General features: G+C 37.7%; 1 protein-coding gene across 3 annotated transcripts; it reads right to left on the minus strand.

The window, feature by feature from the left end:
- Positions 1–3,984: 3,984 nt before the first annotated feature.
- CHL1 (cell adhesion molecule L1 like) lies at positions 3,985–85,386 on the minus strand (the record flags this gene model as incomplete). Of its 3 annotated transcripts, XM_082847478.1 has the most annotated exons (26): positions 3,985–4,201; positions 6,778–6,850; positions 8,229–8,360; positions 9,001–9,162; positions 12,493–12,672; positions 15,538–15,660; positions 15,900–16,104; positions 16,240–16,355; positions 17,600–17,822; positions 22,581–22,651; positions 24,189–24,386; positions 24,572–24,673; positions 28,328–28,452; positions 34,561–34,726; positions 39,114–39,280; positions 40,666–40,777; positions 41,081–41,221; positions 48,901–49,032; positions 55,899–56,083; positions 60,613–60,733; positions 62,531–62,578; positions 63,532–63,702; positions 64,764–64,886; positions 76,055–76,242; positions 79,145–79,250; positions 85,296–85,386. In XM_082847478.1, 26 exons carry the CDS (start codon positions 85,384–85,386, stop codon positions 3,985–3,987), a joined length of 3,678 nt encoding a protein of 1,225 aa, XP_082703604.1. The 3 variants fall into 3 exon arrangements, with proteins under 3 accessions (XP_082703604.1, XP_082703605.1, XP_082703606.1); XM_082847479.1 differs by lacking the exon at positions 62,531–62,578; XM_082847480.1 differs by lacking the exon at positions 9,001–9,162.
- Between the last annotated feature and the right edge of the window lie 58,793 nt (positions 85,387–144,179).

The following is a 144,179-nucleotide window of genomic DNA, read 5'->3' on the forward strand; positions in this document are numbered from 1 at the left end:
CTAAACATGATCAATAAGTCAGCTTTGAACTCAACCTCACCTTTCTAAAGCATTCCTAAGAGGAGTGAGGGAATAAAAAATATATAGTGTATGTAAACTGCTTAGTACAATTAAAACACTTTTAAAACTCACAGTTGTCCACAGATTGTCTGCTGAGCCACAGGCAGTGCCCCAATTACCCACTAGCCTTATTTGAAAGTATAGCATATTGGATGTTTTCTTGCAAAGCAAAACTTCTACAGTGTTCTAAAAGCAATCAGATGAATATACATTCATCTTAATTTTACATTATCATAAACAGAGGGTTTATTGGCATATTTGTTTGTAGATGTGCATGATGTTAGATGGTCTATTTGTAAATATAGTCATTCAGATCAAAATCCTTTATTCATTCCTCATTTACGCTCTACTAATTTATACTTCATTTCTAGATATCCCAGGATCAGAGGCAACTGAAGTTAAGGTTGATATGTAAATTCTGATTGTTCGTATCTGGGTAGAAAAGCATACAAACGTTTTTAGAGTACATGAAGGCGAATGTTTATTTGGAAAGTTGAATTTCTTGTATACTGAAAATATTTTTTTAAACCAAACATATTCATAAGTGTAATACAGACACCACCTACAATACAAACACATTTTAAGCAAGTTCTACTATGAATATTAACCTCAGCCAACAGAAAATCAGGGAAACCAGTTTCTACATACCTTTTACCTGTTTGGGGTTGTAATCAAACAATTTAAGATACAAAGAAAGCTTTGGCTCAACCCTACTTATTTCACTATGGGCACACGGGGATAGATACGACCACAGATTACAAACCCAATCCCTTTATAATCAATGTAAAATTGTTACAAGAATCATATCTTAATGACATGTAAACATTTTTAGGGTTTCAATTGGCAATTATGCTTTAAACGCTTAGAAAATCACACCAACAGTTTTCATTTTTGTTCTCTCTTGAGCTCATCTCTTCCATGAATATAAAGTAGGAAAAATATTATTTGAGAATTCCAGCATAATTTCATTGTGCTTTACACTTTTATAAACATGGATACATCTAAAATATCAGATGCCTTTACACCAACAGAACAAATCCCCCAAATTCACATTTTCTTATAAATACACCTGCAAAATTCGTGAAAAACCCTTTTGTATAGCAAAGACCCTGCTTAATTATCTTCGGATTAATAATTTTTGATGGCATGTGCAAATCATACTGCTCATGGAACAGAGTGCGTTCCTGCAGATTTGGTTTTCTATAAAAATATATTTATGTGTTCACAGGAAAAAAGTTGAGTTGGTATGTGGGGGGTGATTTTCGACATATCATTAGATTATAGGTTTATGAAGTTAGAAGGCATCTTAGCTTTTATCATGTTCACATTTTTCTTCATAAAAAAGAACACCCTGTGATGGAGAGAAGGTAACTGAGAGAATCATTAGCACTTTAGAGAGACAGTTTGAAGCCAACGGGTCAAGCAACTTGCCTACGGTTTATGTACAAAATCAGTGCTGGAACCAGGAAGAGAACTTGGATTTTCCCAGCCCTTGGACAGCTGTCTAGGAACTGATCCCCACCAACAGGCCTTGAGATTATATACAACCTATTACATTGAAATCCTATTGCCAGGAGACTAGAGAAAGTTAGTCATGGACCTATTCCTTCTGTGAAGCTTCCCGGTAGAAACCACATGCTATTGAGAAAAGGTAATAGAGAGTGATAGCAAAAGGCAGTGTGAAAGCAATCTCATTTTTCAAGTCCCTAAGTTTTGGCCGTTCAGAAAATATGAGCAGGAACATCCTTCTTACTCACGGAGTTAACGGAGAACTCTACGATCTAGCAAAAGCAAACATTTCATGATTTGTGTTTCCTTCTAACTTAAAGGTAATTAAATTGATAATAAATCTAATCCTAATGCACTTCTGAGATTATGTCCATCCTGCAGGATTCCGTTAAAACCTTGATGACAAAGAAGAGCAAGTGGAATACTAGTGGGACTAAACTCAGAAGTCCTAACCTTGGCCTCATCGATAGCTGAGTACCCGAAATTCCTCCCAGCTAAGTCAAAACATGATGATTCTTCCTTGAGAAAAGTTGTGCCTTAAAATTAGATGGGGATGAAGCTCAAGGGGCTGGATGGGTGGGTGCGTGCACCCTCAGAGTGAGGGTGAGGCCCCACAGTAGTGCCTTCCCCCTTTGGGAATTCTTACTTCAGGGGTGTGGTCAAGTCCTGAGCCCACAAAGAATTGTTTTAAATAAGACCTTCTTTTGCCGCCTATCCCTTTTGGAGGACAGACAAGGTTTAAAACGATCATTAGATATTCCACGTGGATTATTGCGTTGACCATTATACACAGTCCCTCATTTTAGTGCACAAGAAAGAGCGGGCTACATACATCAAAGTCAAGGGTTTAACAATATACACCGATGGGTACAGTTCAAAAAATAAAATCTGTGAGTCCATTTCACTTAAACATAATTAAGAAATACACTTAAGAATGTTGAGGTAAGGTTAAAAATGTTTTCCATAAAATGAGAAGCTCCACACTGAATTTTACTGACAGACATGCATGCACCGTCCTTCATAGTATTTCTAAACCGTTTCCATGTATAATTTTAGAAGGACTAGTAGCTCACGTGCCAGGAAATAAATTCCCTGACTTTGTACTGGCTTGGACAGAAGGCGAACATAGAAAACTATCCCCGCCCCCCCAAAGATGTTTAAAGTGTGATACAGGCAAAACCTATGTATAGGAAGTTCTACTGTAAACAGTTTTCCTTTTGGGGGGCTGGGGTAGGAGCACACTCAACAACAAAAATTTACTTTGAAAAATATGGAGTCATTCCCCTCAATATTTATATGATGATATTTTATTTTGAGACGGTGGGAAAAAGCACATAAGAACAAAATCCAAATGCTTTGTACAAAGTCTCCAGTTTGGGAACCTCATGTGATTGGTTGGAGCTTTGGAATGATGAAACATGGTGCATTACTATATCCTCCAGCTGCACAGACATGCCTGTTAATGTTCTTTTTCTCACTCCAAAATAAAACAATCTCTATTTTAAATTGTGTAAATATTAACATCATATTTACAATGCATTCATGAAATATATGGAACATAACATTATACAAACATAGAGAAAAGGTACAGGCAGTCAGTTTAGAGATGGAGCTATTAAATAGATACCAATTATTAGACCACAGCATCACGGACACCTCCTGCCTGTTCTTTCATAAGATAACCTGACCACTGCTTCTTTTGCAGCTGAATTGAGTCCAAAACAAAAACACAAAAAACAAAGATGTTTTTTGTAGATGTGATGAGTGACAGAAATTACAAATTCACGTTGAAACTGAAAAAGGTAGAATTCTGTTTAAGCATGACCGTCTCTGGGCAAAGAGTTAGGCGCTCAATAAATACTAGTTGATCGTTCACCTAAGACTTCTACTACTCAAATTTTAAATAATAAATTTAGACTGTATATATTCCACGAACTGTTTAAGTAAGACATTCATTCTCTTTACATTTTAAATAACCAGTTTGCTTACCATCTTTTAACCTGTCAGGAAGCGAAGTCACTAAGACAGTTCTCCGAGACGGAATACACATGTGCGTACACAGAAAACCCACAAGGTAGCAACATCTCTGCAAACACAGTGAAGAGTAAAACCAGGCAAATATGGAGTTCACTGGATGGATACTTTGGATTCAGGTGAGGTGAATCTAAATACAGGATTTGTTTTGTGTTCTACATTCTGAGCACCTGAAAAAAAAAAAACACAGGCGTGTAGTGCTAGGTATTTTACTTTTTCAAGGCAGTGCTATTGTTCTCAACACAACTGCAGGAAGTTCGAATTCGGGATAAAGTCTTTTGCCACAATGTTTCTCTTCCTAGAGGAAAAGTTCTTGCTCCCTTGAAGCAGATACATACGGAATGTTGGTGTGCACCGCTGATGGGTTTCTATGCTCTGCGTTTACGCTCGGAGTGGAAATGGTGCTGTAGAACTTCCATTGCTTTCCACCGATCCTTTCTCCTTAGATCCAGCATAGGCGCCAATAAATGACCCATCCTCACTGAATAGACCGTGGTCACCTTCTCCATAATCGACTAAGCTGTCGGCACTTTCTGTGGCCTGCATATCCCTGTTAAGGGAGCGAAGGCTTCCTTTGAGAGGTTTTTCATCGCTGTCACTAGAAAATAAAAAAGAAGAATTCGACAAAATCTAATGTGAGGTATTCACGTAAAGCAAGACTCATGCACAAGTGCTAAGAGGTTTTTAACTTTTCTGGATATTCATATTAGCACTGAAGACGAGACAGGTAAATCCTGAATGACCCCTTTCACAAAGAAATGTTTAAATCGTCATTACCAAATTTGTGTCGTTCTGAGTAACTGAGAAACTCACGACCCTCCTGCTTCCCTTTAAAACTGAGACATGCAGATATCCAATCTGTTGATTACATAGAGAACAAATGTTATTTCCTTCCCTTTCATGAACTTCTGGAACCCTAGTCTCGAACTCAAGTCTCGGTCTTCTTTCTTTACCTTTGATCCTGCATGTTCCTCCAAATCCCTCCAGAAATGTCTCTCTTGTTTAGGTTAATCAATCAAATTCTGTTTCTTGTAACCAAAGAACTTTCTTTAGTTTCTAAACTCAGGTTTGTTAAATGAGAAAAAAAAAAAAACAAAAAAACTGGCATTTTTAGAACAGAAATACTACAAGTATCCTACATTCATTTATGCTTTGCATTCTATTCAACAAAAGCAAGTCTGAGTTAGTACAAGGTCTATAAAATGATATAGTTTTCTTAATTTCTAGATGATGGGTTTTTTTTTCATATCAACTTCCATCACACTAGAAAGCTGTACACCAAACTAGAAGATTTTATAAAATTCTAAAAAAGGAAAATTTGGGAGAAAAATATAATTGCTGTGCTATTAGCACTTGAATGTGGTAGTCCCTGGTGCTGGTCATCCAATAGGTGCATATCTCAGCCTGCTGGAAGCGTGGCAGGATGATACTTCACTGCCCTCTGAGTTAGGCATTGCCATGGCACTTGCTTTGGCCAAAGTGAGCAGAGGTGCCATATGTCACTTTCCAGCCAGTACTCCGTTTGCCATGTTCCATTTCCTCTGCTGTGCTGACCCCTCGGTGCTCGCTCACCAGCCGGTGCTCCCAAGTGACCAAGACGGCTCGAGCCATCTGTGTTGCACACGCAACTTGAGAAAGAAAAATATATGGGCGTTGTTTTCAACAGCAGCGTGACCCAGACTGTCCTGACTCATATAGTAATTGGCTCCCGAACTGGGCTGCTACAGTTATAAAAGCAAATACGAAGAAAACAAAAAGACAAAATGTGGCATTACCTTAAGGACCAGGCCACAAATAGCGAAGCAACTCTTACCAGAAGCTGGAAAGACGAGAATTCACGTTATGTAACTGTCTCCTTGCATAATTTTCCAGGTAAACATGTAGTTTTGGGGAAAGATGATGGAAACTGTATTAACTAACAGGATGCCAGGTGAAAGCTTGCAGGGGATGACTGTACCCGTCTTTTTACGGCAGCAGCAAAATATGAGGGAATGGGTTTTAAATAAGGCATGCCTTCGTTTTTTCCTCATAAAATCGAACCAGTAATATCTATCTTTCAAAAGTATTTTCAACAGTTGCCATAGGCTCTCAGTGATCCCTGCCTTGTGGGATTTGAGTCACAATTTCCTAAATTTGTATAATTCCAAGTTTTCTTTTTCTCTCTCTCCTTTCAGCCTTTAATGCTCCTTCTCTGTGGAAACTACCTCAGATGGAAGGAAGAAGAAGAAGTATAGTGCAAAGTAGAGCCTAGAATGAGGCTCAGATGTACATCAGTTAATGCAGGATTGCTAATCAGAATACTGCACATCCCTGATTCTAGTAATGATCCAGGGTGAGGCCACGCAGAGCCAAGCAAGTCCATTATTTGATATGGATGCTGGTCTTGTGTGCCAAACGGCCATATACGCCTGGAGCCTGTTACAGCTCCTTTGGCTGCAGTATACAGAGGACCTGACTGAAAACAGTGGCATCCTAGAAAAGAACAGGTAAGCAAAGAAGAGGTACCTACCTCATTTCAGATTTCTTGCAATTTCTCCTACGTGTGACACACTTTTATACCTTCATAAGTTTGCTCTGGTAGTTAAGAGTAACGCAGTCCTTTACATCCTTTCCTCCTTTGGAATGGACCCTTCCCACAACTTCCCTTAGGCAGAAATGGTTGCTCCCTTTTCCGCTCTTATTCTCTTTCATTAATTACAGTTATTTATTTGCATTGATACTTTTTTCCTCTGAAGACTAGGTTCATCTTGAGGACATGCTCTGTGACTCAATCACCTTTTAGGTACACACCGTAGGTGCACAGGATACATGTTTATGGGTGTAAACTCCATACAACCTGGGTTCACAATGGCCACGGTGAGGAGAGACTACAAGCTGTTTTGGCTACTCCATCTATAGCTACTCAATCTAAATAACAGTAGTGTCCTCTGCAGAACACCTTTCAAGAAAAGTGTCCTAGCACACACGCTACCTAGATAGCGGTTACATCCCCACCTCAGCACAGAGAAATTTGATTGGGCCACTTAAGGCCCTTTGTTTTCTTTTTAAACTATTCTTTATAGGAGTATTAAAATATAGTCCTGTAATCGTTAAGAACAAACACTTTTTTCTATTTGTGTAAGCTGATGATGAATATGTGCTCTGCTACATTTTTCAATGGAACGTAATGTTTACCTGTATTCACCAAAGGTTTCGTCTTTCACTGACTGAACTTCTGGGTCTGGATGCAGATCTTCCTTTTCTTTTACTGAAAAAAAGGGGGAGGGGAGTAATACAGGTAATTTTTAAAGACATATTGAACAGTGCTGTTGACAGTGAAAGTCAGGTTTGTTGTGGTGTACAAACTAAGGGGAATTAAGAAAAAGTCAATCATTTGGTGGTTCTCTCTCTCTTACTCCAAACTGCCTCAGTAAGCAGAATATTCAAGTCTATAATGACACAGAATAAATTAGATTTATTCTGCATCGTGGGAGACAGGCCCAGGAGGCTCTTGCTTCACTTTACCAGGAAAACTCAAACTAAAACCCTTCTTCGTGGCACCTTTTACTACTACTTGCCGAGACCTGAGAGTTTCTCTTAGTTGTCCTGAAAATGAAATGCTGACTTGTTTTTCTTTTCTGGGCACGATTTGAAGAAGCTTCTTCAGAATTGGGATAGGGCAACATTTCACACATGACAATTCGTTGGGACACTCAAAAGGAAATGCTCTCTCTCTTTAAAGTTTCCAGTTAATTACCTAGAGCGTTCATGACTCATTAAAAATCTAATTCCTAACAAATTCAGTCTAAACAAGAAAAAACAGGTATAGTGGCATAAATTCTGTGTAACTTGACAATTTAGAAATTATTCTCTTGTTTGATTGTGCAGTATACATCATGGGCTCCCCAAAATATTTTGCTGGATGAATCGTAAGCCAGTAAAAAATTTCACACTGATCAACAAACGAATAGCACTGGGATCTAAATCTTTCCCCTATGTAAAAGCATCATGAATGCTAAGCAAAAATAATAATAGTAACAACAGAACATGTATATCTGAAAAAGACAAACGAAATTTGGAAATTGAATGAAATTAAAGCCAAGCCAGATATTAATAATTAATTAATTCAAGAGGCAGTGTATCCGATATATGTCATGGTAATAAGAAGTGCGTTCCCAGCACTGGTTAAGTTTAACACAGTTGACTAGCAGAGCCAGTACTATTAGAATGGACTAATGCAAAACATCTCTGGGTCATGAATGTGTAGAGAGGCGTACTATAAATGGGTCCTTCTTTAGACATTAAAATATATGTGTGTGACTTAGTAACAGGTCTTACCAACATCTGTGATACTTTACAGATAGAAAATAGAAGCTTGGAAGTATTATACGTCTCCCTAGAGCCTATTTTATATACTAGAAACAAGAAAGCAACCAACCAGAGAGAATATTCTAGACCCCACGTATTCCCTTCGGTTAGTTAATATAGGAATTTTTCCCCCTCTCAGTATACTGTACACCTAATGTTCTAATATCAATTTGACTTAAATGTGTAATTAAAAAAATTAAAGATGTCTCTGAAGACAGCCCCCGAGAAATTAAAGACAATTTAATAAAATTCAAAGTCATATTAAGAAACAACTTTACCTGAGTACTTTCCACCTTTGTTCCTCTTCACAAAGCAAACAGTCAACAACATTAGGGTGAGAAGAGCAATCGCACACATCAATCCAATAAACCAGCCTTGCGTGGAGATGTCATCATATAAACCAGCATATTCTGTTGTACAAAGAGAAGTCACACGTTGAGCGCTAGAAACGGTCTTTGGAATTATGTCCTTCTGGGGAAAATTAAACACCATTTTTAAACGTACAAAATAGCATCAATTTTATTTTTTCCTTGGAACGACCCTAGAGGGAATGTGATTCGAAGGACATTTCATTGGGAGAATACTGATAAATCATTTAATCATTTTTTAGAAAGGGCCCTGTCAAATTGCGTTTGATTCTGTGGATGAAAACCAAAGAAAGACAGTAGGGACAGATGCAGTTAAATACAGCAGCAACAGCAAGCAAGCAAAAGCACAAGCTGCCTCGGTTACATGCAGGTTGCTATGGAGACGCTGGGGTTTTGGTTGTGGTTTACTTTTGGGTTTCTGTTATTAACACACGTTAATTAGCAGCAGACATTTTTAGGCAACTACTCTGGTAAAAACAATAAGGGATAACTCGGACCTTGATGAAACATTTTTTGTTTTGACAATTTTAAAATGCTATGCCAAAACAAATGGAAACTACTGTTGTTATAGCTAACATACTTCGTATTTTTATCTTTAATATAGGAAGTATGTAACATTAAATAATCTACAGAACACAGATGTATTGTCTAAGATGGCTCCAAACAGAGTCTCATTTCTCACCTCTCCCTCTTGTCTCAATTACATCTTCAAAAATGCTATTGTTATCAACCCAATTCTTAGTCAATAGGCGAACTATATGTTCAGCTCCCGGCTCAAATGTCTCTACTGGGTGAATCTTTTGAGTAAGATTTACTCCTTCTGATATCTTCCCGACACGTTTACCTAAGAAACGTACACAGTTAAATCATACGAATTGTCATCACTGAAAAGTAGGACATGAAAAGTAAAAAAGTATTGTTATTTGAGATGAATAAGAGAGCCCTTTGTAGCATTTTCTTCCTCAGTTTCTGAATTATCAGAAGATCAAGAAAAGCAACGTTTCAAGATTTTCTTTTTTAATATGCTGATATGGAGTAAATGAAATGAACTGAATTCATGTCCTTTTAAGACGATGCACTTACTTATTAATGAAGTGATACTATAAATCCGCCTGGTCATATGAATGGTTTAAAACCAAACACGGACTTCAAAAAACTATACAATGTCATCCGTTGCAATTTGGACTTTCACAAACCTAGCAGGGACGGAATATGGCAATTTTGGCTTATAAGTGAAAGCATATGGCATTAAAGTCTTAACTCTGTATTATTACTTCTTTTTGCTTTGGTTGTCTTCATAAATATTGGTGGAATAGCATCACAGTATGCTCATATATTAAATATTTGAAAATTGTAGGAACTTAAGCTACATAAAAGTGCAGGTTTACAGGTACATTTAAATGAAATGCATTGAGATTTTCAAAGTGAGAAATGTACACGTTTCAAGAGAAACGTGAATATGTCAATATATTAATTGTAGAATATCAGTAGCAGATAAAAATATGACTCAAGTGTCATTAAAATATACATTTAATGTCTAATACTATAACAAAATACCTAAGATATTTTTCCTTTTGATCCATACTTTTGCTAAGAATTAACTCAATTAAATAAATGTAAACCAAGAAATGTTAACAAGTTATTTGAAAATGAAATATATTCCATGTTGAGAATATTAGGAGTCATTACACTGTTTTAAGTAAGAATGTGTCACACGTTAAAATTTAGTTACAGCTTTTCACCACAGAGTAAAAATTGATTAAATAGTTACTGATAACACAAGGAGCGTTAAAAAATGGCACCATGGGAAAAACAGGACCAGTTATATTAGCTGAAGAAAGCCTTCAAGATTGAGCATCATAGAAACGAAACACAATTAATTTTGCCCTTGAAAAACAGAAATTTAGTGTTATATTAAGTAGCGCAAGCTTTTGAAAAATAGAGCAAAGCAAGGGTTTTATTCAAACCAGTAATGACACAAAAAAGAATATTTCTGATTAACTCCATTTTTCCCCCAGTTAGATTATGGAATGTGAGCCACCTGAAACTCAGAGTGACAACCAGAAAATGATGGGGGGAAAAAATGCTTGTGTATCAAATCCCATTCTCTGATTTAATGCCAGATGACCTTAAAATGTGCCATCTATGCAAAGAGAACAAAGATACACAGAAATAATTCCAGTTTGCACAGAAGTTATCACTTTTAGAGAATTTAGTGATAGCAAGATGGATTTCCTCAATAGAAGTATATATATATGTATATTATTTCTTCTCTCTTTTTCTCAAAGATCATGCTGAAATTGAGTGGCAGAAGGAGATTACAGTTTCTTTCCTGTAAATATGGCAAGATAGGCCTATAGAAGAAAAATCAGTGTCAACTAGGGAAGGGGACAGTAGCTGAAAATGCAGGATCCTGAAAAAGAGCACAAACGTACTAGTAAGAAACATTTTCAAATTACAATACATGAGTGAAGAAATCTGCTGTAAAACACTCAAGCACATTAATTATATCTTTAATTTGCAGAAAAGATGTAGCGTCATTTATAAACAGCATTTATAAACATAAACAGCATTTTCTACCCTCTGAAAAGAGTTTGTCAGACATAAACACAACCAAGCCCAAATTCTCCAAATATTTCCATAGATACTAGAATGCCTAGCTATTGTACGGCAATTTTGTGAATTTCTTTTCTTACATGCTTCAAATTGGCAGGAATGGGATTAGCATTTCTGACACATACTACGGTCTTGGTCCTAAAAAACAACCACCCTCTCCATGCCCTAAATTCTGACTTAGAAAATACAAAAGTTGCATGTTTACATTACCACTATTCTGACTTACTTTCTTTGTGTTGAACACTTGATATCCGTTTGAACTCTTGAGAAAGAAGAACCTTTTAGTTACTAGAAAGTTTTCAATCACCATCTTTAAATCTACCTCTTAGGAGTAAGTAAATGAGTTCTTCATTTCACGTGGTGTCTAATCCATCCTTGGGAATAACTTGTGGGTTTTGGGGGAGAAACCATTTTGAATATATACATATATTTTTTTTCCCCATAAAAGGGAGTTTGGAGTATTTAGGGAGTCTGAGGAAAACATAAGCTCTTCATTATTTAGCTACAGTAGGAACAAAATGAGAGGAAGAAACAAACTGACTATAAAGGTCACAGCATAACCATTCACACAAACCCATTGATTTTACACTGATTCACAAACTTCAATACATTTCCATATGTATCTTTTATAAATGATAGACAATTCAATTTTCTTCATTATTTTCTTTTTCCATAGTCTAAAAATTGGGAAAGCATCCAGAACACATAAATGACACATAAATGACTTATCTGTATTTCCCTTCCTACCATTTCCCTTCCTACCATCTCCCATTTCCTTTTGCCTGCCTCAGATATCCCTCTAAATCTGATGGACTTGAACTCTACACAAGGCCCTCTTTTTAAACTTATTAGTGTGTATATCCATTCCTCCAATCCATTTCCCTTTCTTGGTCTACCTTCTTATTTTCTCTCCTGATGCCCTGTTGATAACATAGAAAGCTTAGTAAAAATACCGCTAAAATCATAATTGGAGAAATAATTTGGGAAGGGAAATGGCCTGAGTTGGGGGGAAAAAATAAAGTGCAATTGCATTAGGAGAATTGTACAAGTGAAACCAGAGATTTATGAGCCATTTTCAAGCTAGTTACTTGGCATCAACTAGTAGAGAGTAAACTAAAATTGATAAATGAATCAATGTCTATATGAGTCATGACATGGAGGTGAAATGTCTTAGATCAGCGTTGCTGATCAGCGTTGCAAAATGTCTACCAGTGCAAGAGGCAAATATTTTCCCGTGTGGAAACATTTCCACAAGAAAAAATATCCCTCTACTAATCTTACGAGTAACTTTTTGACCTTATATCCCCCTATTTTAATTAAGCAAAATTATAGTTCCTGACCTTCTATACACTAAGGCTATAGTTTGATTACTGATGTGTAGAAGTTCATACATTGAGGCAATGTGAACTTTAGAAACAAGATAAATTCTCTACGTCAGTGGAAAACAGAAGGTCAGACAGACTGAGATCACAATCATTTCTAATTTACAGTGACAGAGCATGATGCAGCCCTTTCAGAGCAGTTTAAAACATAGCACGCATAAACCTCCTGTACTTACTCCCTTCTCCTAACGTGGAGCTTTCCTCAGTGATGGGTTTTCCACAGCCCTTTGAAGTGCAAGCCCTCAAGTAGAATTTGTACTTGGTAGTTGCATTGAGGTTTGAGAGACGCCAGCTGGGCTTTGATGGAGTTGTAATGTTGATATCATTTATTTCTCCAATCTCATAGGTGTCATTTACTAAAGAAATAAACAGGCATATCAACGACTCAAATTTCACAGCCTTAACCATTCAAGTTATGTTGTCTCTTATTTTTGCTTCTATGTATGCTTGTGGTCTGCAAGATATTATCTTAATTATTCAGAGCTATCAACTTACTTAATTCTCTGAGGTAGGTGTAATTATTATGATGTATTATACATGAGAAAATTAAGGTCTAGCAACAATAAACACCTTGCCTAGACCTAGAGCCACTAACTGGCAAACTGGGATTTGAATCCAAACTACAGCCTTTTAACTCCAGAGCCCATGTTCTTTTTTTTTTTTTTTTTTTTTTTTTTTTTGCGGTACGCAGGCCTCTCACTGTTGTGGCCTCTCCCGTTGCGGAGCACAGGCTCCGGACACGCAGGCTCAGCGGCCATGGCTCACAGGCCCAGCCGCTCCGCGGCATGTGGGATCTTCCCGGACCGGGGTACGAACCCGTGTCCCCTGCATCGGCAGGCAGACTCTCAACCACTGCGCCACCAGGGAAGCCCCAGAGCCCATGTTCTTAATCACTATGCCATACTGGAAAATCACTCCAGCTTTACCACATCTATTTAAAATGATGAACTTTCCCCCATTATTATATTTTCATTGAACCCTTAAGTATTTTTTAATCTCCCTCTGGTGTGATAATTTGAACAATAATCTACATGAGTCTTCTATAGTTTCTGGTTTAATACGTGGCACCAAATAAGTATCCACATGTGTAGACTCAAGAAACTGATAAATTACATATTTTTAAATATCTACTGTATACTAAGCACTATGTAAAGTGATATATGGAAAGAGATGATTTAGATAGTGCCTTTCAAAGAATCTGCCACATAGCAAGATCATGATAGTTGTGCAAGGGCACAAAGTACTTGTAAGATTGCCGGAAGAATAATACAAGAGATGAAATGGTATTTCCAAAACTGTGCAGCCATTAGTGGTAAGAAAACAACTAGAATAAACACTCTTGACTCTCAGTCCAAGAGACCATAAAAAAATACATTTACTCTTTAACATAAAAATGCCTCCATTGGTCTATATAATGCAACGATATGAATGGAAATGAAAAAGAAACTAATAACCCAAACACAGGAAAGAAGAAAGTAAAATAATCACCATTTGTAGATTACTGGAGAGCATTCCTGTAAAATACCACCAATCAATTGAAAAACTACCACAGTCAACGTAAGAATTCAGGAAAGTACAGAGAGCGCTCTCATATACACACTCGACAACTATTTAGAACATATAAGAGCCACAAAAATATATAAGCCACCTAAAAATATTTCAATCACTTAATATTAATAGAGAGCAGAATAAGTATATAATTATATCATTTTATTAAAAAATCCACATATCAAGTAGTACAGTAACCACTGCAATTGTTACTATTTCAGCCTTTTCTCTATATATACTAAGAACTTGTTTTAAAAATAAATTTATATATTATATACAGATCAGCATGAAGGTTAGAATTTAATGTTGAGTTTCTTCATTATGAGGATAAAGATAAGGCATATCTTTATCATGCAAAGTGACATTTGGAAAGTCTTCAAATATTTCTTCAGTGCTTTCTACATGTTTGAAATCCAGTTCATGGAATAGTGTAGGCTTTACAGTTCAGCATCTAGAATGACTGAGCTGGGTCTGAATCCTTGTGTAACACTTATTTTACTGCACAGCTCTCTGTAAGTGAGCTCTATATGCTTCTTGTCCATAAAGTAGTGATGGTACATACCTCATAGATTTCCTCTTTTAATGAAAAAAAAATGCAGGGAGAATTCTTAGTACTTACTGATCCTGCTATATACCAAACACTCAAAGACACTAAAATGCTGCCTCTATTAGGGTTATGGCTGTATCCATTTAATCATAGGTACCTAAAACAGAATAGGCCATCAGAAGCTAAAGCTGGTACCTGACCTGAATTGCTGCAAGCCTTGAACTGACTGATGGCAGTTCAGGGCTATGATCAAGTTGACTTTTGCAAGCAGTGTAGACTGGGTTTCTATAGTCCTGGTGTTTTTGTTGTTTAGGAATTCATGTCTTCAAAGTTTAATTTTTTTCCATGAGCTCAGTCCCCTAATTTCCATTTTGCGATGATGCCTAGATTTGAAAACTATTGAAGATGGGAGGCGTTATGATTAAAATGAGCTGATTTCATCTAAACATGTTTGTTTGATTTTTTTTTTAACCTAACGGCACAGCAGCATAGGGGGAGAGCCTAGGGTAATGGTCCAAAGACAGCTTCTTGTTTCTCTCAATATTACATGACTGTACCACTGGGCTACCAATAGAGGATTCTCAAATACAAATAGATGCAGGGTTGAGATTGGAAACATGCACCAGAGACAGAACAGGCAGTGTAGTGTGGAAGTTAGTGCACTTTGAATCTCCACTACATCATTAAGTTTTTCTTTGCGTATTTCCTAATGCTCAAAGCCTCTTATATATACGTATTAAATGCATGTTTTCTGTACCTATTAACATACTGCTTTTCTTCTAAAACAGGAATTGGCAAACCTTTCCGAAAAGGACTAGATTGTAAATATTTTAGCCTCTGTGGGCTATGCAATCTTTGTGGCAACTACTCAGCTTTGCCACTTTAGTGAGAAAGCAGCTATAGACAAATTTAAGTGAGTGGACATGGCCGTGTTGCAATAAAGCGTTCTTTATACAAACAGGCAGCAGGCTGGATTTGGTCTGCCAGCCGGTTTACAAACCCCTGTGCTGTAAAGGAAGTATGCCAGCTTACAAACCATGAATTGGATTCTCAGCATGGTAAACCAAGTACGCAACCAGGAAAAATGAAACATTACCAGGCAAATCCAGTTCAAATATGTACTTACTTATCTGGTACTGTAATAGATAGCCAGTTAAGTTTCCATTTAATTTCTTAGGTAGTCCCCAGGATAAAGTGGCAGTGTCTTTATCAACTTTGATGACCTTGAGAAAAGTTGGCTTTTCAGGTACTGGAAAACACAAGGTCAACAACAGACACTCATACATTGGTAAATTTCTTTTAAAAAATTACAGTTTATTAAATTGAGAAGCTAACTCATATGACGTAAGTACAGATTAACTAATAAGGGAGGAAATGTCTTGGCCATTGGGATATTTACTTGGTTATTTATTTTAAATTGTTATGTATTTAAAAATTGGATATTAAATTTATTAAATACATCGTTATTCTACATCGTTATTCTCTCACCTCCTTCTGGTGTTTGAAATATATAAGGCTCACTCTCTGGACCAGCTCCTTTGGAATTATAGGCTAAGACTGTTAAGTGAAATTCACTAAAGGCATCTAGGGAAGGAACCATTCCATAGTTTCTTTGTCCTGAAAATCTCAGAATGTTTACTTCTTTAGGATATGTTCTTCCATCCAACAGACTTTTTGTTTTCCACCAATTTACCTGCAATGAAAATAGGAACGCTTTAACACATCAGCCGTGGTGACACATTCTCTTTTGGCTTCTTCTGGAATCAGTTCTTATTTACAGGAAATCTATTAATTCCACAGTGAGAAGAAGAAAATCTATGATAAAAACCTGATATCCTTTCAGATGTCCATGTACTCTTTCCTTTGGAATTGTTGACCAAGTAACTTTAACTAGTGTGCTGTTTATCACATCCACCCCATGGATCACTGGAGCTGTATCAGGATCTGTTAAGCACATAAGAAGGATTAGCTTTCAGTAATCTCCAAGCACGATCATTAAGATCATTTCCAAAAGGTGATCTTTCATGTTTTCTAATCTGAGGAAAACACTTGTCTCAAGTCAATTGCAAATGGAACCAAGAGTTTCTCATTACAGAAGAGTTTCAGGGTCCAAATAGGTTTCTAGAGAAGAGGAGAGCCTGGACCACACTGAGAAAAGCCCCCTCCAGATGGATACAGTGTGGGCAATGTAACTGGAAACACTGGCCAGTAAAATTTTCTGTGGGCATCTGCCTCTGGAAACATGTGAGCTAAACTAATAATATAACTAAAATTACTTGGGAGTTCGATGAATCTAATATTCATAAGAAGAGCTGACATTAATTGAGCATATTCTGTGTGTCAGACACTGTGCCGAGGGCCTATACTGGATTGGCTCACATCATTGTTAGAACCACCCTATAAAGTGGTATTATTATCCCCATTCTACGGGGGAGCTAACTACACGCGAATAAACCAAACCCACCGCAGCCAAGACTAATATATTAGTTCACAGTGAGAAGTCCTGTGTAGTGAGAATTTAGGTAGCAGGTGAACTAGACCTTCTTCTATTCTTGGATCGAAATATTACTTTGGATACTTCAAGAACAATGAGAATAACTCCTACCGTGTACAGATTTGGAATGCAGTCTTCCCTTTTTCCAATAATTTATTTGCAGCTGTTATTATGGTATAAATATTTAATAAGATCATATCACCAGTACCTCAAAACTCTGTGTGTGTGTGTGTGTGCACGTGAGATTCCATATGCAAATCTGGGTGTGCACCTCATCTTCGTTAGGAAGGCTCCAGCTCTGAGGCCAGGGGGCGACAGCAGACAGCAGACAGCTCTTAGGAAGTCCTTGACAAGTAAGGGTAGATGTGATTGGAAACCTTATGACAGTTATGCTGCTTAACTGTGGGCACTGCTGATTCCAAGTCTTTGATTTTCATGATAGAAATAGCTTTTTTGGGAAACTGAATAAAATTAAACCTTTCAACATTCTTCCTTACCACCCTATACTACTGACTGATCAGCTCTCCTGCGGTCAACGCTGGAGTAGAAACCGTGTGTTATATGTCTTTTTATCTCCTACAGCTAGTACATCCACTTTGCATGCAGTAGTCGCTCAAAAATATTCATCGACAGAGTGTAATATACTTGAGAGAAACTATTATTAAGTACTTGGGGTTTCAGGTGCACCACTTACAGTCTTCTCCAGAATACAGAATCACTGACTGAGGCTCAGGGCCAGAGCCCAGGTGATTGATGGCTTGGACCTGGACATCATATGGAGCATAGACAGCAGACGTCATCACCCGCAGGGTGTGGTTTGTGACTGTTTCTTCCTCCCATTCCACCGGGGCTCCCTGTGGTTTCCAGGTCACTCTGTACTCCAGTCCAGGTCCATTCTGCTCCGTGGGTTTCAGAGGCTAAAACAGAAGGCCACACTCATCCCGTGTGATCACAGATATGCTGAGTCAGAGACAGAGAAGCCACCCTAAGTGGCCCAAGAATCGCTGCAATAAAGGTATCATTTCTTGGGAGATCTTCAGTCCCCCTCTTTGGTTTGGAAATACTTGTGAAAAATGTTGTCATTCTGTAAATTTAACCTTGAAAGTTACTCCCTTACCTCCCCAAGTAGAGACTCTCACAATTTAGATGCCTGGATTATGCCTAACAGTTCACATATGAAAGAATTTACTAAGAGATTCCACAGAGGGTTTTAGCTTTTGTTTACACTTGGTTCTATATTCTGTTTTGGTGTTTTTTTCACTCGCAGAGAAGTTGCAGAAATAAAAAGGACATGGCCATGAATTCCAGGGATGTAAATGGGATTTTTTCCATGGCTTTTCAGTCAGAACTCTTTCTACCTGACTCCCTCCATCCTCCTCCATCTTCCTTCCAAGAGAAGAGAGACAGCAAGTAAATATTTTTGGATAATATGCATTTTTATACATTAGTATCCAGAAGATGTACTCCTCTCTACAATAAAATATTTCCCCAGCTCCTTGCCCATTCTCTTTCTATTTCTTTTACGAGAAAGCGCTTCCCAGCCTCCACTTCATTTTGCTGTATAGAAATATGTAATGGAGGAATTTCTCATATAGGAATTGGTTATTTCCACTCCAGTTTTTAATCGAACAGTACTTTAATTCAAAAAACATCAATGTGATTTAAACCATCTGTTTAATATCATAAAAATGGGAATGTTCATTTAAGTGAATCAGTTACACAGAATACATTAAAAATGTGATTTTAGTCATAGATTTATAAGGGTCACTTATATAAATAGTAGTTTTGTCTGTATATGCAAGTGATTCAATAATATCATATATAGTGTTCTTACAGAATTTACAATGCTTCTGGACTCAGTCTACTTTACTAAAATACTTGTTAGACGGATTGGATGGAATTAAGTTGAAAGTATACACTAAATCAGCAAAATAATTTCAAGTCTATGCTTATTCCAGGGCGAATACTTAAATTAGCTAGGAGGAAAAAATATCAAAACAAAAACTTTCTGAGATTTTCATAGTCATTGTTTATGTTTTGCTTTCCAAGTTTTGCCCCAAGATATTTTCTACTCTCATATAGATATAAATTCACTGGAGGCTTTAGCATTGCCCGGATAAATCAGGCCACAAGCTTTTAGTTCCATACTACAATCTGCAATTACAATTTCCTTCAGTGCCAACTGACAATAAATGTGTACAAATACTATGATTCAATTTACACATGTTTTGCTTCAAGAAAGATAATTACATTTGATAAAGCTCTCTGGAAAAACTTAAAACTAACTGTGCCACCAGAGGCAACACTTTTAAGAAAAATCTTACCTAAATCGCCAGCCTCCTTGGTGCCTAGGCACCAAAGAAACTGCAGGAATACTTTGTATTTGGCTTTCAGACAGTGGACAACAAAACCTCAGCAAATTCTCAGATAGGCCCCCACTAAAGATAACAGACCAGAGGAGCAATACAGAGCCAGGGAGGTGAGTGGTGGGGAAAGACCACCAGCCTCCCCTCTGCTCATGAAGCTGCTGGGAAGGAAGGAATCTCTATAAAAGAGGTTCTTAACTTGATGGCTAGGCATCTCTAGATGGGGTCCATGAGTGCCCTTCAAAGGATCTGAAAAGCCGTGAAACTGTTAGGAAAACTTTCTATGTATAACTTTCTAGAGCAAAACTATACTTCTATCGTATTTTCAAAGAGATCTATGAACAAAGCAAAGGTTATAATGACTCATCTAGAAACTGGACGGATTTTCTGTACTGCCTAAATTCATTTTAAAGGTGGTGGACTTTCTTATTATACTTGCAGTAGAAATAATAAATCCTAGGTCCTTTAGGAGTGAAACAACTTGGCCTTGATCATATAATCAGGTAACTGAAGCAGTTCCTATTTCCTGAACATTAGTGAATTGGGTTTTTGTTTGTTTGTTTTGTTTTTGTTCATCTGTTTTCTGGAGTCCTTGAGATTAGAAATTTGCTCTTTTATGGAAGTTCAAATTTAACATCAATAAATTTACATCTAAGAACAAAGGGAAAAGTCAAGCAAAACTCATCATGGTATAATTATTTAACCAATCAGGGTGCAGTGGGCTTTTTCTGTTTTGAGGGATAGGATATTATCATTTTTTAACACTTAAAACATGTGAGTGAGTCATGACCTACCTAATATAAGAGAAGTGAATCTTAGAAGATAATGCTAACTAAAAAGACTAGTTCTATCCGTAAGTTCAAATTTAATACATTAAAAAAAATTTTGTATCCTTAATATTTAATGTGACACATTTATAAAGATAATTCATATGTAATAGAACATGAGCTAAATAAAATAAACTGAAATTCATTTTTGACTGTAATATAAGGTTCACCCATTCAATGAGTAAATGCATATTCATTAACAAGCTACATACAAAAGTCTATATATTATTTTCCTCCACTGAATTTTTCAAAATGGTATTGTTTTATTTCTCATGTATTTGCTTATCGTCTGTCTCTCCAACTAGATTATACATTCCAGGAGAACAAAGACTTTTTTTAATTGCCATAAATAAACCAAGGACCTCATAATACATTACTTTTATTCATATTTAATGCTAAAAAGAAAACATAAAACAAACAAAAATTAGGGACAACTAGTGTGTTCCTATTTAACCCTTTTGTGAAAGTTTTTTTTTTTTTTTTTTTTAAACAAATTGCTTCTCTCTGGTCATTATCTTGTAGACAGGAATTATTTTGTGAGTCAGTCTTTGCATGGGATCTGGTAATATGTGCACAGTGTGCGCTTGTCAACTTGGGGAATTATCTGGCATTTAACTCCTTTTTACACGATAATCGATGCAGAACAGTAACTGATGAGTAAATGTACTTAAACTTCACTGGTTGTGCTTATAGTTGTTAGATCTCTGACATTTCAAAATGATATGAAACACAATGGAATATATTATGAATATAATTGTCAACATAGTTCCAAATCTGAGTACTTTCTTCCTCTGGTCAATTAATTACTAAATTACATGTCATTTACTCTTCAAAGACAAATTGTAAACACTTTCATGGTATAATCCCATTCTTCCAAGAAGAGAGCATTAGTAATCAGTCTTATATATCTTTGGGGCAGGGGAGAAGAGTGATTTATGAATAAGATCATCAGTAAGAAGGACTGCAGATTCCTGCCCCCTTTTCATTACTGACTCAGGGCATGGCATCTGTATAAGGTCACTAAACTGACAGTCCCAGCTTCTCTGGACAGAATGTAATGCTGATACCATGGAGCTACTGTAGCCCTCCCAGAGGAGTGGTGAGGATTAAGGAGCTAATGTTAGTGGAAAATGGTATACTTCTTTAAGGATCTGACCTGGTAATGATACACTATTACTGTCATCTAATCAATCAGTTATATCATCTCTCTTACAGAAATTTCCATGGAATTTAAACGAAGAAGTGATACTCTAAAAGAATAAGATACTAACATAATTTCAAATTCTAAATTAAATAATCATCAGGACAATGTGGTAGCAGCTATTTATGGCCACATATTCAAGAAAATAATAATATTCTTGAATATATTTAGTTTCTGTATATTACCAATTTTTGTTTCAAATGTGTAAAACTTAATTTCACTGAAATGGGAATAAAGGGTTAGTTTTGACATAAAATTACTGACTACATATTTTGCAGGTATGGGCAATGTTGTCATAAGACCAATATATGATGAAGAAAAAAGGAAATCAAACTTTGTGCATTCTAAAATTATTCAGAAAATCACATCTGAAATGAGGTGTGGAAATAAATTAATATATCCCAGCGTACGTTCAAAAATGTTTGTAAAATTCAATGAATTCAATGTCGGAAAACTGTTATTAATCAGAATCTTTGGATGGGAATCTACTTTCAAGTAAGTTAAAATACTTGTTCATCAAACATGTCAAATAGAAGGGGAAAACAGCTTTCCACTGTTACAGAAGAAATTTAGAAATGACATTCAAAAACCTTAAAGTCATCTGAGCAGATACAAGATTTTATGCCAAATTCAAGGAGGAAAGTCTATTTTAATAACTTTTAACAGAGATGTATATAAAGAGAAAACGAGTAGGGTTTGAAATCTGAAGATATTCATGTTGAAATCCTAGCTCTGTTGATTTCTAGTTGTGTGGTGATGGGCCAGTCTATCTATCAGCCTGGACCTCAGTTTCTGTATCTAGAACAGAGTATTAATGATGCTCTCTTGACAACACTGTTCTCAGAATTTGAAATGAGTATGCAAAATGCCTAATAGTGCTGAGTAAGTGGTGACTATTCCTTGCGAGTCATCCTTTTGATATGAATAATCTTTATTAGCCTATGTACCAAAATTTACCGAAAGACTTTCAGTATTTCTTTGAATGGGAGACGATTTAGAATGTTGGTAATAAAAATATTAGGAATTGTAAACTTTGGGGGATGGATTATAACGAAATCAACCTGTGTAACCTTTCTTAACTTATCTACCACTGTTAAACTCTATTTCACAACATTCTAATCATGATGATCTTTAAAATATACAAATAAAATATTTTTATAAAATATACAAATCTTAGCCCTTTGTTCTTAAAAGATATTATTCTATCATCATACTTAGCATGCGGACCTAAAAAAAGGAAAAACACACAAAGGTAATAAATAACACAGAAAGAATTCTCACCTCCCATTTGATAATCATTTCCTTGGGTTGAGAAGCTTGAACCCTTATGTTTTGTGGATTCTTGTCTGGAGCTGGAAAATTACAAGTATTAAAATTACTTTTTCCCACTGTATGGTCCATAGATAAATCATCATATCATCCCTCCTCCCACAAAAAACAGATTTTTAAAAACTTTGATTATATTTGTTTATTTCTATCTGGCCCAGTTTGAAAAAAGACTTACGGCAGTTTTCTTTTTTTCCCCAGCTGTACTGAGATATAATTGGCACATAACATTGTGTAAGTTAACACTATGTTAAGGTGTACAACATAATGATTTTAGAATGTATATATATCACATATATATAATATTTATATCTGTATATTGTGAAATGATCACCACAATAATGTTAGTTAACACATCTGTCACCTCACATAAGGCAGCTTTGAAATATATGTTTTGCTTCAGGGAGTAAAACCGTGTTCATGGAGTGATATAGTTATTATTCAATGGAGAGTGGAAGGTTTTCTTTACCTGTCTTCATTTTAACCCTGCTCTTTAAATTTTAAACCTGCTTTTAAAAATCTAAACCCACTATTTAAATATACATTTTTAGTTTTAAATCTGCTTTACTTTTTCTATTAGAATTATTGTTAGAAATTTTGCTGTGAATATTTGCCTCTAAGTGAATAAAATTAAAGATCATGTATTAATATCAACAGCCAAGTTTTAGGGGCATCAAATAGGAAACAGCAGTTAACGTGCCCATGAAATATATTCAGATGGATCCATTTTATAAAAAAGGGCTCACTATGGAGTTTAGTGCCAAGATGAATTTATACTAAAATCATACAAGTACCTGATTCAGTTATTATCTCCCCTTGATTGTTCTCAATCCTAAAAGGGAATTCTATCCTAGCATATTTATTTCAGCCAGAGGAAAAAAAAACAGGCTATGACCACATTGATAACCAATCCCAATTCAGTAATACAAATGTCAGCGCTGTCATTATTTTTTTGGTTTATAACATTATGTAAGTCTCATTCTTACAATATTATAGTTTGAATTCTGTATACACTACTACAGCATGCTCATTCTTGAGAATTTTTTTAAAAAGCATCTTGGGAATTTAGATAGGTATTAGATATTCGTTTAGCTATTGAGATACAAAAATACACTAAATGGATAAAATTAATGACACTAGATGCAATGAAAATTTAACAAGCTGCCTATAACATGTCAAATGTTTTATTTCAGGAAGTTGAAATGAGGAGAAAAATAAAGAGAGAAAGTTGACTTTCTCCCTATATACTGAACTTCAATTTAGAACTTACTTTATGGTACCTGATTTTAACACAATACTTAGCTATCAGAAATTACTCAGAGTAATGCTTGTTCATGTACCTCCTTGTAATATCCTGCTATCTATCAAACATTTACATATGACTTTTGAGACTGATGTACTTTAAATTGTGTGCTGTTAAGTTTACAGAACTACTCAAGCTCTCTACTGGGAGAAATCTAAAATCCTACACCAGGTTATCAATCCTTTTCCTCCCCCACCACATTTGTTCAAAGATGCGACAGACTAAAACTCGTTAGGAAGTTGAGGTGTGAACTTACATACCTGCTGGGGGTGTTTCATGATGGTCTGATGGCTGGCTAGGCTGGCTTCTCCCTACTTCATTCACGGCTATGACCCTGAACTGGTATCTCACATACGGAGCCAAAGATAACATGACTGTTGTTTCCTCTCCTTGGACTCTAGTCAATTCTTCCCACCTTCCAGGTTCCTCTCTGTTTCCTTCAAATTCTATAATATACTCTGACAGTAGGAACATAGAAAAACACATTGAGAATGTGTTTGAGAATGTTTAAGTTATACTAAGATTTATATACAATATTAAACGTTTTAAAGGATGTTCTAAGGATAATCCACCCTTGGTGGTATTAATGGCTTTAATATTAATTTTAACTCTGGAAACTACAGTTATCCCAAGTCTTCCCTACCGCTAATATTGCTGTTGTGATCATCTCCAGCCTCCCATGTCAGCCGAACACTTCTGTTCTGTCTTTCAGACAAGTGAAGGTTTTCTGGCGGATCCGGAACATCTGATTAATAATGAAAAATGACAGTGAGGAGAAGGCAGATTATTGCCTTTGTCGATCCCACTTCCTCACTCAGGCACATTGCAAGCCCCCTTCCCCTCGGGGCCCGTGTCCACTCTGAACTGCCAAATCTCACCAATCCTTCTGGTTCTATTTCAAATGGAAGGAAGGGTGGGAGGGAGATGCAAGAGAGAGGAGATATGGGGATATATGTATATGTATAGCTGACTTGCTTTGTTATAAAGCAGAAACTAACACACCATTGTAAAGCAATTATACTCCAATAAAGATGTTAAAAAAAAAAAACCCAAAAAACAAATGCAGCTTCCTTCACATCTGTACATTCCTGCCCTACTGTATTTACCTCACTCTATGGTGATTCCCAGTTCTCAAGGGGCCATCTTTGACCATCGGCATCAGAATTTTTTTTTTAGGAGTAGTTATTAATGATGAAGATTTCTGGGCCCTATTTCTCTGGCTTACTGAAAGAGCTGGGCCCAGGAGTCTGCATTTCTAAACAAATGTCCTGGTAGATATCATGAACAATGAATTTTGAGAAACATGAACTTGATCAAGGAGACCAGTATCTTCCAGCTCATATGCTTCTTTATATGCCTGGTTCATCTCCTGTATGCGACTAAACGGATCTTCCAGAGTAGGAACCATATTTTATTAATTTTTGCACCACCCACAATGCCTTGCACATAAATGTTTTGTGACTAAATAATTAAGTGAAAAATATATTATCACTTCAACCATGCATCTAATTATCATATTAGAGCAATAAATTTAGGCCCTATGACTACAGGAAAATAAGAGAACATGAATTCAGGCTTTCTTTTCTACATGGTTTGGATTTTTATTTTAATTTGTAACAGTGAGTTATCAGTATCTTATAGCAACTTTTATACTCTGTTGGCCTGGAGTTCTGAAGAATAGGAAGGACGTTTATACTGGAAGAGGAAGATATGGCACTGAATGTTGTGACAGAGACTAGAAAATTGAGTAGGCGACGACAAATTTTAAGTGTTAAAGTACTTGGAAATTTCTGGTACTTTAAAAATAAAAGGAACAGTAAAAAAAAAAATGTGATCCCTAATGACCCTAACTTCCAAACTTTGGTTTCAATTCTCCCATGTATTCAAGGACATTCATCTTTTCTCAGAGGAGACAATGAAAGTAGCATCTAATGGGGCCTTCTTATGGGCTCTTCTTTCTCCAAGTGGGAAGCAACATCCATTGCTCCTGCTGAGTATTTGACAATTGCTGGAAATTTATACTGACAAAAAAATTGTTTTCAATTCAGAGGAGAATGTGTTTATTTTAAAAATGTGGTCAGTGACTGCGTCCACACTGCAGAGCCTTAAATAAGAATTTATTTCCTCAACAGGCTTGAGGATCTCTGAGCTCGGAGAACTTAGGCTCCTCTTCAGCACTTACTAAGGCCACTCATTTCTGACATTTTCTGAACCAACCAGTGCAGCCTGTTGTGTCTGACATTAAAATCTGCTCTTTCCGAGAATCACATGGAGTTACGATTGATGGACCGCAATTGAGACCTAAATGAATGATGCTCTTAAAGGATGTTTCTGGCAAGGCTTCTGAAAGTAACTTCTGTTTAAAATGGGTCAAGCATATACTTTAAAACACTATTTTCCAGGAAAAAGAGTCTTTGAGAAATTATATGTGGATTTGTCATTTGTTACTGTCAGTTATGGGGCTATGCTTCTTAAAATCAGAGGCTGGCCTGAAAATTAGAATGTAAATGCCAAGAAGTGGTTAAGAAAATGCAGCCTATCTCATAGATTATTTTTTATTATTTTCTTTTCATTCTGAAAACATTTGGTAATTACCTCATAAGTAAATAGTACATGTAATCCTAGCCACACTTTATTTAAAATGATCAAAATTGAACAGTTCTAGAAGATGGCAGCCTCATTACAAGACACATGTATTAAATTTCACAAGAAAATTTAGATGGCATGTACCAAGTGGTAGGGACCCCAGTCTCCTTGCCATTGCTCAAGATACTTGGGGGCAAAGGCCATGGATCCTGACATTTACACTTAAAACTGTCATGCCTGGGATAGACTCCAGTTTACCTTAGGTTCAACTATTTTGTCTGGAGAATTACTACTGGAATGATTACTAAGGATTGAACCTTTCTGCCCCTGAGGTAGCTGAAACGTATCACCTAAAGGTTTCATTCTTTTGAACCAAGTCCCTACCACCTACCACCTGGGAACTACATTTTTTTTTTTTTTTTTTTTAAAACCCAACATGGTGGCCATTTGCTTCGCTTGAAAGATGGTGGTCATTTATCTCACTTAAAATATAGTGGCCATTTGCTTCACTAGGAGAGAACCTGCCTATTTACTCATTTTTCACCAGCCTACCTCAAAAGAGACTGAATTCTTTCCTCTCAGTCTGTACCCATGGTAGGCAACCTACCTGTGAATCCCAGCAACCAAAGCGCTAAAGATACAAACACCTGTTAATAATCAGGATTAATCTAGACATATGGTAAAGGTGTTTAGACCAAATCAAACCTCTTCTAAGAACTATCAGCAAACTCAAGGAAAACTAAATGGTGCCCACTGAAACAGAACTATGAGAGAAAACTGTAAAAATGTCTTTATCAGTCAGGGTCCCAGCACAGCAGAGAGTAAACAGTTCACACAATTAGGGTACTTCAAAGAGATTCTAATCAAGACTCTTTCAAAAGATGTGAGCGGGATATCCAGGGTGGGGGGTGAGGGGTGGGCAGGGCAGTTACTGGAATCCCATCAGAGAGAGCTGTGTGGACAAAGCCTCTGAGAGAATCAGTGACTTTGGCAGAGGGACACACACAGCCAGCCTGCAGGGAGGGATTATCCGGAAAAAACACACTCTCCCCCAACCGCCTCTGCTGCCAGGGCTCCCCGGTGGCTGAACCGAATGAAAGCTTGAGGGTAGGTGGTTGGTTGGTGTCCACACAGGTCAGGTTTCCAGATTCAGAGAGCTGGTGGACGGTGAAATCTGGAAGGGAAACTAGGAGAGCTATCCAACAGACGGTCTAAGAGCTATCAACATGGGTAACTGCAGGGGTAATTGCATTGATTACACCAGTGAGGTGTGCACATTGTTTTCTAATTAGCATTATTATTTTAAAAAATCAGAGGCCTTTCTTTGCAGAAGAACCCTTGAAGTCCCACCCTCCCCCCGTTCCTGGGACCCTGGGAGCTGAGCTCGGTCTAGGCCACTGGTTTAGGGCAGGGCCAGTGTTTAATCACCACTGGGCCCCTACCCTGACCCCTCCATGCTAGCCCGTCTCCATTCCTTAGCCACATTTCTCTGTGCACTAGGAAAGTGTAGCTCAAGGGTCCTGGGAACTCAAGCATGCTTCAGTTTTCTTTCTGCTGATAGCATCACCTACCTCCCACCGCTTCTGGCAACATTACCCAAGTAGAAAAAAAGTTAAGCGTCAATTAACTTCTTTAGAACCAGAAGAGGCGAAAGCATTCGAAAGTAGGGTCACTCTTTAATTGAAAATTTCAAACTAACAATAAATGTGTACGGGCTTAAATAATCATTGGTTTAATTGCCTAAGAACAGTGGAATTTAATCGGTAATGGAAAAGAACTGAACAAAGATTTCTTTATTCGTTAGTGCACTTACCAAGGACAGTTACTTGAGTCATAGCAGCAGTGCTATCTAGAGCAGTGTGAGCTGAACACGAGTATACACCTTGGTCTTCTATGGTGACATTAGATATAGTCAAATTAGCTCCATCAATAATTATCCTACCAGGAAAAAAGTGAGTCTATGATGAGGATGAAACAAACAGAAACAATAGAAAAGTAATCCTTTCAAAACTAAATATTCCCCATAGAAAGCCATTTAAGGAAGAATTAAAAAAAAAAACTTGTCCCATAATGTAAATTTTATTAGAGAATGCCATACTTGAAAACTGGAAAGTATTATTCAAGCACACACAAATGTCTACAAGCCATGAAAGGGATCAGGTTGGTTGGTTGGTTGGTTTTTAAATTACCAAATCCAACCATCTGTGATTCATGGGTCAGTGATGGAACCATCTTGCCTGGTGTGTCTGAAGAGTGTACCATACCTCACAATAGCTAAGATAAATATGAGTCATTCTTAAGGTATGTTTAGGGAACCACCTACATAGGATCAACTTGGGTGCTTCTTACAAAGGCAGATTCCTGAATCACACCCCAGTTCTGCAGAACCACAATATCTGAGATGAAGTCTGGCAATCTCTATTTTTGACAACTTTCTCTTTTCTCCATCCTTCCACCTCCCACACTCAATGCACTTTAAGATGGGATAAAAAGTGAACTCTGTGACTTATCTGAACAGTAGATGGCAGACTAGTGCTTCTTTTTGCAAATCATTTGGCTCTTTATTATTTGTTCTCTTTTTGCCAATTTGTAATTGAGTTTACTATATGAATTTTTAAAAAATGAATTACACCTTTACCCTATGTATTGTTAGCATAACTATTCAAGGATTTTTTAAAAAAATAAAGTTCCATTAAATCTGAGATATATTCACAGCAGTGTGCTATTTAATTGAAATAAACAATGTCTTCCTTGTGGGGAGGGAGGGAAAATCTTAAGTAATTTGGTTTCTTAACATAAAACTCATATAGGCTGCTGAAAAGTTCGAGTTATAGAAAACCAATTAAAACTGTAGTAAAGTCAAACATGGTTCTGCCCTTTGATTACAGACAAAGTCGGCCCCTTACCCCTCCACCAATCACTGAATGATTTGCTAATCAATACTACTTGGTATTGCTAGGCAAGAATCTCACTATAATTCTAATGATAAAGCTTTGACATAGTTTCTCAGTTCATGTTAGTTATGTGTCCATTTGGTACAAATATCAGAATATTACATACACTGACAATTTTGCAAAGTTTACCTTCTTAGATGAAGAAATACAATTTAATAACCTCTTCAAGAGGGCTGTTTGTGCCCTGCACATCCACGAGGGCCCAGGGGAGCTGAAATCTAGCCTACAATCTTCTTGCCAAGATTTGTACCCCGGTGTGGGACTGCTTCACGCCAGAAAGAAAGGGCAACTTAAGGGCAACTTTTCTGTAATGCACTGTCTTTTAAAACTCACAAATGTACCTCATTTTAATCAAGGTAGAATGACCCCCTGGTCCTTGAAATCTGGGAGGTATGATGTACCCAGGGAGGTTATTAAAAATTTCCTTTGTTGGGCTCAGTCCAGTTTCCAAATCAGAACTTTTGGGAATAGGACAAGGGCCACTGCATTTGAACATGATACCTAGGTAATTCTGGCTCACATCAAAATCTGACAACTATTTGTGTTAGCAAGGATACACTCTGCTGTGCTGAAGTAACAAACAGCTCCAAATTCTCAGTGCCTAAGACCACACTCTTTATTTCTGTCTTACACTATGTTTCCATCATAGGTCAACTGTATTCTGCTTGAAGAAATCCTTGTTAAGCACATTATACATTTTAAAAATGGTTTCTACTCTGCATACAACCTGTTCTCTGGCTTCTTCTTCATCTCTGTTCCTCTCAGTCTTTCCCCCTGTTTTTACCTGCTTAACTACCTCCCTTTGCCATCATTCTACAACCTCTCACCCCCTTCATCTGAAATATCCAGATCGCTAGTCCCCAAACCATGTTAACCTCCAGTGTTTTCTTGCTCCATTCCATCTTGTAACAAATTTCGCTCCAGGCAATATTAAAAATGTTGCTTTCTTTGGAGACCTGTGTTTGAGGCTCGGTTTCACCAACTATGACTTGTATAATCTTGCACAAAACTTGGAGCCTAATTCACCTTATTTAAGAAATGGGGATAACAATATTTTCTTTCTTTTCAGGAGAAGTAAATGAGGGAAAACACATAAAGTGATTTGTGTATACAGCCTGGCTTACTATGTGCTCAAAGAGTGTTACTAATAATATTAATCAAATTGATTTAATTCATTGTTGGCTTGTAACTAATCACATTTCTTAATGCCCCCAACTCCCATTCCTCCTGCCTTTCTGCTTGAACAAATTACCTTAGTTCCTCTTTTCTTAGGAAGAGACCCTTTTCTATCCTTATAATCTCTGCCTAATCTAATGCCTTATAACCTCTGCATCCTTATCCCCCACCCTGAGTCCTACCCCATTCATCTGCTGCCATTTCTGAGGGGAAAAAGAAGCCCTTCCTTGATGCCAAGATAAAGCCCTCGCACTTGTGCTTTTGACACCTTTTCCCTCTCACCTCCTATTCATGGACATGTGGACACATCCCATATCCCTCTGCCATCCCTCCTCCTTCAGGACTGGGTCGTTCACTCTGTCTATGGTCATGAACAGTCCCCATTACATTTGTTGAGGACAGTCTAAATTTTAAAAGTGGTTTGATAGCATATCCACACTCCATTTCATTTTTCATAACAATATTGTACTGTCTAGAGCCACCTGCAGGTTAGAAATCCACAGAAAATTCCTTGAGGTCATTTCAGCCTTCCTAATAGGTTTACTGTGAGCACAATAGAGGGAAAGCATGTATGGGAGGCACTAACATAACATGAGGCACCCAGCAGGTATAATGGTCCAGGGTAGCAGTTTCCAATACTTATCATACCCCTGTACATAACAGGGGACAAAAGGGGAGAGAAGAAGGTATTTTACTTCTCATTTTCCTCTATGTGCCTTTGGGTCAGAAATCTAAGCACTTTCTAGGTAAAAGCTTCTGGTTCCCAGCCTAGTGATAAGGAGAAGGTGTCCCGGCAGAAGGTGAGAAATGGGCGCTTACTAATGGTTCTACAGAAGTTTAGCAGATACCTGTGATCTCGACTCCCTGCTACAATTCCATGTCTGCTCCTGGCTCTAGTCAAGACCAGCCTGCAACAGTCCTTCCCAGCCCAGCCCACCCCAAATATCACTTCTGTCTTAAGGAAAAGTAGAAGAATGTCTGCATTACTTAGGTGACTCAGAGAGCCAGAGGCTCAATTGGGTTCAGCTCCAGCATCCTGCAGAAGCTATAAAACTGAGTCACACAAAGAGGCTGGTTGGAGAGTCTGGATTCAGGGCCTAAATATGCACGTCACATTACCAACCAGGCGTGAGTCTGATTCCCTTCTTGGCTGTAACCCAGAGGTTATACGGAAGACCCCAAATAACTACACGGTTGACAAAACAGGGAGAATTTGGGGGGGATCTGAGCAGTTGACAAATCAACTCACACCTAACCAAAGGCTGAAGATCTCTGTTGCAACGTGTAGCCTGTTAGGTAGCAACAATTAGTCTCCTTTTGTGTCACTGACAACTGGTTGCAGTACATATGCTGCCTTTCCACACACATAAAATACAGAGGAGGGATGAGATGGAATAAATTAAGTACCCAGGGTGAAACCAATCAATGCCTTTATATAGAAGCGGCACACACACCCACAAATACCAAAAAAGACCAAGCAGGTAACAGAAATGAGACAAGGCTACCAGAGAAATGAGGAGAATGAATCATCACAGCTAAACTGGACTGAGTACTGAGTATATTCTAAGTGCTTGGTGTTCACTCCTAATAACCCTATGATGAAGTGACCTTAAACCATTTTTTTGAACTAAACTATGTTATAGAATATAAAACTAAGGCACAGAAAAGTTAGGCAGCTGGTCTAAGGTCACAGACCCAATAAGTGACGAAGTTGGGATTCAATCCCAAGCCCCTGGGTTCCAGTGGCCATGCTCTTAATGATGACACTGCCACCATCTCGCCTAAGGAATGCAAGTCCTGTCTAAAGATCTTCAGATTTAGTTTTTCAGAATGATGAATAACAAGACGGCGGGTGAGATTTGGAACAAGGATGGTCAAGTTTTAACCCCTAACTCAGCAACAATGCAAAAGGAAGGGGAATGTCCTCTGCTTCCAAAAGACAGCACACGCATTCATTAAATATTGACTGTTTTCTCTTCCTTTGATACACTTAACAGTGTTTAAATATAGAGCTAGTCAGCGTCTAGTCACACTTACTCTACATTCTCTCTTCTACACTTTTACATATTCTTTACAAAGAAGCTGGAAGGCTCAAAAATATACTTGTCAATAATTACCAATGGGAAGGATCTGAGATATGATTTAGCTTCTACCCATGAGATAAATTCCTATGAGATTGGGAGGTAGAAGAGAAATGGGCACCAGCTCCTCTGGGGCCTTGTGAGCTGACAGTGACTCTGGCAGATATAAGAGCTGGCAGTGCTGGACTCACCAGGAGAACCAGTGGGGTGAGGGGGGGCAGTGAAGACAGCAGCAATTTCCAGATATGTGAATTGCAGCTGCAATGCCACATCACCGAGAACCCAAAAGCTTAGTAAGCGGCACCCACAGACCTATCTCCTCCACTCTTTCCAACGGTTTTGTGAGCACCCAAGCCCATGCAATAAATATTCCTCAAATAACAGGAGCCGTTTCTGTTGCCTGCACTCACAGGATGGTACACGTTACATGAAAAATCGGTAGCAAAAATGAGGAGAGAAACGTGTGGAAGTGAAACAAGTACGCTGTTTGACCTTTTAAATACTGCCTTAAAGACTGAAATGTCATAAGCAGTTTTATATTTTAATTCAGTGTGTATACTTTTACAACTATTTTTCTTTCAAATGCAAGGTTCAATCCCAAGCAAATATTATGAGATACTATAATAGTTTACCATAAATAGGTGTTGTGTTTTGTTAAATTCTTTTTCTGCATCTATTGAGATTATCATATGGTATTTATCCTTCAATTTGTTAATATGGTGTATCACATTGATTGCTTTGTGTATATTGAAGAATCCTTGCATTCCTGGGATAAACCCCACCTGATCATGGTGTATGATCCTTTTAATGTGTTGTTGGATTCTGTTTGCTAGTATTTTGTTGAGGAGTTTTGCATCTATGTTCATCAGTGATACTGGCCTGTAATTTTCTTTAAAGACATACCAATTTCCAACAAACACATGAAAGGATGCTCAACATCACTAATCATTAGAGAAATGCAAATCAAAAACACAATGAGGTATCACCTCACATTGGTCAGAATGGCCATCATCAAAGAATCTACAAACAATAAATGCTGGAGAGGGTGTGGAGAAAAGGGAACCCTCTTGCACTGTTGGTGGGAATGTAAATGGATACAGCCACTATGGAGAACAGTATGGAGGTTCCTCAAAAAACTAAAAGTAGAACTACCATATGACCCAGCAATCCCACTACTGGGCATATACCCTGAGAAAACCATAATTTCAAAAAGAGACATGTACCACAATGTTCACTGTGGCACTATATACAATAGCCAGGACATGGAAGCAACCTATGTGTCCATGGACAGATGAATGGATAAAGAAGATGTGGCACATATATACAATGGAATATTACTCAGCCATAAAAAGCAACGAAATTGAGTTATTTGAAGTGAGGTGGATGGACCTGGAGTCTGTCACACAGAGTGAAGTAAGTCAGAAAAAGAAAAACAAATACCGTATGCTAAGGCATATATGTGGAGTCTAAAAAAATGGTACTGATGAACTTAGTGGTAGGGCAGGAGTAAAGATGAAGTCATAAAGAACGGACTTGAGGACACAGGGGGAGAAGAGGAAGCTGGGATGAAGTGAGAGAGTAGCAATGACATATATATAGTACCAAATGTAAAATAGATATCTAGTGGGAAGCTGCTGCATAGCACAGGGAGATCAACTCAAGGTTTTGTAGTGACCTGGGGGGGGGATTGGGGGGTGGGAGGTAGGCTCAAGAGGGAGGGGATATGGGGATGAATGTATACATTTAGCTGATTCACTTTGTTGTACAGCAGAAACTAACACAACACTGTAAAGGAATTATACTCTAATAAAGATTAAAAAAAAAAGTTTACATACCTGCCATCCTCTGTGCCATTAATTTCAAAGGCTTCTCCATCTTTACTCCAGGATAATTTTAAACTGTATTTCAAATGTGAGTCACATTTGCTCTCACAATGTAATTCAAGTGTGTGTGATCTGGGGACACGAGGATTCTTAGGAGAAACTCTAAGTTTTGTAGCATCTGTTTTTACAAAATAAAGATACTAGTTAGAGCTATAGAACACAGCTTACTTTGCTCTCAAGTGCCTGCAATTTAATCAACCAAATTGGTCAACACTGATAGTCAAATCCTCATGCAATGTTTGTCACACTGTTATTTCCTAACATCATATGTCATTACTATTTTCATTCCTTCCAAGCCAGGGCACCTGGGTAGAAGTATTATATTAATAGCAATTTCCCAAGAGTGTAAGCAAGCAAATGCCTCGGGATATTGAAAATAATATAAATTGTCTGGTGCTTCTGGACATATGATCAAAATACCATAAAGAGGAAATCAATTAATTTTCTATTACCTTGTTTATTATTAACTCAAATCTGAGGTTAAATGGTGAAGCCCATGCATAGATGAACTAACAACATGAAGGTGTGGAACGCAAACATAAGCACCATGAACGTGGAGGCTTTGCTTTGTTTTGTTTCATTCAAGTAACTCCAGAGCCCAGAAGGGAGCCTGCGTACAGTAGGTACTCAATACGTATTTGTTGAATGAGTTACAGTGAGTCATATTTGGAAAGTAAATTAGTAATATCAATAATATGAATAAAATACCTAGGAATAAAAATAAAATACCTAGGAATAAACATACCTAAGGAGACAAAAGACTTGTATGCAGAAAACTATAAGACACTGATGAAAGAAATTAAAGACGATACAAACAGATGGAGAGATATACCACGTTCTTGGATTGGAAGAATCAACATTGTAAAAATGACTCTACTACCCAAAGCAATCTACAGATTCAATGCAATCCCTATCAAACTACCAATGGCATTTTTCACAGAACTAGAACAAAAAATTTTACAATTTGTATGGAAACACAAAAGACCCCGAATAGCCAAAGCAGTCTTGAGAAAGAAAAATGGAGCTGGAGGAATCAAGCTCTCCAACTTCAAACTATACTACAAAGCTACAGTAATCAACACCATATGGTACTGGCACAAAAACAGAAATATAGATCAATGGAACAGGATAGAAAGCCCAGAGATAAACCTACGCACACACGGTCACCTTATCTTTGACAAAGGAGGCAAGAATATACAATGGAGAAAAGACAGCTTCTTCAATAAGTGGTGCTGGGAAAACTGGACAGCTATATGTAAAAGAACGAAACTAGAACACTTCCCAACACCGAACACAAAATAAACTCAAAATGTATTAAAGACCTAAATGTAAGGCCAGACACTATGAAACTCTTAGAGGAAAACAAAGGCAGAACACTCCATGACATAAGTCACAGCAAAATCCGTTATGACCCACCTCTGAGAGAAATGGAAATAAAAACAAAAATAAACAAATGGGACCTAGTGAAATTTAAAAGCTTTTGCACAGCAAAGAAAACCATAAACAAGACGAAAAGAGAACCCTCAGAATGGGAGAAAATATTTGCCAATGAAGCAACACACAAAGGTTTAATCTCTAAAATATACAAGCAGCTCATGCAGCTCAATATCAAAAAAACAAACAACCCAATCCAAAAATGGGCAGAAGACCTAAATAGACAATTCTCCAAAGAAGATATACAGATTGTCAACAAACACATGAAAGGATGCTCAACATCACTAATCATTAGGGAAATGCAAATCAAAACTACAATGAGGTATCACCTCACACCACTCAGAATGGCCATCATCAAAATATCTACAAACAATAAATGCTGGAGAGGGTGTGGAGAAAAGGGAACCCTCTTGCACTGTCGGTGGGAATCTAAATTGATACAGCCACTATGTAGGACAGTATGGAGGTTACTCAAAAAGCTAAAAATAGCACTACCATACGACCCAGCAATCTCACTACTAGGCATATACACCGCAGAAACCATAATTCAATAAGATTCATGTACCACAATCTTCATTGCAGCTCTATTTACAATAGTCAAGACATGGAAGCAACCTATGTGTCCATCTACAGATGAATGGATAAAGAAGATGTAGCACATATATACAATGGAATATTACTCAGCCATAAAAAGAAACGAAATTGAGTTATTTGTAGTGGGGGGGACGGACCTAGGGATGGTCATACAGAGTGAAGTAAGTCAGAAAGAGAAAGACAAATACTGTATGCTAACACATATATACAGAATTGAAAGGAAAAAAATGGATCTCATGAACGTAGGGGCAGGACAGGAATAAAGATGCAGACGTAGAGAATGGACTTGAGGACACGGGGAGGGGGAAGGGTAATCTGGGACAAAGTGAGAGAGTAGCATTGCCATATATACACTACCAAATGTAAAATAGATAGCTAGTGGGAAGCAGGTGCAAAGCACAGGGAGATCAGCTTGGTGCTTTGTGACCACCTAGAGGGATGGGAGGGAGATGCAAGAGGGAAGGGATATGGGGATATATGTATACATGTAGCTGATTCACTTTGTTATACAGCAGAAACTAACACAACATTGTAAAGCAATTATACTCCAATAAAGATGTTAGAAAACAAAACAAAACAATATAAAGCTCAAACATTGGTACCGTGGCTGTCTTGGAAAATGTCTGTTTCTTTATAATTGTTTCAAAACATATAATCCTTACTCTTAAGGACCATATTAAAGGCAGATATACTTTACCCCAATGTGGCACTTGGTAATCCTCTCAGAAGCTAAATCTCATGAGCTGACCTCCAACTCCACAATCATGTTCTAATATTTGCTATCTATATGTTAGTCAAGAAACTGATTAAAAATTGAGGTGTTAGTAAAATTGAGTTTTTGATATTCCAAGCATGAAATCTGAAGAGGTTATCAAATTGAATAAATTTCAAGTGAATTACTAAACATCCTAATTCTAAATTTAAAGGAATCCATTGAATACTAATTGATACCATTTAATAAGCACTTATTTCATTTAACTAGACTCTGTGAAGAAGTTTACATTCATTGTGACATTTTACAACAATTTTATGAATATTAATATCTCTACCTTACCGAGAAGATAACTTAAGGCTAAAATGAAATTAAGTAAGGATACTAATATTTTCTGACTAGTAAGGGACTGAGCTGTGATTTGAACTCAAGGCTGGAAGACACCAAAGCTCATGCTGCATAGCCTCTTATTCAATTCCATTCCTGACATTCCTTTTTCATATGTGAAAAGTATGCCCTTAATTCTCATGGATACGATTCCTATATAACCCTTACATATACAATGGACATGAGAACAGACCAAAAGTTTATGAACGTGGCCTTCTCTCTGGCCACTAGCAGTTTTGAGGTCCACTTTGGGCCAAGCACTGTGTTGGGCAATAGGAATGTGAAGGTTCATTTGGATTCCAGACTTCAGTCTCATTATCTTTCACCTGGCGGAGTTGCTTATCTTTGATCTAGGTTGGTTTTACAAAGTATAAAAAGAATCATCTTCATTGATGTTATAAGAGCATTTTAAAAATTGCACATACCACTTGAAAATGCAGAGAGACATCCACTATAAGTAAGCATCAATGAATATTAGTGTGCCTTAAAAATATAGTCCATGGGGCTGGCATGTTGGGTAACTTAGGGTATAGAAAAAAATACAATGGAAGAATAAAAGAAGGAAAGAAGGGTGTGCGTGTGTGTGCAGAGAGAGAGACAAATGTTAAGGTAGCAGTGAAAACAGATGATTAAACAAATATGTACCTGTTATCTAAGCAGAGGTAATAGCAGGCCATGACAGTGACCTGTCACAGGAAATACAAACCCTCCCTCCATTTACTATAGAATCTTTCTATTCTTTGTGTTTCCCTGAAAAGGGTTCTCTGAGCAATTTTAAAATCAAAATACTGCTGATGCCTGTGGATCTGGGTTCCAGTAAGCCTGAATCTAGGTGCTGAGATGCCCCTCTTTTGGACACTGACATATCTTGGCACATACTTAACTGTGGGGAGCAATTACAAATGAAACAGGCTGCTTGAACAAGAGAAAAAATACAGAGCTGTTTCTGACTCAGAAAGAGGACAAAACTCTGCTCACTTTGTCATGCCGGAGTCTTTACGAAACTGATCCTTTATGAGTTTATTTGTGAAAGTTTTAGTTCAAAGAGTTGAATACTGGTGACACTACATTGAGCTGGTTACTGAAATAAAATAGAGTTACAGGAACACACCAAAATAGAGGAGTTTTAAATATTGCCGGTCATCCCTCACCAAGAACACCTAGTTCCCTCTTACAATTGTATAAAGCCATGGACACGTCACCGACATATCCCATAATTCTTGTGAGGGTCGTTTAGATGAAACCCAATCTAGGAGTTTTGAAACAGTCTAAAGAAATTTAACAGATGCCCGAACTTAAATCATATTGTTTCACTTGGGAAAATGAAAAACTGAAGCCATGTGACAATTCATGCAAAGTAAAAACAAAATAAAATTACTTCTAATATCCAAATTGGCTGTGACTGCTGTTTTTCCTTTAGCGTTTTCCACCCAGCAAGAGTAGGAGCCAGCATCCTCTTCCGTGGTCTCGCTGATCTGTAACGTGCCATTCTCATGGAAATGATACCGTCCGCCTTCAAGGGGTTTTGCTTCTTCCACCTTCTGCCTACAGAAAGTATAAATCAATGTGGGTTTGATAGAATCCTATACTCTTTGGCAAACTGGCGGCTGATGTCATTCAGTCTTATCCCTTCTTCAGGAGCTTAGCAGACCTTATGAAATGTTCCATTAGAGTTCACAATTTTTCCACAATAGGCGATAGGTATACATCTTACCTGCCCAAATAGACTGTGACTGGAGGAAATCTGTGTCTGAGCTCTATGCTTCTGCTGTATTTATAACAGCGCTCAGTACCACTTTACATCTGTCCTCAGAGTTTAATAAATACTTTCTGCCTTATTGATGGTGAACCCTCTAGTTAGTCATTGCTTCAGGGTACTAAATGGGAAAGCTGGTCATTGAACGAGATAATGAACATTCTGAACCTCCTGCTGTCCTAGAGGAACGTTGGTCACTCAGAAATACTATAGGCCAGGAAGTCTTTCCTGTCCTGTGGACATGGATAACATTGACCCTCATCACCCAGAGTCATTTTCTCCTACATTCATCCATTTTCCAAGCATTTGCTGCCCAGCTTGATTCTCCCTATGCGTTTCACAGTAAGAGGCTCCCGGAGAGAAAAGATGCAAAGGACAAAGTCTCGCTGCTGTTCACACGAGATTCTCCAGGGCGGGCACTAGGGTAAGGCAAGTGAGGCGCTTGCTTCAGAGACAAAATTTAAGGGTTGCCAAAACAAAAATCTCAGTATGATCAAGATAAATATTTTAATGAGGTATTTCTAAAAATCAAAAATAATACAAAAGAATCCACAATGAACAAAATATCCAAATTTTAAATAAAGATGGAATCTGACCCTATACTTGGATGACCTTGCCTTGCTCTCCTCATTCTAATCTCAGCCCTGCAGAGCCCTGGGGAAAATTATGTAAGACTAGTTTAACCAAGTTTTTCTAGTGAAGGAACAAATATGGTAGATTCATACAATGGTGTTTTTGAAGTTACTATACCAACTAATATATCGAAATTAAATTCAAAACACATGTTGACAAAGTTTTAAACACAGGCACTTGGAATGAAATGCAGACTTAACAATTATTTAGATAACACCCAAAACGACAACAGTAATGTATGACCTTAGATATATCCGTAATGGAGACCTGAACTACCTATAAAATTGTCTTAGCAATCACTTCAATTTTTTGCTTTCCTTTGTGAGCAAAAATGGCTCTCCATATTTCCCCATGTGAGAGAATACTACAAAACTAGTCAACAGTGCCAGGAAAGGTAGGTAAGTAAGTTTGCTACCTTAGTTCTCAGAGGCGCTCGCTACATGTAATAACTTGACACAGTGCAGCCTGTCAAGTGATGGATGAAGAAACAAGGCACAATCTACAACTCACATTCTCTTAAGAAAACCGTGTAACAGCTTACCAGGACACAATTGCCTCGGGCGAAGCAAAGAACTCACAGTGTAAGAAAGCACTGTACCCCACCACCGTGGCATAATTTTCTTCATCTGCAGTTTGTATCAGTGGACGGACATCTATTGGAAAACAATATAAATGCAGTTTTAAATGTTCATATAATACAAGCAAATGTTTTTCTATACCCCAGCCATATTAATAAGGGAAAATAGTTGAATATCACAGCTCGTATTCTTGAATTGGAAAGTCTCCCAATGCAATACATTTTTGGAAGTATAACTTTCAGTACGAGGTCTCATGCTCAAATGTCAGGTGAAAGGTACTTTGATTTTTCCCAACGTTTTATGTGCCAAGAATTCAATCTACTTGTGAGTACGACCGTGAACATTTTCCTGTAGAAAAGCAAACCCAAGTATGCTTACCTACAACATCGATGTTGGCATTGGCAAGGATAGTGCCATGGACGTTCGAGGCTTCACACTGGTACACAGCAGTGTGATTCGGTTGCACATTGGTAAAACTGATTTCCCTGGGGGAGATGACATCACCAGAAAATGGATTTCCTACAAGAGATTAAAGACTGTCAGTGTGATAAAAAATAGAACCTAAAATATTTATACACTATTCATTAAACGTGTCACACAGTATTTATATTTTAAGACCAGTTTAGGGTGAATAAGAGTTCATTGAAGCCAATTCTTTAGAATTTCTTAACATCAACCATGATCTTTTCTTTCCAGACCCTTCTGCAATTTCAATCGTCCTTCAAATAAGTATTTTTTGCCAAAGTATGTGTTGATCTCTAGCTGTCTGCCTCTCCATACCCACATCCACAACAAAGATTCCACATTTCCTGTTTAGCACTCAAGTCCCACTATGAACTGAATCTCATTTACTCTTGTCATTGAAGTCCTGATACTGCCCAGTGTAAACCACATGATCAACACAGCTGGATCCCCCCAGTCCACCAATATTGACTGCTATCTTCCCCCTTGACATGTTTTTCCTGTTTCATTTCTCTGCCCTTCTGCAATTTTCCCATCTACACCATTCATTTCAATTGCCCTGCTTTGCTATTTAACCACTTCAGATAAATAGCTCATATATTTCATTCTTCCAGGAGGACTAAACTCTTCTTGAGAGCACAGACCAGGTTTTCTACCTTTTCGGCAATAAATCTTACCCCACTGCTTATCCATGTGTAATTCTGGAAATATCTTTTGCAAGTGAGAAAATCTAATGTTTATGGTACTTTATATATATTTTTAATTTATTTATTCATTTATTTATCTTGGCTGAGTTGGGTCGTCGTTGCTGCACTCAGGCTTTCTCTAGTTGCGGCATGCAGGAGCTACTCTTTGTTGCGCTGCACAGGCTTCTAATTGCGGTGGTTTCTCCTGTTGCAGAGCAAGGGCTCTAGGCGCACGGGGTTCAGTATTTGTGGCACAAGGGCTCAGTAGTTGTGGTTCGCAGGCTCTAGAGCACAGGCTCAGTAGTTGTGGCGCACAGGCTTAGTTGCTTCATTGCCTGTGGGATCTTTCTGGACCAGGGCTCGAACCCCTGTTCCCTGAATTGGCAAGCGGGTTCTTAACCACTGCACCACTAGGGAAGTCCCTATAGTGCTTTAATTAAGGGCCAGTGAACTCTGTTGGATACAGCACATGTGTTATCTCATTAACTCTGCTCAGAACCTGCAAGATCAGCGCCAGTATGGCCAGTGAGCAGGTCGGGGGGGACTGTATTTCAGTCAATACCACATCCCACAGCATTTAAAAAAAAATTTGTATTTATTTATTTATTTGTTGTGCTGTGAGGGCTTCTCAGTGTGGTGGCTTCTCTTTGTTGTGGAGCATGGGCTCTAGGTGCACGGGTTTCAGTAGTTGTGGCACACGTGCTCAGTAGTTGTGGCGCATGGGCTTAGTTGCCCCGCAGCATGTGCAGATCTTCCCAGACCAGGGCTCGAACCCATGTCCCCTGCATTGGCAGGCGGATTCTTATCCACTGCGCCACCAGGGAAGCCCCATTCCCACAGCATTTGGCCATGTGTCAAAGCACATGCCCTGCTCTGAAACTACAAACAAGAAGTGGGAAGAGAAACATATTAGCTAGAAATGTTGAACAAGGGGCACAAATGTTAAGATTTTTCATTTATGGGCTTCCCTGGTGGTGCAGTCGTTAAGAATCCACCTGACAATGCAGGGGACAGGAGTTTGATCCCTGGCCCAGGAAGATCCCACATGCCACAGACCAACTAAGCCCGTGCGCCACAACTACTGAAGCCCACGCGCCTAGAGCCCATACTATGCAACAAGAGAAGCCACCGCAATGAGAAGCCCACGCACCGCAATGAAGAGTAGCCCCTGCGTGCTGCAACTAGAGAAAGCCTGCGGGCAACAATGAAGACCCAATGCAACCAAAAAAAAAAAAGAAAGAAAAAGTGACGATGCTAAGTTTTAGGTCATAGAAAACATTGAATATTACATAATAAAATAGAAGATTTTTTTAAACATCTTTATTGGAGTATAATTGCTTTACGATGGTGTGTTAGCTGCTGCTGTATAACAAAGTGAATCAGCTATATGTATACAGATATCACCATATCCCCTCCCCTCTTGCATCTCCCTCCCTCCCACCTTCCCTATCCCACCCCTCTAGGTGGTCACAAAGCACCGAGCTGATCTCCCTGTGCTATGCAGCTGCTTCCCACTAGCTAGCTGTTTTACATTAGGTAGTGTATATATGTCCATGCCACTTTCTCACTTCGTCCCAGCTTACCCTACCCCCTCACCGTGTCCTCAAGTCTGTTCTCTATTTTATTCACGTCCTGCCCCTAGGTTCTTCAGAACCTTTTTTTTTTTTTTTAAATTCTTATACATCATTTTTCCCTCTGGGAGTGAGAAATAAATACATCTTTACACTTAACTGTGAGCTCCATGGGGGCAAGACCTTGTCTATGTGTTGTGCACTATGTTCCTAGTGCCTAAAGAGCAGCTATCACAGAGGAGGCAGTCAGTAAATATCTCTTGGAATGACTGAAATATTTTTGTTGGGTGGCATTTTACCCATGGCCGAAAAACAGCCCCTGAAAGATGGCCACAGTCTAATCTCTACAACGTGTGAACATTTTACCTTATGGGGCAGAAGGGACTTTGCAGATGTGATTAAGGTCAAGGACCTTGAGACTGGATGATTATCCTGGATTATCCAAGGGGGCCCAAAGGAATTATAAGGCTCCTTATAACCAGAGAACGTTTCCTGGCTATGGCCAGCCAAAGAGAGATGTGACTACGCAAGGATGGTCGGAGAAACGCAACGTTGCTGTTTTGAAGTTGGAGGAAGGGAGCCGTGAACCAAGGAATGTGGGCAGCCTCTAGGAGCTGGAGAAAACAAGGCACGGGTTTCTCTCCTAGAGCCTCCAGAAAGAAGCACAGCACCGCTGACACCTTGATCTGAGCCCAGGGAGACTTGCGTTGGCCTTCCAACCTACAGAACTGTGAAATAATAAATGTGCACTGTCTTAAGCCACTGAATTTGTGGTAACTTGTTATGGCAACAATAGAAATTTGATACAACACCGCAGGACAATGTATCTCTTAAGAAGCATCAAGATGAGTAGCTCTTACAAGTTTTTTAACGTTAAAAAGAATTGTGTCTTTGCTCTCATCCTGTACTCTCACACCCTACTTCGAACTTAACAAATTTCAGAGTAAACCCCATCATGCTGTTCAGTTCTTATACCATTTGCCCCATGGTAAACTGAGTCTGCATAGCATTACAAAAAGAAGAAATGAGACTATGGCCTCCTGTTTGGGTGACAAGTAATTAAACATTGCTCCAGGATGCCTTCTGGGATAGGTATGGAAACTGCAGAGTATTGTGGCATACAGACTTCCAGGAGCTTCCAGAATTCTAGAAAAATTCTAAAATTCTTTATCAAACAAAAACCACTAGTCCTGACATAAGTTGTCTTTGGTCAGCTCAAAGGGCAAACATGCAATATAGGGAGAGAAGCTTCAGCTCCGGAATTAATCATTTCAGTTCCATTTATGGCTCTAAATTCACTTGGGTTGTGTCCTCAATCAAGTAAGTAATGTCATCTCTGAGCCTCATTTGCCACATCTACAACCTGAAGAATCAAAGTATCTCCTTTGCAGGGCCCACTAGGAGGCTCAGAAATATTGGATGCAAAGTACTTGAAAAAGGTTAGGCTTGTAATCAATAATAGTAATCATTTTGATTTAATTTTCAAATATTCTATATAAAGGATATGTAATTGCTAAAAATATAAGCTTAAAGAGATTTCAAACCTTTTAGTGATCCACTGTCATCAAACACCCCAATTATAAATGGTTATGACCTGTTGGCAGGGAAGCAAGGGGAGCTGTGGAAAGAACACAGAACATGGGTTCCAGCAATGTGGCTTTGGTTCTAGGTGTGCCATTACTCAGCTGTGCCATCTTGCATTAGTTTGTCCTCAGCCTTGATGTGCTCACCCATCAACAAACGTGTTGGCTCTATTTTGTGTATAAATCCATAACCTACCTGTTACTACTACCAATCTAGCCCAAGGGCCCAGTATCTTTTAGGCAGCTCCTAATTGGAGTCATACAATTGCTTCTCCATTCAGAGGCCAGAAAAATTCTTTGTTAATAAATTAGATCCTGTCACTCTTCTGCTCTGAATCGTCCAAGAGCTGCCCACCTTACTCACAATAATATCCCAGGCGCCCTTTTGGACCTCTCCCTTTACATATGATGTGGTCCCTGCACCTCCGGACTAATCTCTCCCAGCACTGCCCCCTCCTCACTCACTCGGCTTCAGCCATACTGCAGTCCCTGCTTTTCCTCAGCACTCCAAACACACCTCAGGTCTTTACACTCACTGACCTCTCCACCCTGAAAGCTCTTTCATAGGTAGTCGCATAGCTGCATCACTCTCCTCTTTCAGATCTCTACTCAAAGGTATAACCACGAGGATCTTACTAGTATTATCCTAAAATCGGAGAGCAGGTCTAGGTCCTGGACCTCTCTTACACCCACCCCTTCCCCAGCTAGTTTTCACTTTACCACATTGATGTGTTTATTCTTCTGTTGCTTATCTCTCCCTACTAGAATGTCCGACTCATGAGAGCTGGGACTGTCCGTTTTATTCACTGCTATCTCCCAAGCAACAAGGTCAGTGCCTGGCACAAAGAAGGCATTCAATAAATGTTACTGAATGAAATAATCAATCTGTTAAATATGAATAATCGTACTCCCTTTAAAAGGCTCATGTGGGGACAAAGCAGTACGTGAAAGTTCTTCGTAAACAGCCAAGTGCTATTCGAATATAAAATTTTATGATTCTATGTTCCAGAAAATCTGCATTTTTTGTTTTAGCACCCTTAACATTCTTTATAAACAAAAGTTGTTTTCATTTCTGATTTACCTGAAGTCTTATTTTTCATTTCTTATTCTGTTCTCTAAAGAGATGAGGAAAAATGTCTCAAATTGAGGAAACTAATAATGAGGGCTGAAGTGTCATCAACAGATGAATGAATAAAGAAAATGTGAGATAACTGCTGTATTTAAAATGGACAACCAAAAAGGACCCACTGTAGAGCACAGGGAACTCTGCTCAACGTTATGCAGCAGCCTGGATGGGAGGGGAGTCTGGGGGAGAATGGATACCTGTATATGTATGGCTGAGGCCCTTTGCTGTGCACTTGAAACTGTCACAACATTGTTCATCGGTTATACTCCAATATACAATGAAAAGTTAAAAAATAAATAAATAAAAACAAGACAGATTCACAAAAGCAAAAAAAAAGTAGAAAATGTGAGATACATATCTATCTATCTATATATATATATCACACACATATGCACACAATGGAGTATTATTCAGCCATAAAAATGAAAAAATCCTGTCATTTGTAACAGCCTGGATCAACCTTGAGAGCATTATTGTAAGTGACATAAGTCAGACAGAAAAAGACAAATACTGTATGATCTCACTTATATGTGAACTATAGAAAACAAAACAAAACAAGCTCATAGATACGGAGAACAGTTAGTGGTTGCCAGAGGATGGGCCAAATGGATGAAGCGGGTAAAAAGGTATAAACTTCCAGTTATAAAACGAATGTCATGGAGATGTAATGTACAGCCTGGCAGTAATAGTTATTAAGACTGTATTGCATATTTGAAAGTTGCTAAGACAGTAGATCTTAAAAGTTCTCATCACAAGCAGAAAAATTCAGTAACTCTGTAAGGTGACAGACATTAACTAGACTTACCGAGGTGATCATTTTTGCAATATACACAAATGACAAACAATTATGTTGTACACCTGAATCTAATATAATGCATGTTCGTTATGTATCAATCAAAAAAAGGAAAGAAAAAAATTTTCAGAACTGTTCATTGTTTTGCCAAAGTATTTGTATTTTAAATAAGTAGGCACATTCTTTCTTCTGAAAGCTATAACAAGACAGAATTGAAAGTGATTTTGTGTTGTTATCTGCTGAGAAAGTAGATATGGTCATACTGTTATTTGACAATTTCTAGATTAATAGTCATAAGCTTGTGTGAGTAATAGATATTTTAAAATAACTCATTTTAATTTTCAATCTCATCATCGAATATGTTCAGTTAGTATTTGCTTATCATTGACACTGTACCTATTGTCATACGAAGAAAAATGAAACAGATGCGTTTCTCAAAAATAACAATGAGCACTAAGGCTTCCTGAGTATTTGCTACGTGAAAACAATAGTAAACAATACTTTGGAAGTGCTTTTTGCATGGCAGTCACTGTGCTAAACATTCTCTGTGTGTGTCATTTAATCTACATAAAAATCCCCAATGGTTGGTGCTATTTTCATCCCCATTTTACTGATGAGGAAACAGGTTTTAAGAGGGTCAGTAATACACCAAATCACACAGCTAGTAAATGGTACAGCCTGAATGCAAACAAAGACCCTCTGGATCCAGAGTTTATAAACTTTCACAATGTTCTACAGATAAGTAGTATCCTACTTGGTAGACTCCATCGGTCTCTTTCAATTACAACCAACTACCATTAGTTCCATTCTGCAGTTGAAAACCTAAGCTTCAGGAGATTCCCAGCTGTATGATCTTGAGCTGTTTAGTGAATCTCCGCAAGCTTAGGTGCACAGCCTAGTTGGGACTCCAGGTCTATATGTCACCAGGATGCCTGCCCTGATACGAGTGGGTCTAGGGCAAAGGAACTAATAGAATCAACACACATATGTCTCCATATTATAAATGCTCTAAATCAAGCTGATCAATTAACCAATAAGATCTGTTCTATTATCCTACTTTAACAAAGACATTCAAAATGACCAGGGACGGGACTTCCCTGGAGGTCAAGTGGTTAAGACTTGGCCCTCCAGTTCAGGGGATGCAGGTACATCCCTGGTCAGGAAGCTAAGATCCCACATGCCTTGCGGCCAAAAAACCAAAACAGAAAACAGAAGCAATACTGGAACAAATTCAATAAAGACTGTAAAAATGGTCCACATCAAAAAAATCTTAAAAAAAAAAAAAAAAGACCAGGGCTCTAGGTTCAAATTGAGGATTTGGGACTTCTTGGAGCTCTGTGCTGCAACACAGTGGAGTAGGGAGATTAGGCATTCAGCCCTGGTCCATCCCTTCTTTTCCACGCCCAGCCCATGTGGGAAGGGCTCAGAGCTGACTGCGCAGGGGATTTTTCTGGTCTTGGGTTACTGAAGCTTTGTCGAGAACCTGCAGTGAGCCAGGTTCAGGCTTTGCATGTCACTTTGGCCCTGCGGACTTCTCAGATCACGGAGACAGGCATGCCATAGCAGGTCCTTGTAACGAGCAGAACCCAGTGAGGAGTCCCTGTTGCCTGGATCCAAGGGAAGTCCTAAATTCCAGCCTGTGCTCTCAACCACTAGGTCCCTGTAGCTGTTTCTTCTCAGGGAGAGGAACCTTCCTCCTTGGATGCATCCTCTGTATCACTCAGTTGTCTTATTTTTTAAACCTTATTTTTATATAATTAACGTAATAGCCCCCAAAATATTATTTATGGCTTTTCCATAAATCTCAGCATAAATCAAATTGCTTTGAAAGATGCAATTTTGGATTTCCTGGTTAGACCTGTCTTGTCAGTCCAGCCACTTACCAACTCCACTTTAGCCATAACGAGGGTGTCTAAACACTGTGTCCCAGCAAACCACTGCCTTCAGCAGTGCCTCACAGTTGGTGTTTTCACTTACTCTCAATTGGGAAACCATTGACTCTCCACTTGATTGTAGGCTCAGGTTCTCCTTCAGACTCACACAACAGGATACCACTGCTCCCAGTGCTGTACACGCCACTCTGAGGTTTCTTTGTCCAACGAGGGGGCTCTGGAGATAAACTGAAGAGCTCATCAACATTTTCTATATCACAGAAGGTCCAAAAATGTTAAGGGCTGTATTTCTAGTATGCACCAGCAGATGGCAGACACAACAAAGTGTTTCACACTAGCTGTTTTTCATAAATGTTCTCTAAGGCAAGATGGGCATTGTTTTTGCCTGGAATAAGGTTTGTGTGTGGTTATGTGCTTTTATGCGTGTGTGTGTTGCAATCTGGAATCTTAGCATGTGTAATACAATCAACACACTAAAAGTAGTTACCTACAGTCACTGTATTTAGCTACACGAGTATCTATCTCATTACAGAAAATGAAGGAGGGGTAAACATGTGAAGTTTATTGAGTGCAAGGCATCTAAAATGGCTGATATTCAAGAAATATATTTTGAAAATTTTTTAATGAAATTAAAATGTTCAGCCGTTATTTAAAATATTTCGTAATTAATGACTCTATAGCATTTATCTGTCCATATGTAATTATCTATCTTAAGAATTTGGGAGACATTACTTCCTAGAATTTTTTTTTTTTTTTTGCAAGGGGGTGGGAGAAGGAATCCTAAAACCAATATTTACCTTTTTGCCTTCAAAACAATGGAGGAAAAGATAGATTTAAATCATACACTTGTATCTTTCTATGCCCTAACGCTCCAATCTTATAATTCTAACTGGTGTGTTTCAGTATAGAAGGAGACATTCTTTAGTGCAAACATTACTGTCATGTTTTGTCACCTTAAGTATATTACTATGTCAGGAGTGAAGAAAAGATTCATATTAGAGCATGGATGGTTTGGATAATTTGATTTCAGAGAAAAATACCGGTAGGTAGTAATTCCCATCAAGTGTTGCTTATTTTCCCCCAAGACATTTCTGGATTTCCATTTTTAGTCAAAAAGGAAAGTCTTTAAAATACATATATGTATAAAATGAAAAATGTCATTCAAACAATTTTTTAAGGAAAAGAGGGATTATGTGGGGAAAAAAAGTCTATAAATTCACCAGGGAAAACAAAAATATACAAATATCCTAGCAAGTTTAAGTCCGAACAAGAGACATGGCTTTGTAATTATTCAACAGGGTGTGGACTTGTTAAATTCCAAGTTATATATGTGTCTTCATAATCTACAATTTGTAAATATTTAGTCATTAAGTTTAAAATGCAGTAGTCCAAATTATAAACTGCACATGACCTCCGAGGTGAAGGGTTTTAGCTTTTGTGTGTTTGTCTCCATTTTTTATGTGAGTGTTACTTTCTTTTGGTCTTTTCATATAACCACAGTGAAATTAAACATTTGAGTTAGAGAAAAAACATGAAATTTTTCCTATTCACAGTAGAAAACTAAGACTATTGCTTTCAGAACATGTAAAAATACAGGAGATCATGGGGATATAATATATAGCATGGTGACTATAACGGATAAATAATACTGTACTGTTTATGTGAAAGTTGCTAAGAGATTAGATCTTAAAAGTTCTCATCACAAGAAAAAAATTGTAACTATGTGGTAATGGATGAAAATGACACTTATTGTGCTGATCATTTTGCAATACATACAAATATCAAATCATTATGTTGTATACCTGAAACAAATGATGTACTATGTCAATTATATTTCAATAAAAATATTTCAATAAAAATAATAAAGGATACCATGTAATTATGACCTTTCCCTAAATCTTTATGAATAATAAAATCAAGATTTCCATTTCTATTCTCATCCTACAAATTTCATTAATCCTTCGGTACGCGGGCCTCTCACTGTTGTGGCCTCTCCCATTGTGGAGCACAGGCTCCGGACGCGCAGGCTCAGCGGCCATGGCTCACGGGCCCAGCCGCTCCGCGGCATGTGAGATCTTCCCGGACCAGGGCACGCACCCGTGTCCCCTGCATTAGCAGGCGGACTCTCAACCGTTGCGCCACCAGGGAAGCCCTTAAATGACCATCTTATCCAACCATTTCACCTTACAGATGGAGTACTGAGCTTTGGAGAAGTCATCTAACTTGCCCAGGGTCACCAGGAAAAGAAGCCCCACTTTCTCTTCTTGCCTTTCCATGGACCTGCAGACCTATTGGATGATCAGCACCGAGACTCCGAAGTAAACGTGGTGTTATTTCTAACTCATTACTATTTCACTAATTTGGATCACAGGTAGGAACCAAGGCTAAATAGCTTTACCAACTTTCACTCTGTGCTTCGAAATCCACGCTTCCGCAACAGCTATCAACTGACTCAAGAGGTTTTGCGTATCCACTAGAAATCATCGTTAAACTGTACCTGAACCCCTTCTCATAAGCTTTGTTTATAAATGTTTGGAAATTTGTTTTTATGCTTCTCATCCCTGTTTCTTCTGAAGAATTAATCTGTTCCTGAGCAAAGGTAGAATTGGCCATGCAATGTGAAAGGGACTTCAAGCCTGTCTTCTTCAGAGCATCTTCTTCTTGGGCCTGTCACGCCACTGCTCTCAATTCCAGCCCAGACTGAGAATCTCACAATTGGGATCCGTAGTGAGAGCACCTAGACTAGATCACCAGATGAGTGATCTCTGAAAAACCAGGGCAGAATTGTTCTCTTTCTGATGACTCCTCTGCTTTGTATAGGGGAACAAAATCTGTCACCCCAAAATATTTCTTTGGCATGCAGATTACTTTGAGCTGAAAATAATCAAGGCCCAAAAGACTCAGGAAGAAACTCTGACCTCCCCGCTAACCGCCTAAGATAGTTTAGATAGAAGGCCTGTTTCTGGAAGAGAGCTACTACAGAAATATCTGCGAAGAACATGGGCCAGTTGTGGTAGGGGGAGCTCTGCAGGGCCTAGAGATTAGAGTCCACTCTGTGGCCCAGCAAACATCTGCATACCAAACACTTGCTCTACCATCTCCAGTCTTCCTTGGAGATGCTGTCCTGTCCCCCTCTGAAGTCCCAAACATCCTCTTTTGTCTTTAGCTGAAGACGGTATTTAAGATGAGGCTTGGGCCACTTGGGTGAGTTACTCAGTTTTTCTGGCTCTCTCCCATGTATACATATTATCACACTTTTGTTTTATTTTCTCCTGTTAATCTGTCTCATGTCAATTTAATTCTTAGATGAGCCACAACAAAATAGAAGGAAAGAGGAAAATTTCTTTCTCCCCGACACTGGCACAATGAGAACAGATGCTCGTGGGGTAATTTTCAGTTGAACTGAAATGACTGATCCCCAAAGATTCCAGTGAAAAAGGCATAGAGAAAAAGGAAGGGGCCTTGGACAGGAGGGAATCACTGACTTCTGGTCATTCACAATCTCATAATTTCATACCTTGATTGAACATATTTACCTCGTTGCTACTTTGTTGACAATAGGACGCATGGTGAGCCTGAGGACACGGGTACAGGATAGGAAATGTCTGGTGGCTGAAGTGAGGCTAAGGGCATGCAGGGACAGAGAACAGATTTTTCCAGAGGTTGGAACATGCAACCCTATTCCTGACAGGTAAGATCTATTTGAAAGGATGAAAAAAGGGCTCAAGAGAGAAGAATGATTAAAATGGAAAACTCTGAGAGAAAACAACATCACTGAAGCCCAGTCTTTTATCTATTATCCTAAAATCTATGGTAACTGATGAGGGCTTCCCTGGTGGCGCAGTGGTTGAGAGTCCGCCTGCCGATGCAGGGGACACGGGTTCGTGCCCCGGTCCGGGAAGATCCCACATGCCGCGGAGCGGCTGGGCCCGTGCGCCACGGCTACTGAGCCTGCGCGTCCGGAGCCTGTGTTCCGCAACGGGAGAGGCCACAACAGTGAGAGGCCCACGTAACGCAAAAAAAAAACCCAAACAAACAAAACAAAAAAAAATGTTAGCTATGGTAACTGATGAAAGAAACTTATGTTGAAACTTTACTCATTTAGTCATAATTGTAAATTAAAAAATACGATGATAAATTTCTCTCACACTGCTCAAAACTGAGATGCAAATGTCTGAACATGTAGAATGTGATAAGCAAGCTAATTAGAGATGTTTTTCACTAGACGGAAAGCAAAATAAAACAGGAAATTTGGTACCTATGAAACATACAACACAGGTTATTTTCTTATAACAGATTTCTATAAAATATCTATATCCTAACAAATCAAAAATTATTAGGTTCAGCAAACTTGAGTTTCATTGCAGCTTTCTGGAAATAAATTTATTTGAAAATGAGGCTTTCTTAAATAGATCAGTGACTGAATTGCATTTGAGTTCATAACATCTTTTTAAAATGCAGTAAAATTATGGGTATATGATTATGTATAAATACTTTCCTATTATACTTACTAAGTTTCAAAAGCCTTACATGATAACAATGTTTGTGCTGTAAACTTTTGTACCGTGACTTTATTTAATCAGTGGAAATGCGACTATGGTCATACTTTGATTTCTGGATTTGGAAAGTTTTAGATGCCATTTTAATAGATCTCTTTTCATTGAATGTGTAATATTATATTTAGACCATGGATTCCTAGAAAGCATAGATGTGCCTCAGCAAGACATCCCGGCTGTTGTTGCTTATACATATTATAGGATTTGAAAGTGCAGTTTGTTTTCCTATTTAGAATGTTGTAACCTAAATTACAGAGTTTGATTGTGTTTAGTAATAAAGAAGAAATATCACAGATATAGAGAATACAGTAAAATACATGCTTTTACTTAAGCACAGTGAGTGTTTTCAGAATGGGCTAGATTTTCAAAGTTCACAATAACATTGCTCTTTTCCTATATGGCTAATCCTTGTTATTTAATTTGAGTTTCCAAGCAAGAGACAAAGAAAGGGAAAGAAGAAGGTGCAGCAAGGCAGAAGAAAATTGAATGAAAGTGAACTCATCCGTCCATATGATTAATGAAGGATATATTTACTGCTTTCACACTTAACAGAAAAAAGACTTCTTGAGCTCAGTTTGCTTTTCACTCGCATGGGTGAAGAAAAACTCCTAAAACATACAACTGAGGGCTCATTTAGTAGTTTCTCATTAAGGATAAAGGATTAAATGTTCCTCATAAAAACATTATTTACATCTCAATAGTGCTAATAGCTGTTTTATGAATAGTGAGGACAATTTGTTCGGGAAACCCATATTCCTTTGGAGTCCTATAGTCAACCTTTTAAATTGTGTAATTAATTTTACATCCTTGATCTATTTTTTCCTTTTGCAACCTTTGCAGTTCTTTTGAAAGCTTCAGTCTTCTAGTCAAGAAAACCATGGCCAGATTGTTAAAATATTCAGCTACCGTAGCAATGTTCCAGCCATCTGGAAGGATTTCTAATAGTCAGCAATTCGGAGTACGAGCAGCTAACAGTGAGACCTGTCTGGTTCCTGGGTATGTGCTGGTGGGGGCGGGGGCGGGGTCAGGAGTTACAGAAACACACCCCTGTTGCATGGTGTAGCCATATTATGTAGAGGCATCAAACGATGACTAAAATTAGAGAAAAAAAATAAATCTCTCAAACTCTTCCTCTCTGAATTTCTTAGTGAATAATTTAATGTCAGAGGAATATGTCACTGTTGGCAAATGTTGCTATTTATCCATAATACCAGGCTTTCTCCTATAAAGGTTTTGCTTGTGTGGAACTAAGGGAAACGATATTCTCATCTTTGGTTCTTCATTCTTCCTAACTTAACCAATCACACACGTTGAGAGAGGTCTTGGAAATACGCTGCTCTTCCAAAGAGCAGCATGATTACAAGTTATCTTAACATTTACTTGTGAATATAATTTGTGTCTGAGTATTTTTTTTTCCACTAATTAAAACTGTGGGCCTTTACTTAGGCATTCCTTGTGCAAAATGAAGCTTTAAGAGGTGAACTTTATTGGAATAAAAATGGAAGCCTTAGAGCACCAGTTCACTAAATGGAAACCTGAAGGAGACTATTCCTTTCAATAGTTAAGCCCACACAGCACTAAATAAGTACAAATGCAGTCATCATCCCATTAATTTGATCAATACAGTCAAGCAAACCATACACAGAAACCTCAATGTGATCAGAAGCACAGAAAATAGTCTGCATCAATCAAATTCACAGGACGACTAGGCAACCTTTATATCTGCCCAGCAGGCAGAACCCTGCTGTCTACATATTACATATTACTACATATTACCACCTTTTTAAGTGGTGACATCATCACCTACTTATTTCTATGAGTACAATGAACAAGAGCCCAACTTCTATTGCTCAAAAGGCTTGTTTACAGAAAGATGACTTGAATATAACGTGTTTTTCTGGACCTTTTGACAGAGAAATAACACTTACACCATACTGTCTATGTTTCTTTCCCCATTAGTAACATATTAAACATCATCTGAACCCAAGATATGGACCCCAAAATAAGAAAGAACTAAGACAATAATTTGTCTGACTCCCTCAATTCATTGGTGAAGAAATGGAGGTTCAGAAAGGTGAAGTAAATTGCTCAAGGACACAGGACGTTAATGACAGGACTCGGAAAGTCCAAGGTCTCTTCCAGGCCCATCATCATACTTTCTCCCATGGTAAGGCTTACTTAAGCTTTCATATTATGCAGTGTCACATGTATATTAAAATAAATTTTTCTTCTCATAATATGGTGATATAGGAGATTAGGGTTAGTGACTATTCAAATAAATAATGGAAGTCATCTGTGTTCAGTCCCTAACCAGAGATCTTTTCTTGTCATTTGTCCCTTCTATGTGGTTTTGTGGGGTAAATGACAAACCTGATTAATTGAAGTGTAATATATTCCATTGCTTTCTCTAGAATTAAAAGTTGAAACAGCTTACCTGTTTTAACATATATGCATTAGAGGTCGACTACATATGGATTCCTTTTTTTTTTTTAAATAGAAGAAAAATAAATCAACGTGGGAAACGTACCTTCTACTATAACATGAAAATCATGAATGGCTGATCCCAAGAAATTGTTGGCTGTGCAGCGATAGTTTCCTTTGTCCCGATAGGAGACATTCTCTATCTTCAAAGTTTTGCCATAATTTTCTTTTGTTTCTCTTCCCTTTGGTAAATCACCTCCCATTTTGTTCCAATCAACCTGTGGAGTTGGTCTGTGAAACAATACATAAATGATAAATTTATTTTAAGTGAAAAATAAAAAGTAAAGAAATCCACAGGACACATCCCTCACTGTGGTGCTTTCAGGTCTGCACTCAGAGTTCCACTGAAAAACATCAGGCTTCCCAGTGCACAGACCTGCCCACCACCATCCATGGTGAACATCAGGGTTGGATCAAGTCTCTTTCATTGCAAGCTCCTTCACTAAGCTGCTTCCTCAGAAATCCTCTATTTCCTCTACTGGGAGGGCTAACTCCATGTAAGTGCTGAATAGATATGGTTAGATGAATGACAGATTACTGGGCCTGTAGAAATATTACAAGGTATTTTTCAAGTGTGCTATCTCCCTGTGGGTGGTTTGAAAGGGCCAGAAATAACGGCCCTCTTCCCTAGAAGAGTTTGAAAAACACGATGAAGGAAGGCCCAACAGCGAGCAGCGGGAAACTGTGGTACCCCCTTTAATCCTTATGAAGCTGATATTGGACAATAAGACTCAGATGTAGGGGCCCAGCGTGCTGTCTGCAACAAGGAATAGCTCATTATAGGGCAAGGTGGGCTCTGCAGCACAGACCTGGCCACCCAGGTAGCTTTCCACCCTGATGGGGAATACACCAATAGAGGAATTAACCAAATCTCCCTTGCCTAGAAAGATGAGATCACCCAATCAAAACAAACAAGTGATAAAAGAACAAAACAATAACCAGACTGATAACTTGTCACACACAAACACAGTAACATTTTTCCACCTTATTTGGGTAGAAAGCAAGAAGGAGGAATCAAGCCAGCTGCGTTTAAAACAGAAAAATCCCATCTCATGAAAACCAGACAATTGGGAGAAGTGGGACCCTCTAGACTTTTGTGATTTAAAAATGATGTGGAAAACACTGATGCCTGATTTTAACTGATGGATTTTTTTTTTTTTCTCCTCTTCACTTGGGCTATATGACTGAGTGGAAGACACTTTTGTTGCTTTTATTGATGTTTTTTTTTTCCTTCCCACTATATTTCTTTTTATCATTAATACCTGAAAGTTATTGAGTATGTTCTAAATGTGGTCATTATTATCATCATTTTACCAGTGAGGATTCTCAAGTTCAAGAAGTTAATTTGTTTAAAGTCACTGGGGTAATAAATGACACATTAGAACTTGAATTTGCCTGACTAAACTTGTTCTTTTGATCAATGTGTTCTGTTTTATTTGTGCTTTTCCAACTCTTTTTTTTTTCCTTTCTAACCACGTATTCTTGGAATATAGGCTTGTAGGGAACTTAGTTACTAGTTAATTATTGAACCATTCATATTGTTTGTGTCAATTATCTTAAATTGTATTGTTAGGCGGTGGTTAAGCTAATTCAGTTATTATGCAAAAAATATTAGAGGTAAAGATGAAGGTCTTTTACACACATCTAGTCTCTTCCCCTTCCCTCGAGGCTCAAGTACTTACCAGCCTTACAGATCTGGAACCACTACCTTTATTTTACCAGGCTTACAGTCCACGGCACACTTCTGCAGGAAACAGTAATGATGCTCAGACAGGCAGTTGTGAGAGTGTTAGCCGTTGGCTTCCTGAGCATACCACCCAACAGGATGCATAACCCACGCCTCCTAACTGCTTGCTTTGCACTCCATCTGTCAAAATGGCCATTTGCCAAATTACAGGGTGCTCTGGACCTCAGTTGCTCCAAATCAGGAGTTTTTCGTGAGTCCATGCTTTAATAGTACAAGCATCTCACTTGCTGTAAAATCTTTTTTTTTTTTTTTTTTTTGGTTAGGCCTTGGAAACCAGTCTGATCCTCTAATACCTATTCTTTGAAAGAACAGGATAAAATGATTATCTGTAAGTATCATATGACTATGAGACATAATTCATCTAAGGACACATCTATACCATTGCAAGAACATCCAGCGATATTCCTGCTAATTTTTTTCTTTTTTTTAAATTTAATAAGCATTTACTAACAGCACTAGAACAATAAATTTTTGAAGGAAAATATATTGCTTGATCCATTTTTATACATAAATATACACCATGTCATCATCTCAAGCTTTTGTTCAGGTCTTTGCCCAGCCAACTTTAATTCTTATACTTCCTTTGTTTGCAAAAGAATCGTACGTAGCTTAAACTCGTGAATTTACAAAACAGAGAGAAAAGAGAGAAAATTTGAGCCCAACAGTCAGCAGAGGGAATTTGCCTTTAATCCTACTGAAGCTTTCACAGGGTGTGACTGAGTGTGCATTGGCCCATGAATATGGTCTTTTCCACTGAGGGCCTCACTGGCTGCACTTCTTCTGGGGAGGGAACGCTTTTCTTTTCTGAATGAAATTCACAACATCATTGTAACTATTCTCAGTTTCCACCTTACAGAATCTGTAGAATCTGAACCCTTCAACCTTTCCCTGTGAAAGCCTTCCCATTTTACTTAATAGTATCAATATTTTCATTATTAATAGCCATTTTCTGAAACATCTACTATAACCCACTTCTTTAGATTCAGGGGTAATGCCATCCTTTGTTCACCCTGGCTTTAACTGAACAAAACAGTTCATTTGCTTGAAATATGCCAAAGAAGTTAAATTTAGAGAGAGTTTAGGAGACAAATAGGATCGAATCCCAGCCTCCACTTCATACTAAGTGTAGAGAGGTGAATTCAACTCTCTGGCCTACATTTGCCTAAGCTGCAAATGGGAGTAACTGTCATGAGAAACAGTGAGGATAAAATGAGCTAATGTACATATGCCAATGCCTAGAGGGGTGGGATAGGGAGGGTGGGAGGGAGACGCAAGAGGGAGGGGATATGGGGGATATAACTATACGTATAGCTGATTCACTTTGTTATACAGCAGAAACTAACACAACAATGTAAAGCAATTATACTCCAATAAAGATGTTAAAAAAAATGAGCTAATGTATGTAAAGGGCAAAACGTACCGTCTGACACATAATAAAGAGGACAATGTCCTCGTTACGGCAGTTTAAAACTTCTAAGGAGAAAATTTTTCAGGTACTCTAAAAGTTTTACAATGTATCACCTTCACCTGAAAGGCAACCAGATCAGCCAGGATTCCCAACCCAAACCCACGATGAGTAAGAAGAAACCACTTCAGGTGAAACTCTTCTGACAAGGCATCAGGCATCCTCAAGTTCCTGAAGACAACACATATTGACGTTCACTTTCTTCTTCTATATTGCTTCATGACATTGCATTTTCCAAAAAGCACGTGAGAGCCTTTCTATTATATTGAAGACAATCCATGTAGTTGCCGGCACACTCAAGAGGTAAGTTATAGCATTTGTGAGAAATAGGAGAAAAGGATTACTGACATATTCTCCCTGCCCAAAGAGTCAACCAAGAGTAGTGATGAACCCTGAAAGAATTTAATTTCTACCACTATAAACGCATATGAATAAGAACAAAAGAGTAGGCAGTTACCAACATGATTCAAACTGAACCTGAGTCTTTCATCTCCTCACATAATACAGAGACCAAATTCCCGAACAGAGGCCATGTCCCTGCACGTCTAATTAATTTACGATCATACACTTTGGCAATTTAAGACAGATAAGCAACCTGAATATTTCTGCTGGATGGAAAGAGAAATTTACAAAGCTTAGGGGTTGTAAAACCATTAAAATCTGCTCCTTTTCTTCATAATCCAATTTAAAACCACCCATTCAGAATATACACTGGATTATGAATGAGTATGAACTTCAAACTCTAGTCCATGAACCAGACGCCCAGCTATGCAAAGCCCTTAGTTTACGAACTGATTATGTAAACTTGGGCGCTAGGAAGGTGGAATGTATTTTCTCATGGTATTCCCAATGGCAGGGATGGGTATGTGGTGGTAAGCATAGAAGGATGATGATAGGAAAAAGGTGACCTTGTATGACCAAGTATTAACTAAGATGGTCCCTGTTTACGTTGACTTACGGTAATAAAGTCACAATTTCAAGAGGTGACCAAGCGAAGACTCCTTAGCCTTTACTTGGAGGATTTGGAAAAGTGTTATTTCTTCAGTCGTGAAAAAAGTGTTGTTCATGAGTTCTGATGTAAAACTCTCTTAAATTGCATGATCTGGACCTGCTTGTGTGCAAAGGACAGGTGGGTGAAATAATAGATAAATAGGGCTCCGTGGAACCTGAAAAGACATTAACAAGCAGGGGCAGGACAAATACAGCTGAGAGACACAAACCTTGCACTAATAGTGATGGGCTGACTCCTATCAACCTCATGCTCTAAGGATGGCATCCCACTGCTGACTGAGCCAAGGAGAATGCTGTCACTGACACCTCCATTCACACTTTCACCAACTGACAGAGAGATCTAATTATAAATCAATCTCAGTCACAGCCTGAAATCTGCAGAATGAAGTGCAGATTACTTTCTCCAGGGATGTAGTAACAGGATTTTTTTTTTTAAAGAAATCATTTTTAAAGATGCATGCAGGCACACCCTTCACTGCTACCTTATTCTTTACAGAACAGAACGGAAAAAATCAGGAACGGGGTCAAGTTACTCACAGGCCTTCAGCAAAACACTCGAGCAGCAGGGTGTCCCCTTTGAGGATGGTAACGGACGACTCACTGCCACTCTCCGGAGAAGGCAACAGTAGTCTGGGTTTCCTCTGCTTGATTGAATTTGCTACAAAGCAGAACAGAAAAGGCTCAGATTTTTTTCTTTTTCAAACTAAGAAAAGTAAACTCCTTTGGCACTCAATCTTTCTTAAAAAATATTTAACCATATGGACCTATGTGTGTGTATGTATATTTACGCACACATTTTAATTTATTTTCACACATTTACTTCACACGTTTTTCACACATTTTAATATACTCCCATTTAAATAGATTCCACTCATACCACGAAGCATGGGTTGCCCTTCAGATGCATTAAGTAAGTGTTGCATCAAGTTTTATGAAGGTTATGATTTAACCCACATCTTCAAATTCAGAAGTTCAAACACTGTTCAAGATAATTAGTTTCTTGATGAAAGCCCTTAAGTTAATTGACAGTCAATGGTTTTATATTCTACATTTTAATCATACATGTTCATGTTTGATGGCCATGTGTATTTTTCTTTAATTTAAATGTGCCTAAATATTTGACAAGCTTCCTGGGCCCTGCACCCAGAAATTCTAATTCAGGAAGCCTGTGGTGCACACCAGGCATTTATCAAGCTCTTTAGGTGACTCTACTTGCAGTCTCAGGCCCTCAAAGACAAACACTGTTGTAGGAAAGACTCAGAAGCATTCTCAGTAACTGGGTAAGGAAATGTTCCATTTCTTATTTTCCTAAGAATACTTTCAAATACAATGGAAAATGAGGAAACTTCCATTTTCAATGCAGACTTTGATTTCATTTCCAAGTGTTCACACAAATTATGTTTCACATCCAATATCAATGTAATTTGACGCGATATGCAAAGAGTAAACAGGTGTCGTGCTGTTGTCAGAGTAGAAGAATGAAAATTACTGGCAGCTCTGTGTACCCTGCTATAGCTTCCTTCCAAGTGTTTATTTCTTGAAAAATAATTTTGCACATGTAGTATGTGCAATGATTTTTTTCTGACTGCTGGAAAGATATGACAATATATGTTTGTGTTATTGACCTCAAAGGAAATGATGTTGGCCATATATACCTAATCAGTCCATTTTCAAACTGAGGGTGTACCAAGAGCAGCCCTTATCCAGCCCTGCCGATGTTACCGGTATATTAGATATCCAAGCATGGAGGGTTCAATGCTGGTGCCAATTTTAAAAGGAATATTTGTCACATTCAAACAAATGATTCTTTTCTTTACAGAGAAACAGCCTACTATATAATTCAGGTTTACTCAGCCATCTTCCATAGAACACGACTGTGGTAAGTGCTCTATGGGAAACACAAAAAAGTAAAAACCTTTTCATAGACAAATGAGTTTGGAAAATGCTGCAACCTATATTCTTTCTCAGTGAGTCACAATGGACAGCTGTGTATTAAGTACTCCAAGAGGTCTTGCACAGAAAATAACCATCTAACTTTCTTACACCCAACGCTTTCCCTATGTCTGTTACACTCGACCAGTCCTTTTTCCTTTTCTTCATGTAACAGCTCTGAACCACACTGCTGATCAACCAGGAGAGACATTTTGGGAGACCTATAATAATTACTCCATTAAAAATGTGTTATATATGTGTATTTACTTATGTTAATTATATCATCTATAAGTATATAGGTGTATTTATATAGTTATGCATTTATAAATAGCACTCCTTTTTACATATATTTAATGGGGATGGGAGGAAATAGAACCCTCTACGCTAAGGAGTTTTCCTTACTAAGAATATTAGTATTTTAATAAACTCACGACGGTATTAAAGGAAAAATTCAAATTCTAAGATGACAATGAGCTACCGTAGGTGAAAATAAATGTCAACATTCTGCACGTCATCAACTTACCCTTGGAACCAATTTCTGTGGATGAACTCGAGTCATTAGCATGCTTTACTGAAATAAAAAAATGGAAGAAAAAAACTCACAAACATAATGGTAGATGCAGATATCAAAACAGAATGAAAAGCCATAGTTTTCTCTTAGAAAAATTAAAAAATGAGATATAACCATGCTTCACTAGAAAAGCACCTTTGGGGATATAGTTGAAAAACATTTATAACAAGCTTAATCTTGAACTACTACAGATGAAATCCAGGTGGAAAAGATACAAATTATAGCTCCATTAAAGAGAACTGAGGTTGCCAAAAGGATGCTATAGTGAAGCCCTGGCATAGTGAATCTACACACAATGATGAAAAAATTATGAACCAAATTAGACAATGGAATGGTCATGCCAACTTTTGACTCCACCAGAGCCAATTACTCAGTCAGTGAACTGCTGGAGATTATCTCCGCCCTTTGAATCTATGGTTCTTTCTCCCACTAATAAGGACTGTTTTCAAATGTAGGAACCCAGACTGGCATCTGCAGAATTAACTAGGAAAGAGAAGCAATTCAAATAAGTTTGCCAATTTGGGAAGGACAAAAAAGCTTGATGTGATAAAAATCGTAATACTGCTTCTTTTTATTTTTGACTCTGTTCTTTTCTTCCACATTGTCAGCCTGCCGGTTTATCCAAAATCACAGAGATCCAGAGCCTGAGACTTGCTTAGAAAGTCCCTGGAATTTCCTCGTGTATTTCGCCCAGGGGAAATGACTAGACCTTCCAGACGTCAAGTGAAATACATTTGTACTGTGAATTGAGATTTGATTTTCTGGATGCAGGAGACAGAGCTACCGTCGATGTACAGCTGCAGATGTCTCTTTCATTTGGATGACATCTCTAGAGTTGAACTAAACACTGGTGGAAAATATCAACCCAGCTCTAACTGGCTTCAACCAGAATAAAATTATAGACACATTTGTATCCCCCATTCATGCTGGCATGAGAAATTATTTGGACTTACAACTGTTAACTGTTAGTTTCATAGGCATTTTCTGCACAATAGTCCTTAATCTTGGGAATGCAGCAAAGCAACAGTAATCATTCCGACTGTCTTTTTCTTCCACATTTGCGAAGTACAGATCTCCCTTTTGGCTCATGTATACTCTTTCATCTTGTTCGATGTGTTCTAATTCTGGAAAAGAAATATCTTGTCATTAAAAGGGGCAACTGTCCTTTATCATGTCTCATCTCCTTTTTTCATTGTCCTTTCCTTTATATTAATTTTATTTTATTTTTCATGTCGGCTCTTCCTATTCCTCTCAAGTCTGGTCTTACTATAAAAGCAATTAGTGAGTAAGAAGTAAAATACAAAAAATAACAAAACCCTTGGGAGTGCACTGATCAGTCTGGGCATTCTACCTCCCCTGACCATCCAGGACTCTACCTGTGCTTTATGGGTCTGCACTGGCTTATCTGAAAACTGGTCCAATTCAGATAATGGCCTAATTATTACTCTTATTTTATTAGGATCATATATCTTTAAAACAAATTTCCACAAAAGTGTGTCTCAGATATTAATCTCTCTTCCATGGATGCAGCCTGGAAAGTTGTAAGATGAACAGAATCTGCAACTTGGGCTGCAGCCAAGAGTAGCTTCTTTTGCTTTCTTTCAAATGCTGTACGATTATTATTTTTCTCTGTGGGACACAATGGGAAAACATTTACAGAGCGCTGCTAAGGCACATGCCAGAAGTAGGCTTTACAAGAAACTGGAATTCCAACCCAAGAATTGGTAAAAGTTTTTGACAAATTAAACACAAAAGTTAATACTAATTTCTATGTGTGTCACTGTACGAAGTGGGTACAACATTATTAAAAGGGAAATTTAAAGCTAGCAACACAGATACAAGCCATCCTCAGTTTTGACATGGATAATATCCCAAAGGTAAGTAAATTGTTTGGAATACCAAAGTATTTCCTTCATAGACATACTTTATCACATCAATAAAATAAATCCTCTACTCTTTCCAGATAGGACAAAATCAAGAAACATATTTAGTGGTTTTCTAGTGCTTTCATGTGTATTTAGAACTTAGAGAAGACAACAGATAGAAATAGTTTTTAAAATCTACTTGATTTCACATTGACAACCATATATTAATTTTTTATCTTTATGTTAGTTATCAGTATGTTAGTTTACATGATGCATGAAATTAAAATGTCCCCTTATGGATACAACAGAACATTACTTACCAATATTCATCCAATAAATGTGTAAAGGTGGGAGGCCTTTGGGAGGGTTGCACGGGAGGACAATTGGATCACCCTCCTCCACTTCAAGAGGGTCAATTTTTTCTTTTGGGAATTTTGGAACATCTGGTATAAAAAATCATTTAAAGACATTATTTAAAATTTATGTTACAAGTAATGTTTTAACGTTACAAGTAATATCTTAAAGCATTCTTTTTAAAAATTAGAGCATTTTTAATAAATTCAACACCCCAAATCTTGGTTCTCGTATCTCTCCTGCAGAGGAAAATACTGTTAAAAATATGTGGTGCATCCTTCTACAACCTTAAAAATATTTCTGCATCTGTAACTGTAGACAACAAACGTTTTTGCTCTGACATCAATAAGGCAACAGTATGCTTGTGCCTATTTCTCTGTGCAGAGATGTAAGCTGTGAGTCACAGGAGTCGCTCGTTTTAAGTTTTGATAGATAAGGAATCTTTTTTCTCCAAACCCTGTGATTTATTTTTAGGGAGATACTTATTTTCTGTCTTTTGCTTTATTGTAAAGCCCTTGAATGTGATTGGCAAATATTCCATTCAGAGCATAATCAAACTAAATAAACAATTCAAAGCCCACGTGGGGAAAACGGTACCAATGCAATGAAGAGCCAAACATGATCACTATATGTTGCAGAGAGAGTCATTCACATTGAAATCACTCCCAGTAAATGAAATATTAAGTGAAATGGACTTGATGTAGGAAAGGAGAGTTTGCAGTATTTCAGCATATTGTTTCTTTCCCATGCTGGAATCAATTTCCTAAAAATCAATGCATTGGGACTATAAGTCACAGCTGGGTAGAAGTTGAAATCCGACACCAATGCTTGATGTTCTTATGAAGTGATTTATAAAATAGTTTTAGGAATATTCAAGATATATTCTTCCTCAACATTATTTGTACCTTTCCACTTTGTTATGGGAATTTGCGTTATAGAATTACTCAGACTCTGATGGACGAGAAGGACCTTAAGAAGGTACTTATAACCTTCCTGACCTGATGGAATTTATTAGCAGGTTTTCCGTCTCTGTATTTCATTCTTAAATTATGGTTCACAAAAGATTATCATTATTCTTGGGAGTCTAAAGATATACTCATTCATTGTAAAATTTCTTCTTGAGAAGCTTTGTGCAGTTCCTGTATATTTGTTCCCTTGAGCCTCACCCCCTAACCTAACTCTTTAGTGATTGAGGGAATTTGCTGACATTTCTTATCGATGCACTAGCTGGTTACAGTGAATTGCTTTTTGTCTAAATTCAAGGACCTTTCAAGGCTTAACACTGCAGGGGGCAGTGTGGTTATTACACTGCCTTTGCCAGTTCAAAAGGCAGGCATCAGTCATGTGACAGTCCTCAGTGGATTCCCTCATGGTCAACTCATTGTAACAGATTTCTCCTGGTGAGTCTGGAAATACATTTGAGATGGTAACTATATTGGAATCATCCTTTTGCTGTAGGTAGCATGAAATTTCCATCAAAAAATGGGAAAGAATGCTGAGTACGTTCCCTACCTTTACCTTGTAGATAAAGTATCAATACCACCTATTTGGTAAAGACTTAGCTTTGACGGACAAATGTTATGCAAGTCATTTTGCAGAAAGTATACCTTATGCAAGTAAAGTAGAGTAACTTACAAAACTAGTATGTACCCTAAGCTCCAAATTCAAATCACCTTTTACTGAAACTTGCTATAACTGAAGCCCGGTGTTTGCTGGTATTGAAGTTAGCTGTGTTGCATGGCAGTTACTGAATCTGTTTATACACAGATACGAGCAGCAAAAGAGGAAGGGAAACATAGATTAGGAACTGGAAGGAGCATGTAATCCTGTTCTATAACCAGCAAACTTTACAGTGCCAAATATGAATATACAGTTTTCTGGGTGGTATCTATTGTAAAGTAGCTAATGAAGTTGCACAAAGCCCTAATTGGAAAGCCTCCTCTTCAGTAAAAATTTAATAATTCAAACAGAGAGTATCGCCAGTGAAGCACTATCATCATTGCATTAATTAAATCTACATTATAAAATTCTAATTACAAAAATGTAACTACGTTATTCAACTGGTTTCCAAGGCATCAATAATAAAAAATAAAATAAAATAAAATTTAGAAGTCTACAAAACCTTTATCACACACACACCATAAATGTTTGGAATAGCTTTAACCAAAGATGAAATTAATACCTGGAAACAAGGAAGAATATTTATATATTTAATAATTTAAGGTCTAAGAATAAACACTGTAAAGGACATAAATTTGTCAGGTTTTCTTAAGTCTTACTCTTTGACTCTGAAACTATTTAGCGAGCCTGATGCAAAGCTAAAAAGTGAACATGTTAACATCCACAGATAAATGTGAAATTTAATTACTCCAACTTAACAGCAGGCATGAAGTTAATTCAAATAAAGAAATGAGTCTATTTAAAAATAACTCCAACCAATGACTTTTGCTAATTGTGTTTCTCTGGTATAAACATTAGCATTGTTGAGTCTGGACAGATGCAATACTTTAAAAAATGAATTGTAAACAATTGTTTTTCTTTTGCGTGAGCCAACTACCCTGCTTTAGCTTACCAAAACATTTCAAATAAGTGCTCCATCATCACCAAAAACAAAATAATTTGTGTTTCAGTAAGACTGGACTTGACCATGGAATGGTCTCTTTGCAAAGGGATCAGAACCAACTTCGACATCAGCATCTACCTAAGTAGGGCTTTAAAAATGTTTGGAAATCCCATAATAATCAAGTCTAGATGAAGCTATAAACATTTTGTCCCTATCAGTCTACCTGCATCAGAAAATCAAGCAAATCATAGCACTCATCTCTTTACTGTTCTCCAGTAACTTTCCACATTTATTATTCAGTGTAGCAGACAGATTTCTAGTAACAACTCCAAGGGTACAATTTCCTGGAAACCCATCTAGCATGAAAAACCTTTCCTAGAGACAAAGTAGCTGCATGCTAGTCTTCTTATTGGAGCTATCAACCTGCAAATACAAACTCTCTAGGGGCTCTACAACTTGAGGTGCTGACAATTGGTTTTGAAACTCATCATCTTAATTCTTTCAACTTAATATACTGAAAAAAATAACATCTCTGTACTTGAAATACAGAAGACTTCTGAAAAAAGTATTTTTTATCTATAGGATAGCCTACAGGATAAACTAGGCTCTAGCCCAGACACTAAAACTAATGGCTATGTAGCTTCAGACCAATATCTTTACCCTTCTGTGCCCCCTTTTACTTTTCTCTGGCATCCTAGAATCCTTTCAACTCATCTCTCTGGGGTCCTCAAAAGTCTCACTAGGTTAGAAATTTCTTAAGAGCAATCTGTAGAGTCCCACCATTCCAACACACTTAACGGTAAAGAACTGTAATGAAATGGCATCAGAGTAATTTAATTAAATACAAATCTTTCTAACTAATCACTTCAATGAAAAGATACTGGTGACTTAACCACCGTCAAGTTATGTAAACTACAGATTATCTTTCTCTGGCACCCAAAGAATAAAATCAAATCTCCCTATATTCTCTACCTCTCTGTGAGTCTGATAATCACTGCCAAGGTATGTTCAACAAAGAAGTATAACGCTTTCTAACTCATCTAGAAGATGTGTCAACAGAATGATCAAAGCATAGGCAACACTGTGTAGCATCGCGTTATACACTGCTCTGGAGCCAGCTGCCTAGGGCTGAATCCTGGCTTCACCACTTACTATGTGACCTGAACCTGTTACTTAATGTGCTTCAGTTTCCTCACTCATAAAATGGAAACTGTCATGACACCTAATACATTGATTTGCATCAAAGTTTAAATAAACAATTTCATATAAATCAATTAACATAGTGCCAGGCACTTAAAAATCACTCAGTATATGTTGGCTCTTATTCAAATGTTTTCACTTTGCATGGTACACCCAGCCACATTGTACAGAGATGAGATGGGCAAAGAGACAAAGAGCTTTCCTTTGCTGCTGTTTCTGGTTTTTCGCGTAGCCTGTATCATAACAACTTCTGCAATTTTATGCAACTATTTGGAATTAACTTTATTAAAGAAACTAGGGAGGGGGCCAGAGGGAAGAAACACTATATATTTCATGGAGAACCTATGACTTGTTTAATGCATTATTCTGTACTGCCCTTCCTATGCCAAAGAACTTTATCTATTTTGACTTCTTGCTGTTTACAGGACTGGTCTGGAGAGCTTTTGAGTGCGTTTCATTTCCCTTGAATGTGCTCGGCAAATTGCTTACAGGCTGGCACCGTTATCATGAATGCATGCTACTGAGCTCACATGCTGTATCACCCTTAACTCCAGTCTCTGTCTGCAAAGAGATTTAATTGATTCCCATTTCCTGTGGTGTACCCCATTAACCCACTCAGAAGTACAGAGAAATAACATTGCCTTTCAGCCTATGAATTCACAGTAAGGAAGGACAACCAATTCAGCCCATTTCATTCTAGTCATTCACATACTCTGACGGATGAGAGCAAAATCCTGGGCCTTAATTAAACCTTTAAAACTCTAAGTTGCACTCTCAACTGAACAAATTGATCTTCTTTGGTTGGTTTGCATATTTTAGTAGAAGTTGTTAACATATGCAACTGGACCCCTGCTTTTGCTAGCCCTCCCAAATCAGAGCAGTAAATAGCCAAGATATGCCTTAAGGAAATTGACCTGAGGAATCTGAGGAAGCTGTACAAATGTAGAAACGCAGCACATTAAAAGTTCAAGTCGGTTTCCATTAAAACAGTATACAGATGATTTCATCCCTAAGCCTGCCATTTCTTACATTACTTTAATAGTGTGTAGATATTGCATTATTACTTTTATTCATTCTCTTATTCTTTAGTCTATGAACTAATAACTTATCAGTTCATAGACTAAAGAATAAGAGAATGCATATCAATCACCGATAATATGCATTCATGCAGCATCAAGACAACGTAGAGGAGGAAGAATAAGACAGGATGCTATCTTTCTCACTTCTAAGCAACCTGATTAATCATGTAACACTCAAAACACTCCCCCAAACAGTAAATAATGCTTTTAAAATTCCATCGAATTTACACATGGATATTCCTAACACTACTAATTATTGCTAATGTTTCTTCTTGTAATAGTCAAAAGTTAGAAACAATCCAAATGGCTATCAACTGGTGAATGGATAAACAAAATGTGGTATACCTGTATCATGGAATATTATTCAGCCATAAAAATGAACACACTACTGATTTATCCTACAACATGAACACATCACAAAGAACAGGCTAAGTGGAAGAAGCTAGATGCAGAAGATCATATATTGTATGATTCCATTTACAAGACGTGTTCAGAAAAAACATTTATAGAGGCAAGAGTCAGACAGTGATTGCCTGGGGCTGGGGCTGGGGCGAGAGAACACCTACAAATGGGCACAAGGAATCTTTTGGGGATGATGGAAATGTTCTAATACAGGCTTTTAATGATAGTTATACTAAAATTTTTTTATGAAAAAAATCCCCGATTGTGTACCTAAACACATAAAATTTATGATGTTAAATAATACTTCAAAAATTATTTGAAGAATCCAAGGTAAGGAAAATTAGTATAGGCTAAGACGGACTGAGAATGCTAAGTGGAGAAGGCTGATCTGTGCCCTGAAGGATGCATAGTACTGAACAGCCAAAACAATTATTTATAGCATCCTTTTAACTCCACTGACGTCTGTCATAATGAAGGCAAGAAAACAGCTCATGTTCTCCCCAGACCCACTCACCACACCCACAGGATTTAAGTTTCTTCGTACAGGCTTTGTTTTGTTCACTGCTATATCTCAAATTACTAGAAGAGTGTCTGCCACATGAAGGGAGCTTAATAAAGATCTGTTGAATAATTCACTAACTCTCCATGCCATATCTTGGAAAATCCATTTAGTTAAATGATTTTCCCCATGTTTGAAAACAGCATGTTGTGTTTGGTTGGTTGGTTTTCTTTTACTCTTTCTTTTTTCAGCAAACTCAACTGCAATTTTGTTAAAAGCAGAAAAGTAAACATTGTGTATAAAGGTCTGTTTGTAGGGAGTAATAACCAGATTTTTAGCTACTGTACTTGTGTTCAAACTTAGGTGGATCAAGCCTTTAAGGTTGGTCTAAAGAAAAGTTTAAGAAATGAGAGATACAAACTCTAAAACTCAAATTACAGAGTTTAATATAAAAGAAGAATCAATTCTTTACAGCTTAAGAGAAGAATCAATTGATAAAGGTCGTAGGAAGCTTTAAATGGTCTCTGATTTATAAACTCCTAAGAATTGGGGTGGCAGTCCTATTCAACATGTAAATGATTACAGAAAGCTGTTAGATGATGAAGTAATTTCAGGAGGGGCTGGAAATGATGCATAAGAAACCCAATTTATTTTGCTCTTTTCTATAGCAGCAGAAAAGATGGAGCAATTACCCACTACATAGCTCAGATTCAACTCTTCATCTCTTAACTACAATACTAGCAGATTCTGGCCAGAATTATCCTTACGTTGTTCATGTTTTCACTTGGTCTGCTTAGATAATGAGAGAAAACATTTTTTTTAAATCCTCGTTGTAGAATCTTATACTAAAGTGTGCCATTTCTTTCTCTGCAATAGGTCTAGCAACTGCCTTTTTCCTTTGTGTTTCCATAGCAACCACTAGAATTCAGGTTAGGGATCACCCTCATGCCTTGTCTTCTACAACAGATTTTTAACATCTCCCTTTCTCTCCCTCTCTCCCATCTTATTTCACTCAATTAGATATATATTGTATAGTTACAGTTCTATGTTATAGACTATAGTATAGTTATATAATATAGACTGTAAGTATAGCTGTATAGTTATAGTTACGTGATTTTATGATTCTCAACCAGTTTTCTGACCCAGAATTCATGAACATTTCCTACTATCATTTCAAACCCAAACTCCAGAGGCCAATTTTCAACACTGTATGCCACTGCTCTGTCCATTATTATTCTATAATATCACACTTAATAACCGAGAATATCTAATTAAGACAAATCAGTATGCTACATACTTATTAATTTTATATATATTAAAAGGTCATTTATAAAATAAATGTAAAGAATAAAAAAACAGAAATACAACACTCTACCTACCACCCATCATAAGAAAAACATAAAATCACCATTATCTTTCTGTTTGGTGCAGATCCTACCCCTTCCCCATTCCATCAGAGGTAACTACTGTCCTAAATTTTGTTTTCATCATTTTCTTGCTTTGCATTATAATTTTACCACATGAAATGATACTCCTGAACAATATGCTATTAATTTTTACATATACTGACCGACCTTAAATAAATAAAATCACCCTTTTTTTCTAAGATTTACTTTTATTGTTCAACATATTCTTAAGGTTCATCAATTTTCACTGCTGAGTAGTAATTCTTGTATGAATATACCACAATTATTTCATTCTATCACGAAAGAACTTCAGTTTTTTCCAGTATATTTAAAAAATACAAACAATGCTACCACAACTATTGCTGGTGCACGTGGGTAACGGGCATGTGCACGTGAACAAAGAAATGGAATTTCTGGGTCATAGGTGAGAACTTCTTTAATTAAGGAGGCAGTGACAAATATTCTGCACAGTCCAAGCAGTGAACTATTCTCATCAGTGGTGGATACGTGTTTTGGTAGCTGCACATTCCCACCTAAAATTGTTACTCTCAGACTTTGTTATATTTCCCAATTTTGTGGGATCAAATGCTTTTATTATTTGAGTTACAGTAAATCTATTTCTGATCACTAATGATATTAAAGGCATTTTCATATTTTTATTGGTCACACCAGTCTGAGGTGCAAGTTCATGTCTTTTACCGCTTCGTTTTTTGTTTCTTTCTTAGAGGATGGTAAAATTATTTATAAATACATTAGTATTATCTTTAGTTATATTCATTGGCCATGATTTTTTTTTTTCTGGGTTGTGGCTTACCTTTTCCCTTTCTTCCTAGGGTCTTTTGATGAAAAGGGAATCTAAAAATCAAATGTAGTCAAATTATCCTTAATGGAGATTTAATTTGTCTTAAGTAATCTTTCTCTACCCTGATGTCATAAATACTTTGTCTGAATCACTTTCTAAGTTAAAATTTTTTTTTTCCTTGCAAAGTTAAGCCTTTAATCCACTTGGGATGTATTTTTTATATGATGTGACCTAGGACTTGAAATAAGTGTGTCTCTATATGGATAATCAGTTGTTCCATACCATTTAGGTGGAGGGAGGGAGGGAGGGAGGGAGGGAGAGAGGGAAGGAGGGAAGGAAGGAAGGAAGGAAGGAAGGAAGGAAGGAAGGAAGGAAGGAAGGAAGGAAGGAAGGAGAAGAAAAAGAAAGGAAAGAAAGAAAGGGAAGGGGAGGGAAGGGAAGGGAGGAAAGAAAGGAAGAAAGAAAGCTCATGCCAGCTCTTTCACACTACTTTCACATATATGAGGGCTGGTTTATGGGTCCTCCATGCTGTTCCACTGGCCCATTTGTCTAACGCTGTGCAAAACCATAGGCTTCAGTACATTTTACATTGAGTTTTACATTGAGTCTTGTTATCTGATAAGACCAACACCTCCTAACATTCTCCAGGTTTCTACCAAACCTTGCACTGTGTTCCTCAAATATATTTGGAAATCAAACTGGCCACGTTTCACAAACAGACAAACAAAAACCAAACTAGAGAGTTTTGACTTTGATTATTCTATACATCAAGTCATGAGGAATTCAACTTTTAGCTTTACTGAGTCTTCAGATCAGTGAAAATGGTATTTTTTTCCACATCTATATCTTTTAAAGATGTTTTCCAATAAATATGTGTACTTTTTTTTGTTTTGTTTTGTTTTTTTCGGTACGCGGGGTTCTCACTGCTGTGGCCTCTCCCGTTGCGGAGCAACAGGATCCGGATGCGCAGGCTCAGCGGCCATGGCTCACGGGCCCAGCCGCCCCTCAGCATGTGGGATCTTCCCGGACCGGGGTACGAACCCACGTCCCCTGCATCGACAGGCAGACTCGCAACCACTGCGCCACCAGGGAAGCCCAATATGTGTACTTTTAATACCTCCTTCTTGGATTTATTTTCTGCTTCTATACTATTGTTCCCCTTCACTCTCTTTTGAAGTTTAACCTGTTATCTGAAGATAACTTATTAGGTAACAATTTTAAGATGAAAATGAAGGAGCTAAGATTATTAATTTCCATCCCTTCTTCTTTTCTAAAGTATTTTGAAGATGAAAAAAATCTCTCTCCTCATAATACTTTAGCTGCCTCAAGTCTGTTTTGTTAAGCATAATTTCTACTATCATCACTTCAAAATATCTTCTATTTTCCTTTGCCATTTCTTATTTGGCCTTTGAGTTAGACATGTTTTAATTTTGAAAGATATAAGACTTTTTCTAATTTTCTTTTTAATACTGATTTCTCCATTGTATTTTGGTCATATTTACTTCCTAGCTAATATACCATCAAATATTGAAAAACATTCTGCAGCTTTAGGTATAATGTTCGATACACGTTCATTAGCTAGAGCTCGTAAATGGGTTCTTTAAATCTTCTATGGGTTTTCTAATGTTTCCTCTGCTTGAGCTACCAAATAATGAAACAGATATGTTAGCATCTCTCATTACTATGGTAGATATTTCTCTTTCCCCTTGTAGTTCCTTTTCCTGCTTCAAACATTTTCGTATTATATATGCCTAGTACATTAATCTCCAGGAAGCCTTTATAAAATAAAGTCTATTTTGAATGATATTAATATAGCCATACCTACTTTTCTTTTGAATAGTATTTACCTAGTCAAGATATTTATTCAAGATATCTATTTATGCTTTCAAAAGATGGGACATGTTTTCCATCCTTTCAGTTTCAACAGTTCTATTTTCTTGTGATTTAGATGTGTTATATGGTAAATAGTTTATAGCTTTTAAAACATTTTGGAGCATTTAGTCTATCTACTTTCACCTTTAATGAGTGATATATTGAGATTTATTTCTATAGTTTTTTCTTTCTTTTTCTCTCCTTTCTTGCCTTGTTCTTCCTCACACCACATAGTTTGATAATCATTCACATTTGCTCTGTACATTTAATGTAATTATTCTATAAATTTTAAGATGCATATTTTACCGGTCAGAGTCTAAATTTGAGCTATATTCTCTCCTCTAGAAAAATATAGAAAACTTAAAGAAATTGAAACCCAGTTCCCTGTCCCAACTTTGAGGATAACGCACAGACGTTTTTCATTATTTGTTTTTCTAAGGCTTGTGTACATTCTGCTCCTCCAGCATAAACTGTCCATATCCTGGAAGGTCTACAACTTTGAGTCTCTTCAGTGTCTAGAACTCTGCAAGAAGAAATTTCCAAATAGCAACTCTTGACAGTTTCATACCTAAGATTTTTTTCTGTAAACCCTCTGGTTAGAATCAAGTAGTGTTGGATACCTTAAAATCTGGGAAAATAAATGACCAAACTTGGAAGTCAGTCATCAGAGATCCCATGCTGCAGAGGTCAGATCTGATAATGAAGAAGTTGCTTACTCTTTGGGATAGTTATTGATAAATAACACTCCTAAGAGTAAAGGAGCTTGCAGTTTTCCATGATCATGATTTATGGAAAATATTACTACAATATACTAATCACTGGTTCTCCTCTCCTAGGGGGCACCCACAATATTGAACTTAAGTGGGCCCATGCCATTTGCTCTGCCCCCACCTAACAAACTGTGAGTAGAAGCTGCCTGTGTAACTTGTTGGAAGCAACGTTCTCTGTCCTCCACTCTTTGACCTAGATGGCACAAGTTTCACATGGTGCTGACACAGGATGATGGGTATCTCCATTAGCTTGGATCGCCCAGTGGCTGCAAGGAGAACAGCTGCCCTGAAGAGCTGCCTGGCCCACAGCAAACTGCATCATCAAGGAATAACCCTGTGTTAACATGAGGGCTTGGGGATTACTTGTGACTGCAGTATAATTTAGCCAAATCTAACTAATATATTTAACTTTATCCTATGAGGCAAAACAAATACTATTGTTTCCCCATGTTACATATATTATTACTGAAACACAGCAAAATTATGTTGCTTTCAAGGTCATCACTTCTAAGTATCAAGATCTGGAAGACAATTTCCCTTATAAATAAAATATGAGGCCTATATAAGCTGATTAAAGGAATAATCTGTTATTTCACTGCAGCCCAGTATAACGCCTGCTAAACTTCATTAAAACATTAAATGAAATCTCCACTGTAATACTTACTTGGAACTATAAATTCCATTTCTTCTGACATAGCAATTCCCAGTTTATTAGAAGCAAAGCAGCGGTATTTCCCTTGAAAGTGAGATATGTGCCCCTCATTCGGGATCCTGAATGTTCCCGAGTTGTTGGATACAATTATCCGAGGGTCAGAGAGATCAAAAGGCTTGTCATCCTTACTCCACGAAAATCTGTAAGATAAAACTAGAACTAGTAATCCTGAAAAATCGCATTTCTTACTTATAAACAAATGTACAGAAATGAGGAAACAGATATTTTATAGTAAAAAAAAAGTATATATTTACATATTTAATTGAATATAATACAATAAAGGGTCTCTGAAGAATCTGAGAAATCTTACAAACTCCTATAGACTGAAGGTTTATGTCTCCCTAAAATTCGTATGTTGAAGCCTAATTCCCATTGTAATAGTATTTGAAGGCAGGGCCTTGGAGAGGTGATTAGGTCATGAGGGTGGAATCCTCACAAATGGGACTGGCATCCTTATAAGAGAGACCCCAGAGAGCTTTCTTGCTCCCTTCCATCATGTGAGGTTACAGGGGAAAGACCGCTGTCTGTGACCAGGAAGCAGGTCATCACCACACACTATATCTGCCAGTGACTTGATCTTGGTATTCTCACCTCCAGACCTGTAAGAAATATGTTTATTGTTTAAGGCACTCAATCTGTGACATTTTTATTACAGCAGCCAGAATTGACTGAGAAACAAGCCACGAAAAAGCTGTGATAACTGACAGGAAAAAAAGGTGAAAATAGGTTTTGTTCTGTTCTTTTTAAAGTTATATTTTAAAACTTTTCCAATTAGAAAGATAATGCAGGATCTATACTAGTATTTTAGAGACTGCAATATTTGGAGACTAAAAAATATAAATATACAATATGTCTCTGTGTGTGTGTGTGTGCGCGCGTGTGAAGAGCTCACTCAAAATTCAAAAACACACAAGTGCTATTAAATTTGGTCATATATGATCAATATTTTTGGACATAGCTGTAACATATTTGAGACCACAATGGATGTATAATTTTTCCATGTGAGTTTTTCCAATTATTACAATGTTACTAAAGACAGATTTTATTACATTATCTCCTGTCTTACAGTTACTATTTAACTTACTTAACCATTTCCATTTTTCCCTTTTATGAACAATTTTGTTACAAAAAACCCTACATATTTATTTTGGGGGGTACTTATCCAAATATTTCATTAGGTTAATTCCTTAAAAATGAAACTGATAAACCAATAAGAAATACTTTATCACTTTTGATAAACATTGCAGAATTGTATTCCAGAAAAAACATACACAAATTCCTACCCCCATATGTAACAGAGTCACTTCTATGGACAAGGCTGTAAAAAGCCTTGTTTTAAATCTTTATCAATCCAACAGATATATAATGACTTCCCAATTAAGATTTTATTTAGTATTTTATATATGAATTACCCATGCAAATTTAGATTTGCTTCAGGACAACACAGTCTTACATAATCTAACATTCTTTCAAAAAGAATAACAAAATTTCACGAGACCCATATTTTTCTTCGGAGCATGCCTCTCTCCTGACAACAACTTTTACTTCTTTTCTCTCTCTATGTTTTTACTGCTTTTACTTACAAAAGAACACATAGAACCTGTTCTTTAAAATTCCAATACATTGACTAGGATAACTCCACATATTCAAAATTAAGCATTTCCAATTGGTGACATGTTATATCTTTCCATTCATTCAAGTTTTCTTTTATCCTACTCTGCAATGTACATGCTAAACAGTTCATATTACGTTTTGTTGATATTGCTGTTACTATTGAAATTGCTGGATTTGCTCCTTTTACCATTGTGACGGGATATTTCTTTCTTGTTTTCTAATATTTTCTGTTTTGTATAGGCATTTAATTACACCTTGAAAAAAGAATAATGATTGACTGCTTAATTCGTATTTGTAAAATCTTTTTTTTTGCCAGTGAATAATGACAATTTAACATGTTAATGATTCACTAATAATTTTTAAAATATCCAATTATCAGGCAATAAAAATGTTATTCACATTACAATTTTAAATAATCCTGATCAGGTAAATCAATAGGGGTATGTAGGTTTGCGTCCCAGAATCATTTAGAACTTTAAAATCTTTTTTTTTTTAACTTTTATTGGAGTATAGTTGCTTTACAATGTTGTATTAGTTTCTACTGTACAGCTAAGTGAATCAGCTATACGTATACATATATCCCCTCTTTTTTGGATTTCCTTCTCATTTAGGTCACCATAGAGCACTGAGTAGAGTTCCCTGTGCTACACAGTAGGTTCTCATAAGTTATCTATTTTATACGTAGTATCAATAGTGGATATATGTCAATCCCAATCTCCCAATTCATCCCATCTCCCCCCTTCCCCCCTTGGTATCCATACGTTCGTAGAACTTTAAAATCTTGAATTCTCCCCACATCTTTTCCCTCCTTAATCTCAATACACGCACATTTCTTTCTCTCCAAACTGGGAGGTACTTAGAAAAAACTTCATCAGTGATTACAATTACCTACAGTAATAATTGTTTCTAGATAGTAATATCCCATGTCATTTGTATGCTGCCATCTAGGATGAGTCGACATTTCTATGACAACTTAAAATATATCAAGTAACAACCTATTCACTGAATACAATATGGTTACATTAAAAGACATGCAATAATAACTATGTATAGAATATCATTTATAAATATATTAACTTTGGCTTAATAAATGCTACCTTTCACTTATCAGAATAAAGTATCTTCTGTTTTCTAGCTATCTTGTTCACTCATAAGGTAAAGAATTGTTTAACATTTCCACAATGCCAAAGTCTATGCTAAGTATTTAACGTAAGACATTTTATGATAAAAGTAATTTTAACTGGCAAAAGAACATATGTAAAATAACCAAACTTTATTTTTATAGACATGACTATCATTCATTTGGAAATCTTTACTTTCAATCATATGTAGACTTATAGTCCAATAATCTTGTACTGATTAGAGTAAAAATTAATATAAAGGATTGTATACATTTAAACAATTATTTAGTTTGAAGGAAATACTCACGTTGGTTCTGGATTTCCCTTAGCTTCACATTCAATTTGAAAATACTCATCAAAAGGAAAGGCAACTTGTACTTTTGACTGTTTTATGATTGTTGGAACCTGTTGAACTAAATATTAAAATATGTATTTAAATAACATGCTCTCCAATAATTGGGTGAAGTTAGCTTATCTACAACAGAAATACTTTGAAATAAACACACTTTCTATATTGGTAAGTACAAGGATTATAAAAGAATGAAAATTATCGAACAAACCTCACTTCCTCTTCGCAAAATGTATTTAGCTGTAGGGAATATACTTCACTGCCATCAATTCATGTTGCCATATAACTTATTTAATACCAGAATAACATAACAGTGTAACAACTTTAAAACATCTATGTTTAAATTGGCATTTCAACTATATTGATGTGTTTATACAGTTTTACTTGGTTCAGTCATTGACAATTCTGTTTTTTATTTATAGTTTTGTAAGACATTATAGTTAATTTACTACTTCTGTATGATTTCTTCCATTGGTATTTGATAATTTATTTAATAATTTTATTATTGGACATTAGATTTTTTTCATTCAATAGACAGCCTCAAGCATACAGATTTTTCCTTTATTGAATTAGTGACATGATAAATTTCCAGGCATGGACACAAATGGTAATGACTATGGATAAATGTTAATATTTCACAAGGGGCTAATTACCACAAACATGAGTACATTGGTTTCCCACATCCTTGCTGCCAACAAACAATAGCATTTTATAAATTTATTTATTTATTTATTTTTGGCTGCGTTGGGTCTTCGTTGCTGCGTGCGGGCTTTCTCTAGTTACGGTGAGCAGGGGCTATTCGTTGTTGTGGTGCGTGGGCTTCTCATTGCGGTGGCTTCTCTTGTTGCGGAGCATAGGCTCTAGGTGCACAGGCTTCAGTAGTTGTGGCACGTGGGCTCAGCAGTTGTGGTTTGCGGGCTCTAGAGCGCTGGCTCAGTAGTTGTGGCTCACGGGCTTAGTTGCTTCGCGGCATGTAGGATCTCCCCGGACCAGGGCTCAAACCTGTGTCCCCTGCATAGGCAGGTGGATTCTTAACCACTGTGCCACCAGGGAAGTCTCAAGAATAGCATTTTAAAACAATAAGATACTTCATTAATAATTAGCAAAAAAAAAAACCCTCCTCCTCTTTATTTTTATTTCCATTTATTGCTTTTGTTATATTTTTCCCTGAGCTTGTTTATTTGTAACTTCCCATTTACACACATTTTTTAATATCTTTTTCCTACTTGGCAGCTTGAGGGTACTTTTCCCCCTTATGGAATTTAACACTAATAATCATTAGGATAAAAATAATAACTAATAAATGATGGTTTCTTTTAAAAGGATTCCACATATTCAAATATTCCCTCATTGTGATAAACATTTTTAGTGTTTGACAAGTTAAGTACTTTCCAGACAAATTTACAAAGTATGGGGTGACTTTGTCTCTCACCAATTCAAGCAGCTGGATGGCATTGCCGAGAATTACGATTATAAAATAAATGTACTAACGCTGAAGATACAAACTTGGATTAAGTTTTAAAATAGGACACAGATCATGATATATGTTAAGATCTACTGTCATGGAACACTCAACAGTTTTCAAATTAAGACATTACAATTTTAGTACAGTTCTAACAACCTCTGTCAGGGAACAGGATTGAATTCACAAGGAAATGTAAATGGTTCAGTAGCAGGAATCTGATTCTGGCAAACATACTTTGAGAAAAGCAATTTGCAGAAAGGCCCTGAGTATGATTCACATGGGTAATATTCCACAGTGGAGTTACAAATAGGCCCTAAACACTGTGACATTGAGCCAGGCCCTGAACCACTCTGTTTTCTCGTTTGTAAAATTAGAGATTCAAGCCAGGTAAATAGATTTTTTGGTCACTGAATGCCTTGACATTCTTAAAAATTATAGGAAATCCCAAAGTGCTTTTGTAAACGTACATTTAATAATATTTACCATGTTAGAAATGAAAACTGAGAAATCTTCTAAGTATTTACTAATTCATTTAATACTATCATTTGTTAAAATAAATATTTTATCAAAAATACTAAGTATAATGAGAAAAGTGGCCTTGTTTTACATTATTGCAAATCTTTAATATTTTAATAGATGGCAGCTGGATTCTCTTATCTACTTCTGTATTCCACATGTTGCTGTAAGTTGTTTTGTTGAAATAAATGAGGAAAATTCAATCTTATACAGATATGTACTTGAAAAAGGGTGACATATTTTATAGTCCTTTCTGATTATTGTGGGCATTGTTTTTGGATAGTACACCAAAACTCACCAAGTGGCAGCTTCTTAAAGGTTTACTGCAATATGGAATCTGAAACCATATGGATAAATTTTCATATTCTGTCATTAAAGTGTTTTATCCATGGGTGCTTTTTTTTTTTTTTGCGGTACGTGGGCCTCTCACTGTTGTGGTCTCTCCCGTTGCAGAGCACAGGCTCCGGATGCGCAGGCTCAGTGGCCATGGCTCACGGGCCCAGCCGCTCTGCGGCATGTGGGATCTTCCCAGACCGGGGCACGAACCTGTGTCCCCTGCATCGGCAGGTGGACTCTCAACCACTGCGCCACCAGGGAAGCCCCATGGGTGCTTTTTAATTTGTGCATGATTTTGTAACATCATACAATATTCATCTGGAAAAAAATATTGGTTCACTGAGTTATGCAGGTCTTCCAAATACTGACACACATCACTATACAATTTAAAAAATTCACATTTGTTAATATCATCACTGATCTAAGAAAAGCCTTAAATGTGGGGAAGCTGTCAATCTCACAGTGTAGGATACAAGTTTTCCACAATTCTCATTTTCGCTTCAACAGCCAAATTTGATCATTGACAACATATATTATCAGTTGTTTCTCTTGAAGTGACAGGCTCACTTGGTTCGTTTTGGGGAAAATATCCATGAAAGTAATCGAAGTTTGTCTGTCAGTTGTACTTTTAAGTAAAAATGGTATTTGGCTTGGCACTCAAATAATGACACAATCAAGGAACAGAGACTGTCATAGTACTTTGTTACACAGCAGAATTATTTTATGTATATTTCACAGTTCATCCCACAGAATATTAAGACGAATGTACTCAAGGATGAAGATTTTTAAAAATCAATAATGTTTAACTGTTTCAACAAGGACAATCTTAAGCAAAACTTTGCTTTATGTTTTTTAGATGTTTTGTTGTTTTGGTGTGAGTATACGGTCCTGAGGAAACCCATGAGTTCGGTGTCAATGCCTTGACGTGTGCTGGGCAACTGCAGTTTTAGCACCACTGCTTTTGTGACATCAGTGCAAATGTCAACAGGATGGAAAAGGAAAAATGACACTTTAGTATTATTATGAAACATGTGATTGCATGGACTGCCTGAACAAATCTCCGTGACCCTGAGGGGTCCATGAATCACATTTTGAGCACTGACGGCCAGCCTAGAATAATAACTCAACAGCCATTTCCCATTTTAAACTTTTCTTTACTTTTGCCTAGTAAAATTTTACTAGTTAAGTGACAATGCAAGTGCAGGCTTCATATTCAGAAACATTTTAAAAACATGCAAAAAACATTCATATCTTCATTGACATTTACCTTGTTTCTGATTACCACTCTTTCTCAGTAGAGCAGATCTTGAACTTACTGCAAATTCACATACTATTTAAATGTTATTACAGTTATAAATGGTGAGGGATGATGCACAATAGCAACAGTCCCTAAGATATCAGCTAATAACTTGTGAACAACTTGTTTATTAGAACATTTTTCTTTCTTAAATTTGCTAAGGTTGTAAAGTCTCAGCCATAACTAATTGTTCAGGGAGTGGAGCTAATAACCTTTGGGTGTTTATAAGAATATGTATTCTACATTATAAATCCTTTCCTCCATAATTAGGCCAATTACAGAGACACCAGACTCATTGACATTCAAATTGAATACCTGCCTTACTTGCATTTGCTAGTGAGAGCTCTAGAGTACTGAAATAAATGGGTAGTATTCAGATGTTCTGAAAACATGTCATTAATATTTTATAACAATTGTTGTCTAACGACATTAGAGTGTGAAAAGGCATAAGTAACTGAGACAACCAGAATAAAAATGTGTCTTATGTACTAATACAAAATTTCCAATCACCACTGGTGAACTAAATGAGAAAAGATGGAGGAAAATGTACATGCTATGGTCAGAATGTATATTCTATGGTCAAGAATCTGAATCAGGAATCCCAGTGCATCTTGGGTGCTACTGGGAAGAAAATGTAAAATTATTAACCCCTTTTTCCACAAGGATTGCCAAGAACTGTGCTCTTAATTTGGCACTGCATACTCAAAACCCAAAGAATGTACTTAAGATGAATTATTTCAGGCTCTTGACCAGTGTTTGTACAAATAGGCCAATATATGTGGTGTGTAGGCTAACAGATTTCACCTTGACTAAAGCAAAAGTTTAAATCTGAGAACATGTAAGTGAAATTCCTTAAAAGGGTGAATATTGACACAGAGACTTGAGGGCAGTAGAGAAAAGATTCTTACCTTGGGGATGAAATACAAATGCAGGGCCACCCAAAGTGTGTCATGTGAAACTGCTACATCAAGTATTTAAAGCAGCCCTTAGAAAATGGTTTTAGAACATATTATATACTCAGAGAATTATTTCCTTTTCTAGTCACACTCAGACTGTCCAAGTACTTCTGAAGAAAAGTTTCAGTTGTGTTAGCACCTCTCCAATAGTTATTCAACTTTCTGAGGTCAAGACTAGTCCTTTGAAATTTAGATGATCTGCACAGATCATTTCCAATGCTAAGGTTCTAATAAACATTCTTATCTCTTACATTATAGCTCTCCTAATTAGGTATGGAAGAAATAATAGGGATTAATTCTTCAACTGTATGGATAAAAATACCTAAGTAATCTCTCAATGGTCTTTTTAAAAATCCTATGTGCTTATAAACGAGAAATTCCCCAAACCTGTACATTAGTTAATACACTATTACATAAATTGTGTTTGCACGTGTACTGTTTTTTGAACTAATTACTATAACTTGTTGAAACTGATTTATGATAGAGTTACATCCATTTTACCAATATATGTTAAGATATATCACGACTAACATTTTGATATGAATTCACCCTAGACAATGCTCTAAATTTGCAGAGGTGGTATCATTTTACATTTTTAGTTGTGTACTATGAAAACGGCTTTTTAATATTGTCCTAATTGTTTTCATTCTTAAATATATAATTAAAAAAATTTTTTATTGGAGTATAGTTGCTTTACAATGTTGTGTTAGTTTCTACTGTACAGCAAAGTGAATCAGCTATACGTATACAAATATCCCCTCTTTTTTGGATTTCCTTCCCATATAGGTCACCTCAGAGCACTGAGTAGAGTTCCCTGTGCTATATAGTAGGTTCTCACTAGTTATCTTTTTTTTTATTTTTATTTTTGCGGTACGCGGGCCTCTCACTGTTGTGGCCTCTCCCATTGCGGAGCACAGGCTCCGGACGCGCAGGCTCAGCGACCATGGCTCACGGGCCCAGCCTCTCTGCGGCATGTGGGATCTTCCCGGACCAGGGCACGAACCTGTGTCCCCTGCATCGGCAGGCAGACTCTCAACCACTGCGCCACCAGGGAAGCCCTAGTAATCTATTTTATACATAGTATCAATAGTGTACCATTCTTAAATATATAATCATTTTGAAAATAATACAAAGTTTAATCAGTTCCTTTTTTGTCCTGATTAGTTGAATGTCAGTAACTTCTGGAGTCACACTTCTCCCTAAAATAAACTAATCTGATACATAAAAGTAATAGCTGTTGCTAATATTGCAGATTATCTTACGTGGTGAAATAGCACCTGATCTATAGGTTATATTTCTTGTTATGTGCCAAGTTTGCCTAAGAGGCTAAAAGCTGCAAAATAATTAATTATAGCAAGCGGCCAAATGTAAGTCTTCTGAAAAAATTTAAAAGGAGAACATGAATTCTGATGATAGATTGCTGTAAAATCTGTAGAAATATGGTAGAAAAATCACATCCTTAACATATAATTATTCCACTTAAAAATCAAAATGCAAATATGGACTTTTATAAGTAGATATTGAATGTTGTCACTTTACCTGAAAGTGGTATATCAACAGCTGTTGAGAATTTTAACAAGAAGAAAATTAGAGATGTGATTAATCCTCTTCCACTTAACAGCATCCCCATTGTTCTTCAGGAAGGAAGCAACCCAGAAAGAATGAAAACCCTAATGTTTCTTCTTACTTTTGGTTGAAAGCTGAGAAGAACGTGATTAACCTGGAAACAAACAAACAAAAGACTAACAAATTCATGTACTGTAGGGATTCTAAGTTCATGTACTGTAAAAGGTCAACATAACAGCAATTGAATACATTTTTCTGTTGGTAATAATTTCCTCCTTATGAAAGTGTTCTCAAATAACTCCACACAAATCTTAGTTTTTCCTCTTTGTATTTAAAATAAAAGACAGGTGATAAATGCTATATGGTAAACCAATAAATCGTATTTTTTTGGTCAGAGGAATTTGTACTTGGAAGGTACTCTAGTATACTCTAATGAATGTCGGTGGCTATGAGAATAACCTCATTTAGGTCATTTCATTCAAAAGGTGACTCTTTCAATCAATTCTTTATATCAAGCATTCAACCCCATCTAAGTCATTCATTAAGTATCACAAATTTAACTTTTAATTTTCCTGGCAAAATACCTTTTCATGTTCAAAATTATCACACTAACAGATGGTGAATAGCAATATACAGGGAAGGGATAAAGGAAAAACAAATGGATAAGGACTGGCCATGTCAACTAAAATTTCCAAATCTAGGCTTTACTCAAGCAGAAGGTAAGAGCATCAGTTACTTTCCACTTTGGCAGAATGTTTATTCACTCCAATGTTGACATAAATAGAGTAAGGATTAAAATATCAATTTTCCCTTACTTTCTCTTATGATTTTCCTTTTCTTCTGAAACATTATGATAATAGATATCCAAACGTTGTTTATAATGTATTGTTTTTCAATCAAATCAAAGATTCTTTAAGCTCTAGAGTAATTTACAATTTTTAAAAGTTTCACACACATGATTTCATGTAATCCCTTAATAACCCTTCTATTCCCCTATCCCTAGATTACCCTTGCCCCAGTGATAACCATTACTTTGTTCTCTGTATCTGTGCATTTGCTTCTTTTTTGCTTTATGCACTAGTTTGTTGTATTTTTTAGATTCCACATATCAGTGATATCATACAGTATTTGTCATTCTCTGTCTGACTTATTTCACTTAGCATAATGCCGTACTAGCCCATCCATACTACTGCAAATGGCATAATGTCATTTTTTTTTATGGCTGAGAAATATTCCATTGTGTATACAATACCACATCTTCTTTATCCATTCATCTGTTGATGGATACTTAGGTTGCTTCCATACCCTGCCAATTGTAAATGATGCTGCAAAGAAAGTTGGGGTGAATTGTGTCTTTTGGGGTTTTTTTGGATGTATACCCAGGAGTGGAAAGCTGGGTCCTATGGTAGTTCTATTTTTAGTTTTTTGAGAAACCTTCACACTGTTTTCCACAGTGGCTGCAGCAATTCACATTCCCACTAACAGTATATGAGGGTTCCCTTTTCTCCACATCTTCTCTTATTTGTGCTATTTTTGGTGATAGCCATCCTGACAGGTGTGAGGTGATATCCCATTGTGGTTTTGATTTGCATTTCCCTGACGATTAACTATGTTGAGCATCTTTTCATGTGCCTGCTGAACATCTGCAGTTCCTCTTTGGAAAAGTATCTATTCAGTTGTTCTGCCCATTTTTTAATTGGGTTGTTTGGGTTTTTTTAAATGTTGAGTTGTATGAGCTGTTTATATGTGTTGGATGTAAAACTCTCCAGAAACTGGGCATAGAGGGAACATACCTCAACATAATAAAGGCCATATATGACCATCCCAAAGCTAAAATCATACTCAGTGGTAAAAAGCTGAAAGCATTTCCTCTAAGATCATGTACAAGACAAGGATATCCACCCTCACCACTTTTATTAAACATAGTTTTAGAAGTTGTAGCCACAGCCATAAGAGAAGAAAAAGAAATAAAATAAATCCAAATTGGAAAAGAAGAAGTAAAACTGTCACTGTTTGCAGATGACATGATAATATACACAGGAAATCCTAAAGACACCACCGAAAACTGAGAGCTCAGCACTGAATTCAGTAAAGTTGCAGGATACAAAATTAATATAAGAAATCTGTCACATTTCTATACATTAACAATAAAGTAACAAAATGAGAAATTAAGGAAACAACCCCATTTACCATAGCATCGAAAAGAATAAAATACCTAGGAATAAACCCAGCTGAGGAGGTAAAAGACCTTACTCAGAAACCTAAGACACTGATGAAAGAAATTGAAGATGATACAAGCAGATGGAAAGATATACTGTGTTCTTGAATTGGGAGAATTAATATTGTTAAAATGACCATAGTACATAAGGCAATCTACAGATTCAATGCAATCCCTCTCAAAATGCCAAGGGCACTTTTCACAGAACTAGAACAAATGATTTTAAAATTTGTATGGAAACACAAAAGACCTCGAATAGCTGAAACGATCTTGAGAAAGAAGAACAGAGCTGGAGGAATCACACTCCCTGACTTCAGAGTATACTACAAAGCCACAGTAATCAAAACAGTATGGTACTCGAACAAAAACAGATACATAGATCATTGAAAGAGGATAGAAAGCCCAGAAATAAACCCACATCCTTATGGTCAAGTAATCTACAACAAAGGAGGCAAGAATATACAATGGAGAAAAGACAGTCTCTTCAATAAGTGGTACTGGGAAAACTGGACAGCTACATGTAAAAGAATGAAATTAGAACATTCTCTAACACCATATACAAGAAAAAAAACAAACCCTTAAAATGGATTAAAGACTTAAATGTAAGACCAGACACTATACAATTCTTAAAGGAAAACACAGGCAGAACAATCTTTGACAAAAATAGTAGCAATATTCTTTTGAACCTGTCTCCTTTAGCAAAGGAGATAAAAGCAAAATTAAACAAATGGGACCTAAGTAAACTTGCAAACTTTTGCACAGCAAAGGAAACCACTGACAAAATGAAAAGACAACGTACTAAATGGGAGAGGAAATTTGCAAATAATATAATGTATTCATAAAAATGAATTGGCTTCAAAATGTGATAATTAGTTTTTTCAGGTACATAAATTTTTCCATAAAAATAATTTATTCACTTACAACTAGTAGAAAAATTAATTCCATACAGTCAGATAAGCCATTAGATTTATATTTAACTCCAAATATTTTGAGTTTTTTATTTCACCTCAAGTTGTACCTCAAGATATTATGGACCGGTACTTTTCATATACTTATGCAAGTAGGTAAAATTTAAAATAGTAACTAATGCTGCTGTTTAGCTGTTTGAAAATTTTGAGAGTCTGAAGAGACAATAATCTCATTTATATTTTAAGAAAAGTTACATTGAGCACTAAGGAAAATACTGCCATCCACCCCACAAAACGTTGTGAATGTTTGTTCTTAAATTAGAGTAATGTCATTACTCTACTTTGTCTGACATCAATTGACCCATTTGTAAAATGGGAATTGGAAAAAACAAAAACAAAAACCTACCCTTGGGCTTCCCTGGTGGCACAGTGGTTGAGAGTCCGCCTGCCGATGCAGGGGTTTGTGCCCTGGTCCGGGAAGATACCTCATGCCGCGGAGCGGCTGGGCCCGTGAGCCATGGCTGCTGAGCCTGCGCGTCCGGGGTCTGTGCTCCGCAACGGGAGAGGCCACAACAGTGAGAGGCCCGCGTACCGCAAAACAAAAAAACAAAAAAACAAAAAAACAAAAAACCTACCCTTCTGTGGTTCAGAATAATTCCTAAAATAACAAATAACTTACATTGGTAATTAAAAATATTTTCAAATGTGTCATTATGTTAAATGACACCTATTTTCCTGGTGAAAGAATTATTCCAGTCAACAAAAAATGTGAAAAAAAATTGCTTTCATTATAAAAAGCAGAACATTGCCTAAGGACAAAAACTCAGTTCTGCATATTTGTATAAACTTCGGGGATACTGAACCATTTAGCTATTTCTAAGATGAAAAGTCAGAAGGAAATATTAATGCTGTGGGCTTTGAATCTTCCCTTTCCTTCTCTCTTCTGAAACACTCTGGTAATAGTAATCTAAATTCATTGTTTATAGTTATATATCACTCTTTACCTGCTATCTATTATTTAATACTCTGTTCCCTTAATATTCAATGCTGATTTAAGGGCATTTCATGTATTTGTTTAATGAGCTGTCCTCTATCTGTAAGGAATAAGGCTTTCAAATGCTACTAGGAGACCATATGTCCAGATCAATATATCATCCTACCCAGAAATAGAGAAAATACCAGACAGTCAAATATGTGAGAACAGGCTTAATTTCAATTAACCTACTGATTTAGGCTAGTAAGCTCAGCAGTCCCTAATTGCCATATTAAATAGCTTATAGATATGAATTGTTCAATAGTGATGATATGACTTTTGTAATTTTAATGATTTTTAACTACATGGTCGTGATGCAAGAAATTCTCTCCCATAAAAGTATGTCACATTGAAGCCTTGGCTTAAAATAAGCCTATAAATTAAGCACCATAACAAACACTGATGACACCAGCAGTTTCCAGAATATGGATAATGGTTAGTTTGATATCTGACTTTATCTCCTGCAGGGAGTAGCTTCAATTTACCTGAGACTTCTATGTTAAGAGGCTGTTATAGAAAAGTCATTGGAAGTTAAAATGTGACCCCCTACAAGCAAGACTCCATTATGTGATGATGATGACAGCCCCAAATAGCTTTCCTATTGAAAAGGAAAAGTCAGTCATAATCTCATTGTCAGAATGCATAAAGGACGTACTATTTAGTAATTATGTTTTATAACAGTAAGATAGCAATAAAATTATGGTAGCAATAAAATTATGTTCTCACTTGTCTTTCATCCAAGAATATGAATTTAATGCCTCACACCAGACCTCAAGATAAAAGCCACTATTGGAACTCAGGATGGAGCTGACACTTAGACAAGAAAAAAATGTACTAAACTATTTTTGAGGCACAGTCACATAAAACGGATGTCTGAATGACATTAACTCAGATCCAAAAAAGAATCAATGAATTTTCATGAATCTGGACCAATTGGGTTACATCTTCTTACTATGCTAGCTCATCCTCGGAAAGAAGAAATCATCCCTGACATCTCACTCAAACGGAAATAGATGTCTTCCTGTCATTAACAACTGACTCTTCCTGATTGCTTCAGCTTCTCCAGGATGACTAGAGTCACAATGATGAAGAACACATTGGTTTCGAGACAGCAACTGAAACATGGACAGGCATGCATACCACATGAGACACTTCCAATACAACAATAAGGAAATGAAGCTCTTCGTTTCTCCAAAACAACAGCCTCTAACATACACACATCAACAACATTAGAAAGTGACCTCATAGATCCTTCTCATGTTCTTAAAATAGCTCCACTCTGGTAAATCTAGAAACAACTGACTCCCTTAAATTCATTTTCTGCTTTAAGAAATGGAAGAGAGTTGGCTTAGCCTTTTCATTCCACTTGGCCTCCACAAGTAAATGTCAAGAGACTGTGGCCTGCTGACCGGCCACAGAACAGCGTGGTATGTAGTAAATAAGAACATGGAAAACAGAGTCAGTTTATCATGACCTCAAAGCCATTGCTCACTAATTATGTGGCCTTGGGCAGTTCACTTAACCTTTCTCATTCACCTCTATAAATGAATATGAGTTGCTGCCCTGTAAACATACTTATGAGTGTTAAGTGAGGCAATAAATGTTTAGCATACATGATAGGAGAAGAAATGAAATTTACTACTAGTGATAGCGATGGTCACTTTGTTGTTAGCGGTACTCGGGATATAGCCTGTAGTAATAATATTCTGATTCAAAGAGTATAGATAACTTGTATGGCTTCTATTTAATAAAACTGTAACGACCAAAAAATAAAACACTTTTCACTGAAGTATTTAATGGTGAAATGATATTAATTGATTTAAAACACTCTAAAAAAAGACTTTTTAAAAGTGTGGGGGGACTGTGATAATTTTTTTTTTTTTTGACTGTGATAGATTGATAACAAAAAGTCTTCAATTCTCCTGCATCCACACGCATTGCAAGATGACTTTACAGGTACTTCCTGACTTCTTAAATCTGGCCAGCCTTTGACCAATCAAGTGAGCTCTGAGCTAGGGCATTGCGTGTTTTTATTCTCTCTTTTGGAACTGCTCAGTGTAGAATGCACTAGCCTGCTGGAAGATGCACGACATCACCCATCACCCTCTGAAATCCTGCCCAACAGCCAGCCAGCCACCAATGTAAAAGGACAGCCATCCTAGACGAAGCAGTCCCAGATACATCAGTTGGCCACATATGCAAGAGCCAGCCTGACCACTATCAGCCCAGACTGGCTAAGATCAGCAGAACTGCTTGACAGGTTTCAGGACACACTACCCCAAAACGTGATACTTTGGCATACTGAATATTTTAAGCTGAAGGAATTTTAGGAATGGGAAGACCCTTTGACCTTCCCCTGAAGCAAATTCATAAAACCCTCATGTAAGAGTTGCTCTCCCTATACAGAGAGGAAAAGAAGCACCCTTATCTCCAAAGATGGAGGGATGCAGTCAAGAATCTAAATAAACAGACCTTGCCAACTTTCTTGCAGTTTACTATACTTAGCTCAGATCCCTTTTGTTCTACCGTATTTCCCCACGACTTTCCGTTCTTTCCCAAACCTAGCATGAAAAAAACTCAGGTGTAACCACCTCTTCAGGTCTTCCTTCACTTCCTTATGAGGGCTCTCATATCACATAAAACTTACATGACATAAAGTTGCATGTTTTCTGTTCATCTGTCTTTTGTTACAGAGACCCAGCCAAGAGAGTAGAAGGAAAAATATATTATTTCCTCCTCCACACACCCAAACAGACAGACTTAGGAACAATAATAAATGGTTCTTGTATGAAATCAATCTGTTTTAGCATGGTTTGCAATGCAGAAAGAGCTAACTGATATAGTGCACATAGAATAAAAAAAATTGACACAATATTGATAATTGCTGAAGCTATGCAATAGATATACATGGAAGTTCCTTACACTATTCTATTTGGGGGTATATTTTAATATTTCCATAATAGAGATATTTTTAAATGTTTATTCAGTTTGTGGAAATCAGAGATTAGCCTAAAATATTCCAACAGAAATAAGGAGATTATTTTAGGCAAAACAAAGTCATGAGAACTTCCACTGGCATACTTCTTTAACAAAAACAAAATCATAGGCAGAAAGATTCCTTTAAGGCTACCATGCTAACCAGACCTCTTTTGTTTGAACTAGATTCAGAAGAATTTGGGTCCCTTTAACATAAGTGTATCTGTTCCACACATCCTGCACAACAAATAAATAATGTAACACAATGTCTGTTCCTTATTGTTTTATGGGTTTGGAATGTCCAACAAAAGAAAATATAAGCCCAATATATATAGTAATTATTTTAATCTGGGTAGCTGTTAGTATATATTTGATGTCTTTTGATATTTCTTTCATGCTTTCAGTCTTACCTCACTGACTTTGCATTGTTTCTGTTGGAGTCTGCTTTAAATTCCATTAATGAAGTATAAGAAAGGCAAAAAGGAATAAAAGAAGTGAAGATTACATTGTCACATTGGACTATTATATGCTACCTTTCTAAATCAAAGAGAAACACAAGTATTTTAAAATGAAAGGTCTCAGGCTATTGTTAATATATTCTGAATAATAATCGTTCCCTAATAACCACTTGTTTTTTACACTTAACAGTAATGGTGTCATGTTTACTCAAAACATTTGATACTATTGTTCTCCAAGGTCCTGTTGAATTATAAACACTTTTCTTTTTCCTTCAAGGAAATAATGTAACACAAATTCATATACTTGAATTTCAAAATAAAGACATTTCTACCTCATTTTAAAAGGAATACAATCTGACCAGTGAGGTGAATGAATGAAAAGCAGCTTAGGAAGCCAGCTAGTTCAGGATAGTAAAATTTATCTTGGTGGTATTTTTCACATTCTTGGCATTTTCTGTCAATAATTATTCACAAACATGTGCAGGTCAAATTTCTAAAGAGAGACTATTATAAAGCAATTCCAAAGGGAAAAAAACCCAGCTCTTATGATCACTGTTTCTAAAAGCCTCATTTCTACTGCAGCAGTTACACAAAGCAGCCGTGTCAGCGGCAGTCCACGTGCCATTTCTAAAGAAGGCATAGAAGGTAAACGGTCCCAAAAAGTGCTGTGCTGACATTCCTTTTCACTAAGACACAGCATTGAGTTGTTGTAGCCACTGTGATTTCTAGAGATCAGAATTAACTTCGGCACACTAAATCATTAAACATTTTTCTACTCGGGAAGCTTGAAATAGATCAACAACCTTTATTATAGTCAGCAGGAAGGGATGTATTAGGACACTGGTGTCCAAATTGTGGTTTTAAAAATAACTCATTGGATTTGTGTAATAGTCTGGGACAGTGCCACAACACAGAATTATTTAAATTTTATTTTCTTTTCACACAATAAGGGCTTCAGAATCAGTGAGCTGCAACAGCAAGCGTCTTATATAAGGCTATCTGACATTTTCATGATGGGGTGGATGTCACCCTCACTTCCCTGTGACCTCAAGTGTCCCTTTATGAAACTCCTTTTTACATGCTTGTCAAGTTACAGCAAACTATTCCCCTGGTTCAAGAATTAGGTATTATGGGGAGGAAGTCCAGCGTACTTTGGTAAGACTAAAGTGTGATCTGAATCACTCAACACCTTGAAACTGGGAAAGGATAAACACAAAGAAAATGAAAAGGCTTTTTTTTCACTGACATGCTTGGCTAATACCATAAATCAATTTACAAGTGGCAGAAACATGTTAATCCTGAAATAACTGCTAATGGCTTTTCGCTCTGAAAACAAAGGAAATATTGTACATTATGGCCAGATCCATTCAAATTCTGTTTCATGTCACTGAAGTGACAAGACAAAAGAATTGCTTCGAGTGGTAATTCATCCTCCCTACAGAAGATCAGAGAAATGTAGATTTTTATTATAAGCAAATTGATGTTATTGGAAAAATGTCAGCATTAATAATTATGTTGAATAAATAACACCATTAATAATACCAATTGTTTAATTAAATAGAAAAATACTGTGCTTGAGCTCTGACACGAATATAACTGACTATAATATTTTTTTGTTTGTTTTCCCCTTTATTTACCTACAGATCCAAAATTCTTACCAGGCAGTATTCTGAAGTGATATCTAATTCAAATTCTTTCAACATGGAGAAAAACAATACCACCGTATTTCAAGGTCACTTGACTATAGGGATGGAGAAATTACGCTTCCACATGTAAGTCATGTTCTGAGTCATTTCTCACAAAACTCATATCAGTGATGATCACATAGTCAGTTTTTTAAAAACTGAGGAATAATACAGATGTACTAAAATACACAGAACTCAGGTGTACAGCACAGTGAATTTTTACGTATGTATAAATTCATGTAACCACTTTTCAAACTTTTTAAGGAGTTCTAGGGACACAAGGCATTACATTAGCTTCCTTCCTAGAGGATTCCAGATGGCCAGTTCACAAGAAAGCAAAACCAGTTTGTGTTCCTCTAGCCTACTGGATCCAAATGTGGGTGGCACCTGGATTATGTGTGTGTGCGTGGAGGGGGGCAGTTTTGGTTGTCACAATGACTGGGGAGTGCTGTTAGCATTTTCTGTGCAGGAACCATGGATCCTAAATGACCTGCATTGTTCCATGAAGTCCTGCCCAATGAACAACTGCCTTAGCTGAAAAGCTCCCCCTCCACCCCAAGCTATACTTGTGTTTAGTGTGCTTGGTGAAAAGAAGGTTGTGCGCTCAATAAATTAGGGAGATATGCTATATGCGCTATTATATGCACTTGTGAAAAATTTCAGTGCATATTAGCATACAAAGGCTGAGAACCTTATTTTGCTAAATTCAGGGTTTCACAAACTTATTTGACTATGAAAATCTGTTTGTGTATTTGTGTGTGTGTGAAATTTTCATCAAAATCCACACATGGAAGGAACTGCTTCATGAGTCATCATCAGAATAACTGTTAATGATGAGATCAATAATAGCTATCAGCCTTTAAACTTTACTGAGCAGTTTTTATGTCATAATTCCTTTTACGTTTAATTCTCATATCTGCATGATGTAGATATTACAATGACATCTTATTTTATATATAAAGAAACTGAAATACAGAATGCCCAAGACTTACAACTAAAATGTTGAAGTTAACCAGTGGATTATGTTTCTAGAACCATTTTTTTTTTTTTTTTCCGGTATGCGGGCCTCTCACTGTTGTGGCCTCTCCCGTTGCGGAGCGCAGGCTCTGGACGCGCAGGCTCAGCGGCCATGGCTCACGGGCCTAGCCGCTCCGTGGCATGTGGGATTTTCCCGGACCGGGGCACGAACCCGTGTCCCCTGCATCGGCAAGCGGACTCTCAACCACTGCGCCACCAGGGAAACCCTAGAACCATTATTCTTAACTATTACATCTACAGCCATTTAGAAATAATCTTCAAGATTTCAAGACATTTACTGACTATCAGAATAAAACTAGAAGAAAACACATCAAAATAAGTAAGAAATATTTGGAAAGCTACTATGGAAAGTTTGTTACTGAATAATTCCATCAGGTCTTGAATAATATCGCCTAGAAAAATTGGCTAAAATACACTAATAGAGCATTTCCTTCAGAGGAAAAATTATCTCCAACTAGATAATCTACAACTTTATATCATCTAAAATTATCTCAACCAAGAAGAGTCCATCACTTCTAATTTGAGTGAAAACATTTGTGGATTATAGTCTCATCTAAAAAAAAAAATCACTTTTCTAAAATAAGAGAATTGAAATACATAAAGAAATTACAACACATTTCTGAACTATAATCAAAGATCAACTCAGGATATAAGTTCATAAATTAAAGAAAGCATCCTTACAACTCCATTTCCTTTTTCTATCTCACTTCTAGCCCCACTTCACAATACCTAAAATTCCGGAAGATTGCTAAGAGCTTTTAACAAATAAACTATTGATATCCAGCTGTCAATTAGATCAAAGCTCAATTTAAAAAATTTTTATCCTCCCCTACTTTTCTCCTTTCATTAACTACTATCCCCTCTATTTATTGCCTCTTTATTTACTCCTTATATATTTCAACTTTGCTCGGTATCAATAAAGACATTTTCAAAAAGGAAATGGTCTACCCCCAGGTAAGTTAAAAACTCTCTTCCTTATCATTTAAGACCAATGACATAAACATATGTGAAAATAGGTTTCATTGAGTCTGGAAATCAATGCTAAAAACCAACCATAAGCAAGAATTTTATAATTTTTTAAAAGGATAAATTATATAGATATAATATTTGATTACAACAAATTACTACAATTTTTAAAAAAGAAAACTGATTAAAAAATATCCCTAAGTTTTGGATGGCTTTAATATGGTTTTTCACTTTTCTGTATTAGTCAAATGCTTTTCATGTGCACAGTCTACTTACAAAACTAAAAAACGGTTCTCAAGTTGTTTTTGCACCTGCCTCGTGCACGGATTTGTAAGAGATTGTACATTCCTCGAGGCAGGCACCAGATGCTATCTGCCCTTATTTTCCATGTCTAAAATGTAGGAGAGGGACTCCCCAGATGGTGCAGTGGTTAAGAATCCGCCTGCCAATGCAGGGGACACGGGTTCGAGCCCTGGTCCAGGAAGATCCCACATGCTGCGGAGCAACTAAGCCCACGCACCACAACTACTGAGCCTGTGCTCTAGAGCCCGCGAGCCACAACTACTAACCCCACGTGCCACAACTACTGAAGCCCGTGCACCTAGAGCCTGTGCTCTGCAACAAGAGAAGCCACTGCAATGAGAAGCCCGCGCACCGCAAGGAAGAATAGCCCCTGCTTGCAGCAACTAGAGAAAGCCCGCATGCAACAACGAAGACCCAATGCAGCCAACAATAAAATATAAATAAATAACTTCAAAAAATAAAATGTAGGAGACACTCAATAAACCTTTCTGAATAAATGGATGAATTTCATACACATGTTCACAAAATATATTCTGCATAAACATGTACAATGTTGATAAAACTCTACACTTTTTTCTTGTTTACCCAAAGACAACTCAGAAATTAAATTTTCTGAATTACTTATTACAGTAAATATGGATTTGTGTATGTAAAACATTGATCTAAACATTGCTAGGCTTGTTCCAATAATAACAGCTAGCAGAAATAGAACTTCCAATGAATATCAATTTTATCAGTGTCAACTTGAGGCCAACTATATTCATAGCTTTTAGTGGTTCTGACCATTGCCAATAGAAGTGAAATATTTTACTTTCTAAAATTTACTATAGAATACTTCAACATAAACTATGTTAGAGCTGCATAGATATGATGTAATTTTAATCTATCCCATGGTGAGTTTAGATAATATTTGAAAGGTTTTAATCATAACTCTTAATTTCTAATCAAATGTAGCAGAATTGGCTACTACAAGTACTTCAGCTGTCTTTGTTTTCTAAAATATCAGATGGCTTGTTAATCACCAGGAAAGATGTTAGAAGAATGTTCTATAGTAAAACAAGTGGTGTTCAAGATACAGGTGGCCTTGCTAGAAACGTTTGTCCCGACACAAGCGCCATTGCATAAATGGGATATAAAAATCAAGCAAGCCCTACTACAGACAATTTCACTGCACTCCAGGCCAAGGATCCTACTCATTCCTGCATTCAGAGTGTTTTCCTCACTCTCCAACTTGAAGGGTAGCTGAATCCAGCAGCTAGAACAGCAACTCAGCTGCCTCTACAGAAGCTTTCTTGCAGAGTTCTATCACAATGCCTCAAAGGTTTAATGGCCAGGACTGCACTGAGCTGAGAGAGCAGAGGGTATGAGTGTAGTGTGCACATGTGTGAGCACACATAGGTATGAGCACGTGTATTTCTTTGATGGTTAATAAATATTGGGTTGGCCAAAAAGTTCATTTGGGTTTTTCTGTAACAAACTTTTTGGCCAACCCAGTATTTATTCTCCTGGGAAACTTCAGCCTAAGACAGTCCTTGCCCCATAGCACCTGATAGCCAGGTTACGAGAGAGGACAAAAACCCTCTTCTTCCTCCAAGTCCTGGAAACTACCAGTATCTAGAAAAAAAAAAACTAATGATGAAAAAAATGAATTGGATTAGGTCAAGATGCTAACATCAAGAAATTATTATATGCTGTAAACTTTCTATAAGGAGGCACTTTCAACAAAGATACTTATAAATCTGAAGAAGTTATACACCATTACCCTTAACCTTATTCTATTTCAAACTCTTTAAGGAATAAATTCCAACAATTGGTACTTGAGTGTGGTCTTATTTTTCTCTAATCTTCGAAAGGCACTTAAGAATCTTATAGTGACTGGGAGGGTCATCACTGTTACCAACTTCTAGTGACTACTAAGCACAGGAACAGGTCACTACTAGGTCTTTCAGGGAGGACAAGGCTGGATGATGAAGGTAACAGGTCCATGATTTGGGGTATCTTCCTTCTGATTTTCTGTCTATACTATCTCACAAGCACTTGTTAATTTTTTCATTTTTTCTGTTTTGTCCCATTTCTTTTCCCATTTTCTGAGGCAAAAGCATCCGAGGCAATTTATTGGTTAAAAATGCTAACGGCCATATAGTAATACTAAACCTTTCGACTTATTTTCTCTCTAAATTTGTAGTTCATAAAAATATCCCTCTTGGCAATTCAAAACTTCTAGGTGGAATATAGTGAAGCAAATCAACTATGACTAATGAGATCTGGGGCATATTAAAGAAATAATGTTTATGCATTATCGCAGTCTATGGGTTGTCAAAATGGGATTTCTTTATTTATATTTATAAAAAGGTGTATTTTTTTTTGCAAATAGTCTGATAGATGTGTGTGAATGCCTAGTCATGCTAGAAATTTTAAGCTTGTCACCAAACAAGTCCTAAAAAGCAATCCTATTCAATTCAAGTCATAAAATTCAAAGGATGATTTCTAAGTACTTAAGAGAAATTTATAAATAGGTTATAATTTCCTTTGGCTCATCATTACTCTTTTGTTTCCTTCACCCAAAAGTTATTTTATTTTATTTTAATTTTTTAACATATTTATTGGAGTATAATTGCTTTCCAATGGTGTGATAGTTTCTGCTTTATCACAAAGTGAATCAGCTATACATATACATATATCCCCATATCTCTTCCCTCTTGCGTCTCCCTCCCACCATCCCTATCCCACCTCTCTAGGTGGTCACAAAGCAATGATGGCATTAGAGCTAACAAAGTTCATTCATCATTCTTTGCACTTTTATGAGAAGAATTAATGCAGAATCCTGGGCCCATGACCTAGATCTCTAAACCCTTTATATCTTGGACTCACTTTCCATGAATAAGAAATAAGAACAAGAAAGCAATATCACCTTATATGTTGTTCTGAACTGATTACCTTGTTTTATTTGTACAGTAAACAGTTAGATACAACTTTCTGTGGTAGAGTTATACAGCTTTCTTAATACATATGTTAACAATATGAAACAATCTTATGCCTTTTGATTCTAACACTAATAATACTTTTAAAATTGTACTTGGTATTATCACATACCATTTTAAATTTTTTGTTGTTTACCTATTTTATAACAAAAACATAACCCTGTGAAATTCTAACAGAAAATAATATATTAATATATAATATTAAAATAACAATTAGATTAATATTTAATTATAATAATTAGATTAAAAGATTACATACCTCCCTTCTCCCTCCACCCTGCCAACAATTAAGGTATGACCACTTCCAGACATTTTTCTATGGGAACATATATACTATAAGGATATAATTTATCTGTTGTTACATAAATGCTATCATATCTAGGATATTCTGTTAAGTGAAAAAGGCAAGCTGTGAACAAAGAAGAACAAAAGAATGTTGGTCTACCACTCAGTTCCACAAGGGTTAAGTCATAACCCACTGTCTTTGCCCACCCACTGTGTCACCTGAAAGAAATTCAGGATGAAAAACAGGATGGGGCCCTCTGTCCTTTGGATATACAGGCCCTTAGATAGTTAGATGCATCTCTCAGGAAGAATTTTAATGACCCCAGATTCTTGCACCTCCCCATAAATAGAAAGGCACTAAAATCATTAACTTGAGATATCTGTTCTTTGTGATTATCAGTAATCATTTACCAAGATGTATTCTTGACTGCATTTATTTCCTAGCCAAAAAAATACATACGTACATACATATACATGTGTGTATGTATATATATACACGTGTATATGAGAGAGAGAGAGAGAGAGAGAGACAGAGAGAGAGAGACAGAGAGACAGAGAGAGAGAGACAGAGAGAGAGAGACAGAGACAGAGAGAGAGGCAGGCTTCTCTTCTACCGCTTCAGAGCAGCTTTCTCACAGCTAAGTGAGTGGCTGCCTCCCAGGTTATAGTCACCAATAAGGTCCCTGAATAAAACTTAAATCCACAACTCTTATGTTGTGTGTCTTTCTTTAAGTCAACAAAATTATAGAGTGATATTTATAGAACTAAACAACTGAAGACCATGGTGCTCTTCCTGGGAAAGTCATTTCTTTTCATTTCAGTTTCGAAAAAGAATGACTGAAGGAAAAGCAAACATTTTAAACTTCTCCGGCTATAAATTATAATGAGGACATACGTTGCTGCCAGTATTATGAAAGTTTTTAAGTTCATCAACATTCCCAACATTAGTTCATTTGTTGGATATTTCTAAGTACAAAGAACATTCTCTGTAAGTACAAAGAACATTCTGTCTACTATAGAAAATTTTCTTTAGTATTACATTTTGTGACTCCAAAGACAATACTATACGCATTGTGCCAACTAAAAATTGGCACTTGCCATCTGCCTCTACAAGGATTAAATCACAAGCTTCCTTGTGACTGCAGGGTGGAGATCAGGAACGAGGCACTCGGTGCTCTGGGAAAAACTGGCAGAACAGGACTTTGGATAGTTAGATATTTTCGGTAGACGATTTTATGAGCCCAATTCTTCATCCTCTCTTATCTAGAAAGGTACTAAAATCATAAACGTCGACATCTGCTCCTCGTGACTAGCAATAACCTTCTGCAAAAATGTGTGCTTGACTGCATGTATCCCCTCTTCACCAAAATCACGTATGCACTGATCTCCCCTCCTCTTTGAAGCAGTTTCTCAGAGATATCTGAAATGCTGTCTCCTGGGCTATGGTCCTCATTTTGCCCCCAATAAAACTTAATTCACAACTCTTACATTGTGCATTTTTTTCAGTCAACGATTGGAATATCCTGAGTCACTCTCAGATGACAGTGACAAAGAAGGTGTCTCCTAAATGTTTTGATGAAACTTGATGTGAACTAAAAGTGACTTTCAGCCATGATAATATCTTCCTTGTTAGAGATCTTTCCCTTGAATGAGAGATCTCAAACTATCATCCTTTGCTACTAACATACCATTAGCCTTAATAAATGATACGCTAGAAGTATGCTTCTTTCATTAATGTTGTGGTGTGTCATACAACCTTAATTCAACAGATCTAAAAGAGTCAAAAAGGAAGTAACATTTATCCATGATCAGGTATAACTACCATGTAATTTATCAGAGAGTAATTGATAAAGCTGCCATCCAACCACCCGAAGCGGGACTTCTCCGTGCAAGAAGATCCCAGGCAAGGAGGCAATTTCCATATAGTAATCACACAACAAGGGTAACTACTGTATGGCAATGATGTATCTTTTTACAAGTGATTTTCACAGCATGATTTCTGCATTTTGCTCCTTACACTTTTAACTAGACAATGCTGAGTCTCTGCAAAGAGCTAGGCAATTGCAAAGAAATCCATTCTCTGAGTAACCAGAAATCACCTCCATTATGTATTGAATCATTCAACAGAGGATAATGGTACTCAGAAGATAACTGCTGACTCTGACAAGTCACTTTTGCTTATTTCTTGGGTTACAGTTGCCACTAGAGGCTGGCAATCAATTCTCTGAAGCAGCAAAAAGTGTTCTTTTGCATTCTCATTTTTTTTGGGGGGGCGATGTATAGCTGGAACAATCTAGTTTCTCCAGACATGTGTCATTTGCCATCTGAAGCACTAGGTGACACAAAAACGTGGTCTGTGGACTAAGCCGTCCCTGCCTGTTCGTGCACGCAGAAAAAGCTGTGGCGAAGGCTTCATGAGACTCCCCCCTCTCCTAATGCAGACCCTCTGGGGAGATGATGATTTCCTTCTATTTTGCTCTGGTTCCACAGCACTCCCTACCTGGGCTGTATTATCCAGGTAAAGAAGATGAAGGTTAACAATTGTTTAGATAGGAAAACCTAATTTGGTATCTCACTCTTAGGAAACATATAAAAGTCTTACCTTGTTCTCTCAGGAAACGGTTGACAGAAGCCACCTGCCTTGGCCAGGCACAATGGTAACAAATTGCATGAGTTGTCTTGCAACAAGAGGTCCCAATAAGGAACAAGGTGCTGCCACCAAAAACTAAGCGGGAGAGTTCAGGAGGGGCCAAAAGGAGGAGACAGGAGACAATACATCCTGCCACCTCCCAGAAACCCTCTCGCTGGAAGCCGTCTTGGCTGAGAGATGCACACACCACCAAGAAGGACGCTGAGACAGAACAAATACGGGCCAAGCAAGATGACTGGCCAGAGACAACCAGGAAACTAATCCCATTACCGTAAAACCTGAGACTGCAAGCCACGTGACAGAGCAGTTCTCCTGGCTTGCCTTACCCTGCTGCTCCCCGCCGGGGAGCCCCTTCCCAATGAAGTCTTTTGTTTTGTCAGCACGTGTGTCTCTTCCGACAATTCATTCTGAGTGTTAGACAAGAGCCCACTCTTGGGCCCTGGAAGGGGTCCCCCGCCTTCCTGCAACAGTTCCACAAGTTCAGAATGGTCTAGATCCTGCACACATCTCTCACTGCTCTCTCTTTCGCTCCTAACTCCCCAAACACTCCAAACTATCTCTTGCCACAAGCCTCTGCCTCTGTCTGGATCACTCTTCACTTCCATCACCTTTTGCAGAGACAACTCCTTATCTTTCATTTCCCAACCCGCCTTTACTTACTTAGAAGGCCTTTCACTATCACAGGCTTCAGTTACACTGGGGTTTTTCCCCCGCTAGAAGCAAGACTTTTCCCATCAGAACATGTATACAAATTTGTAAGTACACATTCACCGGCATGATATCTGATGATATTTATCTCTCACTAGACTATAAACTCACGAGAGCAAGAATCATTCAGTCTTTCTCATTGAATGTGCTTTCCCCTTCACTCCCGCGAAGACAACTGAACCACGTCACTGAAATCCATGTCTTCTCCCCCAGTGACTCTGCTTCAGATCAAATTCCTGCCTGCCTATAAGCTGTCTCCACCTGAAAGACTCAAACCTCAACCTTTAGATTCCTCAAACTCAGCAAATCCAGAGGTGCATTTATTTTCCTCTCATGGCAGTTTATATCTCAGCACCGTCACCCCCCACCAAGCCTGCCACGATCAGAGTCCCCTCAGTGTCCTAAACAAATCTTATTAGTTTTCGTTTCTGTCAGGTGATCTATGGTTGCCTCTCTAGAGAGGCAACTCTTACTCTTACTACCTTATTGCTGTCCATTATGGCAGGCTTCTAACAATTTTCTCTAATTCCATGTTCTCTAAGTTTCCCACTTTTTCCCTTCAAATTCTTGACCAGTTTGTTTTTCTGAAACCCAGTAGTGATCCTGTCATTCCCCTACTGAAATCTTCTAGGTAGATGAGCTTAAGCATTTTGTGTTAAAGTGGGACCAGGTGCTGCGACCTGGATGGAAGGCAAAGGGAAGTGGACTTTTTTTTAAATGTCGTATTTCCAAGCAAGCTCACTATTTGTAGGTTTCTGTGTTACCATGGCTGTTCGCAGAGGCACACAGATGCAAATTATAGATGGGGAATAATTGTCGTCCTGAAGCCACCCATCATTGCTGATGTAGTTTCACTGCTTCCCCATCAGGTTAGTACAATGTGCAACCTCCAAGCCTATGGGAGCATAACATATAAACCCATTCTCTCACCATGTGCAAACTCATTGAAAGAGAATGGGTTTTCACCAACACAGTTCTAATTAGCTGTTGGACTAGACTGTCATTTATAAAATCAAGATACTATGTCCTCCAAATATGCTATGAGCATTCAGCGCTGCAACATTTCTACCTAATATTGTACCTGGAACATAGCAAGTTCTCAAAAATTGGTAGCAATATTGGAAATTTTTATTATAATTTATTCCTATCGACATTATTTATCACCTGGCCTAATCTACTTACCCACCATTTTCTCTCATCACCCAAAATGGAACCAATGGTAAATATTTACAATTCCTTGGGCCCACTGCGTTCCCTTATACTTTGCCCATCTTACACCCCTTCTCCTCCCCCAACCCGCTGAAAGCATTTTATCTTCCTGCTTTACCCCAGCAAGTGCTGATTCATCCCTCAAGATTTAACTTGTACCTTGATTCTGCATTTCTGGAGATCAACTGTGCTGCTCTTCTGAAAGATAACCAATAAATTTTTCAAAGCACCCTTATCATAATGTGTTTTTTTTAAAAACACTTCCATCACCTCACATAATTACCCATTTTTTGTGGGGTGTTAACATTTAAGATCTAGTCTCTTAACTTGCATGTATATAATACAGTATTGCTAATTATAATCACCCTGTTTTACATTAGATCCCTAGAGCTTATTCACCTTTCAACTGTAAGTTTGTACCCTTTGACCAACATCTCCCCATAGCACCCACACCTCAGCCCCCCTTCTACTCTCCATTTCTGTGAGTTCAACTTCTTTAGGTTCTAAAGATAAGTGAGAATATACACAATCAAGTAAGAACAGTATTTGTCTTCGACTTACTTCACTTAGTGTAATGCCACAATGTGTTATTTATTTACCTGGCTATGTTCCCTCCAAGACCGAAAGCTCATGGGAAGCAGGAATTCTGTCTCATCTATCCTCCTATAGTGTCTGGCACATGGGAAATTATTCAATAAATGTCAGCAGAATGAGTAAACTTGAATCATGTACCAATTGCATTATCCACTAAAAACCTTATCCTTCTCACAGTATTTAACCATGTTATAGCACTTCACCATTGCACTGTTCATACTACTTTAAAAAAATCGCTATCTGTTGAAAGACTTGTTCTGTGCCACATACCATGTTTGGGGTTTTAGATTCCTTATCTGTGATGTTAGTTTTGTGTTCCCCTCATTAGATTGTAAAAATATTTGAGAGCAGGGGCTGTTTCATTCATCTCTGTAACCACATCACTGAGGAAAAAATTTAGGAAGAATATGGTTACACAGCAGGTCTGCCATTCAATATCTCCCTTTACCAAGAGAACACCTCTCAGAAAGAAATGAGGTGGCCCAGTCCAATCTCCAGCTAATGGAGATAATGACAGACTTCCTTGCAAGTAAGTTAATGGCACTGACTAGGGAGAGAGTCCTTATCTGTGAAATGTGGGCTGTCTAACACTGCCTATGGTAAACGACCCGGGATGTTAAGGTTAGTGGGGCATAGTCTATTGAAAAAAGTGGTGTTATTATCTGAACATAAAATGGAGATTTTTATGATCAAAATACTCCTTTGTACAAGTAATGAGAATGGCACACATCACTTAGAGACCTCCTGTGTGAAACTGGGCAGCATGCATGCTCTGAGGCAGCAAGAAAGGACGTGGGAACTTCACCGGAAGTCAAGTACTTCTCCCTCAGGTAATCACAAGGCACAGGAAGCAGGAAGAAGTCCCCAACCTCCAGTGAGGTTCCCACGTTCTTTCTTGCTGCATGAGAGCATGCAAGGGGCCCAGTTTTACACAGGGCTTCACTTTACATGTACCCTTAAAATTATTCGTCAAAAGAAAGAAGTCCTGAAACATGCTACAATGTGGATAAGCCTTGAAAAAGTCATGCTAATTGAAAACAGTGGAACACAAAAGTCCATTTATTGTGTGGTTATTGTACAATTCCACTTATATGGTATGTCCAGAATATTTTAATCCACAGAGACAGGAAGTAGATTAATGGTTGCCCGGGGTGGGGGATGGGGAGGGGGATAGGGAGTGATGCTAACAAGTACAAAGTTTCTTTCTGTGGAGCTGAAAATGTTCTGCAATTAGTGTTGATAGTTGCACAACTCTGCAAACGTATTAAAAACCACGTTAATTGTACACTTCAAAGAGTAAATTGCATGGTATGTGAATTATATCTCAATAAAGCAGCTGTTTTCTCTTTCAAGAAGTATATACAAATGTTAAAAAAATTATTAGTCAAGATACATTTGGGTCAGATCTGTGATTCACAGGATTCTGTTTTTAACAATTCAACCCACTATATTATCTCAACCTCCAATAGATATTTCCTAGAAGAACACATTTTTATGCCTATTTAGCATACCGGGCGGAAATTCTGAGGGAGATCTCATTGGATATATCCAACCAACATTCACAGGCTGATATACTGTTTCTTCCTGGGATTCATAACCACTGAAAACAGTGAAGAAGTTCGGTTGTATACCCTCCGATGGAAGTAACAAGTCCACTTAGGAGTCCATTAACATAATCACAGATGATTATCAAGTGGGCCACCTAATACACGCTACCTCTGGACCTCAGAGCTATAACAGACCTACAGAGTTAGTTTGTATTTTGAAGTCTAATTCAGCTCTATAATCACTAGCCCACTGAGATGGCCGAGACATTTTCTGCATCAGAGTAAAGAAATCACAATATTAAAATCAATTTGGTCTCCTGTTGTTAACCGAGGGTCTCTTTCTTCAGTCCCACAGAGATGAGGCAAGAATGGAGCTCTCTTTGAAGCTAACAAAAGCTTAAGGTCAGATCATCTCCATGGGATACAAAGCAAACCCAGGGAGAAGTAACAGCCGAATGATATTTCAAGCGTTCTATCAGAAGGGGTACTGCTATAATGCACAGCATTCAGGCACGACTGGATACAGTTTTGTTCTCTCTTCAGTGTCTGAAGTATTGTAGGATTTTAAAATATATGATGTTCTATCTCCCATTGATTAAAAATAGCACTACTTAAGAACTGTTATTATTACACTGGTTCATACCATATTGAAAGGCATTTTGTAAGTATGAAATCAATGTCACCCACAATCCCCGAAGTATAATATGCCTCCTAATAATGCCCAAATGTTCTACTTGCCAACGGAGAGCAAATGCAAAGATGATGATGAAGATAACAATCATATCACTTTAATTTTCTTACAACAAAGGACACTTTTTTGATCTCTTGTCTTCCCCGTGTCAATCTCTGGTCCTTTTCTCTCATTATCTTTGGCTCTCACCCTCATATTTATCTCCCCATCCTCTAACCATGTCTCTGTTCTAGTCCTTTTGCTTGGTACCTCTCCCATCTATGCCCCTCTCACTAACTTCAGAATTCCCAACACCTCTTTCTGTTCTTCCCAATGCACATATTCTCCTCTCCACACTTGCCATCGTTCACCCTGTCCCCCCGACTTCACTATGCACTTTAAGTGCCGTCATTATATGCGTATATATTTCAACAAACCTAAAAAAATTCATATGTACATTGCTTTAACTATTCTGCTCTGATTTAAGTCTATATTTCCCCCCTTACAGTGCTTTTGTCATGATATGATGAACAGCTATTATGTGTCTATAATCCTACCTTTTTTTTTTAAATAACTTCCCACGCATTTCGTCCCAGGTGTGGCCTCATGGTCTAAGGTGGGGCATCCACAACCCCTGACTTCTCCAGGTCACTGTGATATATGAATGTGTGGCCCAAGTGTGAGTAATGAAAACGATACCCTGAGAATTCCCAAAGCCTCTTTTCCCCTGTGGTCATTAATTTATGAAAGAAAGCATGGATCAAAAACTGCCAGTGACCATGGTTCTAAATTCATGGATAAGTCAATTTAAAGAAAAAGTGAAACGTACACACAAATAGAAGGAGAGACAGATATGAGAGGTGAAAGCATCTGAGTCCTCGTATCAGTATCTGTAAGGCCAGATCCATCCATATTTTCACACAGTTTTCTTATATGAAATAATAAATTCCATATTTGACATTAACTAATGTGAGCTCAGTTTTCATCACTTGCAATTTATCTGTAAAAATATAAAAATCTATATATTGGAGTACAGATCTGACCTCGATGACAGGCAGGTGTAGTTTTCAGTTTGGAGAAAAACCAAAACATTTATCAAGTAAGGAATTCAGTGTATAATGGGTTGCTAAAATAGAAATTTCAGCTGAGACACCAAGACACTCAAGAAATACCTTCCAAAGAATATGATGGATAAATCATAGCATTCACCAAGAAGGGTCCTAACCTCCTCACCACATCAAAGACGTAAAAAGATGGTGAGCTGGATGAAAATTAGACGAGTATTTCTTTAGAGAGACTTGTGCAGTGATTCCAACTCCCATCCTCCCCCAGGTAGGAGACGTGCTATGGGTCCATCTTCTAAACTCAAACCAAATGAGGGAGAGTTAAGAGTTGGCAGATGATTGTACAAATCTACTTATGGTCACCATTTAAAACCTAAGCCTGGAACAAGGGAACAGAGCATACCTCTTCACTAGACAAGCAGTCTGCCATTCGGTAAAGAGCAAATAGTAAAGGAAGTGCAAAAGAAAAGCCACCGTCTTTGCTTTGCTTCCTGGGCCCTTTTCATGTGCTTAGCAAATTGCGTTTCACTTGATAATACTTCCAAATTCAACTACATCACCTAGAGGTAGAGAACTGATTTTTTTTCATTCTCTTAGAATAGGGCTAACATTTTCCTTTATGTTTTTAAGGACTCTGGTAGAGATGGATGATTCAGAACAGAAAAAAGCCTTCCTTTTTAAGGGGAGCAGAACTTACCAGGCCCAAATATGCCCTTTGGCATACGGATCATTTTAGGCTGATTATTTTAAGAAACAGCAAACACAGGATAAGTTCTAAAAAGTGAGTAGAAGTTACTCTTCTGTGAGAGATAGTTACACTATTTCCATTTATGAAGGTAATCTCCTCATTTCTAGGGTGTCTCCCTCTCTGTACCAGGAAGAGAAGAGTGACTGTAAAACTCTAGAAACTCCTATTCATGGAGAAAGCAATGACTTAAATGGACACGATAAACTTACCCTTGTTCACTGTGCTTTTTCCTCATAAACTCACTTAACTGGACTCCTCTCCTATCTCTAAATATCTTCCTTTTATCTTTGCTGAAGACGGTTTAAGGTTATCACTTGGGCCATTTTGGAGAGTTACTCAGTTTTCCTGGATATCTTCTATATATACAGGAGATATATACATTATTAAACTTTTGTTTCTTTTCCCACATGTTGATTTTTCTCTTCTTCTTTTTTTTTTATTACAGGGGGGTCTCAGCCAAGAAACTAGAGGGAAAAATCATTTGCCCCCTCACACACTTTCAAAGAACAAAACATTTGATAATTCTGCACCCACGACCCCTCTCTTCTCATGACTTAATGCTACTTTTTAATAAACTTTTTGTTGGTGGTATTATTTTTGTTTTAAGACTTACACATGTAAGTCCCATGCAATGCTTTTGCCCATTAGTCAAAAGGCAAGTAATGTTCAAGCAGCTGTTCCTTTTGTGGGTCTGGGGCACTAATAACTCTTGCAATCAAACACTGTGTGCTCTTTGACTTCTTCCCTAGCTTCTTTGAAATGGTAACCATTCATGGAAGGACGGTGATTCTGTATGGACCTTTAGCTCCTTATCACTCTTATGGGCCCTCTCAAGAAATGTGAAATCCAGCTCTCTCTCTAAACCCTTGGGATCTCCAAACTGTTGGGATGCGGATTAGAAGGAAGAGTGTGCTTACAAACAGAAATGACTTGGTGGAATCATATTTATGGCTATAACACCCAAAAAAGAAAGTGTTAAAAACAAACAAACACAGGCCCAACATGGAGTCACTTATGCTAGGCCACACTACCTAACTAGAGCTTAATACCTAACCTAACTGAAGCTGAGACCTCCCCCAAAAATGTAGTCCTAACTGGTCAATCAAGAACTTTCTGGTTAGCATCAGTGAGGTAATCTGTCATACGACCATCTCCAACCCCCAAAGGAAGGTGACAAAATCTGCCACACAGACTGCTTCCCCTATAGGTAGGTTACCTGAGCCTGAAATCATCTTTTTTGTTTATGACTTCCTTGTCTTGCCTTTAAAATCCTTTCCCTTTCTGTAGCATGGAGCTCCTCTCTACTCACTAGATGGGATGCTGCCTGATTCATGAGTCTTTCATTAAAGCCAATTAGATCTTTAAAATTTACTCAGTTGAATTGTGAAGTTAAAAAGGAAGGAAGGAAAAAAAAAGAGTCAAAATTTCCTATCTATAAATTATCATTTTAGTAGGTAGGATTACAATAAGCAATCTAAAATATCTTAGAACAGCATTACAGTGTCTGGCACACAGTAAGCATCCCATAAATGTCTATTAAATAAATAAAAAAGAATAAATCAATGACATTGACTCCCTACCAGTTAGACATATATTGTCATGCATTGTCACGGTGAGTAGTTTGAAAGGTGAATTCTGGTCAGCTTCACTTCTAAAGGTCAAAATGTGTTCTGTCCTGCGATGTGGTGAATTGAATTTATTAACTATGTTGATTTAATTATTAGTTCCTACTTGGTGTACTGTTATTAATATATTAATTTCATATTCAGAAAAAAAAATCTGCACCCTCCCCATGTTCACTGCAGCATTATTTACAATAGCCAAGATATGGAAACAACCTAAACGTCTATCAATGGATGAATGGATAAAGAAGTATGTATATATACACAATGGAGTATTATTCAGCCACAAAAAAGAATGAAATTTTGCCTTCCGTGACGACATAGATGGACCTCAACAGCATAATCCTAAATAAAATAATTCAGACAGAAAGATAAATACTGTATGATCTCTCTTATATGTGGAATCTTAAAAACAAGCTCATAGATATAGATATGGAGAATATAGAGAAATGGGTCAACTGGGTTTTCTTTAAAGTTTCAATAAATTGAAAAAAATTTTAATTAAGAATTATTTTTAAGGATTTAATGAATGGCTACCTTTCAAAATACAGTAACAACAGTGATGTGAAAAAAAAAGAAAGAAAATGGACGGGTTTCTCTTAGATGCCTAATATATCATGAAGAATCTTGCTATAATTTGGTTTTGGTCATTGTTTTTAGAGTATCAGTCACAAACTACAATCCTACTTTGCTTTTCTAAGCATATGTAGCTAAATAATATTACATGGGTAATGTGAGTTCTGATAATTTCTTTTTTATTATTGATTTTATTTTTTTGGCCGCACTGCATGGCTTGCAGGATCTTAGTTCCCAGGCCAGGGATCAAACCTGTGCCCCCTGCACTGGAAGCACAGAGTCCACTGGACCGCCAAGGAATTCCCTCTTTTTCTACTTAGGTCAGTGGACTCAAAAATAACCTCCTTGATTCTAACATTTATTGTTAAAAATCTTGTACAGCCTTTCCTCATATCCATGTTACAAAGCACAATGTAACACACAAACATGAATTCAATGATATCTTCAAGTCAGAGGGGCTGAGAATAATCATTTGGAACCTTTGAGAGGAGCACAGAGGTGAAAGATGAAGAGGAATAACCAGTATCTCAAACATTAGAACATATCCTGCCTGACCTTTGATTTCTCAACAAATATTCCGTATTATTGGCTTCTGTTTATTTTACATTTGCTTTTTTTTCCCCAGGAAAACTGGGAAAGATCCAGCTAGTTTAGATATCCAATCCATTTCTTTTCCAGCTAAAAAGTTTCCATTTCTACCTCAGCATTTCTAAATTTTAATAATGCATCAACAGTTCATTATTTAAAGGAAAGATAATGTCTTATAAACTAACCTAAAGCATTATGCTGTATCTATATACTTACATCCAAACAATCAATAAACATTTATTGGGTCTTCCCATAAACCATAAGTCAGGTTGATAAAAATCATTAAAAAGCATTGGTACTTTATTTATGCAAGAATATTAATGTTCCTCCCAACAATATTTATCTCCTGGGGCGTGGTGAATCAAACTTACTAATTATGTTGGCTGTATTAATTTCTACTCCAGTGCTGTAGACAACATTTCTAATATAAAAATTTTATACTTAGAAAAGAATTACTTTAAAAGGATGTACTGAATGAATGACTTAAAAAGATGACTCTTTATTTCCGTAAGTAAAATAGCAATAAATAAGTATACGGTAGAGGCAAGCAAAACTTTGTCATTAGATATGTGCACATATCACAAAGTCAGTGCTTAAAAGATTAGGACTCATTCAAGCAACATTTTCCCTGTTTGCAGTAACAACACAAGCTTTTACAGTCCTGACTTAAAGCATCTTTGATGAAAATGGTGCGTCTGTCATTTAGATAAGTTTATAGGACTTAACATATGAAGTCAGCATTGCTGGATTGTGAATTCGTAAGAAACACCTTTGTCATTTCCAGAGCTTGTACATAGCAGAAAATGCAATAAAGAGTGACACACAAATAATAGTTTTAACATTTATGAAAAATGCAACATGAATCATTGTGAGCTTTTCTTTCTCCTGTTTAACACTGCTATCAAAATAAGAACGTGGATTCAAAGGTAAGTATAAATCCTGCCTCACGAGTATTTCCAAACATGCAAAGGTTTCATAAGCTGAACTGCAAGAGAATTTCCCTGCTGTGAGGCTCTACAGGACCAGCACAGTCAGCAGGATGTTAAGAATCCTTCCGCAAACATATGTTACCTAAGCTACTGGACTGATCCAAGGCTCATTATGTTTGCTGACAATCATTTTGAAAAGGCATAGGTCTAACACTTCTAAGGCAGCCAGTCATCATTTCAAAAAAGAATCAAAAGGTGTCCTTTAAAAGTCTCTAATTTGGGGCTTCCTGGTGGCCCAGTGGTTGAGAATCTGCCTGCCGATGCAGGGGACACGGGTTCGTGCCCTGGTCCGGGAAGATCCCACATGCCACGGAGCAGCTGGGCCTGTGAGCCATGGCCCCTGAGCCTGCGCGTCCGGAGCCTGTGCTCCGCAACGGGAGAGGCCACAACAGTGAGAGGCCCGCATACCACCAAAAAAAAAAAGTCTCTAATTTGAAGAATGGTTAATTGAAAATATCAATATTCCAAAAAATTTCATACTTGACTGCTTAAGTAAACCAATTACTTATGTTGTAAGTTTTTATCAGTGGCCTTAAACACTGTTATAAGAAAGTCAAGGGGATGGCCAGAGTGATTAGGCCATCTTTCCACTGCTGGAATATTTAATTCCCTCTGAAGAAGAAAAATAAAAAATAAAACCAAATTCAACATGAAGAAAATTATATTGTTTATTTATTCAACTTGTTTTGCAAGGAACCTCAATAATAAAAAGATGCAGGTAGAATATATTTATAAAAATAGTGAAACAGAGTTAGGCTGATATGTATGATACTATTATAAATTTACATTTATGTTTCCAGAGGACAATAGATTTGCAAGTCCTTCCCCTTTATGAACTGCAAAATTAACCTTTTGTTAACCAATCTTTCCTCCTGCCCTTGCATTAAGGGAGCCACTAGTTAATTATTATATTTAAACATACACATTAAACAGGCAATCTCTATTTTATCGCAAAAATGTCCTATATTAATGTGTTAAACTGTATATCACTTATAAATTCATCAAGATGCTAATTACCATGTTATTAAAAATCGTTACAATTGTCACCATAGCTAACATTTTTGCATGTGGTTACAGCTACACTCACCTTATTGGCATTTGATGTTAACATCAGTTCCACAAAGTTCCTCTTACAATGAGGGAAGGGGTTCATGCAGTCCTTTAAGCATTAATTGAATGCCTGCTATGCTCCCAGAATAAGGCCATGGGTTGGGAAGGAGAAAGGGGTGAAGACATGACTCCTTCCTAAATTGTATTAGTCAGGGATGGTTAATTAGAATCTGCCCCTCAATTAAGCAAATCAGGAACCAAGAGATGGAAGGCAATACTAAACCAAAGTCTTCCATGGGCTCATTAAGTGACTAAGGGGAGCTAGTTTTCTCTTTTCTAACCTAAGAAGCATATGCAGGTGGCCCTCATTATTCGCAGATTCTATATTTGCAAATTAACCTAGCTACTAAAATTTATCTGTAGCCCCCAAGTCAATACAGTACTTTTGTGGTCATTCACAAATATGTACAAAGCATCAAAATTTTTTGAGTTGCCTGATACAAGTGTTTCCAGCTGCCTTGAACAAGGAGGTAGCTCTGCCTTTTTGTTGCAGTTCTCATACTGTAAAGAAGTGTCCTTCTCACGGTCTATTTAGTTTTTCTTGTTTTTAGGCCTTTTTTCTTTTTTGGCCACACCACGCAGCTTGCTTGCAGGATCTTAGTTCCCTGACCAGGGACTGAACCCATGCCCTTGACAGTGAAGGCACGGAGTCCTAACCACTGGACCACCAGGGAATTCCCTCGTTTTAATGCTTTTTGTTGGTGATTTCACTATATAAAATGGCTCACTATTTAAAAGTGTGGTGCTCAAGTGCTGTTTACCGTTCCTAAGTTCAAAAAGGCTGTGACAAGTTTGCAGCAAAAACACATGTATTAGGTAAGTTTCATTCAGGAATTAGTTACAGTGCTATTGGCCCTGAGATCAATGTTAATGGATAAACAATATATATAATGAAGCGTCTTAAAACAGAAACATACATACAACAAGGCTATGTATTGATCGGTTATAGAAAATGTTGTGATCAAAAGCTCTAAGAAACCTAACCCTGTGTTTCCCCTTAGGAACAATGGTTCGGTATTCCATCAGTATTTGTGGCAACTTTATAGAATATAACTACCCTAAATAATGAGAATCAGCTGTAAATGTTATTGTTTTTAATTATATTTTATAGCATCTCTCATATTTTTGAATTAGTTTGAGAAAAATCTTAATCCATAATAAAAGATTAAACCAAAAATCCAAGGATTAAGTAACCTATTGTCCATAATTTCCTTCACAATATTAATTGTATCAAGTTTCCATGTGTTTAAGGTAAAAAGAAATGAACTTTGCAGCAGTGAATTTTTAATCGCCAAAGTATTACATAAACATTTGTTCCACAACTCCTTTTAAATGAAAAAATATTTTTTAAGATCATGAAATTAAAGCAAAATAAACGATGCTTATATGTATATACACATATGTAAATATATATATATATTTTTTGCTTGAATTCTAGGCTTTCAGTTCACACATTTCCCCTAGATTGCACTTCAGTGTCATTTAATCTGTGTTCCAATGGAAGAGCTATTGATTAAAGGTATTCAAAAGAATGGAATAGGTATTCTGATAGGTAGGTATTCTAAAATGCTTCTCAGTTTCACAATAAAGCTTATCCCCAGCTCTTTTTAATAACCTGTCTTCTCCATATAAAGATGGTGTTAATGGTCCTGTTGATTTTAAAAAAAGTTTAAGGTCCACCCCTGTGAACACAGCCTGACACACAGAGAATGCAAAGATGGAACCCCCCCAACGCGCGTGCACACGCATGCACACACGCACACACACACACACATTTGTCAGGAAAATGCTGAGAGCCCTAACCAGTAGAGGCGGGGGGTTGGCAGGGAACTGATCACATCCTCCTACATGGCCCCCTCTGGTGACAAACAGCATTTGTAAAATAGCAGCCCAGGGATCAGGGTAAAATCTGTGGCAATGGAACTGGACCAAAAAATAGACTCAGAGGAAGAGTAGATATGTAACCTTGACCTCATTAGCAGCAAACAGTAACCAACTGCTAATTACCTTATGGCTATATTGTAAAGATAACGTGTGTATATAAATTGTGTATGTTTGTATACAAATTGTGTATGTGTGTATGTAAATTGGGTATGCTTGGCACCTAAAATTTGCAAGAATTTAATATGATTTAAGTTAGGGAGAGATGGTACTAGATTAACCAACACCCTCTAATGGAAAATGAAGGTTAAATCTTAAAGTAGTGATGAACTTTCTGGTGGAAAACATACTAATTGTACCAAGTATATTCACTTAGTCACATTAATTTAGCTTTGTTCTGTCCTGTATTCTGAGGAGGAGATAATTCAATCAGAATCAAAGTAAAATGAAGCTAGCTAGCTAAAGGTTACCAGTAAAATAATACGTATGTTCTTCAAGAACAAAAATAATTCTTTTAGTAGGCACATCACAATAAAAAGGATGCTGTAAGTAAATTAAACAGTTTCTTAGAAATCCAGTTAGTTCCATGTATTGAATATATAACCTGAACGATTAATTATATCAGAGCAGAGAGTGGCATTTATCACCTCTACAGAAGAAACTTTAGGATAGATTCTAAGATTGCAAAGAGACGTCTCCCTCATCTTCCTCAAAGCACAGTTTTATAGCAACAAATAACTACAAAGCCGCTTGTCTTTAATGTCTCAGTTCAAGTTTATACAAGAGATGGTGAGAAAACAATCCAAGATATAAGTCTACCAAGTGGCAATTACGGTTTGAACGGAAAAGGAAAGATCTCCAGCATCTAATATATATTGAGTGTCTATGAGTGCCAGGCACAGAGCTAGCATCCAGAGACACAGTGAAAGACAAGACAGACTTCATCACTGACTTAGAATTTATATTTTAATGATGGCAAAGAGAAATACAAATGAATATAATGGTCATGGGTAAGCGCCATGCAAGAGACAAACTGGGTGACGTAACTGAGAATAGGGTAGGCAAGGACCTCTTAGGGGGCTTAAAGGAGGTCTCCGTTGGGATATTTATGTTGGAACCAGAATTGTGAAAATGGGGGTAATGAAATTTATGAACTATGTTCATTGTGAATTTTGTTCACACGTTGCTCATTATTATACTTATATTCAATTATGAAAATGGGGAGGAGAAAAAAAAACTGCCAGAGAGACACATAATGAGCCAAACTATATAAAGTTTCATCACAAGTCTGGAAACACTGCCCCCTCTCACTGCAACCATTTTTCTTTCTACCTCAAGCACCAATGCAGAGTCACATAGGTTCATAATCAATAAAGACCACAAAACCAAGAAAAGAAAAATCCCACAGTTTCTGTTGTTAAGTCACTTCCAGAGGATATAGACTGCTCATAATAAAGCTATTAGTTATCAAGCCTTGGCTATGTTATACGCATGTTATGTACAGTACTTCATTTAATCCTCACAAGTCAAGAAGGCAAGTGTTATAAACTCTGTTCTGCAGTTGAGTAAACTAAGATAGAGTCTAAATAATTTGTCGGCAGGTACACAGCTGTGGAGGAGTCGGGTTTGTACTCCGAAGCACAGTTGGACCTGTCAGACTGTGATTTTTAACTACTATGCTAGAAAGCAAAATTAAGGAAAGAATTGAAATGATTATCTTCTCTGGCTTTCTTTATTCATCCAATCATGTTCCCACTGACTGTACTGAATTTTGCACTCAATTACTTAATTGCAGTATAAAAATAGACTTTGGCTTCTCTGGCGACACAACTTTTACATGCCAGTGATACTTGTAGAGAGAACAGTGGGAGGGACTTCAGATTTCACTGAAATGCCCGAATCAAACAGCTGTAACGATACCTTCCTCAGGTAAGAACTATCTTACCTTGTAGTCTGTATTTTTGTTTTGTAGAATTCCACATTTCATCAAGATGCCTGAATGGCAGCTTGATCCAGTTTTGACTTGATCCAGTGTGTAGCATAAAAGATGAAGATGTGATAGTGAAGTCATCATTCTAATTAATATTTCAATCATGCTTGCTAACAGCCTTTTACTTCCAATAGATAAACCAGCTTGCAAAAGGCGAGCACACCCCAAAAGATTTATCTAGGATTTCTCTTCAAACAGGAAATACAACCAGTGTTCAGACTATCTTATTGTGATTGGTCAAAGAGTGACATAATAGATTCTGTGATATTTTATACTTAATTTCATTATCTACACTAATGGAATTATAAATGAATCCACATATGAACTCATAAGTTCATAGTTTTCCATTACCACAACTATATATAATTATCTAAAATACAGCCACCTTATTCAGTTATGCCTACCTTAAAATGGGTATTTCAGTCCAATTTGAATTTAAAGAAAAATTAGGAATGTCTGATTAATGATTTGGGGTCTAAAGAAGTTAGAGAGAAAAGTCATTCTCAAGATAAACATCATTTCCTTGCTTTCTTTTAAATCTATCAGGCCAGGATTTTCTTTTTTTTTTTGCGGTACGCAGGCCTCTCACTGCTGTGGCCTCTCCCGCTGTGGAGCACAGGCTCCGGACGCGCAGGCTCAGCTGCCATGACTCACGGGCCCAGCCGCTCCGTGGCATGTGGGATCTTCCCGGACCGGGGCACGAACCCGCGTCCCCTGCATCGGCAGGCGGACTCTCAACCACTGCGCCATCAGGGAAGCCCCAGGATTTTCTTTCAGCAATTTCCTCTGGTCACCCCCATCTCCCCAGTGATATACAATGTCAGGAAGGTAGAAATCATATTTGTCATGTTCTCTGAATAATGTCCAGCTCTGGTCACAGGATGTTTTAAAGTCTGCATATCTCACATGTGTTTTTAATGGTCCAGTATTCATGGCATTGTTATGAGAGTGAATATCTTTACATTGGTAGGATTATACACCGTCATTTAAAAATGAGCCAGACTTCAATTCGTTTGGAACAGTTTCTAAAAATTTCCATACAAATATTCCAGTGTTGTTCACATGTACAGATAAGTCAATATGCCAGCAAACGATCACCTCTTTACACTCCTAACATAAACCTTGTGTGAATAAGACATACGTCAACATGACTGAATAATTCATTCACATCCTTGCTTTGCTGTCCTCGTACTACTCAGGGCTCACATTAAATGTCACCTCAGATAGTCCTTCTTAGTTCACTAATCTAATGGTACCCGTCATCCCCTCACAACCTCCTGCTTTATTATTAACAGAATACTTATCAGCGATAACTTTTGTTTAGGCATTTGTTCTTTTTCTTTCCCCCTGGTTCTAACCAAGGCCAGTAAACAGCCTAAAAACAGAGACTTATATTTCACAAATCATTCCCACTACCTAGCAAAGTACTTGCCACATAAGAAGTATACAATAGGGCTTCCCCGGTGGTGCAGTGGTTGCGAGTCCGCCTGCCGATGCAGGGGACACGGGTTCGTGCCCCGGTCCGGGAAGATCCCACATGCCGCGGAGCGGCTGGGCCCGTGAGCCATGGCCGCTGAGCCTGCGCGTCCGGAGCCTGTGCTCCGCAACGGGAGAGGCCACAACAGTGAGAGGCCCGCGTACCGCAAAAAAAAAAAAGAAAAAAAAAGTATACAATAAATGCTTGTTGAATGATATGTGAGTGGATGAATCAATGTGTGAGAATGGAAACCTGAGAAACACACATGGAAATACATTCATCCGATAGATACCCCATCTTTAGGCATCATTTAATACTGATTTTTAAGAACTTGTAATATTATGATGAAAGAAGAAAACATGCCTTTTATACCAGTGGTTCTCAACTGAGTGCAGAGGGGAAGGACATTTCACAATATCTGAAGATGTTTTTACTTATCACAACTGGCAGGGTAATACTGGCATCTACTGGGAGGCCAGGGATGCTGATGCTAAGCGTTCAACACTGTGTAAGGTAGAGCCCTAGAAAACATAAGTACCCAGCCCCAAACTTTAAGAGTACTAATGCTTTATACTATTCTCTATGCCTCATAAGAATTTAACTTAACACATATTTATTAGGCAACTACCATATGCTAGTATCAAATTGAATTTCTGTGAAGAAAAAAAGACATGTTGTAGATGGATTACAAACAGATTGACTAATAGATAGTTGACTTGCTAGATGGAAAGATAGAGGGATATATGGCTGGATGCATGGGTACTTCATAGATAGATATATGCATATATAAACCAAACTACAGCAGTCACAACACTCCGTGTTGGACTAAAATAAACCATATTAGTGATTGCTAATTGCAGGACATTTATAGTCTTGCTATCATCTTATTATATCTCCATAGAACATGTTTTTAACAATAAAATATTGGACTGCATAAAAAGATGCACATGAGTTTGGGGAGAGACTGTATGGTCATTCTGGCATTATTGCTAATGATATTTGTGAACAGATTGGCCGTAAGTGAGAACCAATCACCAGTTTTTAGTTAGATGCCCCATGAAGTAAATATAATGTCTTCTTCAAATGAAAGGCATGTGTCTCTTTCCCAAAAACGAGCATCACTGTGACAAGTGAGAAATGTATTAACTATGTAGATGGAATGCTTCTGCATATGATTCGGTAGCAAACTGGAATCTAGGCAAAGACTTTGAGCAGAGGCTTTTCAAAAACAGATGCTCCAATAGTGGGGATTATACTTAGATCACTGGATAGAAAAGAAAAATTTTATTTCCTTGGAGGTCCTACATTTTACATAGCATGGCCCATAAATCAGGTTATGAGTAGCAAAGGCAGGATTTATAAAAAGATAGGGAGTAGAGGTAGCTTCCTCCAAGTCTTCCTCATTTCCACTATAGTATGGAGGGACCCCTAGTGTATGCTTTGGAAGCTCATATATTAAAACTGAAATGATACAGAGAAGATTACCATGGCCCCTTTTTAAGGATGACATGTAAATTTACGAGGTCTTCCACATTTATCAGTGGGATGACATATTCAAAGTGCTAATGATTGACCAAAAATTCTAAGTCCCTCAAGACAATTCTTCAAAATTAAGGAGAAATTAAGACATTCCCAGGTCAACAAAAACTTAATTTGATGCTACCATATCGGTCCCACAAGAAATATTAATGTGACTCCTTCAAGCTGAAATGAAAGGGCACTAGATGTTAAGTTGAATTTACACAGGGGAATAAAAAGCACCAGTAAAGGAAAATATATGACACTGTATATGTATTTTTTGTTGTTGTTGTTGTTGCGGTACACAGGCCTCTCACTGTTGCGGCCTCTCCCATTGCGGAGCACAGGCTCTGGACGCGTAGGCTCTGCGGCCATGGCTCACGGGCCCAGCCGCTCCGCGGCACGTGGGATCTTCCCAGACCGGGGCACGAACCCGTGTCCCCTGCATTGGCAGGCGGACTCTCAACCACTGCGCCACCAGGGAAGCCCTATATGTATTTTTTATAGCTCTTTTTTCCTCCTGATTAAAAGATAATGACATGAAGCAATAATTATAAAACTGTATTGATGAGTTTACATTGTATAAAGATGTGATTTGTATGACAGTAACAGCACAAAGCAGAGAGGAGATAACAGGAATATACTGGGGCAAAGGTTCTGTATACTATTATTTAGTATTAATTTGATACATTGTTTTAGGTCAGACTAATTGTAATCCTCAGGGCAACCATTAAGAAAATAAAATTTTAAATACAGAAAAAGAAGCAACAAGGGAAGTAAAATGATACACTAGCAATTATTTAACACAAAAGAAGGTACTAAGGGAGGAGTAGGAAAACAAAAAAATTGACAGAAAAGATAGCAAAATGCTAAATGTCAATTCTACTGTATCAATAATTACATTAAATGTAAATGGATTCAACACTCTAATTTGAAAGCAGAGCTTAAAGAAAATTTTCCAGCCAGATGCTGTTCAGAAGTGAAAAACTTCTGATTCAAAAATGTTTATAGGCTGAAAGTAAAAGGAAGAAAAAGTAACCGAAACAGATCTTGGGTGGCTATACTACCATTAGACAAAACAGACTTTAAGAAAAACATTGTTACTAAAGACAAAGAGGGACATTCTTTAAAATGCTAGTAAGTCAACCCATCAGAAGATGTAACAATTATAAACTAAGTGTACCTTAAAACAGAGTCCAAATACACAAGATTAAAAATGGACAGAAATGAAAGGAGAAATAGACAATTCAACGATAATAGTTGGAAATTTCAATACTTCACTTTCAATAATGGATAAAATACCTAGGCAGAAGATCAACAAGGAAATTGAAGATCCAGAAGTTTCCATGGGCTTTTGTGGGAGGACACAGGAAGAGCTGAATAGAAAACCACAGAGACACTATACCAGGATGGAGTAAACCTGTATTAGTATGAGTTCTCCAGAGAAACAGAACCAACAGGATATGTATATACGCATATAGATGTAAATACAGATATACAGGGATTTATTTTGATAAACTGGCTCACACAGTAGTGGGGTTTCTTAAATCCCATTTGTGCAGAGTAAGCTAAGAGGCTGGAGACTCAGGAATGAGTTGCAGTTTGAGCCCACAGGCCATCTGCTGGCAGACTTCCTTCTTGCCATCAGGCAAGGTCAGACTCTGTTCCATAAAAGCCGTCAACTGATTGCATGAGGCCCACCCACACCACAGAGGTCAATCTGCTTAATGTTCACCAATTTAAATGTTAATCGCATCCAAAAAATATACCTTCACAGAAACACCTAGAATAATGTGTGACCAAATATCTGGGCACTGTGGCTTAGCCAATTTGACACATAAAATTAACCATTGCAGGCTCCAGTGATGAGTTGGACAGCTGATATGGCTAAGACTCAGAGGGGCCTAGCACCACGTATGGCTGTTAGCACAACTGAAGTCATCTTGGGCTCTTACATTTTCTCCTGTGCTTCTCTGACCCTACCCAGGACTGTACTGGACAGTAAATCACTTCTGTTACAAAGGGCTTTGTAGTTAATAGGTATCATTTAATAATCATTAGGACCAGATGGCCTCTATGCTCTGTTAGTCCCGTTAGTCCCCAAACTATGATGACAACTTGTACTGACTATTCCCCCCAGCCACAAAACTACTGATAGTTACCCATTCATAAATCTTGACTTACGAATTCACGTCCTGTTTCCAAGCACCTATCCCTATGCCCTAGGTTAATTATAAAATTATCCCAATGGCCCACTGGCAGTGTGGAATGCAGCTGCAAATGCTTCCAGATCTGTGTCTGCCCAATCCCACCCTGTGAGTAAATTACCCCCCCCTCATTTTTCAGTCTCATGATGCATGCTCAGTTTGGTGGGCACTTTTTGTTCCCCCTGTCCTCCAACACACCACTTAACAAAACTTGAGGTGGAGAATCAAAACCAGAGGATTTCTGGGCCCTGGTAGTGCAAAAGAACCAGCAGAATCACAATTTTGCCAGCCTCATAATTTACAACAGCCTGGGGTGCTGGTCATGACCGGGTGACTTAGCCATTAAATGCTAACCGCAGGGCATGATGGTGAGAGCTAGAAGGGAATCAGAAGATAGCACGGGCCTGATCACTTGGCTATGAGCCCCTTTCTATGCACCCATGGAGTCATGTAAATTCCCAGGCTCTTTGGCAATTTCTTGGGGAGTAGAAGTCTAAAAAGGAATAACTGAAGCACTGAACAATTGCTAAGGAGACTAAGATACTCAAAACGGTTAAGGAGACTAAGTTACTCAAAACGGTTAAGGTTTTACAACCTGAACACTACTGAAATTTTGGACTAGATAATTCTTTGCTTTCGAGAGATATCCTGCGCATTGTAGAATGTGTAGGAGCATCACTGACCTCTACCCATGAGAGACCAGTAGCACCCTTTCCTTTCCCAAGTTGTGACAATCAACAATCTCTCCAGACATTGTCAGATACTCCCTGAGGGGCAACATCACTCCAGATGAGAACCACTAGGTTAGAGAATGTGATATTCTTAACTGGAAAATTCTCTAGCCAAGAGTTTTATATATTGTGTGTGTATGTGTGTATATACATCCGTATGTGTGTGCACACGTTTGTATGTGGGTGTGTATGAGTGACAGGGAGGACGGGCACTTACTATTAGTTAACTCCTAAAACCAGGGAGGAAAAAGATTGCCATCTATAACCCATGAGAGAAGAATATGTATTAAACTACCCAGCTAACCAACACACCAAAGTTCTTGTAGTTCAACTCTTTACCCTTCACTGATCCCTCACCGGAAAAGTCATTGAGTTGATTATAGTCGAGGTGACAGTTTCCATCACCCCAACTCTCGTCTCTTGTGCCATTCTTGAATGCTTGCCTTTAGACAGATTCAGGCTCTCTTTCTCAGATCCTGCTCGCATGTAGTAAATATACCAGAAGGAGTTCTGAACCAGCTTTACCAGTAATGAAAATATTTCAGCATTTTAATTCTTATCTAACTTATTTTGTAGGTCCTTCAGTTTGCCATTAATGATAAAATGATTTGCCACAGATTATTTTCTTCTTTTAAGAAGAAAATTATTTTCTTTTTTTCAGAAGACTGAGTTTCAATTTTCTTGACAAATTTTGCTAGAAAAAGGTTTATATACCATCCATGTCAACACAACAGTCTCTTGAAAAACCCCTGCAAAATCTCCCATTCTTTTAAGTACAAATTGTCATCACTGTTGCTGAAATTAAGTCTTAGTCTATCAATAACATTTTAAAATCTATTTTAAAATTTTATCTTAATTCTGACTTAGCAAAGATATTCCACAGACACATAGAGCACCAGTATAGACCTCTTTTTATTTATTTCTATTTTCTTTTTGTCTAGTGGAAATCTGATTTTATCCCAACATAAGCATAGTCAGCAGTTTAGAAAAAAACACTGGACAATGTGAAATAAAGGACTATATTTTTATGCAGTGGTTTTATACTCAGTAGGAAAAAAAACCCAGTAGGAAAAAAAAAGGCATTAACACATTTTCAAGGGACTTCGCAAGTGCAATTTTTTCCCTTGGCTCAGCATTTCATTTTTACAGGATCTATTAATCAAGTCTAAGCAGCCTTTAAATCCCCAGTCCCTACTTCAGGTTGTTTCACAACTGCTGCCCTCTTCTCCCTTTGTCTCTAGTACTATCTTCCTCTTTCTCTATTGTTTTAACTCAGCTCTTTGCTCTACTCCTTCAATCATCCCCATCTACCATCCTTTGAGAACAGCAGCCATCAATTTCCAAAACCATACAAGGACTAACGTTTATACTTTTGAAGGGAATTCACTGAATAATAAAGATCATTTAAGAAATGCCAGGAAAAATTGATCACTCCAGAACTTAGAGCAACCAGTCCAGACTGGAGAGAGAAAAAAAGGAAAAAGATGACAAATTCATCTTTGTTATTTATTGTATTTGAATATTAAAACTCACAGAATCTAAGAAGTGTTTAACTTAATTGAGAAGAGACCATCTATAGAAAATAGCTCCCCCTTAATTACAGTAAACCTTTTAAGAAGCTAAAGGTATGTAAAAAGATGTATAAGGTTAAAAAAAATAGTACAGCGATAAAAGGAACCACGTATCTCCTTCACTAGGAAATTGTTAGACCAAAGTTTTTTCACTATTTCACTAAAGTGGAAAGCCAAGTTAAGTGGTTGGCTATTTTCTTCTCTGTCCTTATCCTTAAAAGTAACTGAAAAATTCCCAAGTACCTAAAGGCTAAACATCATTAATCTACTTTTCTCAGATACCTGTCATAATTCTGAATGTGTTATTCTATAGGTGCATTTTATTCATGTCCCCATAAAAATACTAAGATCTGGGCATGAGAAATACAGAGAAATCAGAGCAATCCCAACTTGATTGAAACCATTTAAAAGCCAAGGGCAAATCCAAGCTTCCTGTTTTTTTCTTCCACAACAAGACTCAAAATAATGCCATTTCTTGCTTTGTTCCTATCCTTGATAGAGTTCAGATACTAAAACATTACTTCCTGTCTGAGATTTGCAGACTGCCATTCATAACATCATAAAATACCACTTTTATTGACCAACTCTGTGTGTACCTCTGCAAGGAAACACTCTCTTCCTTAGGTCCAATATCCCAAATCTACCATTATGCTTCTTGAAGTGACAGAAAACTGCTTTCAAATACAATTTCTACCCCGCCTTTTTATAGATACTGTAAAAAAAAAAACAAAAAGCAGCAAATCAAAGGGGAAAACAGGTTAATTTTATGCCACTCACGAAACCTGGTGACAGGTGCTGCCATATGTTGCAACAAGATCTCTTGACCATGGGTCATCGCTTTGAAAGCAACTAGAGAATGTCTTGCAGTACTGTGACACACAGAAAGGCCCCCTGGGATCTCATGCAAAGAGACGGGTATGAAATTAACTCGTGGCATCATGGTATTTTCCAAACATGACAGCTCCCAGGTCAGTAGCCAGTTAAGCACAGTGGGGATTGTGGGCGGGGGTGGGGGGGGGGGAACTTCGGCATCTAGTAAACGATTTCAGTGGAGTCTCTGGTGAGACCTAAGAAAAAACCATCCCCAGAGAGATGTCTAGAAAGGTTAAAATCATAGAAGGCAGTGGGCAAATATCAATACATTAAGTTAAGCTAAGTAACTCTGTTTTGGACAGTCTCCTAATTTTACTTTGCTTCCTGGACCAGTTTCCACAGAGAAGACGAATAAAGTATTCAGTATGATGATTTTGAAGAGCTCTTTGTTTCTTCCCTGAATTAGAACAAGAGTTTCAGTCATGAGTTGAGGAAGTACTGAAGCAACCACGCTTCCTCCCAACACACACACAAGCGTGCACACGAATGCGCGCACGTGCGCACACACACACACAAATTCCCAAACTGGAACTTTCACAATTGTGTTACATGCGCAAATGTAAAATCTCATAGAAAATAAAGATGTTAAAAGAGCAAAGCAAAACACTTGCATCATATAATAAATGCATGTGTCGCAGGCTTACTTTACTGACTTCTGAGTTAATTCCCTTTCCTACACCATTTCCAAATGTCACGTCAAAGGTAATAGGTGGAAATGGGCAAATACAGAGTAGGAAAAATAAGCAAATTTAGCATCTAGAAATATAGCCACCTAAACCAGGTATTTATTTTCTTTGAATTCCTAGTATAAAAACAAGACTTTTGCACAATTTTCATAGTACGTTTTAAGAGAAACAAATCATAAGCACAGTGATTGTAGTTTGAAATGCAAGCAATTTTTGGTCCTGAAAGCATAAAAGTTACATAGGAATATGAATGTGGTAGGGAGCGAGAAATTACATGAGATTGAATGCTATGTTCTTCTGTCAACAGGCAAATTAAGTGTATTAATGTTATGTGTGTATACAAAGAGAGACTATTAAACTCTAGTTTCACAGTCTGGGCACTAGTTACTAATGCCTAGTTCTTTATTTTACTTTTTTAAATACAAACTTTCCTCAGAATGACTTTATGATCCTAGTATGTGGACCTTACCATTTAATTCTAGGACTGGGAATACCTTAATTATCTAATAATATCCTTCAATTTCCAAGCAGTTGTTTAACACATTTTAAGACCCGTAAGCATTCAGCATATTATAAATGATTTCCTGGAATGACTATATATGTAACCAACACTATATAACACATACTATGTGCCACGCACTGTTCTAAGAACTTTATAAGTAATTCACTGAATCGTAATAAAACAATCCTCTGAGGTACATACTATAATTATCTCTAACGTTCAGATGAGATAACACGGAAGCAGAGAAGACAAGCCATTTTAAACACATCTACAGCTAATATGTGGACTACTCTACAACTGAACCAGAATCCAGGCTCTTAACCTCCATGTCATGATGCCATGAAAGTCCTTTCCAGATCAGGGCTCAACAACCTTTCCAGTCATGACGTTTTCCCTGGGACTTAAGTTCTTTTTGTTATCGCCATTTAAATTTCATGGACTAAGAGAATGGAGTCACTGAATTCCGTTAGTTGTAACTACACCACCAGCGTGATAAAACACCAACTTTCTTTCAAGCAGGTTAAATTCTTCTGCATCCCCAGCCCACCATCGCCCCCGCAAAGTCTCCAAAGCAAGACTCTAACAGCCTTAATGTTTTAACGACTCCAGCCTTCAGAACAAGATGATTCATTCAACATATTTTATTGAGTAACAACAATGTATATACATTATATATATATTATATGCATTAAATAGAGTAGTGAATTAAACAGACATGATCTTTACCTTTCACATTTTATTTTGGTGAGGAAAATATATATTCATTGTCATGATTACTTTTATAACATAAAATTTATTTTTAAAAGAATGGTATAAATAGGTGACTTATTTGAACTTTGAACTCCAGTAGGTCTTCAACTCTAACTCCTCTGATTACTAGGTTTTAGAACTTGAATTACTTTCTTAACCTTTCAAATTCACAGTTTTTTCAACTATAAAAAGGGAGTAATAGTGCTTTAAAGATGAAATGAGATTAAGTATAAAATGCTTGGCATTTTATAGAAAATTGCTTGGCACATATATATATATATATTCAATTAATAGTATCTTTACATCATTGCTAATAATGTTTAAATTTTACACATGCATCCTTTTATGTAAGTTTATCTTTTCACAAGTGTTCTTTTCAGACTAAGAACTATCCTTTTGAATAGTAGTAATGGCCTTTTTTCAATTTCAGGAAATAAAGATTTCTCATGATAAAACAGTAAGTTTATTCAATTCCCCATTCAACAGTCTTATGAATACATAAACAATTAGACTACTGGAAAAAAGGCAACACACCTGGTCTCTAGGTGTCCACTGTTCCCTGTCCATGACACCATGCAAACCATCTGTTGGCTTTTTCTGCAGCAAAATACTGAATATTTCACTACACTAATTGACAAAATTGTGTCATTCTACATGGCAACTAAAACAATTCATAACATACGTTTTTTATCATAGACATGAAGCAAACCTGGACCCACTCTTGCCATCAATACACATAAACAGAAATAAGAATGTAATATTGTGGAAGTTACAAGCACTCACAAATAACTGGAAAGCAAGTAGGATATTTGCTTTTGTTCTGCAATGACAGATTTATATTTTCAATTGGACAATGGAAATCTGACCAATGAATAGTAAGTTTAAAAAACAAATTAGGGCTTCCCTGGTGGTGCAGTGGTTAAGAATCCGCCTGCCAATGCAAGGGACACAGGTTCGAGCCCTGGTCCGGGAAGATCCCACATGCCGTGGAGCAACTAAGCCCGTGTGCCACAACTACTGAGCCTGCGTGCCACAACTACTGAAGCCCACGTGCCTAAAGCCCATGCTCCACAACAAGGAAAGCCACTGCAATGACAAGCCCGTGCTCTGCAGCGAAGAATAGCCCCCACTCGCTGCAACTAGAAGAAGCCCGCACACAGCAACCAAGACCCAACGCAGCCAAAAATAAATAAATAAATATTTTAAAAACCAAATTATTTTAAGATAGCAAAATACATTCTTAGGATATTAGTATGATACTACATAATGAGTCATGCAGTGAGCGAGAGCCTGGCCCAGCCCTACGAGCCAACAGCTAAGTAAACTTGAGCCATCACTGATCCTGCCTGCCCTCCCCCAATCTAAGGGGTAGTTTCATTATTAGCAAATGGGTAGAATAATCCCAACCAGCACCTACTGTGTGCACAGTGCCATGTTAGGCACTGAAGATACAGTGGTGAGCGAGACCAGCCTGGAGCCTGTGTTAACAGGATATACTATCTAAGTTGCTTAGTCAGAAAAGGGAGGTACTTCTTTCTCATAAAATGCTGAGGCTAAGTTATATGGTCCACTAGAAAGACACATGAAGATGCTACAAGGATCACAGCGGTTTACACAGAAAACTTAAATTAAATATCAGTATTTCTTGCACATTAGCAACTGGGTAAGTCCTCATATAAATGAAAGAAACACAGAAAAATTGGGCATTGACTGAGGCAAGATATACCTGTACTTCCCCAACTGGAGGTAAATTTTTTTTCAATTACAGATGGCTTAGATACTCCTGAAAATGGCCAAAAATATTCTATTTAAAATTTGAAAACCACAGTAGGGGAATCTAAAACCAAATAATGTGCTGTTTCCAGTGAAAGGGAGCTATTGGTAGCATGTGTGTCAGCCTATCTCACACTCGGGTTAAAAAAATAAATAAACCAAACAATGATTTCAACAGAAAGTTCTATTCCAGTATCTGGGGTTAGAAGCTTGTGGGTTGGTGAACTTGAAAATCAGTTCTTTCCTCATTTAACTCATTTGAATAGTGGGTATATTTATTCTGCTTATCTAAAGACAGCTTTAGTTGGCTTAATAGTTTTGAATGTTAATTTGAGCATGGTTTAACCTAGGCAAACTCATTTATTTTGGAATAGTGATGTATACGAATAGTACCCAAAATGTATGCGTGTGTGCACAGTGCTTCACAGGGATCAGAAATTCCATGTGAGGCAGTACTCTGTCCAGATTTGCTCTTTCCAAAATGGTAGCCATTAGCCACATATACTAGTTACATTTACATTAATTTTAATTTTAAATTTAATTTTAATTAAAATGAAACAGAATTAACAATTTAATTTCTCAGTCCGTCACACTTCAAGTGTTCAACAACCACATGTGACTTCAGGTTACCATGTCGGACCAGGCAGATACAGAACACTTCTATCACTGAAGAAAGTTCTATGGGGCAGAGCTGGTGTGGACATTCGTTTATTTTCATTCATACCTTCATTCGTACTCATTTTGGGTTCTTTGCACCACAAATATTAAGTACCTACCATGTGTCCAGCCAAGGGCTAAGCCCTGAGACACAATGGTAAGCAAATATATTGTTCCAATTACCACGGAGCTTACATTCCTATGGGGTAAATAGACATTAACTGAATAATCACACAAATAAAGATAAAACTGAAAATATGGTAAGTGCAAAGAAGGAGATGGAAGAGGTGCTATTTTAGAGGGAGGAGACCCATCTACCCGGCAAAGATGACTCTGAAGTGACAAGTGACTTGAGCTAAGGTAGGATGTCCAGGAGCTAGCTGGGCAAAGAGGCAAGAGAGTGTAGTGGGCACAGATACATGAGCATGTGCAAAGGCTCTATGGTCAGGCGGGCCTGGAGAAAATGAGGAAGGTAAAGGTCAGTGGATGGGAGTATGTGAAGAGAGGGGGGATGTGTTCACAGTTGAGCCTGCAAGTTACTTAGGTTTGTATTACTGAAGCTTTGTAAACCATGTAAAGAGCTTGTCTTTACCCAAGATAATAGAAATTAATTTTAAGGCACGCCAAGTAATGTCAAGCAGAAGGATGGTGTGATTAACTTTGTATTTCAGAAAGAATCTCTATGTAGAGTATGAGGAACTACCATATGGGCAAGAGTATATAAGAACAGTTAGGAGACACGTCCATGCATATTATCATCCTGCCACCTGCCACCTCGAGTTTAAATATAGACAGATTATAATTTAAAATCAAGATGCATCCATACTTAGACAGCTAAATTTTTGAAAGATGTTATTATAATAGAAAACATAAACCTAACATCAAACTCATGGATCTGATAATTTCCTAACATACGCAATTTCACCCATCCACAGAAGACAACGGGAGAGGGAAGCGACAGGGAACAATGTGAATATGCTGAATTTAGCTCCTACCAGTATCGATGAGGCTTAATGGCCGAACAATGAAGGTGCAGAGAGGACCCAGCTCCTGAATGAGATTAAAGGAGATGAGGGAGCCTGAGGAGAAAGTGATGAAGTTTCAGAGTCATAATTATCTCAAAGAAATTAAAGAGCTTAAATACTTGTGGGGAAAGGCAGCCAAACGAAAACATATTGATTCAGGTTCTTGGAGGAGGAACTCTGAATGTGGTCACAGGAGGGGCAAACTCTTTTCGGTCGTGAAAAAGCCACTAAGCAAATTCTAGCTATTGTACACTCAGCAACACCAAAAAGACTGAAAAATGCACAGAACTTCCATGAAGTGCTTGATTTACTATGACCTCCTCACTGTTCCTAGAGTATGTGCTAAACTTTCCTTCCTAAAATCTTTGCCACTGCTGTTCACCTCACTTGAATGGCTCCTTCCCAGATACTCACACAGCTACTACTCTGATCCAATGTTACCCCTTCAGAGAGGCCTCCCTTGGCTATCATATTTAACACTGGCCCATGTCCCTGCTTTTACTTTTCTTAATACGAAATATCACCACCTGACACTTTATTGCCTCTTCATTGGTTTGGCTATTTGTTACCTCCCTAGGTTAGACTATAACTCCCATAAAGGCAGAAATCTGTCTTGTTCATCTCTGTATCCCCAGCACCAAATGCCTGGCGATCATACGAGTGCAATAAGTACTGGGTGAATGAATGCTTGAATGAATGAGAGGATGTGTTGAGTCGAGAGTACAAATCCAGAGGTCAGTCATCTTTGGAACGTTTATCACAAAATGTGCTGATTGCTACTTTGAACTAGTTCAACATAAACACTTGCCTGATCTTGCAACGTCCCTTCTACAATGCAAACAACTCCATAGCCTTTCTAGTTATGAGACTGAAAAGTCTCTCCTGCCTTTGTTGGCTTCTTACAGTTGAGTGTCATGGCTAACACGTTAACTTCCTACATAAGCTACCTGAGGGAAGAATCTATGTCTACCTCATCTTCCTATGTCCGCAGAACCAAAACACAGCATTTTGTAATGAAAGGAATTTGTGTTCTTGAAATGTTTCTGAGAGGGAAACTGTAAAGGGGAAATAAAAGAAGGCTTGAAATGTATGAATTAGAAATATATCTATTACTAGGACTTCCCTGGTGGTCCAGTGGTAAAGAATCTGCCTTCCAATGCAGGGTACCTGGGTTCGATCCCTGGTCAGGGAACTAGGATCCCACATGCCATGGGGCAACTAAACCCATGTGCCACAACTACTGAGCTTACGCACCCTGGAGCCCGCGCACCACCACTAGAGAGGGAAAACCCTCACGCCACAACTAGAGAGAAGCCCAAGCAGACCGCGCGCCATAACGAGAAGATCCCACATGCTTCAACAAAGATCCCATGTGTGGCATCTAAGACCCAACACAGCCAAAAAAAAAAAAAAGAGGAGAAATGTATCTTTTACTAAACCTAAGACTTGGAAGAAGACCATAAAATCCATTCAGAAATGCCAAAGAACAGTGTATTGATAGGAATAAAAAACAAAATTATGAATTAGAAATACATATATCACTACCCCTAAGGTTTGGAAGAGTACCTGCAAATTTCACAAAAAAACAAGGTAATGAGAGAAATAAAACAACTACAGCAACAAATATAGATACATCCTGAGGCTTTGAAAAGAATAAATTTCCCCAATATTTTTGGTATTGCTACATGTGCTTGTACAAATAAAATTTTTTAAATAACACTAGCAATATTATGGTAAAGTAAAAAAAAAATGGCAATTTAAAAGTAATTAATAGGTGTAAGAATTCCGTGTATTTAAGGCAACTGATAAAATTATTTATATGCATATTATTTATGAATATTAAATTGTATTTGCCCAATTCTGCTGAAATCCTGCTACATTTGCAGAAAATGTCTACCGTATGATTTCACCGCTAGCACATATCAAAAGAGTGTTTTATCACAATGTGATTTTTAATAGCTAGAGATATGACTACCAAATAGAAATGTTGCAAAAACATGATCTCCACTTAACATGAAAGACGACTTTCATAAGAGTGCTTCGAACACAGCACGCATACAAAAGGAAGAACCACGATGCATCCGTAACACACAATACTCTCACCACATTCAATGTTCACTTTGATTTCCCTTTCCTGTCCCCATTGTTCCTCTTCATCTCTTTGTCAGATAACGTTATCACACATTTCCCGATTTCTACAGCTTAGCATGAAAGTATCAGCCTTAGCAGCTCTGCATCCTTGGATTTCTATTTATGCCAACGTCCATTCAAAGTTAAAAATGGTGACAGTTTCTCCATCCTCACACATTCCGGGTATTTCATCTCATGGGAATTTCTACTTGGTAAATGTATCAAGTAGACTTCTGTAATCTCCCTGTCAACCACTCTGCCTATGACTAGCTAGAAAAAATCAGTGGGCACAAGGGGTCTACATGCAGGGAAAAGAGAATAGGAGGCCTCACGGAGCTCTCTAATCCAGCTGTGATTGGTTTATCAAGAATTCTCACCTAGGTTGGAACATTAGCATGAAATGATTTCACTTTTTTCTTCGAACGTTGCTTTCAACACTACTTTGCCAAATTCTGCTTCCCACCACTCTATGCTGTCTTATTCCATAAGCCTCAAGTCACTCTTTAGCACTAAATATCAGGCTGGTTCAGAAAGCTCCCTCCTTCCCCACTTGTGGCCAGAACTATGCTGGAAGGAGCTGGAATGAGGAGAGTAATGCCATCGCTTCTTTTATTCCTCCTCTCTCTCTAGCATCCTGGAATTCGAACTGATGCTTCTAGACGGGATCTTCAGTTGTGTCGGCTCCTGAACAGGCCCCTGGCACTCCCACCTCTACCCAGTTTCCACCCCTAAGTACAGAGCCCAGACCCTCTTGTTGCTGTTGTCACTGTGCTCCTAGCCACTCCCCAGGGTGAGGTACCAGCTACTTAATACAATGTCTGTTTGATAGATGGGACATTTCAGGCACCCTGCTAGGCCCAATGGTGAAAGTCTGGACTGCTTTACCGGGTCCACCCTACCCTCTGCCCTCAGTTTGCTCCCGCCCTGCTCACATCAGCACAGTAGGAGATCAGGAAGTCGTCACTGATTCAGGTAACAGGGAACAAACTACCAGTCTCCCACCTTTCAGGCATATCAATCTGTGCGAATGTGCCATTGACCCCTTCACTTGGCTTTACAAAGGCAAAAGCGCTACAGAGAGAATCCCCTCTTACCACCGACAGCGTACATTGCGCAAGGCTAAAACATTTCAAAGAGCCACTCTCACCCTCCTGGCCCTGAATCGTGCTGTGTACAAGCTGGGCAGCTGAGGTAATGGTTGGGGAAATCTGGCTTCTTCTTTCAGCTCTTGGGAACCCCCTGCGTGGTATACTACTGTAACAGAGCAGGACTCTGTGACGCCTTCCTACAGTAGACCCCCACTCATGTCCTCCACCTGCCTTTTGTTTGTTAAAAAAAAAGATTAGTCAAAGAATAAATTTAATCAGAGAAATGAGAAAATGCAGAAAGAAAGGGAAACAGTCAAGAAAAACAAAATAATAATACTTTAGCCATTAAACAAAGTCAAGGACCTTTAGTTCCTCCTCAAGGACTGTAGATGATATTCTGAGCCGTGTCCTTTGAACTGTTTTGCAGATACTGAAACCCCCACCAGGTGGAAGAAGTTAACTGTCTGCCGCCCACAAGCACGTAGACCCCAGACCAGCTGGAAGCAGAAGGTTGAAGATGCTGACTCCCGATTACTTCACCACCAGCCAATCAGAAGAATGTCCACGGAGCTGACCACGCCCTGCTCTGTGAACACTGTAAGACACCTCACTACCCTCTCCAGGGCTGGACACACAGTTTTGAGGGCATTAGCCCACTGTGACTTCCTTTCCCTGGCAAAGCAATAAAGCTATTCTTTTCTACTCCACCCAACACTTTCTCCAAGTTTCTATCAGGCAGCAGTGAACAGAGGCCAAGTTCCAGCAACACAAGGCTCCGCTCTGCTTTCCCTTGTGGGTTCTAACTACCAACTTGGGAGCGACAACAACAACAAAAACACAAAGTCTCACTCAACATCCTTTCAACACTCATTACCAGAGAAGTGTAAATTACGCTAATATTTTAGCCACCACCTGAATTGCTCTTTGTCTTTATACCCTCTGTTCTAGAGAAGCAGAGCAAATTGTTTCCTAAAACTGAGTCCTAATAATGGACACAGGATCTAAATCCAAATCTGCCATTAAGATTGTTTTTTAATTGTTTTCTGTATGCTAAATAAAACTAAGGTTTATAGGTGCCTCTGAATACATAATTATTAAATTTTGTAACATACATTTATGGCATGTATAATAATCTTGAGTAAAGGAAAAGGAACCTGTATCAACAATTCCATTAATTATGAAATTGAATCCAATATAAGCACAATCTAATCAACATTAAATATACTTTCCATGTCACTGCTGTAACTTCTACAAAATCTTATACTTTATTATTCCAAATTAGTATTTGAGTCACTGTTTAAAATAAAATGTAACATAGAAGCTTGGGAAATATACTGAAAATCTGCACGCAAAGAATTAAACCTATTGAACATGTGCTGGGGCAAAACACATTTAGAGCAAGAATAAACAGAAAATGTGATAATGGCAACAAATATGAATGGAATAAACTACCAGCTGTGATTAAAAAAAAAAAACACAAAGCAAGTTTTTTTTCATAGGGAACACACCATTTTAAAATTGACCATCACCGGCACAGATGATTAAACTCACGGCTAAAGGTGAGATTCCTGACGCAAATGCATTTCTAGGATAATCATTAGAACTTCTCCTTAAGAAAAAGCGCTCAATTTGCATTTACTTGTTTCTTGGAATTAGTTCACATGTTAAATCTATTTTCTCAACGAAATACCTCTTAAATCAGAGTTTGCCAGAAAGTTATATGTACTCTTCTTGAGTTTTATACAACAACTTACTGGAGAAAATCAACATGAATCTGGCCTTGCCTTTGAGATACACAGAAGAGTTTAATTAGGTGTTAATGTTAAATCAGTGAAGATCATAAAATATAATGTATAAGGTGATTTTAGATTCTCAAGACAGGAAATTTTATATATGGAATGAATTTAATTTTAATTTTCTTCTGGCAAAATAAAAACAAAAAAATTTTCAGTTCTCATAACTTTAAGGTAATATCAGCCACTAGAAACTTGTCAATACTAAAAGTTTTTAGAAAGTGAATACAATTTTAAGGAGAAGTAAATAAGAACAAAAATACGAACATAAAATAGAGGAAAATGAATAATCCCAACCTGCCCTAAGCCTAAAACACCTCAGGGTGGTGAATTTCGATCGTCTGCTAGTAAGTTGCTACCAGGGCAAGGAGACAAATTCTCGTCATACTTGGAGCCATGAGGGAAATGACAGCACGAAGCCTCTTCTTAGCATAATTTTGAAAAGAGATCTTGCTGCCAAGTAAACGTGCCTTAACAAAAATGGTAGCACTTATTTTTTCAATTGTTCAATAGGCATTTATTTAAATCCTGGTGTATACAGTGAAAGGGTACAAACTAACAGGGGCGTAGGATCCTTACCACTGTGAAATATGAACAACATACTGGAAATAGCAGGTGAATGCAAGGAACCAGGCTCACCAATATGAAAAATGAGGACAAATTATGCTGGTAAATGCTATGGAGGTGCAGACACATGACTTGTTATCAGCCAGCTTCCCGCACACTCAATCCCTAGCATTTGAAGTAGGGGGAGAGTGAGATGATTTCCTGGATGTCTTAGTCTGTTCAGTCTACTATAACTGTACCATGGACTTATAAACAACAGAAATTTATTTCTCACAGTTCTGGAGGCTGGGCAGTAGTCCAGGACGACGGCGTTGGCAGAGTCAGAGTCTGGGAAGAACACGCTTCCTAGTCACAGGCGGCGGTCTTCCTGCCGTCTTCTCAAACGGTGATGGAGAAGGTGAGCGAGCTCTGGGGCTCTTTTAAAGAGGCACTAATGCTATTCATGAAGGCTCCACCCTCAGGACCTAATTGCCTCCCAAAGGCCCCACCTCCTAGCCCCATCACACTGGGGATTCAGCTTCAACTTAGGCGTTTTTCAGGGGGTCATAAATATTCATTCTATAGCACTGAACCCTAAGATAATCAGGGAACAGCTTCGATTAATAACTACTGTTGTTACAATATGCAGTGTAAATAACTGTGTCTTAGAGTTTCCTAAACTGCTACTCCCAAGTATTTGCCTCGCTGATTTAGAGAATCTCCATCCCCAGGTGAGAGCTTCAGTGGCCACGCTGTGCTCACAGGTGTTCCAGGACTATCCAATTTGCTCCTACCTTATTTGTTCTAAGAGAAATCAACCTAACTTCTTGATGCAGGAAAACCACATAATCTCTCTCAGACAGGTTGCCACTGAGGGGGAGCGATGTATGCCACCCCCAAATGTGCCATTTTGGCATGTGGATTGGTTTGAACTGAAGCCAATTACGACCCAGCAGATTCAGGAAAAGCTTTCTGCCTCTCCCTTAACTGCCCAGAACAATATATTAATAGATACGGAGCCTGTACCAGGAAGAGAGAGCTATTGTCAGAAATAACTTTTTATATCAGAAAGATTTATCTGCAAGGCATGGCAAACATCTGATTACTGAACGGGCTCTTCTCACATTCTTGTGAATTGTCCTCCACCCCTTTAAGGCCCCAGTCTCCCAGCCCCTTCTCCTTAGCTCAGGATGGTATATAAGCCTCAGCTGCCTGACTGTCCCTGAGTCTCATATTTTTTTATGGAGCTCCCTAGGTACAAAATTGTTTTTCTCCCGTTCATCTGTCTCATGTGAATTTAATTATTAGGCCAGCCAAAGAAGATAGAAGGGAAGGAGGGAAAAGTTTTCCACCCCATCACAAAGCAAGCCTCTACCCTGATGTTACTGGCACCAAAGCCAAAGCTTAACATTTTTACAAATAAAGAGCAGGCGTGGTGCCAACTTATATCTCAAGGAAAGGGGCTAATTCTTCCATAAGTTCCATCAACTCCAAGACATCCCAAAGAAACTACAATCTAAGTAAACATAGTGTGCCTGTCATGCACATAGAGCTTCAAGGTCAGTCCCTACCCCACTTCTCAGTGAACCTCCTCCATGTAGAAATTCTAGAGCTGCCCTGAGTAAAGGCATGCCTTCTTTTTCCATCTGCTGGTGTCACCTTTGTAGGTGCCTATTGGTGCCACCTGTGGCTCCAAAGGAACTGCGGCTTGAGCTAAGCCACCTGCTCCTGTTGTTGCCACAGCTGCTGGTAATATGTCCCGACTAAGCCATGTGATTCTTCAAAGTGCAAGAAAGAAGGTTCTTTCCCCAGGCATTTATGTGTAACCGAGAATGCTGCACAACAAAGTTGGCCACGGTTACTGGACTTACCACACTTTGTGGAGCTTTTCGCAAGTGCCCTTGAGAAAATGATCTGCTCCTAGTGGACGAGGTATGCAGACCCAGAGCCGCCACCCCCTTTAAAAAGCCACTGGTCCCATTTATTTCTCTGCATGGAATTGTTTGGGGGGGGGGGGGTTGTTTGTTTATTTTCCTTAGAAGGCTTGTTATTTTGACCAAAGCTCCAGAGATTTCAAGAACTTCGAATACTGAGGAGAAACCTCTTCCATTCCAGAAGATTCCTGGGGTGTTTATCCAAATTTACCACCTCATTTTCCATTGCACTCCCCACCTTAGAGCAACCATCAAGTTTAAAAACCTTAAAATTCCACCTCATTAAATCCTCTGCTTCACTGTGAATACTTAAAAGCCTCTTTCATTGCATTCCCCACACCTCTCTCTCACACAGGTTTTGAAAGAATGTGGGGATAATATATTATTGTATAGAATTTGAGAAACATTCTGGGTAGGGGCTACCCTCTTCCTCGCTTCCATATATCATCCTTCTCCTGGGCTTGGGGATCAGATCAATCAGAGTGTGCATTTCAACTGAGAAACTCAGTAGTCTTTGACTAAAAGAGTTAGTGTGAACCTCAATTCCTTATCTATAAAATGAGGATACTGAGGAAGCACAATTCCTTGAGTTACAGAGATCAGTAAGTGATATCAAAGTATCACAGTAGTAGATTTACAAAGTATCTATATCTCATTTACAAAATATACAAAAGTCTGTATCTCACTTGTAGTTCTTTCTTAATACCCAAAGTAAAGTGCTTTCAAAAATGCTTGGGATTATTAACCAGGAAGCAAAGACTGGAAAGTACTCTTTATACAGAGTTGTAGATGTCTAATTCACCTAGCACTCTGGTCTTTTAGGCAAATAGCCCATTATAAAAAAAGACAGAAAGTCTTTGTATTCCAGAATGATACATTTTCCCTACAACCCCAAGACTATTTTATTAATCAGAATGTCCTTTGTTCAAAGAGCAAGGATCATTCATTCAGAGAGTTAGATAATGACCAGTCTCAAACCCCTCCCCCCCGCTCAATTCTGAGTATCTCAAAGACAGGAAGTGAATCTGCCTCTGCAATCTTCATTATGGCACACAGTAGGTCCACGATATACTTCCATATCCTGCATACAGGTCAGGGGCACTGTGCTAGTCTGACAGTCCTGAGTTATTAAAGATGAAAATTGCCAGCAAGTATTCTCACCGTTGATCTTTTGTAGTATTGTTTTCAAAACGACTTCTCCCTTTCTAAGTGATCTGTTTACGTGAAAACCTACGCAGTTTTATTACTATCGAGTTCTTATTTCCACTGGAATACAAATAGGGCCTCTACACGTTCATTTTCAAAATGATTCCCTAGGTGTAGGAAAGAGAGCAATAAAGGCAGGGGTTATGAACAGTGTTATTTACTACATGGGCTTGTTTAAAAAGTGCAGAAAGAAACAATTCACCTGTCCTAGTCATGTGGCAATGAGTTTAGTGTCATTTGAACAGAATACATAAAATGAATCATTCAACTCATTTAACTACTAATTGGTTATCCTTATAGTAAGGTCTGAATGACAGTGCCAGAGCGAAGCACCCAAGGGAGAAAGAAACTAGAACAAGAAACTGCAGGCATTTCTGCAAATCTATCCTAAGACAGTGATAGTGAAGCCTGTCAACACCATCCATCTTAGATAAGCTGACACTGGACGGGAACACACAGGAAAAGGTCATTCTTTTCAAATCAATATTGACACTTTGCACTACCATCATGTGGCCCCGCACATGGATATATTCAAAATAGCTTACACAACTGTACGCAGCTAAGAACAAAGCAAAACAACTGTGGCATCCTTAAAATCTCTTTAAACACCCACTGACCCAACACAAATATAGTGAATGCTCTCTATGTTCTAGAGCCTGTAAAAATCTAAAAGTAAGATATACAAAAGCAAATACATGCATAAATAAAAATAACATAATTCTTGTCTGATTGATTTATGGAGAAACTGACTCCATACATCAATTATGTGAATAAATCTTAGCTAGATGGAGAGATTTGGAGCAGTGACAAATGCAAGTGGCAACAAGGGACTTCTTATGTTTTGTCTAGAACATCCCATCACTGTAAGTTTCCAGTAACAAATGAGCATTTCCTTTCTCTAACATTATTCTTTCTTAAAAGAAAACAAAATAACAAACAAGAAACATGCCACAACAAAACAATGAAGATGTTGAAATTCAGAACCATCACAGTATAAAATGACAAATTTTCAGTTAAATGTTCAACATGTCCCGTGCATTCTTTTTTCATTAACTACTCCAAGAGCCATAACCTCTTAATGCATCAATACCACCCTGGGGATGAGACTGAATTAGCTCCTTCAAATGGCGAGGAGTTCATTTGATGAATCACCACAAGTTTCAGGGCACTAGAGCGGACAGAAGCTGGTCCATAGGGCGGCTCATTCCCATTTCTGAGGAGCTTAGCTGCCTGGGCATCTGGATTCTACTTCAGTGCAAATCATTTAGCAGGGAAATTGACACAAGAATCTCCTCTCCGAATTTCCCTCACTTTGTGCTACGTTTTGGACTGAATATCATACGGTCCTCGTGTTTCAGGGCCATTCTGAATTCTATGGGGAAGGATACTCTTTAAATATCTGAACGAGATCATAAAAGAAATTGTCATTAAGGATTGACAGCTGATAGCAATTTACCTGGTAGTTGAAATGGGTAGAAGGCAACTCAGAAACCCTTGAATCACAGGGGGGTGGGGGTGGGGGCAAACTCTGCTCACAGGTGTCTTTGGTTTACCTTCCACACGGACTTTTCTTGAAGGCCTGAATTAGCTTCCATTGCTAGCGTTTTAACAGTAAAATTCAGATTTCTGTCCTTTCTCTGAAAATGTAGAAAGTCTGACAAGACTAGTCCTGCTTTGGCATCTGGCAATGATCTTCCAGGACGTGAAATCAAGGGCAGTCATCAGTTAGTTCCCTTAAACTATAACTTGCTTAATAAATACTATGCTGTAATCGGCCTCCACTGACTAAACTCCTTTTAATTGTTCTTGCAAATTGCATACCCTCCAAACTTCACACAGCTTACTTAGACAAAACATCACAGGACTCCTTTAACTGCCCCTATAGATAACACCTCTGACTGGTGGGTTACTATAGTAACAACGGCTTAAACTGGAGCCAGTCTTGCCCAGTTCAAACCGGTGGAGACCACTGACCTGTGTGAGTGTCCAATTGTCCATCTTTCGACAACAGACGGCTCAGAACCCCCGCCTCAGCTCACATTAACTCTACCACTTTCTGAACATGCATCCCATGAAGATGTGTGTAACTCAGATACACCTGCACAGAACACTGATTACTTCACCATTTTCTTGCCTCCAACCATCCCTCCCCATGCCTAAGACCACCCTGCTTCTTTATCCCATAAATATCCCAAGCCCTTCATCTTTGAGGACCCTTGTTCTCCCCTCTCCTCACTTGTCTGCCTCATGACTAAACCCTCTGTCTGTGACAAACCGCGGCGACTCAGTGTTTGGCTTGCTGCAAACAAACCTCGTTCGGTAACAAGTAGAGCAGAGGTCTCCAGTTTAGAACAACCTGGATTCTCCAGGGCATCAGTCCCCACTCCTCCCTATCGTCTTCTACCTCTCCTGATACTCACCCCTTAGCATTTAAATGTGTGACTCATGCCCTGTAAGCACTGCAGATCTTGGCTGTGAATGTACTTAAGCTATTAAAATTCTCAAGCTAAATTATTGACCTGAAGAAGTTATGAAGAATACATATTGTTCAATTTCCTTGTATTAAAATATTAAACACTGAATTATACTCCAGCAATAGTGGTACTTCCCATTATTATCATTTTATTCAAAATTTACTTTTCCTTCTAAATTTGATTTAGGTCTTTTAGAGCCGATTCTTTGTGTCTCATATTTTTAAATAATTATTCTATTCTTTGTATTTCAAATTTGACAGATACGTTAAAAATCAAAGAGACATATAGTTTTCAAGGCTGGAATGTTGCTTCAGTATCCTTCAGCTCCAAAGCATATATTTTACAAGTAAGAAATCTTAATAAATGTGTGACCTTTTGAGGGCACACAGGTAATGAATATGATATTCAACCATGGAATATGATTGCCCAACCTCAGTAAACACTCAACTTTAGTAGCAACTGGCCTTACCTATTCCATGGTGCTTCACGAGGGAGAAAAAAATACCGTTTTCTGAATATAAGAAGTTTCTCCCATTCTCTCCCCCATCTCCCTCTCTTTTTTCTATCTTTTCTTCTTCCTTCCCCCCCTTTCTTCTCTCCCTTCCCTCTCTTCCTCCTTTCTCCCCCTTTTAAAGACCCAATATTTAATCCTTACCTCCAAGTAAACTAAACATCATGCTAAACAGATAACATTTTAGTGGAGAGCAGTATTGACTGATATTTGTATGCAATTTTGTTTCATTAGGCTTGTATTATGCAGTACTGGACCTTCTTTTTCTACAATGATCAAAGTTAAAAACATGGGTTGTGTCCAGACCAGCTAGCTGAGAGGCAGAACTAAGTGACCAAACCATTGTGGGATTTAACAGCTTAGCTCATCGTTCAGATGATTCACATTTCTTTCTGGAAAACAAATTCAGTACAATTAATTTAATAAGTAAAAAAGGGGTCAGACAGAATGGTTTCTCAAACTGTCACAAACCAGATTTCCAACAAGCTGGTGGTTGCAGAGCTGCAGAGACCTCATGGAAAAGTTTGGGAAAAATAATTTCATTTAAAAACCATTTTGGCTTTCCTAATCTTGTTTGTTTCTTATTGCTCTTCTCCCTTATTTTATTA

This window comes from Leucopleurus acutus (genome assembly GCF_964270905.1).
Source record: "Leucopleurus acutus genome assembly, chromosome: 10".
NCBI classification, from domain to species: domain Eukaryota; kingdom Metazoa; phylum Chordata; class Mammalia; order Artiodactyla; family Delphinidae; genus Leucopleurus; species Leucopleurus acutus.